We start from the raw sequence: 143540 nt of genomic DNA on the forward strand, positions 1-143540 counted from the left end.
GGGAGAATTTGTTATTACGCACCCAACCTTTCCATTCAACTCACACACACGAACATGCATATCTCTCGTGAACAAGAGTAATAATGTTGACACGAGATAAAAAAAAGTAAAATCATATGGTAAAGCTAAATTGTGGACCTCAAGACACTGATAAATGTTGAACTATTTATCAATTAAATTGCCTGAATCACTATAAATGTTTATATGTTGAGGTGTATTTGTTGGGAACTTTTGGTATATGGAAAGAATTCCCAAAACTGAGCAGATTTTAATAAACAAGAGAATGATTCTAACTAGAATAAAGATTGATCAACGAAATTGAGAAAAGAAGAATTCTTTCAATATCTTTCTCTTACTAACAGTTGAATGGGATAATAGGATTGAAAGAGAAGATACAAAAGGTTTATAATGAAGAAGACAACCTTGCGCTCAAGGGGCAACCCCAAGGGAGCACTCTCCCCTCACTAGAGCATTCTCTAGTTTAGAACTTTCATAAAATGAATTCCTAATCCTCCTAAAGGGAGGTTAGTCCTATTTACAGGCCATAGAATTAGCAGCAATTAAAACAGAAAGTTTAACAAACTTAACAACTAACTAACCCCTAATCAATCTCTTAACTTCAATCCTGACAAACTCCTTTATTCTAAGTCCTAACAGTTTCTGTGATGCACCTTGATGCCCAAGGAGTGCTTTCAATTCTACATTTGTTATTACCATGGTTTCTGCTAATAATATGTGCTCAATGTGGGTTTATGCATTCTAGAGACTTGTTTATGGTACATTGATTTGTTTTCACATTGCCCTTGTTATCAAATTTTAAATTGCTGCAGCATTGATTCTCAATATTGTGGAGAGTTGCAGTTAAAATGTGGCTGATGCAGTATTAATTGTTGTTGCGATGTAGTTTTTGAGACATCACAAACCTTGAAGTTATGTCCTGAATTGTGGATGCAGACCTTGTTTTGTAACCCACTTGTTATTTGAAATGCTGAACTCATGGCACCGATAAGTGTAGAACTGAAAGCACTCCTTGGAATGTTTATATGTTAAGGTATTTTTGTAACACAATTTGGCGTCCAAGGAGTGCTTTCAGTTCTACATTTTTTATAACTGTGGTTTCTGCTACTAGTACGTGCTTGGTGTTGGTTTATGTATTATAGAGACTTGCTTATTGTACATTAATTTGTTTTCATGATGTCTTGTTATCGAAGTTTTAAATTGTGGTCACATTGTGTATTTGATACTATGGAGAATTGTGGTCAAAATGTGGCTGATGCAACCTTAATCCTTGTCGTGGTGTGGTTATAGTGACGTCAAAAACCTGGATGTCCGCCCTGGATCGTGGTTGCAGACGTTGTTTTGTAGCCCTACTTATTATCCCAAATGATGACCTCAATGCACCGATAAATGTTGAACTATTTAGAAATGAATTGCTTGAATCACCTGAAATGTTTATATGTTGAGGAGTTATGTGATTGTTCCAGGGATGATATAGTTATATGGGCAAGAAAAAGGACTGGTATGCCTGTTATTCGGATAAGTACAGAGAAAGCAGCGGAGGAATTTCTGAAAAAGTATCACACTTTTCTCATTGGCCGCTTTGATAAATTTGAGGTAAGTAAAATCATCTCATAATGTATTCTAGAGGCACCAAGTTGACATGAGGTTCACGTGATTGGGAGTTGTGGTGTTGATCAATTAACAAAGTAGTTTGGCATATTTAGTGATGCTTTTGAATTATTATTCTGGATTTTGTACTGTGGTATTATTATAGCATGTTTGTATTAAAATATGCCAGGGCCCTGAATATGTAGAATTTGTGAATGCTGCAAAGTCAGATAATGAAACCCAAGTAATGAGGTCATACCAAGTTAATAGGCAAAACTTTATTGGCTATGCAGATGGAGCTTTCACGTTGGATAAAATAATGGAGTTTTTGAGCTACAACAAATTTCCATTAGTTACACAACTCACTTAAACGAATTCTGTCAGAGTCTACTCAAGCCCAGTCAAGCATCAGGTCACTATTATTTCCAAGTTTGATTTATAATTGGATATTCAATGGTGTACAGTTCTGTTCATATTCTGTGATTTGCCTGTTTTTGCCACATGTTGATTGCCCCTGGATGCTTTGCTGTTGATAACTTAAACTTATTTGATCATTTATATTTCTGTTCTAGCTTAACAATAACCAAAGTTAATTGTCATTCCCTAGGTTTTTATCTTTGCGAACATTGATGACTTCAAGAATCTTCTTGATCCACTTCAAGAAGTAGCAAGAACTTTCAAGTCGAAGGTAATTACTTTGATCTGTATTTGGGGTCTCGAAACCGTTAAACAATTTTCTGGTCTAAATTTTTCCTTCAAATGCAGATAATGTTTATATACGTGGATATTAACAACGAGAACCTTGCAAAGCCCTTCCTGACAATGTTTGGTCTTGAAGAATCAACAAATACTGTGGTTAGTTTTCAAGTTAATAACAATGACTTGTTTTGGATTGTTTATCAATCTAGATAATTGTGGAAACTTAAACAAATTATTTCTTGGTATGCCAAATAGGTAGTTGCATTTGATAATGGAATGAGCTCAAAATTTCTATTGGAGTCAAAACCAACACGAAGCAATATTGAAGTATTATCTTCTGTTCATATTTATTACTCTTTGAGTGTCACCTGCTGAAGGCAACTAATTAATGTTAACTTGGAATTCTGCAGGAGTTCTGCAGTAAACTTGTGCAAGGTTCTTTGTTGACTTACTTCAAGTCGCAGCCAATACCAGATAATGTGAGAACCATTTGACATTTTTCTGCATGATTTTCCTATGCATCCAAGGTGTCTGTCCTACTATAGTGTTTGATGATGGGATAAAACCGCAAGTGCACGGTCTTACCGAAGTAGTATGAAAAGAATATCGTTCCGACAGGGAGTAGTTTAATTCAATTAACCTTTGATGATGATTAGAGGAGAAACAAGTTGTAAGTGGAGGTTTTCAAACGGTTGAAAGATAATAATATAAAAGGAGCCTTGGGATCGTTGGTTCATCTAAATAACAAGTCCTTCACAAACCAAACTATAAGCTTATAATGTTATGTGACCTAATTTCTCAAGACAGTTTCTCTTTTGTTTCTTTAGCAACCAAGCCTATTTCGCTGACTTGATTACTATTAGATTTTGGTTCCTCTAACAACCAAACCTATTTCGCTGACTTGATCATTATTAGTTCCCTTGAAGATCGAAACTATGTCTCAATGATTGCAAAAACTATTTCGCTGCCTTTGCAATCCTTGTCTAAATTCACTTGTTCGAATATCAAAGCTCCACTTTCGTTTTATGAATTGATATTTGAGATGATGGATAAACAATTATCAAACCCTCTACTTTCGTTTCCACAGTTTGATAATGGTTTATTCATGTTAAAACGGTGAATTTAGATAAGAAATTAGGGTTACATAAGATTAAGGCTTAGAACTTGGTTTGATTAGGATTATGTCATTTAGGCTTATCCAACAATCCCAAGACAAGGAGAAGTTTACTCACTCATGTTCATCGTAGACATGGGGAAGAAGAGAGAAAGCATAAAAGTAAATGACAAGAAAATAAAGGAAAAGAAAAGAACTTTAATTAGAAAAGCAATTGTCACTTATTGAATTCCCAGAAAAGATGAATATTTGTGATGGATAGCTACTCTATTTATAGCATACATTCGACTTAAAATCTAAGCAATTACATTACTGGAATGTTCCACAAAAAACTGCGGGCTAAATTAGAGTAGCTTAAAATCTAAGCAAAAGCAGCAAAAATGACTCTGGAGGCTTAAAATCTAAGCCTTTCAATTTAAGTTAATAAATTGATTTATACGTAAAATGTGTCACATTTATTCTTTTATACATATAGTTAGTTAATTAGTTATCTATAAATAATATAACAGACCAATAAAAGTGATTTCGAAGTTATATATTTTGTTCTGAAACTTAATTCTCGTCTTCGATTAATGATAATGGCATTCCAACTTGCAGACTGAAGCTATTGTCCAAGTTGTTGTTGGGAAAACATTTGATGAAGAAATTTTGAACAGCAAGAAGGATGTGGTTTTAGAGGTTTGTGAAGTTTTATATGTTCTATATCTCTTGTATGTGTGTCATGTTCATACTTATTTAAAGAGGGAGGGGAAAAATGCCTTCATCATCGAAGAACTCATTGTTTTCTGATAGATGCCGCTTTGCACCAATTTTTTTATGGATAAAATGATTTCAGAGAATTCAATAAGAAGAGCTTTTACTATGCGATAGAAACCCAAGCAATGACACATGTGTCCAAATTCCGTCATGTATTAATTTGGAGATGTCACTATTTCAAAGAATTCAATAAGAGCATTTTACTATGTGGTAGAAACCCTGTCATATAGCTTTATTGTGTATGCCTTGGTTGATTTTAACTCGCGGCTCGTGAATCATTACTGTAAAACAGGTATTCACACCTTGGTGTTTCAACTGTGAGGACACAAGCAAGCAAGTAGAGAAGTTGGCAAAACACTACAAAAGTTCATGTAATTTAATATTTGCAAAGATAGATGCTTCAGCAAATGAACATCCAAAACTGCAAGTAAGTGTTATTACAAAGAAGTTGTCTCGCCTTTTTTTTATTTAATGGTAAACAAAACACTGAATAATATTGTTCACTAATATGATCAAAGTTTATGTTTACTGAAGGTTAATTTTACCTTTCCTAATATTTCAGGTGAATGATTTTCCCACACTTTTACTTTACAAAGCAAATGATAAGACAAATCCGGTAATTACTCAACGGCACCCTGATTTTGGTGATATAATTTTTCGTTTACAAAATTACCTCGCTTCTATAACGAAACGCTTGTTTAATGCAGATCAAGCTTTCTACGAAATCTAGTTTGAAAGAATTGGCTGCATCCATCAACAAACACGTTAAAGTCAAGGATCAAGTCGCCAAAGATGAGCTATAGAACAAATCAATGTTTTGGGAGAAAAGTAGTTGTTAACCTTCAGAAAGGAAACATTATGGAAAAATATATGTTAGGATGCCTTGCTTGAGCATTTTCAAACTTTCTTCAGCTTCCCCCTCTTTTTTGGGTGATCCAGATGTAATTTAGATTGTTATCAGAGTTAGCTCACTGCAAAATGGCAAAAAGCTTAAGCAGTGATAAACCGGCACTGGTTAATATTTTTCCATTCAAATCTCATAGAAAACCACTGTACTTGTATGTACTGATAATGATTTCTCTTGTCTCAACAGTCAACAACTAAATAAGCTGTTGCAATGTCATGCATATCGTTTTTTTAAGGCACGTAACCTTTTATAATGGATGGTTCCATTTTTAGGTATATTACATAATCTCAATTCCAAAAAGAGTCCTATTTTTTTATACCTATTTCTCTATCTCATTTTATCACATCTCTTTAACATGAGTTAGATCTGTTGTAAAGAATAATAGTCTTGTAAATGTGAAGCTCGATATTTTTTATTATACATGCAACTGCAAGTAGATACCAAACTCCATCAAATCAAAACAGGTGCAATAATTAATAAATACACGGGGTGCATGCTACACTGAAGCTCCAATTCACCAAAAAGTCAAAATATACGATTACCCAAAAATATCTTCTTTCTATTCATACGTTGTTTTTTTTTTTTTTTGCCAACAATTTTAACAAGATTAATTAAAATTTTATACAATGATAAAACTGTCAACAAATAAACATACTAGTACAATTTTAGTAAAAAATAAAACATACTAGTGCAATTTAAAGTAGTATACTTGTCCTAAAAAAATACATAAAGTAATATACTCAAACTTTTTAAGTAATATACTTGCCCTGAAAAAATAAAATATAAAGTAATATACTCAAACTTTTGGTTAAAAAAAGTAATACTTAATACATATATATGGGCAAATGCAAAAAACTTGAAATTCTCAGAATATATTTACTTATCAAAAATAAGGGGGTAACATTATGTAAACAAACAGGAGAACATCTAAGCAACTAAAGAGATACAAGGACAAGTTGTCCCAGGCTTTTCATTGCTGAAAATGCAGAATGTAGCCGCGATTTGAAGGATGCGGTATTTTGGCACCAATCTTGCATGTGAAGCTGACTATTCAAAGAACTCTTATCAACATTCACAGCCTGTTGACCTCTGTTGCCGTCCACCGCCACCGACGTCAATTGTTTCTGGCATGTATCTGTCATAATCAACAACCAGGATCAAACAAAATATCTACGGAAGTGTCCCAACCATCCTCCTCAAAGAGAATCACTTGAAACTAGCTAGCTAGTGCTCCAATTGAAATAGCAAGTTATACATTCATTCATAGTGGTGAAATGAACGAAAAACAAATCAAAGCTGTGAATCAAAGCCACTCGATCTTAAAATAAGATTGCATCTTTTTCCTTCTTCCCCCTACCATCTTTAATATTCTAAATCCTACTAACGAAACTTTTTTTTTGAAAGAGCAAAACTTCTTAAATGGTCCACAGTTAACAATGTGCATAAAGAACACTAAAATTTACGAAAACTCACAATTCTTCTTCAGGTTCATTCTCGAGAGCATTTTTGGTAATACACTCAAAAGCAGCCTCAACATTAAAACCCTCCTTTGCAGAGGTCTCAAAGTATGGTATATTCCCCTTGGAAGCACACCATGCCTTTGCTTTCTTCTCAGAAACCTGAAACAGAAGCAACAAATGCAGACATGAATTAACCCCGTGAACATATGGTAAATCAAACCCCTCTCAAGAGGAAGAAAATCTATCAACTATATATGATTGAATTCTGAAAAATAATCTGTGGTTGAATAAAACCATTTGTGGTTCTGTGGCCTTCAAAATGAGATCCCCAAATTTCTCAATTTTCAAACAAGCTTGGAAAGGAAGCTGAAGCTCACTTCCTTTGATAACAATATTGGGGAAATCCAGCAAGTGAACTTCCAATGGGTCCAACATTCCTTTACGAGTAACAATAATCTGCTTGGGCTGCTCTTCCACAGGCAAAGACCTTACTAGAGCTGCAACTTCTTCTGCTGTTTTCCACTTTGCCAGTTGGCCAAGACGCTTCTGACCAGCCCATACACTCGTACGAATAACCTGCAAGGTATAATGTAAGACATGAATACCTAGACAACTAACCTTAGAAACAGCTCAGTAAAAACGGGAACACTAAAACAAACCTTAAGAAACAACTGTCCAGTTCTTGGATTGAAAATAAAAATGGCACCATTGATGGGTTTTGTAGTAAAATTTCCTTCAAAAGTCTTGTGAACTGTAACCCGATACACATTAGTGTCATCAACAAACCATATGATTTGGTTGCTAAATATCTCTCCATAGTTTTGGGAAGACAGATATGGTTCAGTGGGTTCAGAAGAGTACAACTGCAAACCTTTTCTGATGTGTTCCTTCAAAACATACAATGCAGGATTTGACTGTAATACACAACATCAGTAAAAATCAATCAAGTATGAAAGATAGTAAAAATATTACATAGTACAGGCACAAGAGCTTATCAAAAAAAATATATGAAAGTTCACTCAAATGTAACTTCATGTGTAAAAAAATTATTTACCTTCATAATCTTATTCATGGCCTGCTGAAGTAATGGCTTTGATCCAGGGAACCAATTCCCAAATGCAGAATGCAAGTTATATGCCAAATCAAGGCCAATCATAACCCCTGCATGGAGGGGGGGAAAAAAATGATCAAGTAACACTAGATATAAAATCATATAAGAAATATAGCGAAATGACAGAGACAAACCAGTAGGAGATGGGTATAGACATGTTATCTGTTGTGTAATCCATAAATTTGGCCCGGGTATAACGCTCAATGTCGTGAGAATCATAATCACCCCATCTTAGCTGAACATCAATCCAGTACTTATTGCTTGCTTTCTGATCAAAAACATCCTTAGATTCAGCTACAAGACTAGGCCTTGACATTGGCCATCTGTGGGCAGCAAAGAGAAGGATGTCCGCACAAGAACTGTTCATTTTGTAACTCTTCCTAGGATGGATTGTTTCCTTCTGAACAGTCTCAATCTCCAAAGCGTCCAACTCTTGATCCAAAACCTGACAAAGATCCATGACAACACTCATGGATCTTCTGCCACAAGTGAGCTCTGAATATCTGGATCAGAGATATCTTCAAAGTTGGAATTTTCCCATGCATGAAAATACCAGTCAGATCTAGCTGCACTTGGAAACCAACATAAACATTGGCTCGGTTAATGGTTGGTGACCACCACAGTGTAAATCTACGGTTGGGTATCTGGTTGAGACCAGATCTCTGTGCATTGGTGAGCTTCTTATACTTCATAGATTCCTCGAAACCTGATGCCTTTTCCCAGAATAGACCTTCCCAAGTTGGAAAACTGTGAAAATTAAAAATAGGAGGAGGATTAATCTTCTTCCATAGTGGAGATAAATTAACAAGTTGGACATGCTGCAAGTAGATTTACAATTCCTAGACCTTCCACCAAATATGATGTCAGGGAAAAGTCTGGCCCGTGACGTAAGACAGACGGACCATTTTAGTGATGTGTTCTGTGTTTGAATTGTGTCCAACAAGACATGTCAACTAACATCCTTACATGATAAAAATATTGACTCCTACATGGCTACAAAATTAACACACAACATCGACTCATTGGGGAGCTAAATTAAGATTTGAAAGAGATAACAAGTCATAGCATGCTCTGTCTTCAAATTCTAACCAATTTTAATTCATTAAATATTAAGCCAAGTGTACATTTCCAAAAGCTTACATTTTAGTTGTTCACTATATATCAACCAGTAGTAAAAGTTGATATTGAACTTACGCATGGCAATTACTAATTATGAATTGGGAATCTTCATTCTTACATTTTAAATTCTGTAAGGCGTTACCATGCAAGTGACCTATATTTTTTAGAACTTGGTGTTGCTATCATCTTATGTTTATTTTGTGTCTCGTTTCTGTATCTGTCAGATTTACAAGATAAAATGCATACGGCTAAAAATAAGTGGTGTATAACAACTGGACGGACTCGTCAAGATTTATTTCGACTTCTGAAAATGGTTAAACATAGGGAAAATCACTACACTAACCCAAACAGAAAACTAATTCACTGGAAAAATATCACTTACTATGTTCCTTTGAATAATGTGTGTTCAAGAATTCCTTCAACTCCTCCAAGGGCTTGAATAACATCAGTTCGGTAATTATTCAAATTCCACAACTTCCCATCGTGCCTCTGGTGTGTCCCCCAGAAAGGATTGTTTTAGAACTTGATATTGCTTGAAATCTCTACGCACCCTCCATCCTTTATCATAAGCCAAAGCGTGTCTATCTTTCTGAAACAAAGTGTTAATACGTGGAATTCCTCTGTCCCATGAGTCCTGCCAAGACAATCAAAAGTAAGTAAATAAATAGATTCCCCATTATTGAAAAGACAGACTTATTGTAACTACACGTTCAAACACACCAAAACCCCAAAAATTTCAGAGCACTCACTTCCAAATCCTCAAGGGTCAAGCGTCTATTTTGTGCTTGTGCTTCCTGCCTTTTCAATGCATATTCAGCCCAGACACGCTGTGAATCAACAAACTCACTTTCCCAAGGCTGCATCATCCAAGAAAACATAAAAATATAAAAAAACTATATATAAATCTATCAAATGTAAGTACAAATACCAAGCTACGTAACAGAAAAAAATGGTTAACCTGTATATAGCGATAAAGATTGGGAATCAACTGGTCCTCCTCATGACTCATCCCACTTCTAAAGTGGGTTACAGCGACATCTGTCTGCTGACTATACCGTAGATCACTATGTGGAATCAAAATGTGACCCATAGACAACATTCCAAGTCCTCCAATTTCCTTTGGGGTGTAGAAAATGACAGGCGGAAACCTGGTAAAAGAGACAGAAACACAGATTTGATCAACGGGACTAAAAGTTCCAAATGAACTACTAAATAATTGTATGATTGTTACCTGCTAGGCATCTTTGAGCTGAGTCCAATCTTGATACGAGTCTGAATTTTATTTTCACATTTAACAAGCAAATCCAACAGCTCTTGAGTGTGTACAGTTGCCTCTCGGAAATAAGTCATGAGTCCTGAAAAGAACCAGAGTCAGGGGAAAAATTGACAAAAATCTCTGCAAAAAAAAATCCTAAAACTCAACTTCCATTACCTATTAAAGCTGTATTCCACTTATTGACAATTTTTGTGAATGTATTAGAACACGAAGACATAAGAATCTGTCTCACACGATTCTCAAACACCTTCATGTGTTCATCGTCAACTCTTAAGAAGGCAACAGCTGTTCTTTCTTTTGTCTGTTCATTCTGGAGATTCCAGACACCATCTCTTGTGTTACTAAATGCTTCTTGAGTCATTCTAATTTTAGGAAGTATCCTCACTTCAAATCCACACCTGTAGGATATTAAGAGGTGTTATCAAAGAGAGATCCATTCATTCATACACATAGGCTAAAGGATGAACCAAATCCCAAAAACAAAGGCCTGACAATCTGGAGTTTGTTAATGATGGTATCCCTTCTTAGACAACCTTGCTGATAAAGGAACATCATCATCATCATCATCTTCAGATTCATAGTCTTCACGAGAATCTGAATGCGATGTTTTTTTATCGAATGATGTGAGCCATTTAAAATTGAAGCGTCCTTCATCATCACCAACACATAAATTTGGGTTATTAGAAGCCTCGACAACATCCATGATTCAACTATAGAAAACTTTAAACTCTCAGCTATTACACAAACCCCTCAAAATCCTGGGAAGAAAAGATAAAAGCTTCAACCTTTAGCTTTGAAAAATTTCTAGGACATTATTCAAATAATACCCGTGAAAATATTCAAAATAGACATTTCAAGGTTTAATCATAAACAATGACCATGTAAAAAAATGTAAACTTTTAAAGTTTCAATATATAAATAAATAAAAACATACACATTCAGTAGCTCTGATCTAACATTGTATGATATTGATTTTTCTAGAAAAAAGACATGAAATGAAAGTATAAATAAACGTAGAAGAAAAGTATACTAATAGACATGAAAAATAGAGGGTAAATACCTTTTTTGTCCTTGTAATATTAGCGAATTCCGGTTTTAGTCCCTGTAAAAAAAGATATTTAGATTATGTATCTGTAATTTCAGATTCTTCCACTTTTGGTCACTCCTTTCATCAAGTCAGCAAAATCTGCATAAATTACGTCCCTGTAATTTCATATTCCTCCCACTTTTGGTCCCTCTAATTTCAGATTACTCCACTTTTGGTCCCTCATTTTACGTGTCATATATGCAGATTCTGCTGGCGTGGTGAAATGAGGGACCAAAAGTGAAAAAATCTGAAATTACAGGGACGAAAACTGGAATTCGCTAATATTACAGGACAAAAAGAGGTATTTACCCAAAAATAAAAGAGAATGACGAAAAAGAAGTGAAGGATTTTACCAATTAGTTGAATTTGTGAAGCTTCCAATGGCGAAAGATAGAGTAAACCCTAGAGGATGAGAAAAAAAAATGAAATTTGGAGAGTGAAATGAATGAGACAGACACAAAAGAAGATGAGAATCTTGTGTTGTTATTTTTGGTTGCCGATGAGCTTGGTTCGGTATGTTGAAGTGGGCCCCACAAAACAGACTTCTTAATGGCAAATAACTTGTTCATTAAGCTGTTGAGGGAATATTAGGAAGTACAGTTCAGCATACAAACAAATTTATGCACTGAAAAGTTGAATTTGAATCCATAATACTATCAAAAAAACTTTAGGAGATGAAAACTTGAATTGAATGTATATGTAAATTAAGGGTAATTTAATAAGAGAATTGCTGTATATGTATATGTAAATATCACAAGTGCATAACAGGTTTCAGGTTAGGGAACTTCTATGGTACATTCACAATTTTGAGTGTACCGGTACTTTTGTTGTACAAAATTTATAAATTAACGATCACTTTAATGAAATAAAAAGGTATTTGTCAATATTTATATTTTAGAAAACATCATTTCATAAGAAAAACCATCATTTCATTATTTATAAGGATTATATTAAAAAAATTACATTTTGTCATAAAAAATAATCAATATTCATTGTTATAAGTAATAAAAATTCTTAAAAATTAAATTTTATTTCGTCGAAACTTTTGGTAAATAAAATTTAATTATCTTAGTTGTCAATGATAGAAAATAATTATTTTTCTTTAAAAAAACAACTAATTTATTATTAATTTTATGACTTGGTGTACCGATACACCCAAATTCATTAGATGTACCATAGAATTTGCCTTCAGGTTATCATATAAATACCTGTAAATGCTTCTCATTCAATAAGATTTTGAACCATTTGTTCATTTCTCTTAATTATTTCATAAGAACGTATACATACGATTCATATATTTATTCTTAAATTCAAGTTCTACAATAATATATATGTATTCAATTCACATTATTTTATAAATGACACCCAAATATAATAATCCAAAAATAATTAAGGTTAAACACACAATTATTATCTTGTCAATTTTATGGACAAAATTGAATATGAGTCGTATCCAGGGTCTTCCCTTAAGGAGTGCAAACATCTTTACTAAGGTGCAAGGTCATTTCTATAAAATTGGAGACCCGACTTTCATAGTAAAGATAATCCCCTTATAAAATAAAACACATTTTTTTATATAAAAAAAAAAAGCAAAAAAAAAAAGTTTATAACTTTTGTTTTATTTTATTTTCGTAGAGAATAATTATAATGTTTGTTGTTAAAACATTGTTATTTTATACGACAAGTATGAGCCAAAAATTACAATTAGTGCTCTAAAAAATAGGAACAAAAACATATTTAACCCAAAATTAAAAATTACCTTATTAAACTTGATTTTTTTTTATAGAAAAATTGACTCATTTATTTGACATTTAATGTTATATTTGTATATTACATTTTGATTGATTGATATATCGAAAGGGTAAATACCCCTTAAATAAAAGAGGGTAATCTAGACCTCACCTTGGAGTTCCGATTAAATTATAAGTGTGTTTTTAATTGTGATTCATCTCATTTACATATGTGAGTTGATTGGATTTTTTTTAAGAGGATTGATCATGAAAGTGTTAATGGCCTATTTCCTATGTAATTTTCTACAAATTCTCTCTCTCTATATATATATATATATCTTGTCAAAAAATATATGTATATATATATACTGTATATAATATTATTAAAATTTAATTCCTAGGACTTTGGTATTCTCGTTTTTCTTCCATTCCTATTACTTTTAACTAATTAATTATATATGTACCTACGTTTCTCATAGCTTTTATTTTGTAGCTTTTTTTGGTCTAAGTGATAGTTTGAAGCTCTCCTTGGTATTGTATAACTTTCTAAGAACCGATTTTTAGGTTGAGTGGATTTAAAAAGTGACCGATGACGGTTAATTGTCGTTGGACAAGCGACAGTTGAAAAAAAGAGCAATTTTAAAGTGAAATTAGTAATTGTCATTTATTCAAGTCCAACTTTGTTTGGACATTTTAATATAATTTCAAATTATTGAAAAAATTAATAATTAAGAAAGTAGTTATGCAACTCAAATTATCAATAACATATATTTCCAAAATGAATATTACATGTAAGATCAAAATTAAATATATTATTTTCATAAGAAAACATTAATTCATGTCTCACATGTAAGATTTATGAGATAAATATATGTTTATTTTTGTTAAAACTTGCTTGTAACAGACAAAAACACCCTGCATGATTTAGAGATATTTTGAGATAAATTTAAAAAGTAGGACTAATGTTATTTTGTACTTACTGCAACATTAACACAATAAGAAAACAATTAAGAACATGGTCTACTTATTTTTATCATTTCTTCTTACAAAATGATATTTTATAAGGTTACCTCACTTTTCAAATAATTTTTCTAGACACAAAACATCCAATAAGAAGGAAAATGTTGCAATGGAGTAAAATTCATATAAAAGAAAGGCGTGAATTTTGGAATGGTAGAAGTTTTCAATCATAAGACTTTAATTTGTCTTTCCTTGATAGAAAGTTTGTCTCCAAAATAGCACAACACATGGTCAACAAGATCCCTAAATTTCTACATGTATGGCATATGTGTCTCCTCCAAACACAATCATCTCCCACTATCTTTTTTATTACAAATAGACTCTCTTTGTTCTTCCTTATGACTCAAGCAAGCTTCATATTGTAAGCAATACAAAAATAGTCAAAAATCATGGGAAAGAAAGCGCCTCTTTTGATCATGCTTCTTATTCTTTGTCATGGTGTGTCCATGACAATGGCAATGTGGGAGGCAGAAGATAGAGAAAATGGACCTTCAACGCCAGATAGAAAATTGTTCTTGTTGCAAAACTCCAAGCGTGTGGTGAAGACTGATGCAGGAGAGATGAGAATGTTAGAGAGTCGTGGTGGAAGAATATTGGAAAGACGCTTGCACGTTGGTTTTATTACTATGGAACCAAGCTCACTTTTTGTTCCTCAATATCTGGATTCCACTCTAATCATATTTGTCCTTACAGGTATCATATCAATAACTCATTTAGATTTTCAATGTAAATCATATGTGCTGAAAAATTGAAAGGATACGAACAAAGCTAATATGAGACAATGTATAATTGAATCCTATGTTACAAATGTAGAGTTGAAACTCTAGATAGTAGCTACTATATGGTAAACAAAATATCAGGGAATATCTTTTTTTATCAATTATGTTATTGGTGCGAAGTATTATCGTCGACTTTTGTCAATGACAAATATCTACTGAAGAAATTTAGTAGGTCACCTTTTTGAATCTCACCTCCTAACCATGCTTCTTCAATGGCAAAAGGTAATTAAGATCCATTTAAGTGGTTAACATTTATCAACAAATGTTTTTCATACACACCGACCAGGAATAGAACAATGAACCAAATGGTTTCAAGACCAGATAATTGTGGTCACTTTGCATGGTAGGAATAACAAAAACCATGTAAAACCTTGATAATAGTTTTGGTTGCTTGAACAAATAACTGCATTGTATGATCTGCATGACTAAAAATCTTAGGAGTAACATAGTTATATTTTTAAAATTTACAGTGAAGTAAAAATATAGGAACTTGAGATCACTTGTGAAACTCCAAGATGTAATTCCTAATTTTATAACTGTATGTTGGAAATTTTAGAATTTAGGAGTTAAGTTGAAAATGGATTTCAGGGGAAGCAAAGGTTGGAATCATGTATGAGGATGAATTGGAGGAGAGCGAATTGAAGAAGGGGGATGTATATCAAATTCCAGCTGGTTCTGCATTCTATTTGTCGAATATTGGTGAGGGTCAAAAACTTCACATTATTTGCAGCATTGACCCCTCAGAGAGTTTGAGAATTGGTATTTTCCAGGTATATACAAGCATTTGCATAACCAATACCTTTATATATAGTTTGATTAATCTTGCTAATCCATTAAATGATATGTTTGCTTTACATGTTTGTAGTCTTTCTATATTGGAGGAGGAGCTCCATTATCAGTACTTTCCGGATTCGAGCATCGAATCCTTGAATCGGCATTTAATGTAAGGAAACTAACAAACAATTAACTTCACTACGTGTCTGCGTTGTGTTCGATGTTTGTGTCTCTGTCAGTATTTCATAGATAGAAAACTGATCAATGTGTGTTTAATAATTTACTCATCATAGGTATCAGGATCAGAGTTGATGAAATTCTTCACAAGGAAAAATGAGGGTCCAATTGTACACGTGGGCCCTTCACATGCAAGTGCTTCAAGCATATGGACTAAATTCCTTCAACTGAAAGAGGATGAGAAATTGCATCATGTTATACCCTGTTTTTGGACCTAAAAATACTGGGCCCAATTTCATTTCAAACTTTGTCAATTATCAAATTTCAACTGCACAGTTCAAATTGTCTCTGCCTCGCAGTATTTTCAATCACAATTTTACCTATGTTTTTCTTGCATAAAACCTTTCAAAATGTCTTTACTTGTCTTGTAAGTCATGCAAAAGTGTCTCTGAATCATTACATTGCTTTTTCTACAGTTTATTTCAAAATTTGCAAAAAGTCATACAGAAGGGTATTTTGGTCATTTCCTGCAGTGGGACCCATTTTCATCCTTGTGACTGTCTCTGAGTCTTTTTCAGATTGTTTTTTAACATTTCATCAGTAAACCCTGTTTAAATCCATTTCAAACTTGCATCTGAGTCAGTGTCAGAGTCTGTTTGAGTCAGTTTAGGTCATTTTTAGCCCTAGGGGCATTTTGGTCATTTCACATAAAATTTTGGCATGGGGAGGTTACTTTGAAGTACCTCATTTAGGCCATTGGTTCGTTTTAGTCCGTTTTGTCAATTTTATTTTTTGTTTCGCTTTACGTTTTGTCAGGTTACCAATTTTATTCCAATTTTATTTTTTATTATTATTTTGTTTTTTGCATTTTGGTCCCCAGAGAAGTCCAAATTTGCTTTTTTATCCAGAACTTTTTTTATTTCGCATTTCAGTCCTTTTTGTCAATTGCAGTTTAGTCCCTTAATTTTTCAATTTTGCAGAAAAGTCCAGATTTCATGTTTTTGTCCAAGCCGTGCCATTTTCTTCTCCAAATCCAGGTGTCCTGTTTTCATTGGTTCAGATGTACACTTGTCAGCTATAAAAGCAACACAGTGGCATTTTTTTTAGACACGTTTTTCCATTCATCACGCGCCACCACCTAAAAACACCTGAGAATTCTCTCTCTTGACAGTTACAGATCAAAACAGAAAAATCACAAGAACAATCACAGAAACCCTAATTCTCCAGAATCACCAAATCAACACAAATTCAACAATTTTTCTGCGATTCTCAGAGATTCGTGGTGAATCTTCATCATTGAATCGGATTCCTTCGCAATTCAAAGCGCGAATTCGTCACTAGAAGTGACAAACTCCAGCACTGATCACGAAGGAACCAGTGAAGAGCAGAGGGAAAGAAGCGGATTCGGACCGGTAAGGAAGAAGAAGAGAAGAACCGATTTATTTTCGGATCCAAGCCAGAAAATCAAAACCGCACCAATATTCAAGTGTTTCCGAAGATCTTCGCTCAAAATCTCCCTTTGAAACCGTAGGTAAACACGTAAAACTCCACTTTCTTTCTCAAAAATATCAACAAACACGAATCAGTTATAGATCTGCAAAGTTCCAGAGATTTCATTCAACAAAACACTAAAAAGAATCAAGAAAAATCCTTTTCAAAACCGTGAACAAAAGTGTAGATCTACAACGATTCAAACCTTGCATGAAAAAACCAGTACCGGATTCGTGTTTAGAACGAAAAAGGATTTCTAAAAGTGTAAAAAATTTTGAAAACGGAGAAAATTGTTCAGCTTCCGGCGGCGGCGCCGCCACCCTTGGGGCGGCCGGCCACCACGCCGGAAGAACAAGTTTCACCGGAGAAGATGAAGTTCATCTTCGTTTTTCCAGTTTCCGGCGAGGTGTAGGAAGAGAGAAGTGAGAGCTTCTCTCACTAGAGTGAGAGAAGAGAAAGAAAGAAGGGGAAACAAAGTGAAAAAAACCGGTTCCATGCCTTTTATAAACAATCAAACCGGTCCGGTTTATTTCTGTTTTTTTTCCTTCATTCTAAGCCATTGGATCTAGGGTTTGGGATCTTGGATCAATCCAACGGTTCCTGTGCACCCAGATCCAATGGACGTTGGGCTTATGGTCTGGGCTTAGTTTCTTTTTCTTTCCCTCGTTTTTCCTGCTATCTGCACCATGCCTATTTGTTAATTGCACCATTGTTCGTCCAATTTTTGCCATAAAAATTCCAAAAAAATTGTTATATGTTTCTTAATACATTTTAACACTCTTGTGATATTTTTCAGTGATTTAAAAAATGATAAAAATGTGTGTGTTATTTTTCTTGATTAATTTGGTGTTTGATCTAAATTTGTGTATTTTGTGGTATATTGTCTCATAAAATGTTGGCATGTGATATGGATGATTGGTGTGTAATTACATGATGAATATGTTGCTGATCATATGTATATCTTGCTGATTGTGGATGTAGATTTTCATGTCTTTCTTGTTTTGCAAGCAATGTGTGTTTTTATCAAGAAATAAAGTGCAAAATATCTTTGAAAATGTGTTATGATTCTTGGCTTGAATATGTTCTATTTGTTCCCACATTATAGCTCAAAATCAAACCCCTTTAACATTGCTATAATGAGGGGATTATAGGTCATATGCATGTCTAAGTTTCATAGCCAATTTTGGGTATATTTTGCCACTTTATTTCATTTCATTACCTTCTTTCCTCTCTTGCTATTCTATTCAATTTTGTTTACTTTTCTACTATTTTTATGCTTTATGATACTAACCATTTCATCTCACATTTCATTCATCCCATAGCTTTGACATCATTTTTCTATTCATTTCTATATCAATTGGGTTTGTAATAAATTAGTTAGTTTAGTTTAGTTTACATTCTTGCAAGACCATAGCATGTATCTAGGACTCAATGTAAAGGACTATGGACACTATAAGTGATGTACACCGACACGAGCACCGACACATGCACACACCCCACATGGATGTTCTAGATGCATGATTAGGGAATGTATGTTTAGATGTATGCTTAGGCTTTACAACGCTTAGACCAAAAAACCTTTTTTTCCAAAAATGTGAACAACCTCACTTGAAAACTTTTTTCTAAAAAATAGGAGTCAAAACTCCTCATTTTCCTTTTGTTTTCTTAAAAAAAAAAAAAATCCCAATGAATTTTAATCATACTTAGACTTTATTTTGCAAAATAACTACTTCCACCTCACATTTTCCAAATCTCATGCCCTTGAGGCCTCTCATCTCCATTCTTCAAAATTCCTTTTTCAAACTTAAAATCAACCAACAAAAACAAAAACTATTTTTGAGCAAGAACTACGCCGGTTTTGATCCCGTAAAACGGTACGTAGGCAATGAGTCAAAACTCATCCAAGCCGAAATAAAATCAAGTCTTACAACTTCTCTCCCCCCATTCTTAACTAAATAAACCTCCCATTTTCAAAAGTAAGTAAAAATAAGCGTGAATATAGACTTAGGAAAACGGCTCCTATAGAGGACTATAGTTACTCCGGGTGCCTAACACCTTCCCGTAGTAAAACCGACCCCCGAACTTAGAATCTAAGGGTTTTTTCTCAATTTTTCCCTTCCCAAGAAAAAAGAGAGATATCAACGGTCGAAAGGTACAAGTCCAATTAATGGCTTGGCACCCAAAAACCATGATAACAGAAATGGCGACTTCACTGGGGACCTTTTTTTAGCGGGTCACGCCTAGTTTTCCTTAGTTTATATTTACGCTTTGTTTTATTGCTTACATATGTGAATACTTGTTTATTTTCATTTGACGTGTGGGGTGAGAATATCAAAAGTCCTATACCCGGGCTGAGTGAACTTATGTTTAGGTAGAGATATAATCGACAATTCGATCCGGGGGTTGCCTCGTGTATTGGATTATGCGATCAATCTCACATAGCTGAGGCATTTTGAAGGTGATATTGTCAGCGTGTGTTGTCATGCTTAGGCACTTCACTTTCAATTGTTCGACGAAGCTATGAACCGTAGTTACCAAACCCATCCTAGCCTTTTTAGGACGTAGTGCGGTGGCTAAATTGAGTGTTGTCTCAAACTTTAGTCGTCACGCGATACTACACTCAAACTAGACCTTCTCACAAATAATCATGGAACGGGTGTCGTCCTGTACTACCATGATATATGTGAGAGAGGTTGCAGTTTGGGAACTGTGTTAGAACCTTGGTTACTACTATCCAAAGCTTTAGTGCACCGGACGCCGTGTCCATCCGTGGCCCCGTTACTTTGAAACTCAACCCACTTTGTAACTAAACAACACAATCATGCATACATGCATTCATGCATAAACATTTTTTCATGCATTCATCGAAGGGTTTAAACAAATGGAAATTTTTGTAAATAATCACAGGTATGAAGAAGACTAAGTGCTACAAGTTCAAGGAAGTGGATTTGGTTAGTTTGAGAGAGTTGGCACTCAAGGTCAAGAGTCAAACAGGGTTCCGACTCCGATATGGGGGATTGCTTACTTTGCTCCGAACCGATGTGGAAGAGAAGCTAGTGCACACTCTAGTGCAGTTTTATGATCCGAGCTTCCGTTGCTTCACTTTTCCGGACTTCCAGTTGGTTCCTACTCTCGAGGCTTACTCCAATCTAGTGGGTTTACCTATAGCCGAGAAGACGCCTTTCACCGGTCCCGGGACTTCTCTTACTCCTCTGGTTATTGCTAAGGATCTCTACCTCAAGACTTCCGACGTCTCCAACCATCTTATCACCAAGTCTCACATTCGGGGGTTCACTTCGAAGTATCTTCTTGATCAGGCTAATCTCAGTACTACTTGTCAGGATACACTCGAGGCTATTCTTGCTTTGCTTATCTACGGGCTCATTCTCTTCCCGAACCTCGACGACTTCGTGGACATGAATGCTATCGAGGTCTTTCATTCCAAGAACCCGGTTCCTACTTTGCTAGCGGATACCTACCATGCCATTCATGACAGGACTCTCAAGGGCCGTGGGTATATTCTTTGCTGCACATCTCTCTTGTATAGGTGGTTTATTTCGCACCTTCCGAGTTCCTTCCATGACAACTCGGAGAACTGGTCCTACTCTCAGCGGATTATGGCCCTCACTCCTAATGAGGTCGTCTGGCTCACTCCGGCCGCTCAGGTGAAGGAAATTATCATGGGTTGTGGAGACTTTCTCAATGTACCTCTTCTTGGTACTCGTGGAGGAATCAACTACAATCCCGAGCTTGCTATGAGACAGTTTGGTTTTCCTATGAGGTCGAAGCCCATCAATCTTGCTACATCTCCAGAGTTCTTCTTTTACACGAATGCTCCTACCGGACAAAGGAAAGCTTTCATGGATGCTTGGTCCAAGGTTCGAAGGAAGAGTGTGAAGCATATAGGTGTGAGATCCGGTGTTGCTCATGAGGCCTATACTCAGTGGGTGATAGATCGAGCTGAGGAGATTGGTATGCCTTATCCAGCTATGAGATACGTATCTTCATCCACTCCATCTATGCCTCTACCTTTGCTCCCTGCGACTCAGGATATGTATCAGGAGCACCTAGCTATGGAGAGTCGTGAGAAGCAAGTGTGGAAAGCTCGGTACAATCAAGCCGAAAATCTAATCATGACTTTGGATGGTAGAGATGAGCAGAAGACTCATGAGAATCTAATGTTGAAGAAAGAGCTAGCTAAGGCCCGGAAAGAATTGGAAGAGAAAGATGAGCTGCTTATGAGGGATTCCAAGAGAGCTCGAGGACGACGAGATTTCTTTGCCAGATACTGTGATTCAGATTCCGAGTCCGATGATCCTCCGACTACTTCCTATGCTTGAGGGCTTCATGTGTTTATTTCAAAGTCTTTCTGTTGAGAACACTATGTAGTTTTGTTTATTTGCAAGATTTCTAATTTGTTTAAAAATCCTTCGATGAGAAAATAAGTCTTTTGCATTTGCATTTGCATATCATGCATCATATGCATCATGCATTGGTCACAAAGGCTTCCAAGTGCTCACTATCTCCTGGTTCCTCTGCCGCAGTGTGAAAAGTGGCTCGTGCTCAGAGGGTTTACGAACCTGATAGAACTGACCGAACCAGAGAATACAGAAGAAAGAAAAGGGCTATGGAGGAAGAGAACACACAGCTTCGTACTGAATTGGCATCTTTAAGGGAGGAATTGGCCAAAGCTCATGATGCTATGACTGCTCTGTTGGCTGCTCAGGAACAACCAGTTCCTGTGGTTTCTACAGCTGCAAATGTGACTCCTACCGTGACAACTGATCCCCGCTCTATCATGCCATCCGGGTATCCTTACGGGCTTCCGCTGTACTATACTGCTAACACAGGGGCAGGGACCTCTGGTACTACCAACAATGGCCCAATCCCAGGGGCAAACTTAACTCCTGTTAGTACCGCTTTGACTCAAGCTGCAACAACTGTTACCGAGCCCATTGTGAATGCGGTGCCTCTATTTGTCCATGCTAATGCGCACCACGGGAGTATTGCCACAGCCGGAACTATGGAAGAGAGAATGGAAGAACTTGCCAAAGAGCTCCGACGGGAAATTAAGGCCAACAGGGGAAACGGGGACTCCGTTAAAACCCAGGATCTCTGCTTGGTATCGAAGGTAGATGTTCCAAAAAAGTTCAAAGTCCCGGAGTTCGACAAATATAACGGGCTGACTTGTCCTCAAAATCATATTGTCAAATATGTCCGGAAGATGGGCAACTACAAGGATAATGATTCCCTTATGATCCATTACTTCCAAGACAGTCTGATGGAAGATGCTGCAGAGTGGTATACTAGTCTGAGCAAAGATGATGTCCATACTTTTGATGAGCTAGCCACCGCTTTCAGGAGCCACTACGGGTTTAACACTCGATTGAAGCCGAATAGGGAGTTCCTCAGGTCCCTATCTCAGAAAAAGGAGGAAAGTTTCCGTGAATATGCGCAAAGGTGGAGAGGGGCAGCTGCCCGTATTACTCCTGCTTTAGATGAAGAAGAAATGACCCAGACGTTCTTAAAGACCTTGAAGAAAGATTATGTTGAGAGGATGATCATCGCTGCCCCGAACAACTTTTCGGAGATGGTCACTATGGGAACCCGTCTTGAGGAAGCAGTCAGGGATGGGATCATTGTGTTTGAGAAAGCTGAATCTTCTACGAGTGCATCGAAGAGGTATGGTAATGGACACCACAAGAAGAAAGAAACGGAAGTGGGGATGGTGTCAGCTGGAGCCGGTCAATCCATGGCCACTGTTGCTCCTATCAATGCAGCTCAAATGCCTCCGTCATACCCATATATGCCGTATTCTCAGCATCCGTTCTTCCCACCGTTTTATCATCAGTACCCTTTGCCACAGGGCCAGCCTCAAGTGCCCGTCAATGCAATTGCCCAACAGATGAAACAACAGTTGCCGGTTCAACAACAACAACAACAACAGCAGCAGCAGCAATATGCTAGACCAACTTTTCCTCCTATACCAATGTTGTATGCAGAACTTCTTCCAACCTTACTCCAGAGAGGTCATTGTACAACTAGACAGGGCAAGCCACCACCTGATCCGTTGCCTCCAAGGTTCAGGGCTGATCTCAAATGTGACTTTCATCAAGGTGCCTTAGGTCATGATGTCGAGGGGTGTTATGCTCTGAAGTATATCGTGAAGAAACTCATTGATCAAGGGAAGCTGACTTTTGAGAATAATGTTCCACATGTCCTTGACAATCCTCTTCCAAATCATGCCGCTGTGAATATGATCGAAGTGTGTGAGGAAGCTCCTAGACTTGATGTCCGCAACGTCGCAACTCCTCTGGTGCCTCTGCACATCAAGCTGTGCAAAGCTTCTCTGTTCAGCCATGATCATGCCAAGTGTCTAGGATGCCTCCGTGATCCTTTGGGTTGCCATGTTGTTCAAGACGACATCCAAGGCTTGATGGATGATAATCTTCTGACTGTCAGTGATGTTTGCGTGGTCGTGCCAGTTTTTCACGATCCGCCTGTCAAGAGTGTACCTTTGAAGAAGAATGCTGAGCCTTTAGTGATAAGGTTGCCGGGACCAATTCCTTATGTTTCAGACAAGGCTGTCCCATACAAATACAATGCTACTATGATAGAAAATGGAGTAGAGGTGCCTCTAGCCTCCTTTGCCACAGTAAGCAATATTGCCGAAGGGACTTCTGCAGCGCTAAGAAGCGGGAAGGTCCGTCCGCCGTTATTTCAGAAGAAAGTAGCTACGCCGACCATTCCACCAGTTGAAGAAGCAACTCCAACCGTTGTTTCACCCATTGCTACAGATGTGAACCAGCCAGGCAAATCTATAGAGGATTCAAATTTAGATGAGATTCTGAGGATAATAAAGAGGAGCGACTACAAGATCGTTGATCAATTGCTGCAGACTCCTTCAAAGATATCCGTCTTGTCATTACTCTTGAGCTCTGAGGCTCACAAGAATACCTTGTTGAAAGTGCTGGAGCAGGCTTACGTTGACCATGAAGTTACGGTAGATCGTTTCAGTGGCATAGTGGGAAATATTACTGCTTGTAACAACCTCTGGTTTAGTGAAGAAGAGCTGCCGGAAGTAGGAAAGAGTCACAATCTGGCTTTGCACATCTCGGTGAACTGTAAATCAGACATGATATCAAATGTGTTGGTGGATACCGGTTCCTCTCTCAATGTAATGCCCAAGACAACTTTAGATCAGTTGAGCTACCATGGGACCCCTTTGAGAAGAAGTACTTTCTTGGTCAAAGCTTTTGATGGATCTCGAAAGAATGTGCTGGGAGAGATAGACTTGCCGATAACCATTGGCCCTGAGAATTTTTTGGTTACCTTCCAAGTGATGGACATTAATGCATCCTACAGTTGCCTGCTGGGAAGACCGTGGATACACGATGCAGGTGCAGTTACTTCCACTTTACATCAGAAGTTGAAATTTGTGAAGAATGGAAAACTCGTTACAATCCATGGTGAAGAAGCATACTTAGTCAGCCAGTTGTCTTCTTTTTCTTGTATTGAAGCAGGGTCTGCTGAAGGGACTGCTTTCCAAGGTTTGATCATTGAAAGTGCAGAGTCTAAGGAAGCTGGGGCTGCTATGGCTTCATTGAAGGATGCTCAGAGAGCCATCCAAGAAGGTCAGACTGCCGGCTGGGGCAAGATGATACAGCTCTGTGAGAACAAGCGTAAAGAAGGTCTCGGGTTCTCCCCGTCATCAAGGGTTTCCTCGGGAGTCTTCCACAGTGCAGGGTTTGTCAATGCTATCTCTGAAGAAGCCACTGGATCTGGTCTCAGGCCTGCATTTGTTACACCAGGAGGCATTGCGACAAATTGGGATGCCATTGACATTCCTTCAATCATGCATGTTTCTGAGTAATGTGTCTTGTTGCTTTAATGCTTTGTTTTCAAAATAACAATCCTCTCGCTCTGCCCAAAGCGAGAGTGATATTTTCTGTAAGGGCATGTTTGTTTCGGCATTGCCGTTGATTAATAAAATTTTGTCGTTTCTTCCACGACTACCTTTTTTAGTGCTTTTTCCCTTGGAAACAATGGTAATGCCAGAAAAAACCAAAACGTCTGTATTTTCTTATTAATTTCAAAAATCTGCATGAAAAAAAAAACTCTTTCTAAAATCATCCAATCATTATATGCAGGTTGAACCATAATAAACCCGTTGAACACAGTAATCATACGGTTCCTCCAAGTTTTGAATTCCCTGTGTATGAAGCCGAAGATGAGGAAGGTGATGACGTACCATATGAGATTACTCGGTTACTTGAGCAAGAAAAGAAAGCCATTCAGCCTCACCAAGAAGAGATTGAGCTTATCAACATAGGTACCGAGGAAAACAAGCGAGAAATCAAGATTGGTGCTACTCTAGAGGAGGGGGTTAAACAGAAGATCATCCAGCTCCTCCGGGAATATCCAGATATTTTTGCATGGTCCTATGAAGATATGCCAGGTCTAGACCCTATGATTGTGGAGCATCGGATCCCCACCAAGCCTGATTGTCCTCCCGTCAGGCAGAAATTGAGAAGGACTCATCCTGATATGGCTCTCAAGATCAAGAATGAAGTTCAAAAGCAGATTGATGCGGGTTTCCTCATGACAGTTGAGTATCCCGAATGGGTTGCCAATATTGTGCCCGTGCCAAAGAAGGATGGTAAAGTCCGGATGTGTGTTGACTTCAGAGACCTGAACAAGGCCAGTCCAAAAGACAACTTTCCATTACCTCATATCGATGTGCTTGTTGATAATACTGCTCAATCTAAGGTGTTCTCCTTCATGGACGGTTTTTCCGGTTATAATCAAATCAAGATGTCTCCTGAAGATAGAGAAAAGACATCTTTTATCACTCCATGGGGTACCTTCTGCTACAAAGTGATGCCGTTCGGCCTAATCAATGCTGGTGCTACCTACCAAAGGGGAATGACCACTCTGTTTCATGACATGATTCACAAAGAAGTTGAGGTATATGTGGATGACATGATTGTGAAGTCAGCAGATGAGGAGCAGCATGTTGAATATTTAACAAAGATGTTTGAAAGGTTGAGAAAATACAAGCTGCGATTGAATCCCAACAAATGTACATTCGGTGTCAGGTCCGGAAAGTTATTAGGCTTCATTGTCAGCCAAAAGGGCATTGAAGTCGATCCTGATAAAGTCCGGGCCATCCGAGAAATGCCAGCTCCACAGACAGAGAAGCAAGTCAGAGGTTTCCTCGGGCGTTTGAATTACATCTCCCGGTTCATATCTCACATGACCGCAACCTGTGGGCCGATCTTCAAGCTACTTAGAAAGAACCAGCCTGTTGTATGGAATGATGAATGCCAAGAAGCTTTTGATAGCATCAAGAATTACCTGCTGGAACCACCTATCCTTGTCCCACCCGTGGAAGGAAGGCCTTTGATTATGTATTTGGCAGTGTTTGATGAATCCATGGGATGTGTACTTGGTCAACAAGATGAAACTGGAAAGAAAGAGCATGCTATCTACTATCTAAGCAAGAAGTTCACCGATTGTGAAACTCGGTATACAATGCTTGAGAAGACTTGTTGTGCTCTAGCTTGGGCTGCCAAACGCCTGCGTCATTATTTGGTGAATCATACGACTTGGCTGATATCCAGAATGGACCCGATAAAGTATATCTTTGAGAAAGCGGCCGTTACTGGGAAGATCGCACGCTGGCAGATGCTTTTGTCTGAATATGATATTGTGTTCAAAACTCAAAAGGCCATCAAAGGTAGCATTCTTGCCGATCATCTTGCTTACCAACCTCTTGACGATTACCAACCAATTGAATTCGACTTCCCTGATGAAGAGATCATGTATTTGAAATCCAAAGACTGCGAAGAGCCGTTGATTAATGAAGGTCCAGATCCCAATAGCAAGTGGGGTTTAGTCTTTGATGGTGCTGTCAATGCTTATGGTAAAGGAATTGGGGCAGTCATTGTATCCCCGCAGGGGCATCACATTCCTTTTACCGCCAGAATTTTGTTCGAATGTACCAACAACATGGCTGAGTATGAAGCATGTATCTTCGGGATCGAGGAAGCAATTGACATGAGAATCAAACACCTCGACATCTATGGAGATTCTGCGCTCGTCATCAATCAGATAAAGGGTGAATGGGAGACCCACCATGCTAAGTTGATTCCTTATCGTGATTATGCGAGACGTCTTTTGACATATTTTACAAAGGTTGAGCTGCATCATATTCCTCGTGATGAGAATCAAATGGCTGATGCTCTTGCTACTCTATCTTCCATGTTTCGAGTAAACCATTGGAATGATGTGCCAATAATTAAAGTGCAACGCCTTGAAAGACCTTCACATGTGTTTGCTATTGGGGATGTGATCGATCAGGCTGGTGAAAATGTGGTTGACTATAGACCCTGGTACTATGACATCAAGTAGTTCTTGCTGAGCCGTGAATATCCGCCAGGTGCTTCCAAACAAGACAAGAAGACCTTGAGAAGATTGGCCAGTAGATTCCTGTTAGATGGAGATATTCTGTACAAGAGAAACTATGACATGGTATTATTAAGATGTGTTGATGAACATGAAGCAGAGCAGTTAATGCATGATGTACATGACGGTACCTTCGGGACCCATGCTACAGGGCATACTATGTCAAGGAAGTTGTTACGAGCAGGTTACTACTGGATGGCCATGGAGCATGATTGCTACCAGCACGCCAGAAAGTGCCACAAATGTCAAATCTATGCTGATAAGATTCACGTGCCTCCGCACGCTCTCAATGTTATTTCGTCCCCATGGCCGTTCTCAATGTGGGGCATTGACATGATTGGAAGAATTGAACCGAAGGCTTCAAATGGTCATCGTTTCATCTTAGTGGCAATTGACTACTTCACCAAGTGGGTTGAAGCAGCATCTTATACCAATGTGACCAAGCAAGTGGTAGCTAAGTTCATCAAGAACAACATCATCTGTCGATATGGTGTTCCCAGCAAGATTATTACCGACAATGGTACCAACCTGAACAACAATGTGGTGCAAGCTCTTTGTGAAGAATTCAAAATTGAGCATCATAACTCTTCTCCCTATAGACCTCAGATGAATGGTGCAGTTGAGGCCGCCAACAAGAATATCAAGAGAATTGTCCAGAAGATGGTAACTACTTACAAGGACTGGCATGAGATGTTACCCTATGCTCTGCATGGCTACCGTACCACTGTGCGCAGTTCGACCGGGGCAACCCCTTTCTCTCTTGTATATGGTATGGAAGCAGTTCTTCCTTCGGAAGTGGAGATCCCATCTCTCCGTGTGATCATGGAAGCAAAGTTATCTGAGGCTGAATGGTGCCAAAGCCGGTATGATCAGTTGAATTTGATTGAGGAAAAACGTATGGATGCCATGGCTCGTGGACAGTCATATCAAGCAAGAATGAAGACTGCTTTTGACAAGAAAGTCCATCCTCGAGAATTCAAGGTAGGGGAACTTGTATTGAAAAGGAGGATAAGCCAGCAACCCGACCCAAGGGGCAAGTGGACGCCTAACTATGAAGGTCCTTATGTTGTCAAGAAGGCCTTCTCCGGTGGTGCTTTAATCCTTACACACATGGATGGTGTAGAACTTCCAAATCCAGTGAATGCCGATATAGTCAAGAAATACTTTGCCTAGAAATATGAAAAGAACAGCGTGGTAGGTCGAAAACCCGAAAGGGCGGCCTAGGCAAAAATGCGCTTCCCGGTGGATCGAAAACCCGAAAGGGCGGTCCAGGCAAAAATAAGGGACAAAAAACAAATATGAAAAGCTCGCTGAGATTGTACGCAACTCAGGCAAGAATGAGCGTCTCGATGAGCCGAAAACCCGGAGGGGCGGTTCATGCAAAAATGAGATTGAAACAAGAGGCAAGTAACTATATCTGGCTAACCACCGTCCCCCTTGGGACATCTGCAGCTGTTAATGACCATCGTCATCTGAAGCTTCTGTACTTGAGAATTCAAAGTTTTTGGGGAAATGTAATGATTACTGTGTTCAATGTACCACCAACCAATAAAATTACCATTTTCCGAGCTTTGTGAATCCGTGGAGTCACGCCTCCGGCTGACCACCACTCTTATACATCAATTTGAGCTTGTGCTTTTGTTTGAAACTCTATTTTTCTTCTACTTTCAAAGCTATATACAAAACATTTTCTTTCTATTTTGATAATGACAATGCTTGAAACAAACATTTTGAAAATTGAAAACCTTTTGTCTATTTTGAAAAGCAAACCTGAGCAACAGGGTACATTCAAATGAAACATGCATGAGCGAGAGTATGTTGATGTCTATTTCAATATGTGTTACAAGCAGGTTCTCCTCCAGGATAGTCTGTGGTCAATGGCAAGAATGAAAAAACAGAATAAAAATGCATGAAAATGAATGAGCTCGCTAAGTTGAAAACCCGAAAGGGCGACTTAGGCAAAAATGAGCACCCCGCTGGATTGACAACCCGAAAGGGCAGTTCAGGCAAAAATGGGGCATTGAAAAGAATTTATTTCCCCGATGGATCGAAAACCCGAAAGGGCGATCCAGGCAAAAATGGGATGCAAAAAAATGGTGAATGAAAATTGAGAAAATAACATGCAAAAAGCATTGACCACAGATGCGATATCCACAACGTACCCAGCACTGAAATGCCCAGCACAACGGCGTTTTCCCCAGTAAAGTCTTCCAAGATTCTATCCCCAGCAAGTTGCATACCTACCTGCCCTCAGCCATGGTTCCGATACGTCTCCCAACGACGTCATCTCCAAAGAGGATTTCCAAGAATGTGTAATATAGCACGAGCCACTACGTGCCCAATATTCTGATGTCTTGTCTTCCCCGTGAAGTCGCGCCTACAAAATGCCAACAGTCATGCATTACGAGCATTCATACATGCATAATCATGCATATTACGTACCCATGCATTTAATGAAATTGTTATATCATCCATGCATATTGCATTTCCAATGTCAACATCAGTCTCAATTCAATACTCATGTCAGGTTCTCTGTCAAAACCTTGTGAGCCAATAATATCGGTCAATTTCTACCTTTCAATTCAAATCGACGTCAAGTCAATCTCAATCTATATTTTGTCAACAAACCAATCCCCTGTGAATATGTTTCTGTTCGGTCAAGTGGCTAGTTCAAGTCCAAGAACAGCTTGTACCTATCAATTTGCTTATGTTATCGGTCGAGTGCCCAGCTCAATCCAAGAGCAGCTTGTACCTGTCAATATGTTTCCGTTTGGTCAAGTGACTAGCTCAATCCAAGAGCAGCTTGTACCTGTCTATCTGTTTCTGTCCGGTGGAGTAACCAGTTCGCATCCAAGAACAAGCTCACACCTGTTTATTTGCCTTTGCTTTCGGTCGAGTGACCAGTTCGAATCCGAGAACAACTCGTACCTATCTACTTTTCCATGACCCCGGTCGAGTTACCAGTTCGAATCCAAGAACAGCTCGTACCTGTCTATGTGTCTATGATTTTGGGTCAAGTGGCTAGTTCAAGACCAAGAACAGCTTGTACCCGTCTATCTGTTTCTGTTCGCTCAAGTGGCTAGCTCGATCCAAGAGCAGCTTGCGCCTGTCTATTTTGTATTTGTCTCCGGTGGAGTAACCAGTTCGCATCCAAGAACAAGCTCGCACCTGTCTATTTGCCTTGCTTTCAGTCGAGTAACCAGTTCGAATCCTTAAGAACAACTCGTACCTGCCAATTTTACATGTTTTCAGTCGAGTCACCAGTTCGAATCCATAAGAACAACTCGTACTTGTCAATTTTCTCTTTTTCCAGTCGAGTCACCAGTTCGAATCCGTAAGAACAACTCGTACTTGCCAATTTTCTCTTTTTCCCAGTCGGGTCACCAGTTCGAATCCATAAGAACAACTCGCACTTTCCAATATCCCCAAGTGAGTTACTAGTTCGAATCCATAAGAACAACTCATGTTTGTCCAGTAACCTCTATCCCCTGTGAAGTGACCAGTTCGAATCCATAAGAACAACTCGCAGTTGTCTGTTTGTTTCATCCCCGGTCAAGTGGCTAGTTTTAATCCAAGAACAGCTTGTACCTGTCCAACTTGTTTCTAGTTTCCCGTTACTCTGCTATTCACTATCTTTGTCAATGTCTACCAATCCCGCAATGGATACGACATATTTTGTTAATTCCAATCCCCATGAGGTCTTGCATTCATAATCCAAATGATGCATGGCATGTATATTATTTGAAAATGGGTAGGCGTATTTTTACGTCCAAACACAGTGCGAATGCTAATATTTAAGTATCTTCGTCCTGTCAAGCCAAAGACTCCGTCTCTTGACTCTCCAGACAAAGAAACTTAAATAGGGGCAGCTGTTATACCCTGTTTTTGGACCTAAAAATACTGGGCCCAATTTCATTTCAAACTTTGTCAATTATCAAATTTCAACTGCACAGTTCAAATTGTCTCTGCCTCGCAGTATTTTCAATCACAATTTTACCTATGTTTTTCTTGCATAAAACCTTTCAAAATGTCTTTACTTGTCTTGTAAGTCATGCAAAAGTGTCTCTGAATCATTACATTGCTTTTTCTACAGTTTATTTCAAAATTTGCAAAAAGTCATACAGAAGGGTATTTTGGTCATTTCCTGCAGTGGGACCCATTTTCATCCTTGTGACTGTCTCTGAGTCTTTTTCAGATTGTTTTTTAACATTTCATCAGTAAACCCTGTTTAAATCCATTTCAAACTTGCATCTGAGTCAGTGTCAGAGTCTGTTTGAGTCAGTTTAGGTCATTTTTAGCCCTAGGGGCATTTTGGTCATTTCACATAAAATTTTGGCATGGGGAGGTTACTTTGAAGTACCTCATTTAGGCCATTGGTTCGTTTTAGTCCGTTTTGTCAATTTTATTTTTTGTTTCGCTTTACGTTTTGTCAGGTTACCAATTTTATTCCAATTTTATTTTTTATTATTATTTTGTTTTTTGCATTTTGGTCCCCAGAGAAGTCCAAATTTGCTTTTTTATCCAGAACTTTTTTTATTTCGCATTTCAGTCCTTTTTGTCAATTGCAGTTTAGTCCCTTAATTTTTCAATTTTGCAGAAAAGTCCAGATTTCATGTTTTTGTCCAAGCCGTGCCATTTTCTTCTCCAAATCCAGGTGTCCTGTTTTCATTGGTTCAGATGTACACTTGTCAGCTATAAAAGCAACACAGTGGCATTTTTTTTAGACACGTTTTTCCATTCATCACGCGCCACCACCTAAAAACACCTGAGAATTCTCTCTCTTGACAGTTACAGATCAAAACAGAAAAATCACAAGAACAATCACAGAAACCCTAATTCTCCAGAATCACCAAATCAACACAAATTCAACAATTTTTCTGCGATTCTCAGAGATTCGTGGTGAATCTTCATCATTGAATCGGATTCCTTCGCAATTCAAAGCGCGAATTCGTCACTAGAAGTGACAAACTCCAGCACTGATCACGAAGGAACCAGTGAAGAGCAGAGGGAAAGAAGCGGATTCGGACCGGTAAGGAAGAAGAAGAGAAGAACCGATTTATTTTCGGATCCAAGCCAGAAAATCAAAACCGCACCAATATTCAAGTGTTTCCGAAGATCTTCGCTCAAAATCTCCCTTTGAAACCGTAGGTAAACACGTAAAACTCCACTTTCTTTCTCAAAAATATCAACAAACACGAATCAGTTATAGATCTGCAAAGTTCCAGAGATTTCATTCAACAAAACACTAAAAAGAATCAAGAAAAATCCTTTTCAAAACCGTGAACAAAAGTGTAGATCTACAACGATTCAAACCTTGCATGAAAAAACCAGTACCGGATTCGTGTTTAGAACGAAAAAGGATTTCTAAAAGTGTAAAAAATTTTGAAAACGGAGAAAATTGTTCAGCTTCCGGCGGCGGCGCCGCCACCCTTGGGGCGGCCGGCCACCACGCCGGAAGAACAAGTTTCACCGGAGAAGATGAAGTTCATCTTCGTTTTTCCAGTTTCCGGCGAGGTGTAGGAAGAGAGAAGTGAGAGCTTCTCTCACTAGAGTGAGAGAAGAGAAAGAAAGAAGGGGAAACAAAGTGAAAAAAACCGGTTCCATGCCTTTTATAAACAATCAAACCGGTCCGGTTTATTTCTGTTTTTTTTCCTTCATTCTAAGCCATTGGATCTAGGGTTTGGGATCTTGGATCAATCCAACGGTTCCTGTGCACCCAGATCCAATGGACGTTGGGCTTATGGTCTGGGCTTAGTTTCTTTTTCTTTCCCTCGTTTTTCCTGCTATCTGCACCATGCCTATTTGTTAATTGCACCATTGTTCGTCCAATTTTTGCCATAAAAATTCCAAAAAAATTGTTATATGTTTCTTAATACATTTTAACACTCTTGTGATATTTTTCAGTGATTTAAAAAATGATAAAAATGTGTGTGTTATTTTTCTTGATTAATTTGGTGTTTGATCTAAATTTGTGTATTTTGTGGTATATTGTCTCATAAAATGTTGGCATGTGATATGGATGATTGGTGTGTAATTACATGATGAATATGTTGCTGATCATGTGTATATCTTGCTGATTGTGGATGTAGATTTTCATGTCTTTCTTGTTTTGCAAGCAATGTGTGTTTTTATCAAGAAATAAAGTGCAAAATATCTTTGAAAATGTGTTATGATTCTTGGCTTGAATATGTTCTATTTGTTCCCACATTATAGCTCAAAATCAAACCCCTTTAACATTGCTATAATGAGGGGATTATAGGTCATATGCATGTCTAAGTTTCATAGCCAATTTTGGGTATATTTTGCCACTTTATTTCATTTCATTACCTTCTTTCCTCTCTTGCTATTCTATTCAATTTTGTTTACTTTTCTACTATTTTTATGCTTTATGATACTAACCATTTCATCTCACATTTCATTCATCCCATAGCTTTGACATCATTTTTCTATTCATTTCTATATCAATTGGGTTTGTAATAAATTAGTTAGTTTAGTTTAGTTTACATTCTTGCAAGACCATAGCATGTATCTAGGACTCAATGTAAAGGACTATGGACACTATAAGTGATGTACACCGACACGAGCACCGACACATGCACACACCCCACATGGATGTTCTAGATGCATGATTAGGGAATGTATGTTTAGATGTATGCTTAGGCTTTACAACGCTTAGACCAAAAAACCTTTTTTTCCAAAAATGTGAACAACCTCACTTGAAAACTTTTTTCTAAAAAATAGGAGTCAAAACTCCTCATTTTCCTTTTGTTTTCTTAAAAAAAAAAAAAAATCCCAATGAATTTTAATCATACTTAGACTTTATTTTGCAAAATAACTACTTCCACCTCACATTTTCCAAATCTCATGCCCTTGAGGCCTCTCATCTCCATTCTTCAAAATTCCTTTTTCAAACTTAAAATCAACCAACAAAAACAAAAACTATTTTTGAGCAAGAACTACGCCGGTTTTGATCCCGTAAAACGGTACGTAGGCAATGAGTCAAAACTCATCCAAGCCGAAATAAAATCAAGTCTTACAACTTCTCTCCCCCCATTCTTAACTAAATAAACCTCCCATTTTCAAAAGTAAGTAAAAATAAGCGTGAATATAGACTTAGGAAAACGGCTCCTATAGAGGACTATAGTTACTCCGGGTGCCTAACACCTTCCCGTAGTAAAACCGACCCCCGAACTTAGAATCTAAGGGTTTTTTCTCAATTTTTCCCTTCCCAAGAAAAAAGAGAGATATCAACGGTCGAAAGGTACAAGTCCAATTAATGGCTTGGCACCCAAAAACCATGATAACACATCACATGAAGAAAATGATGCAAGATCAAGAAGAAGATGTTGAAGAAGAAGTAAAGCAAAAAACAAGTTGGTCTTGGAGGGAGCTTTTGGAATCAGTATTTGGAGATGAAATAAAAAATATGAAAAAGGACAAGGTTGCACATAAATCCCCTCGCTCTTGCAACCTCTATGACAGAAAACCAGATTTCAAGAACAGTTATGGTTGGAGTGTTTCTCTAGACGGTTCTGATTATTCACCACTTAAAAGTTCTGGCATTGGAATTTACCATGTCAATCTTAAACCGGTACGCTAGCCTATTATTGTTAAATGTTTATTTGCAATGATATAGGTTGTGAATTATAATTCCGTTACTGTAACCAGTCAGCCATACTTTAAACGTTTAATCAAGAACAGATGGTCAAATCACTTCCGGATGTGGCTGAGTTTAGTCGCATTGCACACAATTCTTTTAGATATATCTCGTTGACAACGAGTTGGATAGCAAAATAATTGTTTTTGATGTTGTCGTAACCACGACACAACCACAATGGAGGTTGCATCGACAACATTTCATTGTGATTCGTCACAATATAAGGGACCGTGATACAACTTTTATTGTCAACTATATTTATTTATTGCATAACACATATAATTAATTCTTTTGCATTCAATTTATATGGCAGGGATCCATGATGACACCCCATGTAAATCCAAGGGCAACAGAGTATGGCATAGTGATAAGAGGTTCTGGTAGAATTCAAATAGTGTTTCCAAATGGAACCAATGCAATGGACACACATATTAAACAAGGAGATGTTTTCTTTGTACCAAGATACTTCGCATTTTGCCAAATAGCATCAAGCAATGAACCACTTGATTTCTTTGGGTTCACAACTTCAGCTCAGAAGAATAAGCCACAGTTTTTGGTCGGTGCCACGTCACTTATGAAGAGCATGATGGGACCTGAACTTGCTGCTGCTTTTGGAGTGAGTGAGGATTCAATGCAAAACATCCTTAATGCACAACATGAGTCTGTTATAGTACCTGCATTACAAGCTGGACAATAAAATTCCTAATTTCTTTGAACCACAACGAAATCTTAATGAATAATGATTCATATGCTCGAGGGATGATGGGTGCTTGATGTGAAAACTAATAATTTTTCATTTCTTAAAAATGGAAAGTGTTAGAAAATAAACCAAATGAAATGTGAGTCTTATTTATTGGAATTTACAAATGAACTGTATGATAGATGCTTCAACTGTAAGAGTTGTTGAATCAAGAGGCTCACATTATGTGTTCATTTTGATTATGCAATGAATGAAATGAAACACGAGGCTCATTTTTACTAGTTACAGTGAGGAAGAAGTCCATGTTGTCTATTAGCAAGTAAATTAGCATATTGTTTATGATATTCTCCATCACAATAAAAAGCCATAAAATTAACCATCAATTGACATTAATTCTCATCTCAAAAATCAATATTATAACTCATACTATTTTGTTATTAATAACAAACAAAGTCGAAGGAGTAAGCATATTCTAACAAATTCAAAGAGAACAAAATTATCTTGATGTGGTTGTTTTTCCTACGCGATTTGGTGAGGACAAGGAAATGAGGCGCGATCGAGCTTTTGGTGAGGGATGAACAAGACGCGAAGCGGAGGTGAATGATTGTTGCATAATTCCTGTTTTTCAATCTCAGAAGCATGATAATTTCCATTGTTCCCTACACATTGGAATTTATGCATGAATTCTTGAGTTATAAACTATGTACAACATCCCAAATGCACTTCTCTAGCTTATATACTTGTCAAATTACCTGCTAGATTTTTTACAACATATGGTTCACCACTTCCAGCAGCCTTAAACTCATCCTATTCGCAACAGCTAAAACAACTCATGATTCTTTCCTAATAAAATTAACTCATGAGTTTGGGTCAGGTCATAGTGATACTAATGATAAGGGAAATACTTTATACTTTTTTTGATGTATAAATATAGGGAAATACTGTATAGTGCGGAACAAACCAACGAAATTTGACGAATAACACTAAAACCTACCCATGATTGCCACTACAAGTCAAAATTTACTATAATATTAAATAAAAAATCTGTAACAGCTTGTTTCTTCTTCCCGTCATTTTTCGTTGTTTTTAACCCGTACCAAATAGCAACGCTCTTAAATATAAATAAGGGTTTTCTATCATGTTAAGAAGTTTAAAGTAGTAAATTTAACTTGGAACTTATGTTTTTTATATTAAACATGTAGCTTTTAATCAATAATTGTTGATTTTCAATGAAAAGTTACTACTTTTAGTTACCTTAACATGTGCAATATTGCACATGTTAGACAAACCCATAAAATAATACGTTTATACCAACTTGATAGTAGGAAACAGGTTTTATGCGGACCAAATTATGTAGGTAATTACATAGATCATTCCCCAGGAAATCTGGGAATTTCTAGTAGTGATATAACGGTAATAGTAATAGTAATCAAGATGCAAATAAGTGAAATTGAAAGAGATAAGTATAAATTATTTTTTACGGCATAAAAGAGGAGAATAAACTGTTATATCTATGCCATAATACTGTGTTATTATTATTATTATTATTATATATTTAATAGCAAATTGACCATAAAAACCACAAAATTAATGTTATTAAGAGTCTGACGTCTGACTGAGGACATTTTAGGCGATTTGGTTGAGTTCAGTTTTATTAGATTATATATATATATAGGGATTCGCTAGAACACACCCACTAGTTTTTATGTGGGAGTGTTTAGCAAAGCTACACCTTAAGGTGTATTTAACCACTTTTTAATTATTCACTTGCTAAAATACTCATTCTAAAAAATAAGTGGGTGTATTCTAGCAAATGCCTATAGGATTTGCTAGAACACACCCACTTGCTTTTTCTAGAAGGTGTGTTATAGCAACATACATCTTAAAGTGTATTTATTAACTTTTTAGTTATAACTTGCTAAAACACTCTCACATAAAAACTAATGGGTGTGTTCTAGCAAACCCTATATATATATATATTATGGTAATTACTAATTAGTAAAGTAGTAATAGTATAGTAATTAGTAAGAGTAAAGTAATATATAACTTAACTATCGATAAAGGAAAAACATTGCCTTGGTGTGACCTATTTTCATTCCTATTTTATCCCTAATTAATTGTAAATATTCGGAAAAAAAAAATATAAACTGTTTGAAGTGAAGTTGGTTAGCAAAATTCAAAACAAAAATGTAACTTCTTCTTTATTTGATAAAAACAAACAAATGTAACTTCTTCTACTTTTTTCCTTTACAACCTTCGGTTACAATTTTACGTTCTACCATTTTTTCCATTACTACCATTGCTTTCCATTGATATTCTCAACATGAAATGAGGTAGGTCATATAAATTAATTCATTCCTTAATCCTTTCTTCTTATTGTATCCAAATATCTTGATTTTTTTTCCCCTTTCATTCTACGCTAAGAAACTCTAATGGAAAGAGATATAACCAAAAAAGCTAAAGGGAGAGGTTGAAAGGAAATGGTAAATTCTATAGCATGTTTAAAATCAAAGGTTGTGACTTGAAATCTAATTTCTTTCTATGATACCTCTTCTTTGTTTCTCCACATTGCAACTTAATTGTTTACTTCTTTCTTTCTGTTTTTATTCTTCACCAACAACAACGGTGAGTACCACAACTGAAAAGGGAAGAGGCCGTGTTTTGTCACTAGGACTTCATACCAGTTGCTAAAAAGATCCATAACCGGTAACAATTAAATATGGTGCATTTTTTTCTAATGTTTTCTTTTATTCATACTGCCTTTTTTTTCCTTCCTAATTTTTTGTTCACATTTTATTTCCTTATGTTTTTATCACAAAATCATTAATTTACTCTTTCAGTTGGTCATTTATAACTGGAGTGACCGTGACAGTTAAGGTGTCGCCGGCACAACATTACGAGCTTTTTCTTTTTGTTTCTTTAATTTTTTTCTAACTCATATTCTTTCTTTTTAATTACCACTTATTTCCTTATTCTTCTCACTCACATTTCTTCTATAGGGTTCTCAAAATTTGAGACTGCATCTGTAACTACTGACCCATGGATTGGAATGAATGAGTTTTTTGACTCAATATTTCTTCTATGGAGTGAAAAACTTAAGACATTCTTTGTTGGTTCCTTAATTTGTTGTCTTTGTTCATGTCTTTGATATTGTATTTACGGCTAAGTGGTTGCTCCATTTGTTCTCACGCGGGTAACACACTTTTGAGAATAGTGCGTTCTACTATATATATATATATATATATATATATATATATATATATATATATATATATATATATATATATATACGGGATTTGCTAGAACACACCCACTAATTTTTATGTGGGAGTGTTTTAACAAGTTATAACTAAAAAGTTAATAAATACACCTTAAGGTGTATGTTGCTATAACACACCTTCTAGAAAAAGCAAGTGGGTGTGTTCTAGCAAATCCTATAGGCATTTGCTAGAATACACCCACTTATTTTTTAGAAGGAGTATTTTAGCAAGTGAATAACTAAAAAGTGGTTAAATACACCTTAAGGTGTAGCTTTGCTAAAACACTCCCACATAAAAACTAGTGGGTGTGTTCTAGCAAACCTCTATATATATATATATATATATATATATTATGAATATTGGGTCTGCCATCTATGAATCATAATTGGTTGTTATGTTCATTTTTATATTTCCTTATCAAATTCACCATCGAGTTAGATGTTTATAATAAATTATTTTTAAGTTTTTTTGTACTAAGTTATTCTTTAGTCCATAAAATTTCTAACATTATCTTTGAGTAATGAAGTTCATAATAACAATGTCATTTTCATTTTTTTTTACACTTAGTTCTTAGATATTCTTTAAGAAGAGACATAAAAATAGTGGTTTCATGTCTGTAATGACAAGTTTTGCCTCTAATTCTAAGACCAACGTGGAAGGCATGGATTTTGTAAGCAATATTTTTATGATTGATGATTATATTTATCGTTTTGAACGATCTTCAACTCTTGGGGTCTCATTCACCATATAGGATAGACATTTTAGTTTTGCAGCAATCTTCAATACCATCAAGATTTTGTCAAGAGATGTTTAGTTTCCATCATTCTCGACGTCATATACCACACTATTTTTCTGATGTGTATTTTTTTGAACATAACATTTTTATGATATGTTAAACAACATATATGTCTTGCAAGAAAAAATATTTAACTGGCGAGTCATCAAAATTATACCACGTGTGAATAATTATCTTCTCAATAGGCAGAAATGGAAAAAATATCTTTCACCAAAACTTCAAACACCATATTTTCAAAAAAGTTCAATGGGATCTTGGGGGAACAAGAGATGGAGAGGTCTATCTTTCACTAAAGCTTCTTTGGTTATATTGCTTCAATGTATTAAACAATTTTAATTTTTGTATTAAGGAATTGTAGGTTTCTTCAACCAAAAGAGGAGAGTAATTAAGAGTATAACCAAGGTTGAGAAGGATGTACCGTATAGTTGAAATTGCTAAGAGAATGTGCAAAAAACATGAAAACAAAGCACATAGTGCGTGTGAAAATGCCAAGCAACAATGGGATGCATACATGTATATTAATTTATACAAGTCAAATATATTCATACGTTAGCGCAGTAGAAAAAACGGACAAACGGGAACGGGAGTGCACGTTTGGATGCTAGTAGTAATAATAATAAAAGTCTATAAGATAGTAATAGATTAATGTTTCAGACGGGCACAATGTGTGAGTCTGATCGCTTTTTTATTGCATTAATGAATATAAATTACAAACATTAGTTTTTATGAAATTTTGGTTTTGAAATTGATTAAAATTATAGGTATAGATATTTTGCATTTTCATATTGCAACAAATTATAAGCTTTTTTTTTCAATGACACCAACCATATAATATTGTGAGGGTTTGGAACGGCTGTTTCCCAACTCTAATGAACCCTTCTCTTTATTTAAATCCACCAGCAGAAAAGATTCAATTCTCCTCTTCACCCAAACCCTCTCTGTATCGTAACTGTTTCCATCATGCACAATGTCTCCGTCGCAAGTCACAACAATCCTCTAGCAACGCTGCAAGAATAGGCCGTGGAACATATACATCTCCTCCGTCAGCTGTGCCAGTTGTTCATCCATCTGTAGAAACCCCGGTTGCTGGCTCAGCTTTGATGGAAGCTCTGGTTATAAAAGTTGAACAGAAGCATACTCTAGGGTCAACTCCAGAGATGCTTCGTGAAGAGTAAGTTTGTTTTTTCACCTTTAATTTCTTCCAGCATATGTTGCTTCTCAGTATTAAATATTAACATTTTCATATAAGGTTACCTCACTTTTCAAATAATTTTTCTAAACTCAACATCCAATAATTATAATTATAATGATTAATAAGAAGCAAAATGTTGCAATGGAGTAAAAGTCAGAAAGAAAAAAAAAAAAAAAAAAAAAAAAGCCATGAATGTTGAATAGTAGAAGTTTTCAATCATAAGACTTTGTCTGTCCTTGATAGAATGTTTTGTCTCCAAAATAGCACAACACATGGTCAAAGAGATCCCTAAATTTCTACATGTATGACATGTCTCCTCCAAAAAAAATTACCTCCCACTATCTTTTTATTATAAATAGACTCTCTTTGTTCTTCCCTATCACTCAAGCAAGCTTCAAATTGTAAGCAATACAAAAATAGTAAAAAATCATGGGAAACAAAGCGCCTCTTTTGATCATGCTTCTTATTCTTTGTCATGGTGTGTCCATGACAATGGCAATGTGGGAGGCAGAAGACAAATCAAATGGACCTTCAACGAAAGACAAAAAATTGTTCTTGTTGCAAAACTCAAAGCGTGTGGTGAAGACTGATGCAGGAGAGATGAGAGTGTTAGAGAGTCGTGGTGGTAGAATATTGGAAAGACGCTTACACGTTGGTTTCATTACTATGGAACCAAGCTCACTTTTTGTTCCTCAATATCTTGATTCTACTCTCATCATATTTGTCCTTACAGGTATCATATCATTAATCCATTTGGATTTTAAATATTCATCATATGTGCTAAAAATAATAGATTGAAAAGATATGAAAAAACCTATTATAAGACAGAGTACAATTGAGTAATATGGTACAAATACATTTGTTTATAAGAAAGTTATGGAAAACAAACATATCCCGGAAGTTTTTTTAACTATGTTATTTGTGCGATTTACTATCATCGACTTTTGTAAATGACTAATATCTACTGAGGAATTCAGTTGGCCACCTCTTTCGTTCTCACCCCCCAACCACTTTTATTCGATGGCAGAAGGTAATTGAGTTCCATTTAGGGGGTTAACTTTAATCAACAAATGTTTTTATGCACATCGACCAGAAATTGAACCCTGAACCAAATGATTTAGAGACCATATAACTGTGATCACTTTTCATGGTAGAAATAACAAAAACCATATAAAACCTTGATAGTAGTTTTGGTATCTTGAACAAAAAAACTGCACCGTATGATCTGCATGACTAAAAATCATAGGAGTAACATAGTTAGATTTTTAAAATTTAAAGTGAAGTAAAAATATAGGAACTTGAGATCACTTGCGAAACTCCAAGATGTAATTCCTAATTATAACTGTATGTTGGAAATTTTAGAATTTAGGAGTTAAGTTGAAAATGGATTTCAGGGGAAGCAAAGGTTGGATTCATGTATGAGAATGAATTGGAGGAGAGTGAATTGAAGAAGGGGGATGTGTATCAAATTCCAGCTGGTTCTGCATTTTATTTGTCAAATATTGGGGAGGGTCAAAAACTTCACATTATTTGCAGCATTGACCCCTCAGAGAGTTTGGGAATTGGTATTTTCCAGGTATATACAAGCATTTGTATAATCAATACCTTTATATATAATTTGATTAATGTTGCTAATCCATTTAATGATATGGTTGGTTTACATGTTTGTAGTCATTCTATATTGGAGGAGGAGCTCCAGTGTCGGTATTTTCCGGATTCGAGCCTCAAATCCTTGAATCCGCATTTAATGTAAGGAAACTAACAAACAACTTCACTATGTGTCGGTGTTGAGTTTGATGTCTGTGCCTCTGTCAGTATTTCATAGATAGAAAACTGACTAATATGTTTAATAATTAACTCATCACAGGTATCAGGATCAGAGTTGAGTAAATTCTTCACAAGGAAACATGAGGGTCCAATTGTACACGTGGGCCATTCACATGCAAGTGCTTCAAGCATATGGACTAAATTCCTTCAACTAAAAGAGGATGAGAAATTGCATCACATGAAGAAAATGATTCAAGATCAAGAAGAAGATGACGTTGAAGAAGAAGTAAAGCAAAAGACAAGTTGGTCTTGGAGGAAGCTATTGGAATCTGTATTTGGAAATGAAATAGAAAATATTAAAAAGGACAAGGTTGCACATAAATCCCCTCGCTCTTGCAACCTCTATGACAGAAAACCAGATTTCAAGAACAGTTATGGTTGGAGTGTTGCTCTAGACGGTTCTGATTATTCACCACTTAAAAGTTCCGGTGTTGGAATTTATCACGTCAATCTCAAACCGGTACGCTAGCCTATTATATTTATATGTTTATTTGTTAGGATCTAGGTTGTGTGTAGTTATAATCCCGTTATTGTAACCGGTCAGCCAGATCTTAAACGTTCAATCAATATCAGACGGTCTAGATGTGGCAGACAGCTGGCTGTGTTAGTCACATTGCAGTCAATTCAAATCCAATTCACAATATTCTTTCAATAGATGTCCTTGACAACGAGTTGGATATCAACATAATTGTTTTTGATGTTGTCATAAAGAAATTGAGGTTGCATCGACAATACTTTATTGTGATTCTTCACAATATAAAGGACCACAATGCAGCTGTTACCATGACTAATATTTAAAACCTTGCTTCTCACAGTTAATCAATAAAATATACTTAACATAAAGTATGGAATATTTTTTTGAAGAAATAAACTATGGAATATGTCAACTATATTTATTTATTGCATAACAGATATAATTAATTCTTTTGCATTCAATTTATATGGCAGGGATCCATGATGACACCCCATGTAAATCCAAGGGCAACAGAGTATGGCATAGTGATAAGAGGTTCTGGTAGAATTCAAATAGTGTTTCCAAATGGAACCAATGCAATGGACACACATATTAAACAAGGAGATGTTTTCTTTGTACCAAGATACTTCGCATTTTTCCAAATAGCATCAAGCAATGAACCACTTGATTTCTTTGGGTTCACAACTTCAGCTCAGAAGAATAAGCCACAGTTTTTGGTCGGTGCCACGTCACTTATGAAGAGCATGATGGGACCTGAACTTGCTGCTGCTTTTGGAGTGAGTGAGGATTCAATGCAAAACATCCTTAATGCACAACAGGAGTCTGTTATAGTACCTACCCCATGGACTGCACCTGGATTATAAGCTGGACAATAAAATTCCTAATTTATTTTAGAATCTTAATGATTCATATGCACAATGGATGATGGGCGCATGATTTGAAAACTAATAATTTTTCATTTTTCAAAAATGAAAAGTGTTAGAAAATAAACCAAAGGAGCAAGAGAATAGAAATATAGAAGATGAGAGAGTATTTATATTATTCTCCTCTCATAAAATTTCTATTATAATGGGAGTCTTATTTATAGGAGAATACAAATGAAATGTATGATAGATGCTTCAACTGTAAGAGTTGTTGAATCTAGAGGCTATCATTATGTGTTGATTTTGATTATGCAATGAATGAAATGAAACACAATATTGCCATGATCATTAGCATATTGTTTATGATTATCCATCACAATAAAAATAATAGCATTTTCATGTATTTGTGATAATTTTTTTAACAATTATAAATAGAACGAAAATACTTTATACTTTTTTTTAGGACCGAATTACTTACACTTAACACTATAGAAAATCATGATCATAATCATCTAATAATACTTACTTTGGCCTTAATTCCTTTATAATATTCGGTCTACTTGACATTCGTCTCCAACATATACATATGATTCATATTTTTTCTTAAATTCAAGTTCTACAATAATATGCATTAAATTCACATTATTTTATAAATGACACCCAAATATAATAATCCAAAAAAAATTATGGACAATATTGAATACGAGTCGTACTTAGGGCCGTCTCTTAGGGGGTGCTAACAGCTCTACTGAGCTGCAGGGCCGTTCCTATAAAATTGGAGACCCGGCTTTCATAGTAAAGATAAGCCCCTTGTTAAAAAACATATATTTTTTTAAAAAGAAAAAAATTATAATTTTTTTGTTTTATTTTATTTTTGGAGAGAATTATTATAATTTTTTTTAGCAAATATTTGTTGTTAAAACGTTGCTATTTTATACGACAAGTATGAGCCAAAAATTACAATAGACCTCTAAAAAATAAGAAAAAAAAGTTATATTGTGTTTTTATTTGAAAATATATAGTCAAAAAGTTGAGGCGAGTTGGATCAAATTGAAGAGAGTATTACCTCAAATCCAAGATAATTAGGTCCAATTTGAGGTAAATTGGATTAATCCGTTTATTTCACTTAAATATATTGATGGGTCTGAATGAAATATAATTCTTTCTTTTGATTGAGTGAAAATGAACTTGATTTTCTCAAGTGACAATTGTTTGATGTATAAATATAAGAATAAATTGTATTTTTGGTCCCTTAACTATTTAGGTAGTATCGCTTTGGTCCCTTAATTAAAATTCAATTTATTTTGGTCCGTTAACTTTCTCTCTGTTACACATTTTGGTCTTTTACGTTAGTTTTAATTCAAAAATATTAGGGTTTTTTCATCTTCTTCTCCTCTTTTTCATCTTCATATCATCTCCATCAACAACAAAAATCCCAGAAAAATTCCAGAACAAAATGAAGAAATTAAACCCTAACGTTTTTGAATTAAAACTAACGGAAATGACCAAAAGGTGTAACAGAGAGAAAGTTAAGGGACCAAAATAAATCTAATTTTAATTAAGGGACCAAAGTGATACTACCTAAAATAGTTAAGGGACCAAAAATGCAATTTAGCCTAAATATAATAATACGTATATATCAACTTGATAGTTTCGTAAAAAAAAAAATTGATAATGTATTTTAGGATTCCCCATTCTCCATTTCTTTCTTTTAGGTTTGTTTCCGAGTTTGGAAGGGAATGGAGGAAAGTGGTTTAGAAGAAAAAAGAGAAGAAGAAAAAAAAGGAGCAAATGGAAGAAATAAATAATGGTGGGAGGGGAAGGTCGTTCTGGGGGTTCATTTTTCTTCCTGATATAAATATCTCCTCATTTGGGGAACTCAAAAATTATATTGGAGGAGGATTTTGGAGGGTTTACATGAATTTTTTAAATTTAATATGTATTTATAATATTCTCTTTTTTTAAGGATGTAGTTATAATATTCTTAAAATTAAAAATATATTAATCATAAACATTAATTTATCATTCCATAAAAAATTAGTCTTTAAAATAATTTGAAAGATTTTACCATTTTCCACTATATTTCCAACCCTCGAAAACCTTTTCTTCCCCTCCCCTCCAAACTCTCAAACAAAGCCTTAGGATCCATTCACCGTTTCATGATTCAAAGACACAAGCATTTAAATTGGTACCAATTTAGCTTGATAAATCTTTATTTCAATCACTATAAATTATAATCATTAGTTTTGTTTTGAAACAAATATTTGTTTTAATTGGCACTAGTTAAAGAAACAAATATATTAGCAGATAAATTTGAAGATAAATCAATTTTCTGTGGATTTTCTTGTGTTATTTACTGCGGAAGTATCTGCCGCAGAGAATCTGGTTACGGGCAAGAAAATTCCTTAAACACTGACCTTTTTTTTCATGAGGATCTTTTCACATTTGATGCGGATATACCTTTCATGCAAATCCTAAAATCCTTAGCAAATAATTACCAACAAAGGTATTAGTTGGGAACCTGCGAAATTTACACCAAAATCTGTAGGTAATTCTGCAGGAAATCAGAGAATTTTTTTTGGTACAAAAATCAGAGAATTTCTAGCAGTGATATAATAGTAATAGTAATCGAGATGCAAATAAGTGAAAGTAAGAGATTGAAAGAGATAAGTATAAATTAGTTTTCTATATTTATGGCATAAAAGAGGAGAATAAATTGTTTTTTTTTCTTATATCTATGCAATAATACGTTTTTTTTATTATTTAATAGCAAATTGAAAACCACTAAATTAATGTTATTAAGAGACTGACTAAGGACATTTTAGGAGATTTGGTGGAGTTCACTTTTATTAGATTATTATTATTAAATTATTGTTATTATAAGATTATTATTATTAGTAATGTAGTAAAAGGGCAACCCGATGCACTAAAGCTCCCGCATACGCAGGGTCAGGAAGGGGTCCCACCATTCGGTGTATTGTACACATCCTTACCCTGTTTTTTTACACAAGAGGTTGTTTCCAGTACTTGATCCCGTGACCTTCCAGTCACATGACAACAACTTTACCAGATGCGCCATGTAGTAATAGTAATAATAGTAATAGTAATAGTCTATTAGATAGTAATAGACTAATGTTCAGACGGGCACCATGTGTGAGTTTGTTCTTTTTTTTATTGTGTTAATGAATATAATATGAACATTATTTTTATAAAATTTTGGTTCTGATTAAAATTATTTTGAATTTGATATAAATTATAGGTATACATATTTTACATATTCATATTGCAACAAATTATACTTTTTTTCAATGACACCAACCATATAACATTGTGAGGGTATAATTGGAAGTTTTTTTTTTTTTAGTAAAGATAAATATAGTTTGTTACAAAACGATGGTTCCACTCCCGTTCCAAGGATGTTTCCCAACCCTAATGAGTTGTTGAACCCTTATCTTTATTTAAATCCACCCACACAAAAAATTCAATTCTCCTTTTCACCCAAACCCTCTCTCCATATCGTAACTGTTTCCATCAGGCACAATGTCTCCGTTGGAACAATCGTCTGGCATCGTTGCAGGAACAGGCCGTGGGAAACATACATCTCCTTCGTCATTTGTGCCAGTTGTTCATCCATCTGTAGTAGCCCTGGTTGCTGGCTCAGCTTTGCTGGAAGCTTTGATTATCAAAGTTGAACACACGCATACACAACTAGAAACTGTCGATTTTTGTACATAATTACCTGCGGATTTTGGGGATAATTCCGCAGAAAATTGGTTTCATGCGGATTTTGTCGAGGATTATGGTTCCCAGGTAATGCCTTCATGGGGAATCTATTCCTTAGGATTTTTGGATCCTCAGGAAAATTACATCCGTAGGAAGGGTGAAAAAGCTGTAGGAAACATACGGTCAGGTTTTGATGAGTTCTCCTGCTCGTAAGTGCGTCACAGCAAAAATTGCAGGAAACGAGAAATCCACTGGTATTTACGCAGGAAATTTTGGTTTATTTATTTAAAATAATGCATTTCAGAACAATAAAAACATGAATTATAGAAGAAAAAATCACCGAATATTCGATAATAAGCCACTCTTTCTTTTGCACCTAATTGATATGATGATATGGTCCGATAATATTACAAGCTTGATTGAAACAAGCTTTCCTATAATGACAGAAACCTAGTGTCAATAATGTGCCAAAGATGAGCTACTGGACTTCCCTTTTTGTAGCAATGCCATCATCAAACTTAGTGCTTTTTCTCAATGAAATAAACTTCTCACGTGCCTGCAACATGAATTTCAAAATCAATCAACGACAATCACGACTTTAAACTTGTGATTGCAACTTCAAGAGCATAAAACATTACTTGCTTCCTGTATAATGCTCCTTGCTTCTAGCTCAGGTTGACTCTAAGGAGCTTAAGAAGACACTGCTGCCCCATTCTGAGCATCTAGCAATTCTTCAAGGTTCAAACTAAAGGTTCAAATACTACTATGCTATAGCCTAAAAAAACTTCCAAATTAATTGAGACAACTTCATTACCTTAAATTGCATTCTTCATCGTTTTTAGTGCAACTCTTACACCAGCACCCGTGCTTTCAGTAGATTTCTTGTTGCAAGTCTTACATGCAGGATACTACATTTCCTGATCTAACCCTGTGAAATAGGCATAGCATATCATGACAACAACATATCACAGTGCACTTCTTCAAACAGGACCAAATTGACTGCATCTATCTGTAATCCAATACATTGTGAACACCATATATAGTTTCCAGTTTATTTAGGTTTACCTTAAGACATAAGTGATCGTTTAAGTGTTAAGGAGAGCTTATAACATGCCATGATGCCCATAAGCTATTTATAGCTTATTTCTACTAGCTTCCAATGACAGCTAATGAAAACAACTTAGTACTATATGATAATAAATTTAACTACATTCCCCAAAATAACTAGTTAGATAACAAGTTATTGTACCATCAAGATATCCTAATTCCTATCTACTTTGTTGGTTTCTTTATCCCTCCCCTGTTTATATGAATCCCTCCCCACCCCATTTAAAAGAAAGAAAAACATTTCATAGCACCAAAAGCTCCATTCTCTCTGCAATAATCACACTCATCCCTCATTTCCAGAGTTCACTAACACCAAAAGCTGAATTCCCTGTATATTCTTAGCTTCAAACACCCAAATCTTGAATCTTCCAGCTAATAAGAAAAATACAAACACACAAAAGTAAATAGCTAAAAAACCATCCATCTTTAAACGCCAAAAACAAAAACAGTACATACTTGTTGTCTTTATGCATTGACCCCACTCCAACCTGCTCAGTTGACAATACCATTGTAATACTAGCATACTTGGCAATATACCTCGAGATATTACATAGATAGAAATGCCAAACAGAAGCAGGTTCTACATATATCTTAATAACCACCAATTCACTAGCTTAAACATTTAGATTTAACTATGGACCATTCTCTGCAAAATAGTTAACAATATGCTTATAGAACTTACAAAACTCATAATGCTAGGAATACGCATGAAGTAGAAGTTAACATTATGGGCAAAAAAAAGAAAATGAAAAAATTGAGTTCAAAATTAGTGGTGACTTCTTCATAGTCACGAAGACAAGTAGAACAGTAGGAGAGATACTAGTTTACTGCGGATTTTCCTACGGTGATCTATCTGCAGGAAATTTCGTTCAAGCAAAGGAAATGACAGTAAAATCCTTAGGACTTCCTGCGGAAAATATTCCCCTGGAAAATCCGTAGGAAATACGTTAATTTCTAGTAGTGATACTCTACAGTCAACTCCAGAGATGCTTCGTGAGTAGTAAGTTTGTTTTTTCGCCTTTAATTTCTTTCTGCATATGTTGCTTCTCAGTATTAACGTTTTTTTTTATTTGATTTGCTTTATTCTATGGCTAATTATATCTCTTTCTTAGAGAGTTTGATGAAGATAGCCATCCTTTTGGGGACTGTGGCACCAATATCAGCTTTCCTATTCTACTCTTTCGTACATGTTTTCCCGTGGAAACTTGTGGTATTATCACTTTGTACCTTCAGTTGCTTTGGGACACGTTTCATCTTCTTCTTTAGCCATAAAAATTACGTCCGTTTCAAAAACTTCCAGACCAACAGTTGTAACTTCCGCTTCCAGCCGCTATTTGGGGGTCTTGCATTTCTCTGTGGCTATTGCATTTACGGCCTATTTTCTGTTTTGCGGTGTCGTCTTTGGCAATAAGATATTAGCGGCAGAAATAGCCTAATTTAGTTTGCTTGTTGCTTTAGGCTTTTTGTTTGTTAGAGCACTCAGTGAATGCATTCTAGTAGGTTTTTTGTTCCAATTGTTCAATCTCACATAGTTTTCTGTGGAATTGATCCCATTTGTTATAGCCATAGTTTATCTCATTATGCTTCTAAAAATTCAGAGAGAAAAAATGTGTTTTATTTCTAAAATATAATATTTTTCACAATTCATTCATGTGTTTGATTATTGTGTGAGTTGATTGGATTGTTTAGTTATAGATGGTTTACTTGGAGACCATCTAGAAGACCGGTCCAAGACCTTTCCCCTCATTTGTAGGATGACCTTTCTCCAAGACCGGTCATCCTACAAATGCCGCATTTTCTCCCCTCATTTTCCACAACGTCCATCTTGGTCCTAATGCAAGTAATTGCAAGATGACCTTTCTTTGCTCTACACATCGCTAAATCGGGAACCACCTTTGAGCCTACATAAGTTGGCGAATACTGTTGGTGGTGAACCATCTTACATGAACGGTTACATGCCAACCTATGCTTACAATGATCTAAACCAACCTGGAACATCCTACACAAATAACCCCCAAGCCAACAACCAATGTACAACAAACCACACTACAACAACCTACCAACACCAACTGACCTATAGCCCCAATTCACATCGGGTACCGAATATAATTTTTCAATTATTTCTCCTACAAATGACGTCGAGTTCGGTCAATCGTCATTGGGCCGTTTATCATTGAACTCCATTGAAGATAATCAATTTCTCAATGGCTTAATAGTAGTTTTAGCCCCCTAACTTTCTCAAAGTTGCGATTTTGGCCCCCTAAGAAAAAAAACTGCAAAATCGCCCGCTAAGTTTTGCATATGTGGCTGTTTTGGCCCCCAAGGCCAATTTTGACTCGGTCTTCGCTGACGTGGCACCCTAAGTGAGGTGCCACGTGTTATTTTTTATTTTTTTTTACCAAAAATTGGCCTTGGGGGGCCAAAATTGCTACAGTTGCAAAACTTAGGGGGCGGTTTTGTAGTTTTTTTTCTTAGGGGGAGAGAACTGCTATTAAGCCTTCCTCAATACGGCATGGCCTGCCATGGAAGACGATGTGTCGTTGACGCCTGGTCAAAGTATTCAAGTGCACAACGACGAAACTGACGGTCAACCAATTCATCGTCAAAGATCTCGACATCAAATTATTCCTCCCGCTCAAACGCGCTAAAATCCATCAAGAAATATTGGCGCACCATGGTGTGGAACAGGACCACATAATGCCCAAAGAAGAAATATTTAAATGTATTGTACCTTTAAATGTGTCATCTAAAATAATAAATATTTATTTCAACTATTTTTTTAAAATTTTAAAAACTAATTCTATTCTATTAAAATAATAAAACTAAAAACGAAAAAAAAAAAAAAAAAGAACATGTCACAAATGGGACTTGTGACATATAATAAAGACAAGATTTACAAATTTTGAGAATAGGGGGTATGTTGCAAGAGGGACTTGTGACATATCGGTGTGTCGCAAGTCAAAGTTGTGACATGGGGGTCAGCTGGTCAAAAATAGGGCAATTTTGAAATTTTTGTTTCAACTAGGGAAGATTTAGAATTTTGGTTTCATTTTAGGGCAGAAAAAATTCTGTATTTTGTGCCTTTCTTGGTCTAACCAATCGATTGAAGCTCTCCGTGGCATTGTATAACTTCTAAAAACCCATTTTCCTGTTGAGCCGGTTTAAAAAGTGACCAACTTTGTTTGGACATTTTAATGTAATTTCAAATTATCGGAAAAATTATTAATTAGGAAAGTAGTTTTGCAACTCAAATTATCAATAACATATATTTCCAAAATGAATATTGCATGTAAGATCAAAATTAAATAAATTATTTCATAAGAAAACATTAATTCATGCCTCACATAATTATGAGATAATTATGTTTATTTTTCTTAAAACCTGCTTCTAACAGACAAAAACACACTGCATGATTTAGAGATATTTTGACATAAAATTAACAAGTATGACTAATGTTTTGTTGTACTTACTACAACATTATCACAATAAGAAAAAAAATTAAGAACATTGGCTAATTCAAATAATTTTTCTAAACTCAAAACATTCAATAATTATAATTATAATTAATAAGAAGGAAAATGTTGCAATGGAGTAAAATTCATTAAAAAAAAAAAAAAAAAAAACCATGAATGTTGAAATATAAGAAGTTTTCAATCATAAGACTTTGTATGTCCTTGATAAAATGTTTGTCTCCAAAATAGCACAACAAATGGTCAACAAGATCCCTAAATTTCTACATGTATGACATGTGTCTCCTCCATAAAAAAAAAAAAAAAAAGAAAAATTACCTCCAACTATCTTTTTATTATAAATAGACTCTCTTTATTCTTCCTTATGACTCAAGCAAGCTTCAAATTGTAAGCAATACAAAAATAGTAAAAAATCATGGGAAAGAAAGCGCCTCTTTTGATCATGCTTCTTATTCTTTGTCATGGTGTGTCCATGACAATGGCAATGTGGGTGGAAGAAGAAGATAGATCAAATGGACCTTCAATGCAAGACAAAAAATTGTTCTTGTTGCAAAACTCAAAGCGTGTGGTGAAGACTGATGCAGGAGAGATGAGAGTGTTAGAGAGTCGTGGTGGTAGAATATTGGAAAGACGCTTACACGTTGGTTTCATTACTATGGAACCAAGCTCACTTTTTGTTCCTCAATATCTTGATTCTACTCTCATCATATTTGTCCTTACAGGTATCATATCATTGATCCATTTAGATTTTCAATATTAATCATGTGTGCTAAAAATAATAGATTGAAAAGATATGAAAAAAGCTATTATAAGACAGTGTACAATTGAATGATATGGTACAAATATAGTGTTGAAACTCTAGCAACTAACACATCATACTACCAAGTAAAACATTTGTTTATAAGAAAGTTATGGTAAACAAACAAAAAATTTAATGCATATCGACCAAAAATTAAACCCTGAACCAAATGATTTAAAGACCATATAACTGGTCACTTTGCATGGTAGAAATAACAAAAACCATATAAAACCTTGATAGTAGCTTTGGTTGCTTAACAAAAAAACTGCACTGTATGATCTGCATGACTACAAATTTTAGGAGTAACATAGTTAGATTTTTAAAATTTAAAGTGAAGAAAAAATATAGGAACTTGAGATCACTTGTAAAACTCCAAGATGTAATTCCTAATTGAAACTGTATGTTGGAAATTTTAGAATTTAGGAGTTAAGTTGAAAATGGATTTCAGGGGAAGCAAAGGTTGGATTCATGTATGAGAATGAATTGGAGGAGAGCGAATTGAAGAAGGGGGATGTATATCAAATTCCAGCTGGTTCTGCATTTTATTTGTCGAATATTGGGGAGGGTCAAAAACTTCACATTATTTGCAGCATTGACCCCTCAGAGAGTTTGGGAATTGGTATTTTCCAGGTATATACAAGCATTTGTATAAGCAATACCTTTATATATAATTTGATTAATCTTGCTAATCCATTTAATGATATGGTTTGTTTATATGTTTGTAGTCTTTCTATATTGGAGGAGGAGCTCCAGTGTCGGTATTTTCCGGATTCGAGCCTCGAATCCTTGAATCTGCATTTAATGTAAGGAAACAAACAAACAACTTCACTATGTGTCGGCGTCGTGTTCGATGTTTGTGCCTCTGTCAGTATTTCATAGATAGAAAACTGACTAATGTGTTTAATAATTAACTCATCCCAGGTATCAGGATCAGAGTTGAGTAAATTCTTCACAAGGAAACATGAGGGTCCAATTGTACATGTGGGCCGTTCACATGCAAGTGCTTCAAGCATATGGACTAAATTCCTTCAATTAAAAGAGGAAGAGAAACTACACCACATGAAGAAAATGATGCAAGATCAAGAAGAAGATGACGTTGAAGAAGAAGTAAAGCAAAAAACAAGTTGGTCTTGGAGGAAGCTATTGGAATCTGTATTTGGAGGTGAAATAGAAAATATGAAAAAGGACAAGGTTGCACATAAATCCCCTCGCTCTTGCAACCTCTATGACAGAAAACCAGATTTCAAGAACAGTTATGGTTGGAGTGTTGCTCTAGATGGTTCTGATTATTCACCACTTAAAAGTTCCGGCGTTGGAATTTATCACGTCAATCTCAAACCGGTACGCTGGCCTATTATTTAAAACCGTGATGCAACTTTTACTGTTACTAATATAAACAACCGTGATGCAACTTTTACTGTTACTAAAAAACCGTGATGCAACTTTTACTAATATGAATCGACAACATTTCTTCGTGATTCTTCACAATATAAAGGACCACGATGCAGCTGTTACTGTGACTAATATTTAAAACCTTGCTTCTCACAATTAATCAATAAAATATACTTAATATAAAGTATATAATTTGTCAACTACAGTTATTTATTGCATAACACATATAATTAATTCTTTTGCATTAAATCTATATGGCAGGGATCCATGATGACACCCCATGTAAATCCAAGGGCAACAGAGTATGGCATAGTGATAAGAGGTTCTGGTAGAATTCAAATAGTGTTTCCAAATGGAACCAATGCAATGGACACACATATTAAACAAGGAGATGTTTTCTTTGTACCAAGATACTTCGCATTTTGCCAAATAGCATCAAGCAATGAACCACTTGATTTCTTTGGGTTCACAACTTCAGCTCAGAAGAACAAGCCACAGTTTTTGGTCGGTGCCACGTCACTTATGAAGAGCATGATGGGACCTGAACTTGCTGCTGCTTTTGGAGTGAGTGTGGATGCAATGCAAAACATCCTTAATGCACAACATGAGGCTGTTATAGTACCTGCATTACAAGCTGGACAATAAAATTCTCGATTTCTTCGAACCAAAAAGAAATCTTAACGAATAATGATTCATATACACATGGGTTGATGGGTGCTTGATGTGAAAACCAATAATTTTGCATTTGCTAAGAGATAGAGAAGATGAGAGAGTATTTATAATATTCTCTTCTCATAGAATTTCTATTACAATGTGAGTCTTATTTATAGGAAAATACAAATGAAATGTATGATAGATCCTTCAACTTTAAGAGTTCTTGTATCTAGAGGCTCATATTATGAGTTCATTCTGATTATGTAATGAATATAATGAAACACGAGACTCACTTTTATCAGCTACAGTGAGGAAGAAGTCCATGTTGTCTATGGTTCATTAGCATGATCATTAGCATATTGTTTATGATTTTCCATCACAATGAAAAGCCATAAAATTAACCATCAATTGACATTCTCAGCTCAAAAATCAATATTACAACTCATACTATTATGTTATATAATATTTCAACCAACACACAATTGCATTATTGCAATCATTCATCAATAACATAAACAAAGTAGAGGGAGTAAGCATGTTCTTACAGTTTCAAAGAGAACAAAATGATATGGATGAGGTTTCTGTTTGTATGCAATTTGGTGAGGACAGTGAGATGAGATGCGATCGAGCTTCTAGCGAGGGCTGAACAAGACGTGAAGCGGAGGTGAATGATTGGCGCATAATTCCTGTTTTTCAATCTCAGAAGCATGATAATTTCCATTATTCCCTACACATTGGAATTCATACTTGAATTCTTGAGTTATAAACTATGTACAACATAATGCACTTCTCAAGCTTATATACTAGTCAAATTACCTGCTGGATTTTTTACAACATGTGGTTCACCACTTCCAGTAGCCTTAAACTTGTCCTATTCACAACATGAGTTATAAATTTATGTTTTTTTGTTGCTAATTTTTTAAAGGTGCGAGCTGCGGTGCAACATTGCTGCACTTTGTTTCTACGACCTTTACAGACGCGTTAGGGGAATATATATTATTTTTTAAAAACAGCATATATCATTAAAAGCCTGGCACAAGAAGTGGAAAAGGCAAGAAACTACAAACAAGATCCAAAACTGGCGCAAAACAAAAGCACAGGGATCCACTCCAAAACAGAAAAAATAAAACCTACAGCACTACAAGCCTATCAGTAAATAAAATAAATACCCAAATCCCAGCCAATTTCTTTGATCCGTTTTACATTCCTTGGTTTCTTCTTCCTCATTAAAGGTAGGTGGTGGTGACTCGGTGACTTATTTTGCGGAGAGGGAGAGAGACGAAGGAGTATGTATGGTGTGGGGTGTATTTGTGTATGTGAGAGAGAATGGTGTGGTGTACTGTGCATCTTTTGTAACTTGAAGATAATGTTGTGCAGCATGATTTTATTGTATATCTAGGTGAATGTTTCATGATTTTGAATTTGAAGTAGCTAGCATAATATAGGATATGTTCTGCTACTTTTCAAGCACCGGCAATGGCTTTGACATCAAGTGCTTGTGGTCAGGATACCAACATTAACCATTTCAAAAGTACAGGACGCATCTATTGTAAATGGACCAAACATGATGTGTTTTAACGGAGACAAACAGTGTAAAGTTAGAAGGGATGTGTTTGTCACATTGAAAATTAAGTAGGGGAGATTTGTGTATGATTGAAAAATAGAGGGGAGGTGAGTGTCATTTCAACATACCTCAAGGGAGGTAGTGTAATTTTCCCTAAAATTAATTCATAAGTTTGGGTCAGGTCATAGTGAAACTAATAATAGTTCACTTAAAAGTATAAATTTTTAATAATTCAAATAGAACGAAAATAATTTATACTTTTTTTTGAGAAGGGAAATACTTACACTTAATACTATAGAAAATCATAATCATATAATAATACCTACTTTGACGTTAGTTCCTTTATAATATTCGGTATACTGACATTCGTCTCCAACATATACATAGGATTCATGCTTATTCTTAAATTCAAGTTCTACAATAATATGTATTCAATTCACATTATTTTATAAATGACATCCAAAAATAATTAAGGCTAAACACGCAATTATTATCTTGTCAATTTTATGGACAATATTGAATATGAGTCGTACCCAAGGCCGTCTCTTAGGAGGTGCAAACAACTCTACTAAGCTGCAGGTCGTTCAATAGAATTGTAGTAAAGATAAACCCCTTATAAAAAAACACATTTTTATAAAATAAAATATAAAGCAAAAAAAAATAATAAATTTTGTTTTATTTTATTTTTGGAGAGAATAGTTATAATGTTTGTTAAAACATTGCTATTTTATACGACAAGTATGAGCCAAAAATTACACTAAGTGCTCTAAAAAAAATTAGAACAAAAAAAATATATTGTGTTTTTATTTGAAAATATATAGTCAAATAGTTGAGGAGAGTTGGATGTATTACCTCAAATTTAAGATAAATTAGGTCCAATTTGGGGTAAATTGAATTAATCCTAATTTACGGATTAATTCCGTTTAATCTTATATAACACAATATAATCCTCAAATCCGTTTTTCAAATTTAATCTATGTAGTTATAATATTCCTAAAATTAAAAATATTTTTCATAAACAAATTTATCATTCTATAAAAAAATTAGTCTCTCAAAAAATGTGAAAGATTTTACCATTACCCCCTATATTTCCAACCCTTCAAAGTTTTCCCTTCCCCTCTCCTCAAAACCCTCAAACAAAGCCTTAGGGTCCATTCTCTGTTTCATAATTCAGAGTCACAAGCATTTAAATTGGTACCAATTTAACTTGATATATCCTTTTTTCAATCACCAAATTTTAATTATTAGTTTTGTTTTTAAACAAATATTTGTTTTAATTGGCACTACTTAAAGAAAAAATTATATTAATAGATAATTCCGCAGATAAAGAAATTTCCTGCGTATTTATCTGTGGATTTTCTTATTTTGTTTACTGGGCAGGAAAATTCCTTAAACACCGACCTATAGGTTCACATTTTCTGCGGATATACCTTTCATACAGATCCAAAAATCCTCAGCAAATAATTTACCCACAAAGGTATTACCTAGTATTTGAACCTTTGGTTCAACCTTGAAGAATTACTAGATGCTCAGAATGGGGCAGAAGTGTCTTCTTAAGCTACTTAGAGGTATAACTTGAGCTTGAAGCAAGGAGCATAATACAGGAAGCATGTAATGTTTTATGCTCTTAAAATTGCAATCATAAGTTAGGTCCGAGGTATTTATATCCATGTTTTATGCTCATGAAATTGCAATCACAAGTTTGAAGTCATGATTGTTGTATTTGTTCGTTGATTGATTTTGAAATCCATGTTGCAGACACCTAAGAAGTTTATGTCATTGAGAAAAAACACCAAGTTTGATGATGCCACTTCCATAAAAGAGGGAAGTCTAGTAGCTCATCTTTGGCACAGTATTGACTCTAGGTTTCTGTCATTATAGGAAAGCTTGTTTCAATCGGATAATATTAGTGGACTATATCATCATATCAAATAGATGGAATGAATAAGTCTCGAATTTCTACGAATAAGAAAGAGGGACTTATTATTGAATATTCTGTGTTTTTCTTCTATAATTCATATTTTTATCGTTCTGAAATGCATTGAAGCGCATTAATTTTTTTTTATATAAATAAACCAATTTCCTGCAGAATTACCGGTGGATTGCTCGTTTCCTGCGGTTTTTGCTGCGACGCGCTTACGGGCAAGAAAATTCCTCAAAACCTGACTGAATGTTTCCTGAAAAAAATTTCACTCTTCCTGGAGATGTACTTTTCCTGCGGATCCTAAAATTCTAATGAAACGATTACCCACAAAGGTATTACCTGAGAACCAAAATCTTTGGCAAAATCCGTAGGAAAATTGACAGTTTCTGGTAGTGCCTACGGCCGTAAATTCCGTTTCCGGCAGCTATTTGGGCATCTTACATTTCTCTGTGGCTATTGCTTATTTACAGCCTATTTTCTGTTTTGTGTGGTGTCGTCTTTGGTAACAAAACACTACCAGCAGAACTAGCCTAGTTTAGTTTGTTTTAGGTTCTTTGTTTGTTAGAGCACTCAGTGCATGCATTCTAGTAGGTTTTGTTCCAATTGTTCAATCTATAGTTTTGTGTGGAATTGATCCCATTTGCTATAGCAGAAATTCATCTCATTATTCACAAGGTATCAGGATCAGAGTTGAAGAAATTATTCACAAGGAAACATGAGGGTCCAATTGTACACATGGGCCATTCACATGCAAGTGCTTCAAGCATATGGACTAAATTCCTTCAACTAAAAGAGGATGAGAAATTGCATCACATGAAGAAAATGATGCAAGATCAAGAAGAAGATGACGTTGAAGAAGAAGTAAAGCAAAAGACAAGTTGGTCTTGGAGGAAGCTATTGGAATCTGTATTTGGAGATGAAATAGAAAATATGAAAAAGGACAATGTTGCACATAAATCCCCTCGCTCTTGCAACCTCTATGACAGAAAACCAGATTTCAAAAACAGTTATGGTTGGAGTGTTGCTCTGGACGGTTCTGATTATTCACCACTTAAAAGTTCCGGCGTTGGAATTTATCACGTCAATCTCAAACCGGTACGCTAGCCTATTATATTTATGTTTATTTGTACGGATCTAGGTTGTGTGTAGTCATAATCCCGTTATTGTAACCGGTCTGCCAGATCTTAAACGTTCAATCAAGATCATGTGGCAGACAACTGGCTGCGTTAGTCACACACAATTCAAATCCAGTTCGCAATATTGTTTCAAATAGATGTCCTTGACAACCAGTTGGATAGAAACATAATTGTTTTTGATGTTGTCGTAAAGCAATTGAGGTTGCATCGACAACATTTTATTGTGATTCTTCACAAAGGACTGCGATGCAGCTGTTACCGTGACTAATATTTAAAACCTTGCTTCTCACAATTAATCAATAAAATTACTTAATGTAAACTACTCCCTCCGTCCCAAATTGTACGACGTTTTGGGCATTTCACACATATTAAGAAATGTAACTAATATTGTGTGGAAAAGAGATATTATGAGTTGTTTTACAAAATTGTCCTTAATAAATATTATGGGAAAGATAAATAAAAGACTTGAAAGAAGAGAGAGTAATAAATAGTTAAGGTTATAATAGGAAAAGTAACATTAATGTTTCATTGGTATTGTAAAGTGACATACAATTTGGGACAAATCTTTTTTCTAAAGTGACATACAATTTGGGACGGAGGGAGTATGTAATATGTCAACTATATTTATTTATTGCATAACAGATATAATTAATTCTTTTGCATTCAATTTATATGGCAGGGATCCATGATGACACCCCATGTAAATCCAAGGGCAACAGAGTATGGCATAGTGATAAGAGGTTCTGGTAGAATTCAAATAGTGTTTCCAAATGGAACCAATGCAATGGACACACATATTAAACAAGGAGATGTTTTCTTTGTACCAAGATACTTCGCATTTTGCCAAATAGCATCAAGCAATGAACCACTTGATTTCTTTGGGTTCACAACTTCAGCTCAGAAGAACAAGCCACAGTTTTTGATCGGTGCCACATCACTTATGAAGAGCATGATGGGACCTGAGCTTGCTGCTGCTTTTGGAGTGAGTGAGGATGCAATGCAAAACATCCTTAATGCGCAACATGAGTCTGTTATACTACCCGCAGAACAAAATAATGAAAAGAATTTAGAGCATTCCGAAATGATTCCAAAGATTGTCAAAATCATGACATGATGATTATGGAGATTGAATAAGATGGTGTTGAAGTTATAAGAGGGACTAGATTGTTGAACTAGAAGTCTATTAGGCTTTTTCTTTTTCTTTTTGTCATGTTCTTTTGTTGTTTGTTATTCTTGGTCATCATTATTATTGTTTTCTGTTAATGAGATCATTATCATATTATTTTGGGACTAATGAATAAGACAAAATTCTTCCACCACCACCACCTTCCTCCCCTTGTAGATCTCTACAAAAAAATTCTTGTGATAATGTGATGCCATGGTGTTAACTGTTACATGAAATTTGTTCTTATGCACGAGTAATTATTCAACAACTATATGATTGACACTAGTATAGATGCAATACATGTAATGGATAATATTTTTCATAGAATGTAGGAGAAAAGAACTTATTACCATTATTGCTTGTGATAACATTTATCATAACATCACATCCTCTTAAACATTTTCATACTTGTAAGGAGAAGAACAAAATAAGTAATACACAAAGTTTATACCCCCGAGTAGGACTAACATCCAGTACACATTGTCAATCTTCCCATGATTTATGTCATCAGGTAACCAATCAGTACTCCTACGAACTTGATCAATTAATGCATTGCTCATGTAAAAAGCAACCCCTATAAGCATTGAAACCGTTGCAGTTGATGTGCTCTTTAGCGATTGTGGAAATTGTTGATAATAGAATGTAACTTGTCCAGGAAAATGAAACGCTTCTCCGATACCAACCAACACTAATTGTGGAAACAACCATAATACAGACATTGAAACATGTTCATGCGCTAATTTGAGTCTCTTCGATTCAACAAGAGCAGAGACCACCATGCCAAGAACATTGAACACATGTCCTACTCCTATTTGATGGAGCAGCTTAGGAGATTTTCTGGTAACCTTATGCCAACTTGGCAATAGCACCCTGTCAAGAAAAGTGAGGAAAATGGGTGCTGATATTAAGACTATAACAGAAATAGAACCAGCTGGGATTTCAAAATGGTATCCTAAAGAACGATCCATGACTAAAGCTTGAAGTATAATGAAGTCCATTTGCATTACTATTGGAATTGATAGGAATAGACTTGAAGTCCATAATGGTAATATTCCAACTATTTTTTTGAAATCTTCCACTTGTTGAATTGTGCATAGTCTCCATGATGATTTCTTAATTGTGCCATTTGAGTGTAGGTCTGCATCAGTTATTAGAGCGGCACGGTTGAAAAACCTGCATTTGCATATCGATCAGCACATCATATATAGCAAAAATTTACAAGCATATTTTGAATTCAATGCTAAGTTTATGGAACTTCTAGTTTCTATTAACATAACAGAAAAATGAAACAAGCAAGTCATTAAAGACTGGTCTAGATGGTAAGATTTTAATTTGAAATTCTTTCGTTGATAGATTGTACGCAATGTAAAGACTTGTTGAAGTTTGTAGTTCTAGTTTTGAACCTCTCCTAATTTAAATTTGTTCATATAAAAAAATCAAAGTATTGTTTGGATAAATAGCTTAATGAGACGTTTATTTATAAGTTATTGTTATAACAAAAGATAAAATCAAATCAAATTGTTTTTATATAAGCTATAAGTTTCATTTTAAGCATAAACTAGAGTACAGAGGCAACACGTAACAGAAAAGACATCCTAACGATGATGGACCCCTAAACTGTCAGTTATCATTTGTGATATGTTATAAGTTGTTTTTATACGAGAATAAGATTATCTGAATTCAAGGTTACTGTGTTCCCCTACATTTGAACTATGAGAATAAGTGTGGTTAATACTTAGTACCTTAATCCTTTTCCCGGTATTGGCGGAGGCAGCACATGAACCAAAACATCATGACCGGAAGAACTACCATAGTAATCCTCAGCTCTGGATGAAAGCTTACACCTCCACTTACGAGCAGATGCAACAAAAACACGTCCCAAGTCCAAAATCGCACTTCCCTGTGGCTTTTCGGCCCGATAAAATCGATAACCTAACACAAAAACAACCACACCAACAAAAGCAGCCACAGCACAAATACCAAATCCTATAGCCCAACCCAAATTATCTTCAATGTAAATAATTCCAGTTAATGCAGCTCCTGAAGCAACATAGAAAGTGAAGAAGTACCAGTTGAAAAATGTTCCTTGATGTTCTGGTTTGTCAAATTGATTTGCACCTAATGATGCTGCTGTGAAACGCGAACCACCAAAACCAATTGATATTAATAATATGCTTATGTATAAAACTGTGTATTGGATTCCTGTTGGTGGTTTGCATGTAGTAGATGAATCTTTGCTGCATGGATGAGGCTTTAATGAATTGATTGTTTCTGTCAAAAATAATAGAATTGTGCCCTGCAAGTGCAAAGTTGAAAGTTTAAAAGAGATATTACCACAAATAAGTGTATGTTTGGTTATGAAAATGCAAATCATATGGTAAAATAGGACATTCGGTATGCTGGGACACAAATTCGAACATGCAATATCCAACTTGAAAAAAGTAAACAAACGTCCTAATGACTTACTCAAAAACCACTTCTAAAAAAAGAACTTAATAGCGGAAATATGTGATGACTGGTGATGAAATAGACTAACCATATTAGATGTAAATATGAGTCACACTGTTAGTCTATCATGACAAAACAAAATGCTAGCATATATGCAACATAATTTGGATCGAGTGTTAAACTTTACCAGCAATAAAATACAAGAAGAAGCAAAGGCAACATAGAAAGAACCAAAGAAAGAATCAGCAACGATTGCGGCCACTACTGGAAATATACTGGTGCTTCCAACGACAACATTTGAAATTTGAGTTGCAGTGATGCTCTTTATATTGAATTCTCTTGTAAGATATACAATCAAGTTTCCAACAATTCCGGTGCTTCCAAGTGACATCCCCGCTATCATACCTATAGTTTATTCAACAGTATAAAATTAAATATAAACATGCTTAATTTTTTGTGTAAATATAAAATGATCCATTTTTTTATAGTGAGAAAAACAGTGAAATTTACATACATTAAATGTTGAGAGGTGGAAAATTACAAGTTCCCACGCTTTAGTATATCAAATCTCCGTACAACTTTTTACCATCTGATTTATTCTTACTAGGACAATATAATCATGATTTTGACGCGTATATATATCAAATGATTCAACTCAAGTAAATGACAAATTGTTAAGGACAACTCATGTTAGAATCATTACTGAGATAATTACTGATCATACTTTACTTAACTTTCGGTTAAAATCATGAATATTACATGATTAAGACTCAAAACAAAATGATTTTGATATGTAAAAGTGAGTGAATTAATAATGTTTGATGAGTTAAAAGATGAAAGGAAAAAGAGAGACCAATGAAGAAAGGGGAACTTATCCAACCGCCACGCTTGCTCCCATTACTTAAGCTCTCATCTGCTTCTTTTGAGGATGCTTCTACCTTACCATCCATTGTTGCACTTCACCTTTTAATTTGCACTTTCTATTATTCTTCTAGTTAAGTATTATTTTTTTCCCTTAACATTAGCCTCTGTCAAAAACATGAATAAATAACTTTTTACAAAACAATAGTGAAAGTCAAATTATTTTTTTACAAAAGTGAACAAAGTGCTGTTGATTGTATGAAATAAGATTATTTGGGAACAATTGGTTTGGAAAGTTGGTGCAAGATCACCATCAATAATAAAGTTATCAGTTACATTTTAGTAAATGTGGGAAGATAGATAAATGTTGAGTAAATTAAAGTTTTTTTTTTTTGTTCCTTTTCTAATTTCTAGCTAGTATGCATTATATTATTGCTAAGATAAACATTGGTTAACCTCAGTTAAGATGTATGTTTGGTCCACACCATCCATGTTTTGCATAAGGTTAATGGCTATAGATATTAAGGCGTATACTATGGTTTTATATTAACCTAACCCTTGGGTTAAGGTGATACACTTTTAGAGTATATTTCTTTAGAGGTTGTAGCTTTTCTTTTTATGCTATCATCTCTATATCAAAATTAAAGGACATGCAAATTGTCCTGTAATTAGGAGTATAACTTCCCAACTTACCATGCTTAAGTTATTATTTCAATTAGTACTATTATTATCTTTGAAATAATAAAGTAGATATTGTGTTTAATGGAAATATATGTAAGAGTAAAAATTCAATTTGATCTCTTACAATTTTCTCATAGTCTTATTTATCCCATGGCAAAAAAAAAACTCTCAAATTAATTCCTGACATTTTTATAGATAGCATGATGACTAATTTACCCCCGATGTGAAAATGTTAGAGCCTAGTTTGATATTATTTTTTGTCAAATATTAAATTGGATTGTGAGAAAAATGTGAAGATTGAATGTTTAATCTATGTAATTATAGTCAATTGAGATTTAATTACTTTTTGCAATTAGGTATTCTTGTAGTTATTGGAAGAATAAAGATTTGAAGTAGTATTAGGAAATCCATTCCTAAAATAGCCCAAGGATGTAAACATGATATCTAAATGGATTTTCATTTACCACAATTAAGTGGGAACCATAGTACCAAAGATATATTCCTCCTTCCCTATTAAAAAAAGAAAATGACACCAACTTGTGCTACTAAATGTTATTTGTTTGTAGAAGATGAAATTTGTTTTTCTTGTACTCGAGCTACTAAATGAGATTTATTAAAATTAATATTATTAACCTATTTTGACCAAAATAAATATTATTAACTTATTATTAGCAGTTGAGGATATTCACAAACTGTTAATATGTGAAAGTATGAAGTTTACTGCAATAATCTTTTAATCAAACTTGTCAAGGGGGAGATGGTGATAATTGTATATATGTAGTTTTCTTGATAATGCAAAGATTGTTTGGACTTTTCTTGATATACTATGTTGTCTGTTAATGACATGGGACCACTAAATATGGTTAAATCTCTTACACTTTGATTTTCAATCTTATGTATTTTTGTCCAATTGGTCTTCTTTTTCAATGTCACTTATTTATGTGTATCCTATTAACTTTTCTATGTTTAACTCAAAAAGAATAATTTAAAAAAATAATCACAAGGAGAGGGCTATAAATTTATTTTCTTATTGTTGCATTTTACATTATTTGAGAACTTTTTTTCCATGGAGTTTAATTAATTCATAAGCTTATTCAGATGATTTATACGAAGGTGTTTCTAATTATTTATCAATCAATTTAGACCGAATTAAACATGATTTGATAGTCTAGTCCATGTACACATGTTTGATTTCTTGGTTATTTGAGAGCTAAGGCACATTCTTGAGTAAGTGTCTATATGGGAGTGGATTTTGGAAGGAAGGGTTTGAAGAACTAAGACCATTGGATTGGATTCGCTCCATAAACTTTCCTCTCAATTTTCTAGACATTTAAATCGCGACCGTTAAATTGATCTAATTGTCGAAAAATTTAGGGGGAAAAAATAGAGCATGTATGTGATTGATTTCCAATGATTTTTAATTGATCACGGTTTAGGAATAGCAAAAAAAATAGCCATAAACTGGTCGGGGACAATAGTGAATGTACATGTAAATCCGTTTAAACACATAAACCAGAACTCCATTGTAGATGCTTTTAGATGACAATAGCTCACATATGGATAACTGATCAATAGTTTTCAATTAAAATTAAAAAATTACTATAGTTGGATCCAAAAATTCAAACCGGTAGACCCAAACTCTCCACAAATATATGACTGATAGTAGCACAGATGCAATGTATGTCACAAATAATCTACATCCAGAAACTGAATTTAGGAACTAGATTGAGAGAAAGGTACTGAAGAAATTAATGACAATTTATGATTTCTCATCTAAGTGACAATGTGACATCATACATGTATTTATAGCTACATAGATGTGTAACAGTACTCTAACTAACTTTCTACATTGGTTTACTAACTGTAACTAATTACAACACGCTAACTAGCCTCATCAATGTTTGTTAGATCAGTAACTTGTTGTGCAAGTCACTAAGAATTGCTACATATCTTGACAGTCTTTTTCATAGAATGTAGGAGAGAAGAACGTATCATCATTATCACTTATTCCAACCATAACAATATCATTTATCATCATTTCAAATCTTCTTAAATATCTTCATATTTGTAAGAAATAGAGCACAGTAAATAATACACAAAGTTGATAGCTCCAAACACGACTAACATCCAATACACATTATCAACCTTGCCATGATTTATTTCATCAGGTAACCAATCAGTACTCCTACGAACTTGGTCAATTAAAGCAGTGCTCAAGTAAAAAGCAATTCCTATAAGCATTGAAATCATTGCAGTTGATGTGCTCTTAAGTGATTGTGGAAATTGTTGATAATAGAATGTAACTTGTCCAGGAAAATGAAAAGCTTCTCCAATACCAACCAACACTAATTGTGGAAAAAACCATAACACGGACATGGAAACATTATATGCACATGTGCTAATTTGAGTCTCTTTGATTCAACAAGAGCAGAGACAACCATGCCAAGAACAGTCAACACATGTCCTGCTCCTATTCGCTGGAGCGGCATAAGTGATTTGCCGGTAATCTTATGCCAACATGGCAAGAGCACCCTGTCAAGAAAAGTGAGAAAAATGGGTGCTGATATTAAGACAATAACAGAAACAAAACTAGCTGGGATTTTAAAATGGGGTCCTAAAGACCGATCCATGACTAAAGCTTGAAGTACAACCAAGCTACTTTGGATTGCTATTGGAGTTGATAGGAATATACTTGAAGACCAAAACCAATTGATATTAATAATATGCTTATGTATAAAACTGTGTATTGGATTCCTGTTGGTGGTTTGCATGTGATGGATGAATCATTGATACATGGATGAGGCTTTAAAGAATTGATTATTGCTGTCAAAAACAAAATAATTGTGCCCTGCATGTGCAAAGGTAAAAAATTAAAAGAGAATTGTTACTAGACGAATAAGTGTGTGTATAGTTCCACTTTTCGATGCGACAATTAACAGAGAAGGATCCAAAGAATGAATCAGCAACAATTGCGGCAATGAATAGAAATTTTGATGCTTCCGATAACAATGTTTACAATCTGAGCAGCAATGATGCTCTTTATATTGAATTCTTGTATAAGATATACAAACAATTCCACCACTTCCAAGTGACAACCCCGCTACCATACCAATCTAACCAACAATATAAAATAGGCTTTAATATGTGTTTCGTCCTGCAATTAGGTGTGGTTTAAAAATTGGTTCTTATAATCGTTAATCCTGACAAATTATCCTTGCAAAGTTTAATCATTTAAAATTTCATCTTTTGACCAATACAACATCATCAAATTAGCAAAATGACATGGAAAATAACAAAAATACCCCTGATATCATCTTCTCAAAACCTTCACTTCTCTGCATCACGACATCACCACCAAGCAACCAATGATTCTTCAATCTCAAACTCATTGAGTTTCTCTTCCCTCTTCCTCTTCAATTCAGCCTCGTAATTTCTCATCCTTTCATTCATTTTCTCATGCAATCAACAACATAAAACAAACCCACATTTCAAACATTAAAGATCTAACAAACGGATCAAGTGGTTCCAAATTTGAAACCAAACCCACTTCAAAAACACAAAATACTAGCACCTCATTTCTACAATATGCCATAAAGTTTGTTCTTTTGGTGAAAATCTACGATTACAGTGATCAAATTCACCCCAAAATTACATGGGTTATGTATTGTTTCCACATCTATTTTTTATTGGAAATAATCTTAGCAATTGTTGCAACACTAGCAAGAACAGTCTTTCCGTTCAAGCCCAGATTCATCATAATCATCTTCTTAACAAATTGACATTGCAAGGGGATCTTGTGGTTGTTATGCTATGATGGTTTGTAACAAATTCCGATATTTGGAATCTAAAGATGCTGTCGAACTTCCGCTGGTTATGGCATAAAATGTAGTAAAACGACACTGATTTAATCACCGGAGAAGGAATTTCGGTGAGCCTGATTTTCGCCGGCGATGGTGGTGGAGGAGTTGTTGTTCACGTGTTCTCTGTGGATGTTGATTGTCATGTTGGTTTTAATTTTCCTTCTTTCTTTGATTTTTCTGAGTTGAAAGTGAGAAGGTGATGAATAATCATGAGTAGTTGATGAAGGAGGAAGGAGGTTATGGAGAGGTTGGTGGTGGTGGCGTGATGCAGAGAAGAGAAGAGGAGTGAAGGTTTTGATAAGATGACATCAGGGGTATTTTTGTCCTTTTCCATGCCATTTTGCTAATTTGATGACGTGGCATTGATTAAATTGGTCAAAGGACGAAATTTTAAATGATTAAACTTTGCAAGGGTAATTTGCCAGGATTAACGATTACAAGGACCAATTTTAAACCACGCCTAATTGCAGGGACGAAACACATATTAAAGCCTATAAAATATGATCCTGCTTTCTTCTTCTGTTACAACGAGACTAGCAGCGAAATTTACACACTAAATGTTGAGGGGCGGGGAAGGTGGGGAAACTTGCAGATACGAACACACGCCCCAACATATCAAATTTATCTATGGTTTTTTACCATCTCATATGTACTTATGGGACTATATGTTATTGAGCTCAAGTAATTAATTTTTTTATAAGCTCAAATAAATGATAAATTGTTTGGGAAACCCCAAATTCAAATTACTATATATAGGAATAAAACCAAACAAAATGATTTTGATGGGTAAAAGTGAGTTGATGAGTTAAAAGATGAAAGTAAAAAGAGAGAAACCAATGAAGAAGGGGAAACTTATCCAACCGCCACGCTTGCTCTCATGTGCTTCTTTTGAGGATGCTGCTAGCTTACCATCCATTGTTGCACTTCACCTCTTGTGCAGTGTAGTGTTCTTTTTATATGAAATGTTGATTTATACTTTCTATTATTCTTCTAGACTTTTTCCCTTAACATTAGACTGCCGAAACCGTGGAGAATAAATTAATTTTGTTGGGAAAGATTATACTATAATGTCTTTACAGAATAACAAAAATGTTATTTTCTCCAATAAATTAACTTTTGTTTGGAAAGAATATGCTATAATGTCTTTCTGTGCTACTCTATGCATTGCCCTTTTGAATTATATTCTCCAATACCCAATGGGCAGACCAAGGTAAGACAATCACAAATTCACAATCATATAATCCACTTAGCTAAACAATTTTACTAATTAATGTCCATATTAAACACAAATTCACAACATTTTGTTTTTTCTCCAAATTTCTTAGGATTATGTTTTTTCTCCAAATTTCTTAGGATTATATCTTGGAGTTCTTGCTATTGCCCCTGCCACAAGTTACAATTCAGTTCACTTCATATTCTTCCACTTAACTAGTAATTCCATTTCACATACTTGAACCTTATATAATGTGAGTTATTGATTAAGTGTGATCGCATATGCAAAGGTTTAAGGTAAAGTCGAGGTAACACTCGTGTCACTACTTGATATTATGGAAAATCGTAGTCAAATATGATAGTGCAACGTCAATTGCAGTCACATTAACATCAAAAACCTTGGTATCGGGATCTAGATCACGATTGCGTACCTTTTTTATAAAACCTTGCACTTATTCATTTAAATTAAACTATATTGTAAAGTTTAATTTGATGCAATAAGCCTGTTCAAGGACACATATATCCCTTTGTTTATTATCTCAGTTGGACAGTACTTTTTCTATTTTCCCACAATTCCACTCACTTTCTTTTGTCTTCTTTTTGATAGTACAATAAATCTTATATATTTCCAATTCAATCATGGCAAAAGCAGGACTAGCTTATGTTTATTTCCTAATCATTTTAGTCCTTATTAAACTTTATAAATGATAATTAATAATTACTTCTATTTTATGGCAACAAAGTTGTGCACAACTCACTTATATTTTTAAGCAAGTACTCCCTCCGTTTCAAAATACATGACCATTTTGGAGAAATTGCACTAACCAAGAAACCAAATAAATTTTGTTATTTTTGATGAAAATATGTGTGTGTTTTCTATAATACCCTTAATCATTTATTATTTCATTTTATTTTTTTCTCTCTCTACAATAAATATGCAAGGGTATTATTGACAAGACAATAATTAATGTTGCATTAAAACTTAAAAGTGACAAGTATTGTGAAACAAAATTATTCTCTAAAATGGACAAGTATTATAAAACGGAGGGAGTATTAAAAAATAATGTGACCTTCAATACTGCCAATTATTTCAGACATAATGTGACCTTTATCATTGTCACTTACTGACTTACATTATTCAAAGCAGTTCAAACCAATTGTATATGTATCTTTCTTTTCGAACCAGTTGTATTTCCATTAGATTTTAGTTGTTGTGCCCGGTGCCACCAATTTTGAGACCAATTGATAAATACTGCTTATCACAAACAGAATTTTGAGAAAGAATATCCTTTTACCAAGCTGCATTTGTACGGGCTTAATTTTTTTTATTAACAGTTATGGAATTGGCTTCTAAATTAATAAGAGATTGCACTTGGTCTACATTCCTGCAAAGATACTACTAATATAGCTTCGTAGGAATATCGAAATATCGGACTTGGATCCTTTGCCGCTTACTCTCTTAAGAATGTAAAGAAGGAATGAAGAGGGGATTTACAATGAAAATGAAGAAGGAATGCAAGGATATTGACTATGTGTTTCTTTAATTTCAAGGATATTGACTATTTACAAAGAAAAACATATAATCTCTTTAACGAGTGTTATAGAGTCATTAGTTAACATTTCCCTAATTTATATTATGTCATTTAAATTGAATTTGATAAAAACTAATTAAACATGCCTGTTTTAATTATACTTTTCCTATGTAACCAATAAAAATATATTACTTTTCCATTGTAAAAAAAAAAAAAAATTAATATTTTTTCTAGTAAATGTCATCTTCTTTCCAACATAAGTATGTACACTCTCCAATCATTATTATAAGCAAAATTTAATATTTAAGGTTCATTTGATAAATGATGTATGTAGCATATATTAAAGATCGAGTAAATAGGCAATTACCCCCTGAAATTGTAAGTTTTGTCAATTATCCCCTGACATTAACAAAACTTCAATTACCCCTTGAAATTGCACAACGTTAATCAATTTACCCCCTCCGTCGAATATTTCTGTTAGTCAACATGAAGTTTTGCAAATATCCCCTGAAGTTTTGCATTTATGTGCAAAATGCCCCCTAAACTTAAAAATTTATATTTTTTTTCTTACCTTAAAAGTGACGGCATTATCACTGAATTGTGGAGTATTAGCCCCCTCTCCTCATATTCTTTTATTTCACCTTCATGTATAAACCATAGAATTCATATTACCATATTGTTTTTCCTTTGGTTATGAAAACTAAGAATCTGGTTATGAAAACTAAGAATCTTTGAACGTGACTTTATAAATATTGTACTAAAAATAAAAATACTGTACTTTGAATATTGTGTAATTTTATGGGGTAATTGAAATTTTGTTAATGTCAGGACGGTAATTGACGAAATCTATAAGGGTGGTAATTGACGAAACCTATAATTTCGAAGATAATTGTCTATTTATTCATTAAAGATCACGTACATCATTTATTAAATGAATTTAAAATATCAATTTTTGTTTATAATAATAATAATTAGAGAATATAAGTTTTTATGTTAACATATTCGTCTCTAGTTGGTGGTCTGTTAAAAAAAAAACTAAAATTTACCCTTAGTGGTGAAGCAAACGAGGCATAACAAGACGAAGAATATCGATCATCACACGCAAAGCACGTGAGTACAAGATCTAGAGCGTAAATTTTGCGGTGGCGCAGAAGAATCAGAGAAAGAATCAAATCATCGATAGATCATGAGAACTCACCGCACGCAAACTCACTCCGGCGAATATCGATCATCTTCATCTCTTCTTCTGATTCTAACAATAACATGTTTCCTTCTTCTCTCTTTCTCAATTCCCACCAATTCCGAAGTCATCACTTTAACTTCCGACACCTTCTCCGATAAGGTTTGTTATTTAGGGTTTATGTTTAAGGATAATTGTATTTACTTGTTTAATTCTTCTTAATTTCATTTCATTTGATTTGTAGATAAAGGAGAAAGATACTGCATGGTTTGTCAAATTCTGTGTTCCATGGTGCAAATATTGGTAATTCATTCTGTTACTTTGCTGCTCAACATTTTTTATTTTATTTTAGGGGGTTAATTGGGGCATTCATTCCATCATATAAGTGATTTTAGAAGTAAGTGGTAATAAGATTTTAACACTTCGACGAATATAATTGATTAGTATTGATTGAAAATGTGTATGGAAAAATCTCAATAATAGTAATAACTAATAATAATGATTGCTTGTTTGACAGCAAGAATTTGGGCTCATTGTGGGATGATGTGGGTAAGGCAATGGAAAATGAAAATGAAATAGAGATTGGAGAAGTTGATTGCGGCACGGATAAAGCTGTTTGTTCTAAAGTTGATATTCATTCATATCCTACCTTTAAGGTTTTCTATGATGGAGAAGAAGTTGCCAAATATCAAGGTAACCATCCTTCTACAAAATATATGGTTTCTATTGGATTCTGCTCAATTATCCTGTATTAATTTTACTTAATTCGCATGCTCAAGATTTATTTTTTTTTTCCTTTTTCGGAATATGTTAGTATCTATATCACATATGTTAGTGTTATGTTGTGGACTTGTGGGCTGGGGGATAGAACCCTGAATCTTTCAGGTTACTTTGAATGGCTATATAACCATTTATGACTTGTTGGACTAAATTTCCTAAGTACCTATATCCCACAAAATAGTTGTCTTTTATTTTAAAGTTCTCTTCAATTATATCTTTGAGAGAAAATAAAATAAAAACTAATTAAATTTAACAATGCATATCAAGTGTCATGGGTTTTCTAAGGGGAATATCCAAGAATTGGGTACTGAATTTTTTTTTCACTGGTTGATGTTTGCTTTATCCATGGGGTATAACCTATGAAGCACTGATACCAATACGGACACCAAACACGACACTAACACAAACACTAGTAATTTAAGAAAATGTAAGCGATTGAATGTAACCACATGTGTCACTGTCGGTCACTGAACAGTGAATACACCTTTAATAATATGATGTGTTGATGCTAAATAGATTATAACTTGCCTCACGTTAGGATAGAGAGCCTATTTGCTTACTGAAATACTGATTTTTAAACAGCTTTTTGTTTTCAATTCAAATACTACTCTTTGATAACAGAAAATTGAATGAACCGAACAGAATGAAAACAAGGTGGTATTGTCGAATATAAAGTGATAATAGGAAATTAAAATAGAAAATATTTTGACAAACCAAACAGACCCTTGCCCTCCTGAGTCCATTTCTGGAGTAGAAAATTGGGAACACTTTTTAGTATATGTTTAGTTCACTTGTTTTCATGGATTTTTTACATATCACTTCAAGCCACCACAACACTACAACTATCACCTCTACCACTGCCACTGTACCACTGCTGTTATCATTATTGTCACTGCCACTACTGCTGGAGTATCTTTAAACTTTCCAAACTTATTCTTTAAACAACTCATCAAATAAGTTTTTAATATTTTTCTTTTGTAAAATTAAATAATTCTAACCAAAAGGAAACAAGAATAGAATCAAGGATATGTCCTAGAACTTCTCTTATGATAGGTACCTCAAAATATCAAAGGTAAAAATAGGAAATCGACTGTATGTTGATGAATGTTCAGGTCTATTTATCGTGGATAGTAATTTGACTCTTGGAAAGCAGAAAAATGTGCAGAAAAAAGGAAAGGCCTACAGGCAAATTATGTTTCTTTCCAAAAAGAACCGCGATTAGAAAATTATATATATTCTTCTCATGTTTGAGTATATTCTCATATTTCTTTCCTAAAAGAAGCGCGATTAGCAAATTAGGCCTCATTTATGTTGTGAAAAATTTCTATTGTCATTACCTAAAATATGTGTTCATTTTAACTTTCTAATAAAATGCGAGACTCATGAAGTGAACCATTGTGATGGAAAGAATGTGAAATGCTAGCTAGGGATGATGCATTTCTGGAAATAATGAAAACAACTCTTGTGGCATTTTCATTGTTTCAGAAAAATGCGCATAATTGTTCACTTCAAGAGTCTATTATCTTTTTTGTTAGCAAGTAAATTAACACTTATTTAAAAAAAATGTTTTAAAGAAGTAAAAGGGACCTTATGTTTCTTTTTGGAGTTGATCTTGGTAGTTGGTACTACAGGGAGGTCAGAATGAATAATATCTACAACAAGGCAGGTTGTTTCATCATTGCTGCTAGATCTTAGACCTTCCATAACCACTAGCTTTGCAGCAAGCTTTGCATGTAGACCCCGACATGACAAGGCGTCCATATCATTGGATAAAGCATCCCAAATACAATCAAAGGCTATAATTAGCCTTACACCACCTCCAGCATTTGTAAGTTTCACTTGCTTAACATGTGGTATTGACACGATATATTCTCTCACATCTTTGTCTCTTATTGATCTAGATAACCCATCAGGCCAGTGGCAACGAAGCCCATATACATCGAGTCTTCCTACTTCACCACTAGCTGTAACACTCCCCCTCTCTTCTACATTATCTTCCAGTCTGTGATCAACTGTCGGTACAAAAACCACCCCTCCTTTAGTATCTAATGATATGCAACAGGAATCACTAATAGATGCAACAATGACAATCCGTCCATCAACCAAATCAAATCTAGCTGTTGTTCCTAAAGTTTCCCCCTTGTGCTGAAACTTCGTGCCAGTCTTCACAAAACCAACCACTAGAACGTGAGTAATGGGCGTGTAGCCATGCATCCCTGCTGGTGTGGATATCTTGCTGTATTGCAGTCAAAACATTATTTAGCAAGTTTTCCTTTGCATAAATAGAAGCTGATGTACTGTTATGCCCGACAAAAATTGCGAAGACAGTAAACGCAGTTGAAGGATCCCAGAGAACCCTGTGGCAATCTGTTTTGATCAGATAGTAATCTTCTTTCTCGGCCAAGTCAGCTTGTTCATACTTCACAAAAGGTTTTTGACTTTCTCATTTCGAAGCTTACGAGCAAATACTGAAAGTATGAACAATATGGCTTGACCAAGAAAGGAGAAGATTACTATTTAATCAAAACAGATTGCCTCAGGGTTCTCGGGGATCCATCAACTGCGGTTGCTGTCTTTGCGGTTTTTCATGGGCATAACAGTACATCAGCTGCTATTTATGCAAAGAAAAACTTGCAAAATTAAGTTGAGTGCAATACCGCAAGATATTAGCAGAGAGGGATGCATGGCTACATGACCTTACTTGCGCTCTAGTGTTTGGTTTTGTTAAGACTTGCACAAGTTTCAGCACAAAGAGGAAACTTCTGGAACAAGAGCTACATTTGTTCTGGTTCGACTGTCACTGCTGCACTGTTGGTGATTCTTGTTGCATATTATTAGATACTCAAGGAAGTTTATGTCCAAACAGTTGATCAAAAACTGGACGATAATAATGTAGAAGAGAGCAACATGTTACTGCTAGTGGTGGTGAAGTAGGAAGACTCGGTGCATTTGGGTTCCTGGCCTGGTCGGGTATGCCTATCTAGATCAATAGGAGGCACAATACCGCATGTTGAGCAAGTGAAACTTTCAAATGCTGGTTATAGCCTTTAATGATAATTGGGATGCTTTATTCAATGATATGGCCGCCATGTCATGTTGGAGTCTACCTGCAAAGCTAGTGGTTAATGAAGATCTATAGGCTCAAGGATGATACAACCTGCCTTGTTGTAGATATTATTCTTTCTGAGCTCTCTATATTACCACCACCAACTCCAAAAAAGAAACTTAATTTCTTAACCGTGTTTCTTTTTGGAAGAATATACTCAATTTCTCCCACGTCCTGACTGATTCTCACTCTGGAAATGCTTTCCACAACTCTCCCGTAAATCTGATCAGTTGCATCACATGCACCTGGTACAATGATAAGAGCTTAGTTATTATGGCCCTCGGCTTCACATTATATTATATCTAGTTTGGAAAACAAAAGTTGCTGTTGTCATTGCATCTACACAATTACGATCTTTCTAATGCGGAAATTTAGAACGGAACCCTTGTTCATGCTTTCTGCTAATGAATGAAGGTGCAAGATGGCACCTATCACTTGTGTTAAATAACAATAATGTACTTACCAGATCTTGTGGCCTTTGCAATTGTATGCCTGTGAGTTTATGGCAATACTAACATGTAGTATGCATCATCAAAACATGTGTCATCTACTAAGTTAACTGATGACAGGATTTTGTAGTAAAATCTTCCATGTGCATTCAAGAGGTAAACTACTATGAAATACCCAATAGCAAGATTTTTATGATTTATTTCTATGTAATTTATCAGCATTGTAGTAAGAAATATATTCCGTTAATTTTATAGAAAAATTCAATGGTCTTTTTATCATATTCAGACTATTCCATGACATATTTGTTGTTAATCCCCCTTTCCCCAACCTAAGCTAGGCACAAGTGATAGATAATTAACCAAATCTTATTTTTGTTTATGGTGAAATGATCAGGTAAAAGGGATATTGAATCATTGAAAGCTTTTGTTTTGGATGAAGCTGAAAAGGCAGCAGCAAACGCACAACTTGACAATGATAAAGAAATATAACGAGTTTTGAGGTATGCTACCAAGACTCCCACTAGCTTCAGGTTCATTCTTCTGTTTTCTCTATGGAATTTTTGCGATGGTAGTTCCCAAGGGAGGACTTAACATGTGAGTTGATGGTGCTAAATCAGTGTGTAGCAGCCATTTTCTTTTTGTTTTACTTTTGATATTTGTAATGGGAAAGTTACAAACTTGCAATTTAGAATATTTTAATTCTTGTGAACAAATTTTCAATATTTCAGAGTTACCTAAAAGAGTGGTTAATTCAGTCAAAATATTAACCACTTCACCATTTTGGTTAATCAACTCAATTCGAAATACTTACCACCATATTTGAAATTATGATTTTCCCTATAATTTGTCATCCAATAAATTACTGCAATCATTTGACTGATCATGTTACTCTCGTGCAGTCATTACCTAGACTACATTCAGCTCTTACGGCAGGCAGTGCACATGCCAAATTTGTAAAGATCTGTTCTGCTATGTTATGATTAATCAACATCTTTTTAGTTTATTTTGCACACGCCAAAATTTGTAGAACTAATTCTGCACACTACCATATTTTGTACAACTACATAAAATTTATGGCGTATTGTTCACATCGAGGTATTTAATTGTTTAGGAATCATGCTTGAGGATTTGTTATTTCAATCACTTGCTCAAGATGTTGTGTTTTGTCGGACCTACGTGTGTGTGAGATCATTTTATGCCATTAATCATTAAATAGATACTCATAAAGCTAGGTTAGCTGCGCAGTGCTTATATTCTTTCATTCCAACTCTTTATTGGTTTAAAATTGTTAGAATTTTTTTTGGTACAAAAAATTGTTAGAAATTATTAATTCATGTATATAGTTGTACCAAAATAACAATAATAATGTTCTTATTTTAATTATTGATTATTTTACAAAGGGTTAAATATGTTTTTGGTCCCAACATTTTGAGTGACTTTGAACAATAGTCCTTACATTTCAATAAATGTTTTTAAAATCCTTATATTTTTCCACCGTTAGCAAAATTGGTCCTTGCCGTCTATTTTTGCTAACAAGGCAAATAGAATGCTGATGTGGCATATTGTGGGGCCCATATTTTTTTGAGTGGCATCTTATGTGAACACATGTGTCAACACGTGGCATTTGGATAAATATTATTTGAATATTATAATTAACTTAATTAAAACTCAAATTATCATTAATAAAAAACCATTTTGTTAAAAAAAAACCTTTTTAACCTTATCAATTAATCTTCTATGAGGAAATAATTTTTCCATTAATCCAGTTGCAAGCCTAATTCCAAAAATTCTCTCAAACATACTTAGAATGAGGGTTGAAACAACTATTGGTTATTTTGGCTTTTTGATTTTTCAGTCTTTTCAAATCAAGCAGGTGTTGTAATCCTGTTATTATTTGCATCCCCAAAAATTGTTCAAGGAGACAGATATCTTTATGAATAACAAGATTAAGATTGTGAAATCCAGCAATAGAGTACCCTTCCAGATGAACTTGCAGCAACAACAGAACCTAGCAGCAACAATAACCTTAATGAACAACCAGAAACTGCAGTAAACAAAAACTCAAATCATGACAATCCAGATGCCAACAAAATCAGACAAATTTAGATCTGAAAAATCATCAACTTTGTTCCAATTTTTGCGATAGCTTTGGAATTTTCGGTTAAGATCTAACTTTGTTATTCTTTGGAATTTTCGATTATGAGATGCGGATAGTACCTCAAATTTGTGTAGTTTTTCACTAAGAACAACAGTTCTGATTTCAAGATTAAGGTGAAGATAGAAAAAGGTTGTGATTTAACAAAAGGGTTGGGTTGTGAAACTGAAGATGATAACTATCATGAAGTCAAACAATGGGAAGAGGGTGTTCCATGATAAAGAAGGAATTTCAAATCCCTAATTTATGAAAAATTGAAAAATGATGGAAGAAAGATGATGATGATGATGTTTGGTGGTGGTGTTGGTACAAAGAGGTCGTGGAAGAATAAGAGGGATTGTTTTACTTTTTTATTTAAATTAGGATTTTAACATGTGGCATAACATGTCATTAATGAGGCCATGTGGCTTCTTAGTGGTGTCTATGTGGCATGTTCTGTTTGTCCAATCAGCGAAAATAGACTGCAAAGATCAATTTTGTTAACGGTGGAAAAATGTACGGATTTTAAAAACATTTATTGAAATGTAAGGACTATTGTTCAAAGTCACTCAAAATGTAGGGACCAAAAACATATTTAACCCTTTTACAAATTCATGTTGTTTAATGCGAAGAATATAAATATTATCCAATCAATCAAATCACATTTTACTAAACTATCCATTCCTTTAAGTTGGTTTACACTAGTGGAGCAAACTCATATATATATATACCAGATAAAAAATATAAGTATACTTTAGATGTCTAAAATATCCGCACTATTTTTTTTTTTGAGGAAATGGTGTTAAAACTACCAAAGGTTTAAAAGGGAAAAAATCAAACACTAATTCAATTACATTATACTATGATAACATTTACATGCATTTTCTTATTGTTTTTCATGGTGTTCTTAACTACCCGTGATTCCTTTACATTCATATTTTTTTTCAAAGCTTTTTATGAGAATTGTTGTTCCCACATTTGGTTTTGCTGTGCCACACGAGTACTTTACGAAAATACCCTTCGGTAGTAAACTGTCGAAGTTTTAGTAAACCGGCGGCAGTTAACTGCCGAGGAAAACTTCGGTAGTTAACTGCAGAGGAAATCTGAACTAAACTAGAACGCAGAACCAGACTTTCCCATTTTCCAAAACTTCACAAAATTCATAAATTTTCTCCAATCTTCACCAAATCTTCTTTCACGAATTGCAAGCAAATCAACGGCACATTATCACAAGTAAGTTGTGTCAATCATTTTAATCATAATGTTAATATGTTTAGGTTGATTTTTTTTAAAAAAATTAGAGTAGTTTGTATGTGGTTAGGGTTGATTTTAAAATTGACAATTCGATGATTGCATGTGTAGTTTAGGAATTGATAAATGAATGTAGTTGTTGCCTATGTTGTTTAAATCATAATGTGGCTTTGAATGGTGGCAAAAGAACACAATTTGAATATGTTTTATACTTTGCACACAAAGTGTTTGATAAAATGCCTCAATGACAATTTTATTGATTATTTAGTTAGTTTAGGTTATGGAAATGATATAAATGATGTTAATTATAGTTTGGTTAAGTGTATATTGATTTTTTAGTTAGTTTAGGTTACGAGAATTATGATGGACACAAATGATTTAGTTGTATAGAAATGATTAAGTGTATGTTAATTATTGAATGATGTTTAGGTTATTATGGAAATGATGGATATAAATTTTATTGTAATGATGATTATATTGAATGATTTTAGGTTATGGAAATGATGGTCATTGTTGTACTTTTAATGAGTTTGATTATGTTTATGTTTAGTTTAGGTTTAATGTGTTTGATTAGGTTATGGAAATGATGTTAATTTTTTTATTTTTTGTGTAGATATGGCCGATCAGGATCCCATTGATCCATCTAAGATGATTGGTGGTAGGCGTGCGATGACTCAAAGCCACCGGAGGGAAAGGCAGAGCGGCCACATCCCAAAGAGGGGTAAAGGTCGGAGGGGAGATGGTTCAGGGAGTGAACAGGAGGCTTCTCAGGCTACACAGCCTAAAGAGTCGCAGGTGGTTGATCCGAGCCAGCAGGTGGAGTACCTGAATTATCAGGATCAGGTACACCACGATGTGACTGATGGTGGATATGACCATGATCATATACCACAGCAGCAGCATGTAGGAGACGATGATGACATTGCAGCAGCTGCTGCACCGGAGGTGTTACCTGTGGACCCTCTCTTTCCTGGTGGACCGGCAGACTTATCTTTACTCCACTCTTATGTCAGTCATGTGGCGTTGCCACTTTGGTATAATTCAGATAATGTAAGTGTAATTTTTTTAAATGTTTTTTCTTTATGTTTAATTATTTTCTTTAAATGTGTGTTTGTTTAATTATTATATCCACTTTTATATGTTTTTTTTTTAATTCTTTTTCTTTATGTTTAATTATTTTCTTTAAATGTGTGTTTGTTTAATTATTATATCCACTTTTATATGTGTTTTTTTTTAATTCTATTTTTTATGTTTAATTGTTTTCTTTATATGTGTGTTTGTTTAAACTATATTTATTTTTCTATTATTTCAGGTTCGTAAGCACCGTGTGGTTAAACCGATTAATCATGGGGCTAAGATCCTCACTCTCGAACGCCCAAATGGGAATGAGAATTGGTTTTTGGATCCGCTTAGGCAGAGCGGGTTACATGACTTGGTTTACTTGGGGTACTCCACCGTGCCTCATGCCCTGCTGATGACTTTATGCGAGAGGTGGCATCCTGAGACCAGCACCTTTCACATGCCCATGGAGGAGATGACTGTGACATTGGATGATGTCGCATGTCTCACGCATCTTTCGATTGAGGGGCGGATGTTGAGTCATGGGAAGAAGATGTCGAAACATGAGGGAGCGGAACTACTTATGAGGCATCTGGGTGTGTCGCAGCAGGAGGCGGAAAAGATTTGCGGGCAGGAGTACGGTGGGTACATTAGCTACCTGAGGTTGAGGGACTTTTATACCACGTACCTTGGTAGGGCCAACTTATTGGCTGGTACGGAGGATCCAGAGGAGCTTGAGGAGCTGGCGAGGGTTAGGACTTACTGCGTCCGGTGTTACCTTCTCTACTTGGTCGGATGCTTGTTGTTTGGCGATAGAAGCAACAAGCGCATCGAGTTGGTATATCTGACGACCATGGAGGACGGCTACGCAGGGATGCGTAATTATTCCTCGGGAGGGATGACACTCGCTTACCTATACGACGAGTTAGCTGATGCGTGTAGGCCTGGAGATAGAGCTCTTGGGGGGAGCGTGACACTGCTCACTGTAAGAAAACTTATATTTTATTTTTTTGTTAACTTTATTTCTTTGTTAACTTTTTTTTTTTTTTTTTGTTATATTTTCCGTGCGTAATAATTTATAAATGTTATTTGTTTGGTTTGTGCAGACATGGTTTTTGGCGCATTTTCCTGGTTTTACAGTGTTGATCCCAACACTGACTACATGGAAAACTATCCGGTTGCAGCGAGGTGGAAGCTCCAGAAGGGTCACGGGGAAGGGGTCACATATCGGTCACTGCTTGATCGTATACAATTTGATGACGTATGCTGGAGGCCTTACGAGGAGCACAGGGAGATCCAGGACTTTGAGGAGGTTTTCTGGTATTCTGGCTGGATTATGTGCGGTGTCTGTAGGGTGTACCGTCACTTGCCCGAGAGGGTTTTGAGGCAGTACGGATACGTCCAGACCATCCGCAGACATCCGACTGATGTTGCAGACCTCCCACCGCCTTACATTGTACAGGCGTTCGTCGACTTCCGCACTCACACGCTTAAGGCGGACGATTGGGGTGAGCAGGCAGGAGAGCAGACATGGCGGATGGCGGATGGCTATGTCCTATGGTACACTAGGGTGTCTCACCCTCAGATCTTGCCACCTCTTCCAGGAGATCTTCCGAGGCCTGCAAATGAAGAGCAGATCATTGCAGAGCAGTGGGATGAGGCGAGAAGCTCGTCTGACACCTATGACATGGTTAGTGGCGTTGTTGCCTACGCTGATGCGCAGTTAGGCTAGGAGGAGGTCATGAGCATGACCCCTCAGCAGTGATTTCAGGCCATGAGCCATATGAGGGAGCAGATCGCGCCGATTTTGACCAGGAGGCGAACCCAGAGGCCGAGGAGGAGGCACCAGCAGGATCAGGACCAGTAGTAGTATTTTCATTTTTAGGACTTGTTTTGTAGTTTTGGTATTTTGATGTTATTGATTTGTATATTTGTACTCCTGATGACATTATTTTTAATTTCATGGGATTTTTTTACTTTGTTTAATGTACAAAAATGTTTGTTTAATTAAGTTGTGCATTTGCGTCAATATTTTTTTGTTATTTGAACCGTTATGATGAATTTTAAACGTTTGTGTAATTTGAACCAAATGTCGGTTTGATTTAATTATGGACAATTGTAAAAGATATTGTATTTATCTTGTTTATGTCCGAGTTTCAATGTTGTATGAATTGTTTTGCCTTTCGAAATGCTCTGGTTTAATTACAGATAAAAACTGGTCGAAAAAAGGCTTGGAAATGTTTTAGAATGATGCAGAGCTCACTGCTTGCAATCAGATTTCCTCGACAATTAACTACCGAGGTTTTAATCGGCAGTTTTTCTTCTGCAGTTAACTGCCGAGGAGCATTTGAGTAATTTACTCGTGTGACACAGCCAAACCAAATGTGGGAACAGCAATTCTCACTTTTTATAACCACGAAAAATGTATTTTAGGTTAAGAGCCTTGAGAAAAAAACACTCAAGAAAGTAGGCACAAGTTTTTTTTTTTAAGGAAGTAGGCACAAGTTTTGTTCATTATATTATTAGGTGAAATTAATGTGAAATCTATTAAATCATGTAACTCTCATTTTCAAAGTAATAAAATCTACATGAATTTTATCTATATACTATACCGATAATCAAGGGGATCACAATTTTTTGTGGTCTATTTTCTCTAAGATAACTTTACTTTTAACTCATTATGTTGGTTTATTAAATTATGCCTTTGTTTATTGTCGGTTGTTAATCCTCAAAAATTAAATCCTACTATTCTTACTGTCATTTATTAAAAATATATCTTTGCTTCCGCTCTTAATTGAAGGGAACACAAACTTTTTTGACTTTTTCCTTTCAAAGTTTACCTTTGTATAAACGATTTTATTTTTATTTACTTAATTAAATAATCAATTTCTAAATAAATAAAAATATGTGTAACATTTTTCTTTCAATTTTACCCTAAGTTATTTTTCTAACCATTTTATCATTCTCTACCAATCAAATAATTTATTTTTTGTCTAAATAATTGGATGAAAATTTTGAACTTCTATTACTTTCGTCTTAAGAGTAAGAACGGATCCGACATGTTAATTTTTGTCTTGATGTTAATCTACTAATAAAGAAAGTGCTATAAGGCATGTGCTAAATAAATAGTTTGTAGCTCTTCTCGAAGTTGGTTTTGGCCCGTTTGTTGTAACTTTTTTTAAAATAGATTTTTATAGTGTAATATGTTTTTGTTATATTTTTTTAATGAAGAAATTTTTAAGGAAAGCTTCAAATAAAAAATTTATTTGAATAATTTATCTTAAAATGTCATTCTAAGTATTTCATCATTTTGTTATAATTTTTTTTATATTAAAATTTTGAAAAAAATCTCTAAAAAAAGCTATTTCAAATAGTTTTTCATAAAAATCATTTTTGAAAGATCTCATTTTGAAAAAATATATGATTTTTAATATGTAAAATCTCGAACAATGAATATTTAAGTTGGTGAATGTCAAAATCTCTTTTTTAACTTATACCAAATGAATTTGAAATAAGTTCTACTATTTTTGAGTAAATTTCCAAAAAAATCATTTTTAAAAATAGAAAGAAAAATCTATTTTTCTTAAATCTCAAATAAACAGGCTCATAATCATTATAACTTAGTGTCATCTGATTTGTCTCACCTCTAAATATGATAAAAGATGTCATTGAGTTTTTCCTGTGACAACACATATTTGAATTGGATTTGGACAAATTAATTATACATTGCTGACTAATTTGTTAGATATCATCCCTTAATGGAGAGGTATGGCAACAGGGCAATGACTAGTTCCCGAATCATTGTAAAAAGAAATAAAAATAAAAAATCCTCCTTCGTACTTGAACTTCATGGGTTGAATACTAGTTCTGGTTGCTGATATAATTCACGTTGTTATGACCTACATATATGAAAGTGGTTTCGTAGCATGTGCAAAAATATTTTTTTTTTTGAACAGGGTGCAAAAATATAATTATAAATTTGTGAATATCTAAGTTTAATAATTAGAAATCTCAATTTAGATACCCATTGCAAAAATCCATCAGAAGAAAATACCATCAATCATCCCATTTTGAAGTTTGAAACTCAAACAAGAAAAGAAAAGCTTTGATTTCCATCGTTTCGTAGAAGAATAAATAAAAGAAAGCTCTTGAATATTTTGTATTTATTTTGGGGTTTCGTAGAAGAATAAATAAAAGAAAGCTCTTGAATGTTTTGTATTTACTTTTGGGGTCCGGTTATTAAGTTCTAAATGTTTAATATAATATTTGTTTAACCTTTGTAATGTTTATTTATTCTTTATTTTTTTCTTTTAATTTTTTTTTTACCAAAATCTTTCCATCCCATGTTCATATTTTCACATCTAATTAACATATTTTTTATCAGCTTCGACTTGTTTCTTGTTGGTGATTATTTCTTGTTCACCGGTATCCATAAACCATTCATGACTTTACTTGGGTTTGATTCTTGAAGAATTGTCATATCCAACATTATCTTCAGCCAAGTAACTAGCATTCTGGGTATCCAACAACCTTTTTACTTCTTACACTAGCATCACCTGAATTTCTTGCAGCAACAAGCTATAACTGTTCAAGCAGATAACTTACAGCTTCCATTAATTGCTTAATTTCTTGTTCACTCAATCTAGTTCCTTGTTTTGCAAGCCCTTGCTTGAGCTCTTCAATTGTAATGGTTCCACTGTTGTCGGTGTCCATACCCTTAAGAAGAATTAGTTTGTAAACATAATAATTGAATTCAAGCAGTGCATATACTTACTCAGAACTTCATAATAATTGAATGAATTGAGTGACTCTATACTTTTCTTTTGTCAATTGTCATTAAATTAAAGAACTGAAAAGTGAAATAATACTCCATATTGCTAGATTGAAAGGGGTTGAATGAGTGTGTCAATGGATACAAACGACATGAGCAATAAGTCATTCATAATATAGGTTAATGATTGATTACAACCATATATTAGGTGTTTGGTTTGAAACAAAACAATGTCAACCATGTTAATGATTTTGATTACAGGTAGATCACCAAGTACAAAAAGGGTTAATGTTTGATGTATGCATATTCAAACATATGAACTTGTCCTATTAACTTTAACATTATACAAGAACACGGTTGTACAATTTTTTTAAGGGACATGATCGATTGAGCAACTTTTTTTACGAACAAATATTGAGCAACTAAACTTTTGATATTGCTAATTATTTATAAATAATAGACCAAACATCTTCAAAAACATTTTTAAATAGGAATATATTGGTAAACAATTTTGACTCTATACTCTCAATTATATTATAACTTCTATTGACTAATAACATAGGGATTCGAGTAACTTAGTAATTATTAACTTCAACTTTTAATTATTTGTTCCTTAAAAAAAAAACTTTTAATTATTTGAGCACAAATATCTGAAAAATTTGTCCTAAATTTTAATACTGCCAACGAATTGCACTTGCCCTCAAGTATACGCAAACATGGTGACACAGTGACTTTCCAACGCTAGTAAATCTTAATGGCACCCTCTAAATTCAAGTTATACAAAGGGAAAATCATAGGCTTCGTATAAGTTATATATACAATAATTGAATACGATAATTTTTTAAGTAGATTCAAAATATAACACATATGAAGCATATATAAGTTATAACAACTATTCAAGACCAAGTTGAATATGAAACAAGAGGACACTTACCTTCAGTGAATTTCCAAGATTTCGATATTGTCTTTGGTTTATATATTATGGAACTTACAAGATCTCGATAATTGCACGCAAAAAATGCACTAATTATCGAGAACAAAACCAGAAATGCGTTTAACTTAACATTTTCTCAAACTCATTACCAAAAAAAAAAAGATTCTCAAACCTATTTTTCACTTTTGTAGAACTTTGAGTTTCCCTCTTTCCTACTATTTCCAAACAAATTGGAGGATTAGTGATTGAGGATGCAAACTTACTGATTCACAAGCTATGAATCTTTGCAAAAAACCCTTGAACTTAAGAGAGTATCTTGTTTAGTATCAACCACCAAACAAACTGCAGAAATTTGTTATTAGCCTAATCATTCAAAATACAACCATGAAAAACTTAAATTACCATCATTCTAGAGCATTTACCTTAGTTTTTTGTTCATATTTCTTCTCAAAGCCATTTGAAGGAAAACAATATTAGTGTTTCATTTTGCATATGCAAGATTTGCTACGTAGAAGATACGATGCTCTCATACCTACTCCAAAGGATGCTGATCGACGGCATCATCTCTCCTGCGTAGCAAACCTTTTACACATGCTATTACTCTTTCGATATTCATTGCCACTATTTCTTGAATTGCAGACAAAGAGGCCAACCAATAATCTTGAATTGTTGACAAAGAGGCCAACCAATATATAGACCCACTAGTTTTGTAGATTTTTCATTTGTTTATATTGTCCATATTTGATGTGTACTACGATTCTCTTACTAAATGCTCTAACCACAAATGTGGATGGTGATGGAGCCTGTTTGTATAAATTTGGCAAGGAGCCAAGGAATAACAAGTGCTCCTAGGATTCAAAATAATTGATGAAATTTAGCTATAAATAGTTACTTTTTATTATTTTAATATGTTGAATGCACAATTTTAAAGATAAAGTTTTTATTTTAATTAAACTTCTTAATAAGTAAGTTTAAGAACACTTGTTAGCATTTCTTTAAAATAAAAAGTTCAGATAATTTTGCAAAAATTTATATATTTTAAATAGAGTTAAATATATTTTAAGTCTAAAAAAATTCTAAATTTTGTCTCGCACTATTCAAACTCTACAAAATTATATACTACAAACAATCTTAGGCTATGTCAAGTTCACATTTTGCGGTCATGATCCAAAGATATCGTATTTTTTTGAACAATCAAAGATATCATATTAAAGTTAAATTTTCATATTTCAATATAAATTGATAATATTAATATGCAAATGCATAAGTCATTCCTTTATTTAGACACCTTTAAGTGCTTTTTTTAGGAACCATATAGTGCTTGTATAGGTTTTGTCTAATGTACAAATAAAATGGTCTTTTCGTCGTATACAAGTGTTTTTTTTATCATTTGATCAATAAGTCATATTGTATATCTTTAATTTAATGGTGAGATTTAGTAATGCAGGACTTGTTTCACTTTTGAACCATAGAATTGACCACTTATATAATATAATCTCAATCAATTGTTATCTTTTTCTTTATGGACAGAAATTTAGACGAATTGAACTCTGAATAAACTTTAAATGCTCGTCAAAGTCACGGCACACCTCAAACATTATCAGAGATAACACATGATAAAAAAAAATAGACTTTGATGTTACATACATAAATTATCCAATTTTCATAATTTGTTTTTGGGAAATGTTAACGAGTGTCTCGGAGCACTCTTTAAGATCTTTAAAAGGTAACTTTTTTTTTGCAAATTTTTGTAATCAACGCATTGGAAATTGAAACGTTTAACTTTTTTGATGAAATGGTTTTTTTTTTTTTTTGAATGCTTAAAAGAGTGTTCCGAAGACAATCGTTAACAAGATAATTTATTTTTTTCCATAAAATCCAAATTTTATAAATATAAACCGATCTCTCTGTATTAGTAAGAGTATGAAAAAATACTATACATACAAACAAGTTTTCTAATTGGATTTTATAATTATAGATGGAGGAATTAATTGGTAGTACATAGTGACAATGGACGCATCATTATTATCTGCACGTTTCTTTTTCTTAAATATGTGGTCTGAATTCATTCCACTAATGTTAAAATATGCTTGTTGCTGCTGCTGCTGCTGCCTGCCCTGCATGTGGTGTGGATTAATTCCAGTTTCCAGTAGTACTTGAAAGTGTCAAATTTGATGAGGTCATATTTTAACGTCTTTTGCTGCTACATCAATGTCAACAAAAAGCTGCACCCTTCATGACATCTTGCATCTATATGATTCATTGTTCACTGAATTTCTCATTTTCACCATGCTGCTACTGCTAGGTTCATTCACGTCTTTTCCTTTATCACATCAAATTTGGTTTTCCTTTGTTTTTTAACCAAAACAATTGTAAAAATAAAATAAAATTGCTAACTTAAGCCACTTGTTAAAGGATTCAATTTATATAATTTACGTCTTAAAAATTGTGCATTTATCATTTTTAAAAAGCGTTACTTTTTAATATTGTAAATCACTACTACATTTAAGTGTCTTTAACCTAAGAAGCTTGACGTAATTTTTTGTTCGTGGTACTTAATTAGGGTATTTTTGTGAAATTCTTCCCCCATCCAAGCCTCGCACGTGCCCTATGTTTTTTCAATTTTATATTTATTCAAACTCTAGAATTTGTAGCGTGTTTTTGAGATTTTGAATTCTAGAATTCAAATGCATCATGCCTTTTGAACTCTTCCTCTGTTAATTCACCTCGTTTTTTAACAAAATTATCAAGTTCGAATTATAAAATCTAAATCCAACAAACACGCTATGGATTTTAGAATTTGAATCATGCCAATGTAGCAATTGTTTCATATTCTTCCTCATCACTTTTACATTTCCATTTTCAAACTAAAAAAATTCCCAAAACCCTCCAAAATCTAAAAGCCACAATATTGTCATTTTTCATCTACGATTGCTCGAATCCATTGCATTTTAAAGATTTCCAACTACTATGCAAGAGGTCGACACACATTTACTCAAATTCTTGACATTTGAATTACGTTTTTTTTCTCTTAAATTGGTATTGTTTAGATGTTAGAATCTTAAATGTGTTTAGAGATTCAAAATTGTTAATTTTGTCTGTGTTTCAAATATGTACAAACATGTCGATCACATTAGGGGTAACATCATGGCGATGACTGACTCTGCTAGGCATGAGCGCCAAATGAAATGCAGAGTTGGGAGAGAGAAACAAATCTGCTCACGTGGCACAACCAAATATGCATTTAAACCTTAAAAAAATTATACCATTGTTATTATTGTTAATAATATAAAAGCTACCGCAAGTGGGCGATGGGATTGGTTCCCTCGGATTAGTCGATTCTTGGATTGGATACCGAGTTTTCAAAAAAAATATATATATATATATATATATATAATAGCTACTTATTTTTTCTTTCTTTTTAACTAAATTAATAATCTTTCCTGATCTCTCTACAATATCAAATTCATTAATAAGTTCGCACAACGTGTGGCGTGGGTCTTAATCTAGCTGATAAGTAATAAATTACTATTGTCGTTATCGAGTTTAAGATCCCCCTTAATTATACTCCCTCTGTCCCAAATTATATGACGTTTTGGTCATTTCACACGTATTAAAAAATGTAATTAATATTGTGTGGGGAAGAGAAATTATAAGTTGTTTTACAAAATTATCCTTAATAAATGATATGGAAAAAATAAATGATATAATTGAAAGAAGATAAAGTAATTAATAGTTAAGGATATAATAGGAAAAGTAATATTAATATTTCATTGGTATTGTAAAGCGACATATAATTTGGAACAAATTTTTTTTCCAAAGCGACATATACAATTTAGTGTAACCAGAATTTTCACTCTTCTCAGGTCCTAGTAGCTTCCTCACATTAAAGCAAAAAAAAAAAAGGTTTGGAAATATGGATTGAAATTAATGATAAAAATGAAGCTATAAATGCCCATTAAACTTTTAATCTTAACAGGAGAGTTAAGAGAGAGGAAATGCGTGAGAGAGAGGTTAACCGCTCCATATTGAACCGTTGATCCGTCTTCCTTTTTAGACTTCATCTTCTTCTATGTTCTTTCTTCTTCTACGTGCGTGAGAGAGTAAAGAGAATGGTTGTTCGTCCCATCCCATATCGATAAAGATAACATAGAAATGAAGTTATTATATAATAAAACATTTATAACTAAAGTTTTGTTAATTTGTGCCCTAAGGACACGTACAAGATAAGAAACTAAATAAAAAAAAATTAACTTTAAAAATTGTGTATTCATGACCTTAAAAGCTTAAAAATATATCTTTTCAATACAATATTTAGTGTTTATTTCTATTTCCCTAAGGGTAGAAGTTAACATTTCCCATAACTAAATTATAGCTTGGTTAAAGCATGTTAATTGTTATCTTCATGTGATTTTTCCAAGCTTTTTTTTTTCGATTTTAAAAAAATAAACATTTTTAAACTTTAGAAGAATTGACTTTGTGATCATAGTTCAATTGATTAGGATTATATATGTTCTTTTGCGGTTTTTAATTTATTTTTTAAATTTTTTTGAAGAATTGTCTTCTTAATCATAGTTCAATTTGATAATGTTTTGTAATATGCAATGGTTGGTGTTCGAACTCTCAACACCCCACCCTCATATTTATTTTAAGAGGTGAATTTTAGTTACTAAATTATTATACTAAAGAAAACTTTTGAAAAATTAAAAAATTAAAATCATTATTTTTATTTTGACCATACTAAAATAATTGATTATTGACATAATCGTATTTGGTCGTTGTTACATAACTTATTATTGTTCATCCTTTTTCAACTACAATATGATAGAATAGAATATTTGTCATGACTAATTATAATGATTATTCTGTAATTATGATGTATCATAATTAGATAGTTGACATACATGTGTGTACTTTCTCCGGTCATATTTATAAGTAAAAAAACTACTTTTTAACTATATTGAATAATTTATGTATCCGAATACACGTTTTGGATCGTAATGAATTTCTTTGTTACGCGTGTGAAGCTTTCCAATAATGATTAAATTAATTATTAATTTATCATTTTCAAGTGATAAAAAATATATATCTTTTTGACTAAAGCCTGGCCAGCGTCGTTGCGCATGATATATATATATATATATATATATATATATATATATATATATATATATATATTTCTAAGCGTTCACCCGTTCGCAAAAGCGGGTACCCCAAGGACACACCCTTGGAGGTCACCCCACCCTTATATAAACATTTGTTAGTTGGTGTCTGTGGGACATTTTTTAAGTCACACACAATAGTTCTTATATTGTATTTTTCTATCCAACTTTTCACTAGATTTAACTACTGTTCCAACAGAAATCGTATTCAATTTAGAGGAACAATATGGTTCGGTTGGTGAGCTGAGAGACACCGAAGAAGTTTTAAGAATGACATCCAGAGTTCAAGCTTTGGAACACTAGACACTACCATAACTAATAACTTACTTGACTATCCAACAAACATGATGCAATAAGGCATTTGAATGAATAATGTATAAAGTTGTTAACTGCCAATGTTAAATAAAGTTAATCTTAAATGTAGTTTAGAAAGTAGATAACCATTAATGATCAAGAAATTAAAATTTTATACAGGCATAAGCACAGCAAATCATGGACCTGAGAAGTCATTATACTAGATTCCACCAACAATTAACAGGAAAAGTCAATCTAATTCTAATGCTTTTTGGTGCTTCGACTTGTCTTTTTGAACAGCCAATCTATTCACACTTTTGTTTTACCAATAATGGAGTGTTTCTTTGTCTAATCTAGCTTCCACAAAGCAACGTCTTTGTTTTCATAACAAAAAATTTAAATAAAAAATATTGTACAAGGGCTATATTTTGGATAGCTTCCTCATCAGATACTTGACTTCGACGTACAATCCCAACGATGCAGCGAGCCTTGTAGATAATTGATGTTTACACCGACAAACACGCACAAAATGCACATTGATTGTATACTTCAGCAATAGAATGATAAGAATATCTGAAGAAATAACAGGCAACAAGTAAGTGTATGGCCTTAGTTGTTCCCCTGTGTTTACAACATCATAGAAGAAAGAATAACAGGCACAAAAGTTTTCAGAAAAATAGATATACTGGTCTTTTTTTCTGGGATTCCCTAGTAACCTAAACAAATCAAGAATGTGCACATAATAATTTGAACGACAAAAAAACAAATTTTATAAACCAGTCACATGATAATATCTTGAAAGAGTGAAGAGAATCTGAGGGAGAGAGTGAAGAGAATGGTTGTCCCACATCGGTAAAATTAACTGAGAAATAAAGTTATATAATAAAACTTTTATAGCAAAACTAAAACGTGCCTTGTCTATTTAATTTTTTTTCTTTTAAAAATATTAATTGTCTCCGTGATAATAGTATCTATTTTTTATTTTTTTGGCTTTAAAAAATAATTTTTTTAAAACATTAGAAGAATTGACACTGTGATCATAGTTCAGTTGGTTGGAATAATAATGTATCGTGGTATGTAAGAATTGGTGTTCAAAGTTCAAACTATGAACACCCCATCCATATACTCATTTTTTTTTTTTGAACAAGATCCATCTACTCATTTTAAAAGGTGAATTTTAATCATTATGTTATTTAACCAAAGAAACTTTTGAAGAATTAAAAAATTAAAATCAATTTTTTTCTTTTAACTAGACTAAAATAAGTGCTCATTGACATAATCATATTTCGACATTGTTACATAACTTATTGTACGTATGTATGTGTGTGTGTGTGTATATATATATATATATATATATATATGAGCTGCTAATTTACACTCGCTTAAAAATATTAAGGTGTAAATAATTTTAACAAAAAAAATCTTACATATTTATGAATCAATGAATGTTTAAATAAGAGGTTTGCTAAAAGACATCCATGAAGGTGTCTTTTAGCAATCCACACCTCAAAGTATGATTATCAACTTTTTAGTTATAATTTGATAAAAGACACCTTCGTGAAAATTAGTTTGTATCTTTTAACAAATGTCTATGAGATAACTTGTTAAAAGACACCTTCATAAAATGTATCTTCTAGCAAAACTCTTTAACTAATATCCTTTACCCAACTTTTAGTTTAAGCATTTCAAAAAATGTGTGTATAAGTACAAATCATATACATGATCTTTAACCTAGTTTTAAACTATTCAATTGAAATAAATCCAAAATTTGTTGAATGAAGAAGACAATGAACTAAACAAACAAACAAACAAAAACAACAAAGGTAGATGCAAAGCAAGAGTGGTACAAAATTGAAACCTAAATGATAAATAAACCTTCCACTGGGGGTCACTAAATCCTCTTAACACCTCTTTGATCGACTATTCTAGTAGCTCCCTCACATCTCATTAAAGCAAAAAAAATAAAGTTTTTTGGATTGAAATGATAAAAATTATGAAGCTATAAACAGTAAATACCCATTAATCACATACTAGTTTGTGTAGATTCAATTTGCTTCCACACTCCATCTGTTGCCAAATTACTTGCACTCATGCTCACTTTGAAACTTGCTACCCTTCAACAAGAACTAATAATTACAACAAGATAAAAACAGTTCATTTTGTAGTATTTGTGACCTTACCTTACCTTACCTATCAACTACCGCATAAGCACCCATGAAACTGTTTGGGAGAGCTTATAGAAACAATTTATGACATGTCCATAAGCTTTTTATCCTAATAACATGGGCTCGTCATACCACAAGAAAAGTCCTCAAAGCATATTAATTATACTATTCCAAATTAACAACAAACAAATTAAATTACTCTTACATTAAATTTTGCAATATTGTGATGCAAATTATATAAATGTGTTATCCTAAGGTATAAGAATAAAAACCAAAAAAATAGATTAGACCTAGGTATATCTGCCGCAATAAATCCAAGCACGGCCATCTTTCCTCTTGAACAAAGGAGAAGTTTCCATGCAACACAACACATCTCCAAAATCAGCAGCATCAGCAATCTACCTACTTCCCCACTGACCAACCAACCAACCTAAAGTGAAGGTTGAGGGAAGAGATCATAGAGAGTAAGTGCGTAAAACTCGGCGTGAGAGAGAGATGTTGAATCGATGGAAGTTAACCGCTCCATCACTATTTTTGTTTGTTTGGCTAATGAAAGTTGACAAGTCCCACATCCATAAAAATATACATCAAAAGAATGTTTATATAACCATAAGTGTTGAGAGATGTGGTCTTTGGTAATTATAAAATATATATAAAAAAATTATAAATTATTATTTTACAAAGGGTTTGAAATTGTTTGATGCTTTCAATATAATTACTAATTTCTTTTTATGATTTTGTCTTCTAAATGCGAATTTTTTGTGAAAACCACTTATTCCTTTTTAGAAAAGGAAAAAAAGATGAAGAGGCACGATTTCGGTAAAAAAAAAAAATTAACCCAATTCACTCTCTTATCCAAGAATATGGAAGACATAATCTAGATAGAAGAAAACTTGGAACGGTTTGTTGAAGAAGGACAACCTATAAAGACATAATTGGCTAGAATTTTAACGATACTACTACAAGAGTAGTAATCACAACATCACATAATTTGACATTAAAAGAATGCAGACATTGTTGTAGCTAGAGGGGTCACATTCTTAACTAATTCCCACATTTCTATTAATGTAACAACATGTATTATTGAATTGATATGTGATGAAATGCTAGACTTTTTTCCTTTAAAGAAAAAAAGTTTTGCGATATGTTTGTCAGCTATATGCAACAATGTTTGCCTTTTTTTATCTTGTTAGATTGTTTGTTCAATTTAGATTATCAGACCAGTTTCGATTCAATGCATATCTAATTAATGACTTTGATGTCGTCAACGATATAAATCTGGTGGCATGAATTAATCATATTTCTAGTCTTATATGCTTTGTCGTTTTATGTTATTATTAACATGAATGTTGCGAGTTTGTTCGGATATTCATCCATTTTGTTTTTAGCAAATTTGTATTTTATCGATTTACTCTATCTATTTGAAGAAATGAATGAATATAATTTATTTTTAGTATAAATAAATAAATCAAAGCAACAATACTCAATTGAATTTTTTACAACTTAAAATGTGTCTTGATATTAAAAAATATATAAATTTTGAGAGATCACTTTGTGCAATAGATTTTGCAATTTTTTTTTAGTTAAAAGCGTTCGTTCGACAATAAAGAGGATTCAATGCATTAGTTATTGGATAAAGTTAAGTTTCTCTTCTATTGGAGGTTGAAGACAAACAACGTTAATTTTACACTCGGTTATCATAACTGATGGCTTAATCCTTTAACTTGTTTGAGAAAACCTTTTAGTTTTCATTCCATGTTCGTTTTGCTTTGTTTGTTTCATAGTTATATTTGACTGTTAGACTTTTCGTGTTCTACAACGGCACTTCTTATGCAAGATATAATGTTTCATTGTTTGTAATAATATATTTCATTTTGTTTTGATTCAATGATTTTCTATTTATATATATTATTAAGGTTTAATATATTTAAAGTCCTTAAAAAAGTTCATTGTTCATTTTTAAAAGCAGCAATATTATAGATTAAAAAAAGACAGTAAAAAGACAAACATCACATATTTACATTATTGAATGTATAATAAATGGCTCGTGGACAGAACAAGAGAGACGTCACCACCACAAAACAACAACAATAACAAAAGGAGTGTTGTCCTTTACAAAGTACTATTGTTGCAAAGAAAGAAATTAACCAAAAATAATGCAATCCATGTTAAACATTCGTCATGGTCTTCCTCTTTGTCTTTCAGGGATCATGCACCCTCTTCCTCTTTCTCATGAGTAACTATAACCTCTTATTTCACTATTTTGTTTTCACTTTCTTTCTTTAAAATATTATTATATAGTTGTGTTTTGTTGTTGTTGATGGGTGTAGGATGGTAGATCATGATCGTAGGAGAAAGAGCATGATGATGATGAGGAAGCAAAGATCAGTTGGAAGAGAATACTTTGATGGAGATCTGAATGATATCTTGTATGATCTCATTCTCTACCACACTTTAACAGCAAAAGCTGCTTAGCTAATTATATTACTTTATTTATTTCTTCATCAAAATTTCACTACTTTGTGTGTGTTTGTGGACTTGTTGTGATTGTATTTATTCACATTTCTAGTTGTATGAATTATGATCCTTTAAATTATTTATTTATTATTATTATTATCAATTTTATTTTTGTGAACTTGAAATCCAAATGTTATTCAAATTCTTTTTATTTTGAAATTCGATTTTTTTTTTGTTTCCCTATATTAGGGATAATAAGGTAGATTTAGATACTCACATGAGGATAATACACTGAAGAATGAATATGCGTTGGTCAAGGTTTTGTTTGGATCAATTAAATATGATGAAATAAATTTCGATTATATTGTTTGGATTTTTAAAAATGATGATGAGATCTATTTTATCCTGTGTCACTGTTTTCTCATACTTTTCTTTTTCCTAATTTGGCCGATACACAATAAAATGGAACCTCTTAATTAGTTTTTCTTGGTTATAGCCTCTTAATGGTTTTTTTTCTGGATTACCCTCTCTTATTTAGAGGGTATTTTATTCTCTCATGATATCAACCAATCAAAATGTAATATACATTGACAACATTAAATGTCATAAATGAGTCAATTTTTTTTCTAAAAAAAGAATCAATTATAATCATAAAATAACTTTTAATACTTTTAATTTTTATTTAATTATAGACATGATTACATTAGAGATCTTTTATCTTATTTATTTTTTTCCGCTTAGGTCTTTTATCTCTTATAAAAGCACATATACATCCCTTTTCTCATTTTTTTATTAAAAAAATACATAATTTAAAATATCTTTTTATTAAAAATAAAACAAATCCATAAATACGATGAAGATGTTCATCATCTTCATCTTCTTTCTTTGAATCTTCATCATCTTCATTGAATCAAAAAAATTTCTATACAAATATATCTCAAAATATCATGAATTAATGTTATATTCACCTCAAATCTTCTTTTAAACACAAAAATCAAACCCCTATAGAGAAAGAGATTTAGTTTCATCACAAAAAAAAAAAAAAAAATAGTTATATAAATTGTCACGCTGTATATTATTATTATTATTATTATTATTTTCTAACTCAATATTCAAGCCCGACATAAAAATAACCTCAAAATTGATAGCAGCTTTGAACATCAATTTTGTTGTTTCCAGAACAATCTTAACTTTCGTAAAGCTTAACCCTTCCGCAGTGACTAAGCCTCCACCATCCGCCTTGCAACATTTGTGAAATTAAGGTTTTGATTTTCGTGTTTAAAATAAGATTTGAGGTGAATATAACATTAGTTCACGATATTTGGAGATATATTTTAGTAGAATTTTTTTATTTTATTTAAAGAAGATGATGAAGATTCAAAGGAAGAAGATGATGAACATCTTCATCATATTTTTGGATTTTTTTTTTCAGTTTTAATAAAAGTATATTTTTAAAAATAAAATTATGTATTTTTTAATAAAAAAATGCGAAAAAAGATGTATATGTGCTTTTAAGAGAGATAAAGGACCTAAACGAGAAAAAATAAAGACAAAGGACCAAAGTGTTACAAATAAATAAGATAAAGGACCCATGATGTAATATTGCCTTAATTATATTTAGGTATTCAATCTTAATTAATTTACACTACAGGACTCGCTTAGAACAATTAAAATTACACATCAAATTTATTTCATCTGAATGTCCTTAAATTTATCAGTTATATTCATAAAATTTATTCCTCCCATTTTGATCGTTCAATTTTGTCGTTCCCAATTGCCGCATTTTTCAATTTTCGTGAGAATCGTCATGATTTCAAATATCGTGAGAATTGCCGTTATTTCCAGTACAATGTCAGATATGATGGCTTGATTTTTCTTTTTGATTTGATTTTTCTTGGTTGTGAGGTAGTTAATTATAACAATTGAGTAAATCATTCGTTGTACTTTGAGGGCTGCTAGCAGGTGTTGCCACTGTGATGTTGTGGGAGTTTGCCAGCATTTTTTTGGTTGCTGCTGAAATGGTTATGTGATGAGGCTTTTGTTCTTTTATTTGGACTTAAAGGCTTTTGCTGATAGTGAGACAGGTCTATGCTTGTTAACAAATTTTATTAGGTTGGCTGCTTAAATAAAAAAAATAAGTCACGATACCTGACGCGGTTCTAGAAACAACGACAATTCTCACGATAATTGGAAATTGCGGCAATTTGGAACGACAAAATTGAACAATCAAAATGGGAAGAATAATGAAAAAGAAACAAAAATTGATCAATATGGAAGAATAAAGAAGAAGAAATTTGAAAGAAGAAGATGTTTTTGTTCTCAAGTTCGGGGTTCTGGAATTGAAGAAATTTTATGAATGTAAATGATGAATTTAAGGACATTCAGATGAAATAAATTTGATGTAAAATAGATACGAATGATAACCATTTAGAGCCCGTTTAATTGTGATTTTTTTTACCCTCCATTTTTTTTTTCTAACTTTGAATATAAGATTTGTAAATTGTAGTTTTAAAACTTACATGTTAATTTGGAATAATTTTTTTTAAGTGTTTCACAAGATCTATATATATATCATATTGTGACATTCAAATTGTGTTCTAAAAATATGATATGAAAAAATAATGTTATCTTTTTTGTTGCCATGTGTGCATCAAAGACACGATTGGATAAATGGATATCATGTGTATATTATATTTTATTATTATCTACATCTAAATCATATCAGTCTTAACCATATCTATTAAATATTCGTTAAACTTCTTTGGTTGTCTACTGTCCTTATCAATAAATGTAAAATTGAAGCTCAATAATTATGTCTTGCATTCTAACCGAATACGGCGAAATAGTGACATGTTATTCATTTGTGGATATTTTGAGATCCATTTCGAGCCATTCGTCACTGCTGGATATTTTTTTAGGTGCACTTTGAAAAATCTATGTAAGTTCTCAATCAATAACCAAACTTGAGCCCATGCTTATAATCCTTTATGAACTCGCGACTAGAAGAACACATAATTGCTTCTGCAGCACACCAAAACCATCATGTCACGAAAGCCTGATTTTGGAGCTTCGATGAAATTCTGATGAAAGCATTAAACGACACAGTTGAAAACTCAAACAGAAAACAAAACATGCTAAGTTTAAGTCACATCATCAAAACCTAAGATTGTTTCATACAATCAACTGTAAATTAATCTCATAAACTATGAAAGATTCATTACAGTCCAAATTACTAAACGCTTATATGGGTGAGCAGTGGGACGCAACCACCGTACATTCAATTGTCATTTCACACTGAAAGATTCAATATGGTCCAACTTACTAAACACACTTATCTGGACGGACAATGTACCGCGCCACCGTACATTCAATCGTCATTTCATCGTTAAAACTAAAAATCTACGAAATGTAGCTTCGTTCTCAACACACCATCACCATAAATTTTTGACCCACAAAACAAAGGTGTCTCTAACTAAGGTCAAAAACCCTAATTAAAGTGAATCAAAATCCTAAACAAAGAGAAAAAACCTAAAAAGCAAAAGAAAAAGGAAAAACTATTCATGTGTTGCATTGGCATGAATGTACCTGAAAATAACCCGGACATGTTACCGTTAATAAACTAGATTGAATAAAACATCGACAAATCCGAAGATTGAAATGGAGGTTTGGTTTTTGGGTCAATAAGAAACGCATAACATCATCGTTCTAACATTAACAGCGCCCACTGACGACTCATCTTACGTAAGCTCCCATCCCATCCCAAACCAAAACCCTAATTTCACTTTTCTTCATTTGTGTTTCGATTTCGATTTTTTTCCATGATTCATAATTTGTGCTTAATTTCATCTACCTTAATCCTTGGTTGAATCTATTGTAGTTAAGAATTGAAATTCATTTTATTTTTTTTAATTTTGAAGTATTTTTTTGTTAATTTTATTGATTGGTTATGATTTTGATTTGATTGGATCAGTTATTTGTTGTGGCAGCATGCTTATTGGTGTTTGTTATTACTGAAGATTCTGTGCAAAATGGATGATTTGGTTTCAAGTTGTAAGGTATGATTTTTTTTTTTTCCTTCAGTTTTTGTTTAATTGGAATTTTAATTTATGATCAACATTATTTTTTGTGATTACAATTTTTTATGTAACTGAAGTGTTGATCAATCTAAAATTTGTGTTAAAGTAGATTTTTTTATGGCATTGTGCAATCACCACTCAACAAATGTTTGTATGAGGGGTGAGTTTGACAAAATCACGGTGGCACTGTGATTTTTTTGAAGTTTTGAAGTGAAGCTTTTGCGAAAATCACGGTGATTTGTCGCATGATTATGCCAATCTGAGAGTGAATCCAGACATGCATTTTGTGCAGTTTACCTTTGTTAACTGCTATGGGGGAATCAAAGTTTTTTTTTTTTTTTTTTTTTTGTTATTCGTTTGAGTGGTGTTGGATGGGTTTCTTATAGTTAAAATGCTAAAGCAATAATGCATAATGCGTTTTTTTAGCGGTAAATGGCAATATATGGTTTAGAGGCAAGTTAATGTCTAGTTCATTGGATGGTCTTTCGGTTTTTTTGTTTGGTTTATTTATTGTGAAACTTTGTTAACCAGGTATCTAGTGCGGGTTTTACGTTATCTTTTGTTTTTTTGGGGTTTAATGCTTTCCCACTATACTGACTATTGACTTTTCATGTAGGAAAAATTGCAATATTTTCGTGTAAAGGATCTCAAAGATGTGCTTACTCAGATAGGAATTTCGAAGCAGGGAAAGAAGCAGGTGAGATAATCAATATTACTGATCATACATCTTCAAGTTAAGATATTATCTTTGAAACTTAAGGGGTGTTTTTGAAATTTAAGTGTGATTCAATGGTGTTTATTCAATGGTGAAATTTAAGTGTGATTCAATGGTGTTTATTATATTTTCGTGTTTCCCACTTGATTACATGCAATCAAGAATACAAGTTTATAGATCAAACTCTGGAGAGTATTGATATTGTCAATCTGATGAATGGACTTTCATACCTCTTGAAATTCTGGAGTTTACCCATATATTATTATTTTTAATTGCTTAACTGCACAGCATGATATCTATTCTCTGGAGTTTTAGGACGATGTATTAATTTCAATACTCTATTTTCTGTAGGATCTTATCGATAGGATATTATCTATCATCTCAGATGAACAAGGTATGATTATTCTATCCTATCACAGACACACACATGACTCAAACATTAGCACTCACTTCATTATATCTTGTATTTTGTCTATTTTATTAGTGTGAAAAACTCATTATATTTGCGTAGCACAGTTATTATTTAAACTCATAACACTTATTTTGCAGATGTTTTTTTTTTTTTTTTTTTTTTTTTTTTTGTCCTTGAATATCTCATTGGATGTTGTAAATTGTGGTATGTGCATCAATTTTCTTTAGTTCAAGTTAGATGGAAATTCTAGAGAATGCAGTGAGTTCTTTGTTATGCCCACACTAAATGATAAAATCTTCCTTGTTAAAATAAGAAACACCATAAACCCTAAATGAAAAAGTATTGATACACTATATTAAGGTTTTTCTTTTGCATATGGGTTAAAGCATCTCTTGTACTTTTCAGAATGCAGTGAGTTCTTTCATCTGCACACACTAATATGTGAAGTCGTGTTTCTTATATTCCTCCCTTTCTCCTGTAAACTAATCAACTTGTTATTTTTTCCCCAGTTGCTAAAGTACGGGCTAAGAAGAATGCTGTTGAAAAAGAACAAGTGGTAAAATTAGTGGAGGACACATATAGGTGAGTGTCAGCGACAACACTATTGAAGACATTTTCTTCATTTAGTTTTGTTATGCTTCAGATTAATGTAATGGCTGAAGTTTTATAGATAAGTTCATAGTTAACACATGATTTGGTTATCTGTTTATAGGTTTCCTTTAAGTTTACTATACTGGTGTATATATGCCATAATGTCCTCATTTTTTATAATTTTTCTTTCATGATGTTGTGTTTTTTTCCCCAGAAAACTGCAGGTATCTGGAGCCACTGATATAGCATCAAAGGGGCAGGTTGCTTCAGACAGCAGTAATGTGAAAATTAAAGGTGAAGTTGAGGATTCCGTTCAATCAGCTACAAAGGTTCGATGTCTCTGTGGAAGTTCATTGGAAACAGATCTATTGATCAAGGTATAATATTCACTATATTTCTTCTATCCTCACGATTCATAAAATTATATGCTTCTTTACATTCTCGTAGGATTTCATTGATCATTTCCATTATTTTCCTTGATGTCATGCGAATTTAATTAAAAACTTTCCTGACAGCTTATATTTGATTATTTTGGCCTTGTTTACAGTGTGAAGATAGAAAATGCCCTGTGTCGCAACATCTCAACTGCGTTATTATTCCGGATACACCCACTGAAGGACTCCCGCCAATCCCAGATACATTTTATTGTGAAATATGTCGTCTCAGTCGTGCAGACCCGTATGTCATGTTCCCTTTTTATTTCAGCTTATATGGGGTGTGAATACACTGTTTGAAAGTTTTTTCTCCATAGAACTGTGTTGAATTTTGTTTATGTTCACTGTCAGATTCATCTGTGCTTTTATCTTGTCAAGGGTTTGTGTTGGTTGTGTTTTCTATTACTGAGCTATTATATCCGTTATTGGTCCATTGAACTGAGTTTAGGAGACATCTAGTGGTTTTAGGAACCAATTGTTTAAAGTTTAAAAAGAATTGATTCCTTCTTGCAGCTTTTTTAGATGCTACTATTTTCAGCTTACAAGGAAAGTCAGCTTTTGTTTACTGTCTTTTCATTTTCAATAAAACATTAATTTTTATTTTCAATCATTTTTAATCCAAAAGTGTTTTTTCAGAAAAGAAAAACACACAATCAAATGTACCTGTACTTTTATTACACCAATTCTTTTAAATAGCGTAGTAATGATATTGATAGTTGTAAAGATGGTAATTTTATGCGCATTTATTCATATATGATAGCATTGTTATATCCTAGCATGTGTTTGGTTTTATGAATGAAGATTATAAGAAATGATTATGCCTATTATCAAATTTAGTTTTAGAAAAAAATACAAATGCTTGCGTATTGTTAGATAAAATTGATTTTGCCTCCAAATCTTGGTTTCACTAGAAGTATTGAAAAGTATCTTTTGTGTTAGGTTAAAACCTTCATATCAAGTTTTACATCAAAGTTGCTTTTAGTGTAAAAACATCAAAATCTAGATCACTTCACTTCAAACCTAAGTTTACATTCAAAATCACATTTAACAAAGGCTCACCCAAACACACTTAGTCTGAGTTTTGATTAGAGATTCAAATTAGTACATATGGTTCTGTTTGAGGATTTGCCTCTTTTTATTAATTTTTCTTTTCATGCATGTGATTATGATTTTCTGAGTATGCTAACTAAGTTGTGTTGCATTAGATGGCTTTTTAGTCTTCTTATATTTTTGTATTCCCTAGCAACTGGAAGAAGTTACCTATCCTTTTATTTATTCCACATGCTCTTCTCTATATCACAGGTTCTCGGTTTCAATGATGCACCCTTTACATCCGGTGAAGTTGTCTACAACCCTTGTCCCAACTGAAGGGTGAGTACCTTATGTTGATTTTGTTGAATCTAGACATAGTCGTGTAATCGTGTTCATTTGGCTTCTTATATCCATTAGAAGATATTTTGTTGCCTAGGCTTGAACTTAGTCAGTAGAGACTAACACATTCTTCATATCTTATATGCTACTAGGAGATATTTTGTTGCCTAAATTGGTAGAGATTTTCATTTAGGGCGGTGAGGGAGGGGTGTCCAATTCCAATAGTGAATGCAAATGCACATGCTTTAACTGATGTGTATATGTTTTGGTTACGTTCTATATACAGTTTTCATTTAGGTTTTTTGTGCCATTTAAAGGGATGGTAATGTGTGTTATTTTATATTGTGGTGAAAATACTCTCAAGTCTGATCACAATTATCCCCTCAAAAATAAACATTTTTCCATCCTCTTTCTGAGTTTTCATTTTTTGTCTGAAGGTTTTCTTAAATATTTTTGTATTCGACACAAACATGTACCCCCTCCGTCCCATTACAATTGTCGTGTTTGGAATAATTGTTTGTCTTAAATTATTTGTCACTTTAAAATACCAAGACAACATTTATTAACTTTTTTATTTTTTGTAAAAAAAAATTAACTTTTCCTAATAATACCTCCATTTAATTAAATAATATGTCTAACTATTCCTCTATTACTACTTTCAATTACTTAAGTAATATGGGTATTTTAATCTTCATACATCATTTTACTACATAAATCAACGTAATCAATCATTTTCTAAAGAAATTTACATGACCTAGTGACACTTATAACGAGACAGTATTATTTACTGAGGTTAAAACTTATTTTTTGTAGTGCTTTTCTTCTTGCAAGACTTGACCGTGTTTCTGTTTGAATGATTCAGATCCAACCCCATGCAGAGTGTTGAGAAAACATTTCAACTTGCAAGAGCACACAAGGACATAGTATTAAAATCAGAATTTGATATTCAGGTTGGTTTGGTTTCTCATTGTAAGTATTAACACGTAACCTTCTACTAATCTACTTGAGCGGTTTGTGATGTTTGCCAAATGACATCATATGTAGGCTTGGTGCATGCTTCTGAACGACAAAGTTCCATTCAGGATGCAATGGCCACAATATGCAGACCTAGTTGTAAATGGTATGCTATTGTTATGTGTAATCTAATCCTGGGGTGTTATTTTAGTTTTCATTAATCTATTTTGTTTCCAGTTGTAGATTTTGTTTGTTTGTATATTATATTTATTATCTAATTAAAAGCTCATAATTTTATTGTAAAATGTCAATGATTTTTTTGAAATTCATGAGCTTTGTGGTTTTGAATTTTTGTTCTATTTGATTATGATCATATAGGCTATTCTGTTCGTGCAATTAATAGACCCGGTTCACAATTGCTTGGGGCTAATGGTCGCGATGATGGCCCAATTGTGAGTTTATTGTCATTAATTATTATAACTGTTCCGAATTTTCCGCAGTTGTCTTATTTACCCAGCACTTTAAATGTAGATATTTATGTCGGGGAGCTATTTTTAGTCTAAATATTTAGCTGTGTTATGCTAAGTTTTGTCTGTATTGGTTTTTTTCAATTTCTTATTATATATATTTTTTTTTGTTAGATCACACCATATATAAAAGAAGGAGTTAACAAGATTTCTTTGACGGGGTGTGACACTCGCATTTTCTGTTTGGGGGTCCGCATTGTTAGAAGGCGCACTTTGCAACAGGTAGATTGAAGTCTTCCTTAACTTTTAACTATAATAAGTTGAATGTCTGTTGGTTTCTTTAATCCAGGCATATCAGAATAGTCAAGTTTGTTGTTGACAATCTGTGTTTTATGGTAACAGTCCAAAGTTTCTGCTGCTGATTCCTGAGAAATTCGATAAAATTTGGAATGCCTGTGTGGTTCTTTTTCCATAATCTGAAGAACACAAGTTTTAACCATGGTCTCAACCCCATAGCTTCTAACATAAAAGAAACCGCTAACGGAAAATCCGAACAACCCCATTTTTCTAAATTTACAATGATACTGTACACTATTATTATTATTATTGTTGTTGTTGATCTAAATTATTTTTGTCTCTAGTTGCTTTTGCAAAATGCACCAACTTGCTTAACCATTTGACTTAGGAGAGGTGTGTGTGCATGGATCCTAAAAAAACAATGGGGGTTGAGGATAAGGTGTCCTCTTAAACGGGTAGAAACACAAAGGAGAAAACAGAAATAATGAGGGAAAACTAAGAATGCCGAACACCTAAGGCACACGTAATCCTTGAGTACGATAAAAATACAATTCAACAAGTATGTTTTCTTTTTTGGTTTATACTGTTGAAATGTGTTTTGTTGGTATGGTTGGATAAAAATACAATTCAACAAGGATGTTTTCTTTTGGTTTATACTGCTGAAATATGTTTTGCCGGTATGGTTAGATTTTAAGAGTATATGTTTTGATTGAACTTACAATTTCTTCCATCTGTGCCATAAAATTAATAATTTAGTTTCTGGTATCTAGATCTTGAACATGATTCCAAAGGAGTCTGATGGTGAGCGTTTTGAAGTTGCTCTTGCTCGTGTCTGTTGTCGTGTTGGCGGTGGAAATTCAGCTGATGATGCTGGTAGTGACAGTGATCTGGAAGTAGTTTCAGATACTTTTAGCATCAGCCTTCGTTGTCCAGTAAGGCTTTGATGTATTGGATTCTTTTAGTAACTCAAGAAGTTTTACAAACCAGTCCTCAAGTTTTATAAATTTTATGTACTCGTGAAATTTGTAGATGAGTGGTTCAAGAATGAAGATTGCAGGAAGATTCAAACCTTGTGTTCACATGGGTTGTTTTGATCTTGAAGTTTTTGTGGAAATGAATCAACGCTCAAGAAAGGTAAAATCCTCAGAAACTGTGCATGGTTTGTCTTATTTCTTTCTTTGTTTTAAAGTGTTAAATGAAGCATTAATTGTTTCTGCAGTGGCAATGCCCCATATGTCTCAAAAACTATGCACTGGAGAATATCATTATTGATCCTTATTTCAATCGCATCACTTCTATGGTAGTGTCTTCCTCTTTGACCTTCATTTCTCTTCCCTGTATGTATTTGAGTCTTATGAACCGATACTCATTATTGAAATTGGTTTTCTCGCACAGATGAAAAACTGTGGGGAGGAGTTTACAGATGTGGAGGTGAAGCCTGATGGTTATTGGCGTGTCAAGGCTAAGAGTGAAAGTGAATGCCGTGAGTTGGGGAATCTTGCTAAATGGCACTGTCCTGACGGATCGCTCCCTGTTTCTACCAGTGGAGAAGACAAGAGAGTGGAAACTTTGAATGTCAAACAGGAAGGTGTTTCAGACAGTCCTAATGGCTTAAGACTTGGCATTAGGAAAAACTGTAATGGAGATTGGGAAGTCAGCAAACCCAAGGACACAAACATCTCTTCTGATAATAGGTTGAATGCTGATTTAGGAAATCATGAAGTTGTAGTTATTCAAATGAGCAGCAGTGGCTCTGAAAGTAGATTGGATGGTGATGATCCAAGCGTAAATCAGAGTGGTGGTGGGCATACAGATTATTCTCCTACTAATGGGATTGAGACGAATTCTGTGTGTCACACTAATGTTGATTCAACTTATGGATATACCATTCCTAACACTTCTGCTCCGATGGCTAATGCAGAAGTTATTGTTCTTAGCGATTCTGAAGATGATGAAATATTAATATCTCCTACAGTTGGTTACGGAAATAATCAAACTGGTGATGCAGTTGATGCTTACTCAGTGCCTCCGCCTGGAATTATGGATCCATATGCTGGAGATCACAGTATTGGTGGAAATCCATGCTTGGGAGTTTTTGATAATCCCAATGAAAGCATTTTTGGGATTCCCTCAGTCTGGCCACTGCATTCTGGAACTCAGGCAAGCTCGGGATTCCAACTATTCAGTTCTGATGTGGATGTGTCTGATGCATTGGCCCATGGTGATATTAATTGCTCCTCTTCACTGAATAGTTATACGTTGGCTCCTGACACTGCTCTGGGATCTAGTGCTCTAATACCAAATTCATCCACTGATCGGTCCGACACTGATTTAAATGGTGGTTTGGTTGACAATCCATTGGCATTTGGTGGACAGGATCCCTCACTTCAGATTTTTCTCCCTACAAGACCAGCAGAATCATCTGTGCAGCATGAATTAAGAAATCACACAGATGTGTCGAATGGTGTCTGCACAGAGGATTGGATCTCTCTTAGCCTTGGGGGTGGGGCTGGTGGCAGTATTGGTGATGCTTCAACAACAAATGGTTTGAACTCCAGACCGCAAATTCAATCCAGAGAAGATGCGCCAGATTCTTTAACAGATTCTTTAAATGAGGCTGATTTGTTACTTGCTGAGACTGGTTAGTATCTTTTACATTTTATACTGCAGAAACAACCAATTACTTATTATAAGAAAGTAAATATATTAGATCATTGTAGAATTCTTAAAATAAAAAATATTTTCCATTTCCAACGTTACTCTTTGCTTTGTCCCTGTTTCTCTGCCTTTCACTATTTCTTAAATGAACATGTTATTAGGCTTTTTGCATGGGTGATCACCAAGATTTATCTAAGTTCCATATCAAGTTTGTTTATGCTTCCTATAAAAGAGGATTGGGAACTCGCTATTTCATTTTCTTCATGTAGATGATATTGTGTTGGATACTGTGGGACAGTGATTCATTGTACACTATAGGAAGAATGGTCTGCATAATTATGCTAGTTTTCTGCACCGTGTCGTTGTCTAATTTCATTGAATAGTTGAAAACACTTGCATAAAAGAAAATAGTGCTTTACTAAACTACAGATATACTTCATGATGATGATCGAAGATATCCCATTAACTTATTAGTTGGATTTTTTTTCTCTTTCCGGATCAATATAATCAATACCAAATTTGTTACAATGCCTTTTGATGCAAATTGCATTTGTATCTTTGTAAGTTTTACTATTGGCTAGTCTCTTTTAGTAAAAGCATGCTGTTTATTGCTTGCTAGGATTAAGCATTTTAATTATTTACATGATCAAATATTTAACCATAGGGAGAGGAGGGACAAGGAAGGATGGCCTGATGAAATATTGTAGTGATCTTTGTCGTAAAATGTCTAATTGGCTATCATTTATTTGCATCCGTAGAAAGTTATGGTTATTTTGTGCAGCTTGAAAACTTGTGGAGCCTAATCTCTAGCCCAAACGTTAGTTGTATTTGATTGTGCTCTTTTCCTGGTCCATCTCCTTCCTCGCGTTTTGTTCTTATATTTCGCTCCTAATTACAGACAAATATGCGCGCAACTTTTATACAATGTGTATTCTGATTTCTGACTATATTCGTGTTCTAATTTAGACTCTAAATGTCACTTTTTTCCTTCTCGAACTTGACTTGTTTTTCCTCATGCAGCTTCTTTGCTTCGTAGTGTGGATGATGCTGAATCTGACAAAGCAAGTAGGAAAAGATCAGACGGCCCTTTCTCATTTCCCCGCCAAAAACGTTCAGTAAGGCCCCGCTTGAATCTTTCTATTGGTTCAGATTCAGAGTAGAGGGTATTACACCTCTATTAGCTTTAGACGCCCTTACCGCTACATTTGTACCTAGAAACTGAAGAAAGTTAGAGCAGCATTTTTAGTCCTCAGGAAGTGAAAACTGTTGTCTTCTGAAACATCTATGGTGTAGCCGCGCTACAAAATTTTCGCCGCAAAATCCTGTTCCTGTAGGGTGTCATTACCCTACAGGAACAGAAAGATGTTGGCTGCAATTGTCCTCAGTTATTTATGCAGATATAATCAGAGTTGTCCTAATGACACATGATAGTGCTGCTTTTGTGTAGATGGGCATTCAGATTTGATAGTTCAAATTATTATATCTGCAATTTTGTCTCTGCTGCTGATAGCAATTAACCAAGTTTCAGCTAAACAAATTGAATAGGAGAATGAAAAATAGTTTTATTATTTACAACCAGGCAGATGCTGCTTTTCGCTTTTGTAATATATATGGTTGCTAATATTTTGTAATATATTTAGGCACTAGATAGAGTGGTCTCCTGGATTAGCAAATTTTCATGAGGATCAAATCAACATTTCCTCCTTGTATTCAGTTTTAGCTCAACTGTGTTCTTATTCTTTGGAACACAGGTTGAACGAGTTGAATTGTTGTAAAATATAGAAGCTTAAATGCGGTCCAAGTGTTGAGCCTTTGCGCTGATATGTTTAAACCAAATTGCAATATCTCTTTTTTTTTTTTTACGGTGAACAATCTTCATTCATAATCCACGATAAGATTGATACAATCAATTGACCAAACTTGTGTTAAGGCATTTTCCATACACATCAGCAAAATGCATTTCAAACACTAGTTTTTTTTTTTTTTTTTCCTCCTGCGTCGATTTCGAAACAGAGGCACTGAGAAAATATCAAAACATTTTATTCGGCTCATTATGCATGGTAGTTTCCCGACCAATGCTTTCAAGTTCAGCCATCATGTCTCCTTTGATACTAGCTGTAAGGGTTGTCGTGCTACTCAAGATTGCCCGTAAGTCATAAACATGTGTAGATCTTTTCAGTTTACTTCTAACAATATTTCTTTTCAGTTTTGTTTCTTGGATTCTAGCTCAATCCAAAGAGAGGTATAGCTCCCTTCGATTAGCTGCTTCAGGCTATTGGTCGTGGTTTGGCTTTTACTTGTGAATCTCATTCTCAGTCTGCCTTACCTTGCAACATAGTCATCCTTATGCTCCTATTATTCCCTATATTTGTTTCTTCATGAATTACTCTTCGCCCTTGACCTTTGATCACTCTCTACGGTGAGAAAGAAATCAATGTGCAGATTGGTTGGCTAAGTTCGGCAACAACATGGATCCTAACAAGGTTGTTTTGAATCTTTGTGCCTTAGCGCTCTCTAGGTTAATCCTTGCGAAAGTCATGGCAATCCAAAGTGTTTGGGGTGTAGTTTTTCCTTTTTTGATGCCTTTTCTTTTTGCCATAGATCAAAAGAAGACCATAATTTTTTTTTTTGTTACACCAGAGAAAGATGATACCAAATTGATTTGTGGATTTTTTTTTGTTACTAAAGAGAAAGATGATACTAGATCGATTTGTGCAATGAATTGCATATTTATTGATTTGTTTATTTTTCCATATTCCATAATAGACTTCTCAATGTACTTCAGTAACATATATCTACCAATTCAATACACTCTAATATACTCTTCCATGACGTTTACCCAAACTTTTCCAAATTCCACATAACTATTCAAATTAATATATATAATACTATAGTTTTTGTTCAATCAAATACTTGTATCATACGTTACAATATACTTCATATTCCAACAAATTTTTGTAGTGTTATTCTTTCAAAAATATTTTATGGCAATTCCATTGTAAGTCTCCCAAAATAAAATGAGATTTCAAAGCTTCTAAAAAAGTTACTGACACATTCACTCATTTGGGTTCAAACCTGATACCTCACAATTGTGTATGAGTTTCAGTGCTGAATGCCACTTTGTCTATAGACCAAATAAAAAAATATTGACAGGAACATATTTATTTAAGAGTGAGTCATTGTTTTTCTGTAACAATCAAACAATTCAGTCCTTCGAAATTTACATAATCACAAATTAATTTATGAATCTGAAGATCATTAATCAGTCTAGTTTCATAAAATTATTTTATTTTTCTATGATGGAGAGATTAATTGATTGATAATACTCAATTTCAAAGCCTTATTTCCCTTGTTGGGCTCATAACTAGCATAAAAATAGTAAACATTTTTTTGACACAGCTCAAATATAGTAATCAATCACAATAAACATGCAAATAATATTGATTATATTGCATAGAGACAATGCCAACATATGCAACTAGATTCTAACTACTGTTGTAGAAGAATCCGGCTGTCCCACCGAGGAAGATTTTGAAGCCTCCATAATCAATGGTGTCTGTTCCAAACAGCTCTGGTTATCATCATTCATCATCCCAATTGTCATCTTCTCCACTTCTTCTTGTGTATATATATGGATTTTTGATACCATATCACAGAACTCACTGCAGCCAAAAGGGTGAGTGTATTTTTTCATTATGTATTTGATTGAACAAATACACAAGGTTTAGATCACAAGGCACAGTCAGTCAAAAAAACCATTGAATGATGACCCGACGACTCACTCCGAATGAAACATATGATATTTATTCAATGGTTTTCTAACTTACACTGGTGACTGTGTGTGATATTGTCACAGCAGACAATCGAAGTCAAGGTGCATCCGTTTTTAATTGGTGTACCGGTACAACATAAGTCATAGCCATTAGATCGATATTTTGAAATATTTATACTGATTTAATGGCTGAAACAGATGGTGTGTATACCATTTACAAATAGACAAAAGAAGCATTCTTAGTAAAACAAATGAGTATAGGAAGATGAGTAATACTTACTGCCATGGATCATCCCCAACAACCATAATGTCATTTTCACTGTCAGTGTAGAGGATTCTCCATCCTTTGTCAGGATCTCTTAGAAGACCTTCCATGCCAAATAGTCTCTCTAGTTCACTCACCAGATCATTGTAGCTGCTCAATCTTGACAGATCAATGGCTCTTCCAACTAAGCTACCTTGCTTGTGAACCTTCATTCATTGTATATTACATATGCGTCGGCAAATTGTCAAAGGAAGAGACAAAAATTCATATCACAATATAACTCGGTTGCTATCGTCGCTCACCTTTGTGCAACTTCTTTTAGCAGAGTTTTGTAGATTTTGTGAGGTGGTTTCCGCTGCTGCCGATAAGGAAAATCCAAACAGTTTACAAGGATTTACCATCTCCTTGAAATTTTCGTCATTTGAAATCCTGATGTTTGCATCTAGAGAAGTAGCAGCCGAAATATCGTTCTGCAGCTTCTGTTCATTTCGGATTTTGAAACTAGACAGTCCAACTTCATTTCTCAATGCACCTATCTGAGATGAAGGAGTATTAAATGAAACATTCCCTAGTTGGAAATTGGTTGGTTTGGAGCACAGCATGCTGCTACCTTGACCAACTTTGTGTATATCACCATATGGAAAAGAGGAATTTTGAAGAACTTCTGATCCTAATGAGTGAAAGTTAAGTTTGGTTGCATTATGCAGGTTATATTTTGTGTAACTAACATTGGTTTTACCCCAAGAGTTAAGGTTTAGATCAACCTTTCCTGTCAGGGATCTCAATGGATATATTTCTTGAGCTTGCAAGACCCTAGGAAACCGGTTCATTTCCGTGAAGTCTGCATAACTAGAAGGTTGAATCCTCGTAAACTCAGAAGAAGTAATTTTTCTTGCTCCATTTGATGCAAGATTAGTATGTCTTAGAGAATTGATATCAAATTCTTTCTGCTTAGTTACTGTGTCACATCCATAATATAGTGACATAAAACTTGTTTTTTCTTGACCTTGCAAGACCTTGGATGATCTTATAGACTCATCAAAGTCCATAAACCCACTGTCTCCAGCTGCGATGACGATGGGGTGATTAGGACACAATATGTTTAGTGATTAATGCTATTTAGCTATCTCAGCATTTGGATTCATACCAGTGATAAAGTGACTCGGTGATTCAACATGCAGACCCGTCCGCAGTTTCTTCAGCCTTCGAGAAGATTGAATGTTCAAGGGAGGGAGAGAAGTAGACGGATCAATCTCCCAAGGAGAGACTCTATCTTGATGATTAGCCCCAATATCCTCATCCCATCTGACCTGTGTAATATCACAGATAGCTTTTATTGATCAAGCTATCATCATTTGGTTATTAATTAATTAATGTTTAGAAAAGTATACGCTTCAATGGAAAAGTTGGTGATTGTAAATATCTATATCAAATGCTAAATGTATATTATGTTGGTAACAAACTGCATAGTATTAGTGTATAAAGAAATGTAGAAAATGTACCATCAAGCATCTCCATTTTGACTTGGGCCATTTATACGGATCCAAATCACTCATTCCAGTCACGATACCGCTACTACACCTGCAAGACATGAAAATGATATCATGTTGTAGATAGAATACAGACAATGGCTAAAGATTTATAACTAATGCTATAGCTGACCTTCTTTCTGGAGATTCATCCATTTCAAATTTCATTTTGAATCTTGTCCCTATGGTCACTGGGTTCCTGATGCTTTTAGCATACTTTTGGTAAGGCACAACGAAATCGGCATGACTTGCTCTGTATTACAACAAATTCAAACACATTAAATATACAACATGAGGGATAAAATAACCCTTTATCCAACATTTTGCAAAACAAGGAAACTGTATCCATTAATCAAGTACCTTGGACTGTAGAAAACATGAAACATGCTTTTTGCGGAGATAGCATTAGCCACAGAAGAAAGGAAACTAGGAGAACAACTCTGGTTACCAATAATTGATTCAGGAAGACCGTTTCTCGGTCGAGCAGCTCTTCTGATTCCCAATCTTAACTCTCCGTTTTCACCCCTACGTAGAGATTCATGAGCGGTAAGGGTCATGCAAATATTTTTATTAGGAAGTTTCTCATTACTTTCTCATTAAAGCATGACAATGATTACAGGAACAACATATGAAAAATCTATCATATACAGATTAGTCTCAATTCAATAAGTCTCAGTTCAACATAAACACACACACCTTAGAAAGAGAACTGCATCCCCAGAAACAAGATTCTTTTGGCTAACAAAAATACTCCAGCCAGTAGTGAGCAGATGCCTCCTTGGCTGACCTGACAAAGAATATAACATGGACTTTCTGTTTCATTCATAGTCAATATGCAATCCAACCAACACAGCAATTCGGTTTCATCTCTACCTCGGTAAATATGGCGAAATTTCCACCCCACACCATGCAGGTCTTTTGCAACAAGCTCTTGAGAGGGCCTCTGCTGCTTATAATCCTGAAGAAGTGAAAGTAAACATAATTAATCGCCACTTTAAAACACTTTCCAACAAATTTAGCGCAGAAAAATAAATAAATCAGCTTAATTAAGCTCTCTTAAAGCATAAACACTTATATATAAGCTATTTTTGTAACAAAGGTAAAATAAAATAAAATAATTTTCATATAAGCTATAAGTTGTTTTCATAAGCTATCCTGGAGAGCTAATGAAAATAAACTGAAAATAGCTTATAGACATGTCATTATAAGATATTTTTATAAGTTCTCTCAATCAGTCTCACAAGGATTTATGCCGGTAGATAACCTCAAATAAGCAAATCCAAACAGGCTCATAGTGTTGTACCAAAGGAGGAAAACAATCTTCAGCAGCTCTACGTGGAACCGAAAACCCTCCATGAGTGCTGGTATCAGAGGCAGTGAGTGTTTTGCAAAACATGTGAGAAGCTAACTTTGTAGGGGATCTTCCATTTCCCTCATCATCTGCTTCCAAACCTTCAGGCTCTTTGTCATCCAAACACATCCCTGCTAACTGAATGCAACACATGATTTATAGTTACCTTATGAGGTAGGAGCAAAGAAGCAATTGCTGCATCATTAGTATAACACTAGTATTTGGATCCCGAGGAGAAATTCAACAAAAGAATCTATAAAGTTATGATTTATAATTTGTCACTCACATTAGCCATTCATCAATGATTTATAAATCTATGACTTGCAAAAAAACAATAAGATTCCAAAATTTGCCAATATTTAAGAAGAAAACCAAACCAAAATGCATAAAAAAAAAAAAAAATAACAAGACCAAATATGTTAAACCATAAAACCTACCTCTGCCTGTGGAAGCAAAGCAACCTGTGTGTAAACCTCATCATTCTCCTTATTGGCCTGTTAATGGAAAAAATATACAGAAAACATTAAACAAAACCAAATGAAAAAAGTCTGTGTGAATTAAACATATGCAATTCAATGGAAGAGTAAAGTAATTCAGTTTAAGTGCTTACAAGTAATTGAACATTGACAACCCTACAAAGTATTTGTGGTTGAAGACCATATGTTGGAATTTCCAATGAAGAAAAGAGAGACAAAGATGCAACTTGTTCCAAATGACCTTGTGGAAAATAAACTACAACATTCCCTTTCTTTGGAAGTGATGTTAAAGGTCCAGCACAAGCATGCCATAGTTCAAGATAAGATGAAGACACAATAGCTGAAGTGGAACTAGAAGATGAACATGTTGGTGATGAAGAAGAAGATAAAGTGCAAACACAACAAACACTTTTCTCACATTTACCATTGCTACACACATTCTTCTTAACTTCAGTTATGGAATCATTCAGATCAATTTCCATGAACACCTACAATGTTTTGTGGTTGGTTCTTCTCTTAGGACTCAAATGAAAATCTATGAGAATATAAAAAGACTAATGAATCAATGATCCCTCACAATTTTCTCGCGGTTTAGTCTATGATATTTTTACACTGAGGATAAATTAGTCTAGTTGTTATGACGAGTCTCAGACTAATTTATCCTTGATATAAGAGTGTCAGAGATTAATTTAGATATTATTTTTTGTCGGGTCGGATAAATTTGTAGTGAGTCTTTGAAAAAAAGATAAAGGTGAAGGAGAGTGTAATGAAGTGGATTTAAGAAAGAAAGAAAAAGGAAGGAAAGAAAGATGAGGTGGAAATGAATGAGGTCAAATCATATATTAAATAATGAAAAAAGGAATTCATGTTTGGAGGGACACCACAAAAAAAGTGAAAACAAAGAGTGTCAAATAATAACAAGAAATTCAAAGTGGTATGATTCTTGTTCTACCATATTTGAAGGTAGCGAGAAGAGGGAACAGGAAAAGGAATAGACAATTGAATCAAAAGTTAATTTTGTGAGTGGCTTTTGTACTTGTTGTGTGTGTGTGAGTGTGTGTTGGGTGGGGGGACAAGGTAGGATAGTAACAGAACACACACTTGTTATTTGCTTTGTCCTTAGCTTTATCTTTTCTCTTTTTTCATAATTTCTTCACTTGTTGGTGAGACCCTCTGGCTCCACCAACACAAACCAAAAATTGATGCTTCATTCATTTGATAAAATCAAAATTTAACACATTTTTTTTTTGTTACCTTTTAAGTTTGTTGTAAAATATCATGTATATTGCGCTCCTAAGTTTGTTATGAATATCATGTATTTGAAATTCAAGTCTCCATTGTTGAGTCTTATATCAGTTGAAAATTGAAGGAAATATTCGATAAGAAAAGTGACTCATATTCTTAATATATTAATGTTTTTGGATAAAGACGTTGTCTCAAAGTCTCTTAATGGTTCTGAACTTCAACACTGTTGAGTTTTAAGTGGGAGTGGTTAATCTAATATTAATTAGGAACAAAAAATTATTTTAACATATGATCGTAGATATGATATCAAAGTCTTTTAGGGGCCTTAGACGATTAAACCCGGTCTCCCCAACATCATGTTTATTGTTCTTTGTTAGAATTTGAATGTTCATGCTAGAATTAGTTGGTGTTGGTTATAAATAGTTATAAGTTGGTTATTATTAATTGCAAATTTGTTAGTTTGCTTATGATTATTATATATAGAGCATCTTATATTAACGTAATCAACCTTTCTTATTGTATTATTATTTATCTCATTTTGATCTGTTTGTATATTGCTTTTCAAGTTTCAAATCTAAAATTCATACGTAAATATATGATCATAAATTTAAAGTTTAAAAATTCATATGTAAATCGAACAAAAATATCAGACTAAGGTAAAAAAATATAAATGATCAAATTATTATTTAAAATTAAGTTAAGAGATTATAAAGTATTTTTTTCATATTTATTTGATTGTTTGATCAAAATATATTGAGAGGGCAGACAAAGTGTCTAGTGTATTTGTTGGTATAGTATTTGGCAGCAAGTATGGTGGGGGTGTTGTTTGTTGTTAGGACTCATAATCAGCTGCTCAGAATTCAGAGAGGAGCCCTATTCTCTGTCGGCATCACTACTCACTCCATTTCTTCACATTTTCCTTTTCCTTTTTATTTACGGTCACTTTCCAAAATATATATAGACCACTCATCCTAATCACTTTGTGGAGAATACCCTATTCTTTTATATAGGTTTCTAAAAGTATTTTGGTACGTGGACTAGGGTTGAGGGTCCCAATTTTTCGGTCCAACCTATATCTTCTTTTCTCTTTTGTCAAGTAGTTTAATGATTTGAGAAATTGTGTTTGAGGTTCGTACTCGACTTTTGCATATTTTATGTATTATTTATATTAAGTGAGCTAAGCTCACAGGGACGATCTATATCCATTTCTATCAGCTTGGTAGAATGAATGGTTCCTTAACAAGTGTCAAATAATGATTAAAAAGGTTTGAGTAATCTGCAGGTTTTGTAAAATTCACTAGTAGTAATTATCAAAAGTTAAATAAATTAAAATTGGGCCCCTTAAGTAGAAGAAGAAGAAGGAGGATGATCTCTACATATCTCCTAGCTTCCCCATCACATAGATTATTGTTTGGATAAAGATAAACTAAGAAATCACTTTTCATTGGCTTTTAGAGAAGTATAACAATTTTTTCCCTTTCAATTTCATCACTTATCTCTTGAATTGAAATGCACGCGTGCATACATAATGTCATAATCAAAACACCTACTGTAATAATTAATTTATCTTTCTCTTCACAAAAAATAAAATTCTCTTTCTATAAAGTAATAGTATATTAAAATAATATCTTGCACGGGTTATACTATGCAACTTAATCATAGCTGATACGCATAAGAAAGAATATACTGAATGAGCAAGGAAAGTTGGTAGTGTCAAGCAATTGAATATTGAGTCTTCAAAATATTTTTCTCTTCTTACTGAAAAAATTAAAACAAAGAAACAAAATTAAAATTTTTGTTTTACCTTATATGGAAACAATACAATACATTACTAGCTAAAAGCCACGAGTCTCCACTAAATGATGTTGTTGAAGCTTCTTGGTTTGTTGTTTCCCAATAATTAAGGTGAGTATGAAAAAGATTGATTTTCTCATTTCATAATATAAATATTATTTTTGTGTTAACCCTCCGATTTATATGGGAATTAAGTTTTGGTAATCTGTAGTTCAGTCGTGAAGTAAGTAGTCTGAATTGTTTCATCCAGTAATCGAAATCGAGTTTTTTCAAACATTTGTTATTTTAATGGAACTTATCAACCACTTGAACCTAATTGATTGGTTATAATATTAATATTTTTATTAATTAAAAAGTTAGGTAAATTCTCTTGTTTTTCCCCTCATGCCTCATCCCATTTGGTTTTCTAGTTTTTTTCTGGGTGGAAAGCTAGGTAACATTGACATGTATATATAGTAACTTTATTAAAGCCACATTATAAGCTTCTATCTATCAATTGCAGTGCTCAACAGTGAGGAAGGGATGCAGAGAAAGCTAAAGAGAAAAAGTGTGTTTGATGGTGATCAGGCTTTTTCTTATGGTGGTGTTTAAGGTGCAAAAGTGAATCATTTTATGTATGGTGCATAAAAAAAATTATGCATGTCATCTAGCTAAAAAATTACTACTTTTAATATGTGATTACTAATTTATTTGGATATCATATGTTTTTTAGGATACTGGATATCATATTCATATTAACTAAAAAAAGCATATATATCCCATATAAATATATATTAAAGAACTTAGTATTTATTGTAAGAAAAAGAATATAACTATATTATTTTTTTGGCGTTAACCCTCCGATTCCCAAAGAAAAGGAACTCTAATAATTTGAAGTTTGGTTGTGAGATAAGGATAATCTGATCAAGAATTATTCCCCTCAATAATTAGTGTTATATTTTAAATAAATGTTCAAAACTATAACATTAAATGAATCATGCTTTGCTAATCCTCTTTCTATATATGGGACAAGAGGAAATATGTTTTATTAATGTTGGATATTGCATAAGCAAATACACACACTTTCACGAGACAGTGAACCGAGATTCAAATTCTAACGGAAAGAGGTATTCATATTTTGTGTTGATAGTAACTCGAATATGATTACTTCTAACGAATGAAACTTACGAAAAACCAAAAATTAACAATGAACTTTATTATAGAGGGATTGAGCGGTTCAACTGATTTACACTAAGAGTTAAACGAGTTTGAGGTCCTAGATTTAACTCCAGATGAATAAAAAAATATTAATTTAATAACTAATTATTAACTTTGACGGTTCCAAAAATACATTTTTTTTTTTGACAAAAACAATACATTTAATGGACATCTTTAATAAAATGATATGATTGGGTGGCTAATCAATCTTAAATATGAGGGAAAAAAATAAGTTTTGTTTGAACCTTACTCTAAATAGTCAATCAAGGTGCGACAAAGTTTGATAAATTAAGGTATCATCTGTATCCATAAAAAATTAATTATTTAAAATAATTAAGATCTATTTACGAGATTGATATTACCTAACAAATATTTTTATATATGTATATTGGTCAATAATGAAACTATAAATCAAATACTTAAACAACCTAAATATCCACTACTTATGTTACATCGATGAGTTTGTTAGTGCCTAATGTGTAGAGGTGTTTAAATCCAAACCGATCTAAAATAAAATATAAACCAATAAGAAAAAAAATGAAAAACCGCAAAAAACCGAATATTTTTTGATGCATTTAGATGTTGTTTTGTAAAAATCGCTAGGATAAGATCAAATTTCGAATCACTTTCTCAAAATAAACCAAACTGAATCGATCCGCAGTAAATATTATTAGTGTGTGTCTATATATATTACATCATTATGTTGCTGCTGGTTTTTAATCTTTTCACTAGTTTATTCTATATTATTACTATTATTATTCATATGCTTAAAATATGCATACTGCAATTTTATATTTTTTTAATTATATTTTGCATCAAACATATTAATTTACCGTGTTTGTGTAATATTAAGATTAATAAAAAATTATATTCGTAAAAAAATAGTAAATAAAAAAAATTTACATTTTGGATATATAAAAACCGGTCCAAATTAAACCACATATATTTGGATCGGATCGGTTCGAATTTTTTTAGTATAGTTATTCAAACCAAACCGAACTGTATGTAATTTTTATTTTAAATTGAATGACATTTTATTTTAAAACTGATCTAAACCGCAGCGCGAACACCCCTAGTAATAGGTAATGCTCGGTTTTGAAAGTGTCCATGCTTTTCTTAGTTCTAAAAAAACAAAGAGCTAATGGGTCCATCATAGCAAGCAGAGGGTATCCCATGATTACTGACTTGTAATTGGGGTATCAAAACCATAAACAGGTGCTTCTTATCAAAGACGAAACATCAAAGAAAGAATTAGAAAGAAAGTGCCTAGCAATCATGTCTCTTTTGGATATTATTATGCTAATTTTTCCACAAGCATAATTATATATTAAAGATTTAATTAGATTAGGGGTGTTAGATATGTTTCAACAGCTTTCACTACCACTAAATCGTGATAAGGTTTTCATAATAAAAACCGGACCTACTCCATGATTCTTTTCTAATTTGAAGTGTTAAAAGATTCCTAAATCTTTCTCTTATGGGTTGAGTTAATTGGTAGGAATCCAAATCACTAATCAATAGTCATAGTCATGTACTTTCCTCTTCTATATTAATGGATATTGTTTACCAAGCACAAATTTTAATTTTCAACATATTAAGTTATTTACTAACATCCTTCAAAACAAGTTATTTATTAAAAAAAATTATATTTTAAAAATATTTATCAAGACAAATCCAACATCTTATATCTTATTATTTATCTTTATATACAGGACAAACATAGTATTAATATAAGAGAACGTTATTTTCTCGTGAAACTCTGGTAATCAAGATCAACTTTCACACAGAAGATGTTCGAAAGTTGAGTGAGTGAGCAGGTAATTCAATGGTTTTGTGGGAGGAATTTATCTTTGATAGTACGTGAATGGCGAGAGATGGTGAGAGCTTTAAATTCCTATTTTGTATTTTAACGAAAATATAACACTGTTAGATGAGAAGGGAGGTGCTTATCTATTTAACGAGAACTTAAGAGAGGGTAATATTTATTTTAAAATTAAAGGGAGTGTTTGTGACATTTAATGAAAACTTAGGAGAGGTGAGTGTAATTTTTCCTATATTTTGTTGCAACAAAAAATTATTTACAAAATTTGTTAATCTCTCCACACAACAATGTGTCTCAAGAAGCTTCCTGCTTAAAATAGTTTTTGTGCAATCTCTCCACATAACAATGTATTTTAATATAGCCTTCCTAATTTATAGTAATAGTAGAAATGATAAGCTAGGACCTTTTCATCAAATGACAATCTTGTCCATACTTAAAATTCTTATAATAAATACCGAATAAATCAAAAAGTAACAACAACTTGGGCATTTGGTCTAGTGGTATGATTCTCGCTTAGGGTGCGAGAGGTCCCGAGTTCAATTCTCGGAATGCCCCTTTTGTTTTTTTGTTCTTTTTTTTTTTTTTTTTTAAGCTATAAAACAGTCTGTCTCTTGGGCTAGCAATAATCTATAATAAGCTGAATGGGTTTAAGGATTTCTTCTTTTGTTTGGATTAGTGAAGATAATAATTGAGTTGAATGTCCTGTCCAGCGTTAAAAGATTGTCGTGCATTCTCCTGGTAAATATGGAGGGATTATATCATCATTTTCATAACAGAACAAAACCCATAAAATATCAAAAGGAAAAGACAAATTACAGCACCAAATTAAGACAGATAAATTAAATTAACCAAGAAGACAAAAATTCAGACATATGTGAACGAGAATATCATTGATTTTTGACATTAAAAAAAACTAATGAAATCCCCTATTTTGTCCTAATATCAACTTCACATCCACTATTATATTAATTAGAAACACAGATTCCTCTACTCATCATTAATAACTTCACATCTATGCCTAAAAATAAGTATATATATGCAATCTGTTAATGTTTCTTGCAAATTAATTAACTAAGAAGCAATTTACAATGGCAGGAGGAAGCGTTGGAAGAAGCTTAACTGAAACACCTACTTGGGCCGTTGCAGTTGTTTGCTTTGTTATACTTTCTATTTCTATCTTCATTGAACACATTTTCCACATCATAGAAAAGGTTTGCGCACATATATTTTACACATATTTAAACATAAATGTACGTTTAAATGATTTAATTCATATACATTATCAGTGTAACAAAGTTTAACTTTACTTGCACCATTTATTAAAATTGTGCATGTGAGCAGTGGTTGAAGAAGAAGCATAAAAGTGCCTTGTATGAGTCACTTGAAAAGATCAAATCAGGTATAAATTTGAATCATCTATTAATATCTCTAATTATAAAGTTATTAAGAAATTGAATTTGTCTTGGTATTATTGAACATTTTTTGTGTGTGAATTGCAGAGCTAATGTTACTAGGGTTCATATCATTGCTCCTAACAGTAGGAGAAGGTTTAATATCAAGAATATGTATATCAGAAAAAGTTGCAGCCACATGGCATCCATGTAGCAACAATGCAAATATTGAATCAGATGATGAAGAGTTAATAGACCATGAAACCGGTGGCAGCCGGAGATTACTAGCCGCGTTGCTTGCTTCTCAAGGCGACAATCACCACCGTATTTTGGCTGGTGGAGGAGGTGACAAATGTGCAGAAGAGGGAAAAGTAGCATTTGTATCAGCAGGGGCCATTCATCAACTCCATATATTTATATTTGTGCTTGCTGTTTTTCATATCCTCTACTGCATACTTACTCTGGCTCTAGGTAGAGCAAAGGTAGAAACACAATATTCTAATAGTATATACTTTACTACTTTTACTTAATTATTATTTTACTATAAGATAAACTTCTTTACCTCTTTGGATACATAAAATTTATCAATTTCTACTCAATAGATGAGAAGGTGGAAAAGATGGGAAGAGGCAACCAAGACACCTGAGTACCAATTTTCACACGGTTAGTCAGTTATAAACTCGCGCCTCAACATATCAAATTTCTCTGCAATTCTTTATCATTTGAGTTTTACTTACACGATGTCCATACATAGTTTTATAAACTATGTTAGAGGAACATACATTTATTGGTGCATTGTGTTGTGTATAACAGATCCTGAAAGATTCAGATTCGCTAACGAGACTTCGTTTGGAAGAAGACACTTAAGTTTCTGGACCAAAAATCCTGTCCTCATTTGGATTGTGAGTAAAAATCATACCTATTTTTGAGCTCTTTTATTATTTACCTAGCTTCTCTCTAATTACATTTACTGAGTTATATTCTTTGCTTTACCTAATTGCAATTTGCAGGTATGTTTTTTTAGGCAATTTGTAAGGTCAGTTCCTGAAGTGGATTACTTGACCTTAAGGCATGGATTTATGATGGTAATATTCATTAATATATACTTGTTTGTTATGAAATAATAACTTAAATGAAATTCACCATTAGTATTATCTGATAATAATTTAGGCACATTTGGCTCCTCAAAGTCACCTGAAGTTTGACTTTAGACAATACATCAAAAGATGTTTGGAAGAAGACTTCAAAGTTGTTGTTGGAATCAGGTTAATTTTCTGATTTATATATACCCTGATGTGATACATTATTATATGATGAAGTATCATTAATTACTGCTATGTTTCTTGTTTTTTTAGTCCTCCAATTTGGTTCATCACAGTGTTCTTCCTCCTGTTCCATACTCATGGTAAGCAAGTAGTACATCTTATAATTAAGGTCAAATCATATATTACTTACTATTATATGTGTGTGTATACTTACAATTTCATATTTTCATGCACCATTATGTATGGACAGGGTGGCACTCTTATCTATGGCTACCATTTCTTCCTTTGATTGTAAGTACATGCAATGCCATGGTTTAAATTAATTGATTATCAAATTATACAGGGATCGATATTTTTGTGTAAATAAATTAACTAATGTCCCAAATTAAATGCAGATTGTCCTATTAGTTGGAACAAAGCTGCAAGTGATCATAACTCAAATGGGTCTTAGAATTCAAAAACAAGGAATGGTGGTAAAGGGTGAGCCAGTGGTGCAACCTAGGGATGACCTCTTTTGGTTTAACAAACCTAGACTTATTCTCTTCCTTATTAATTTTGTACTCTTTCAGGTATAAATACTACTAATCTGTGTAATAATTTTCAAAAGCACTAACATCAATATGCATCTCTTATGTGTATTTTTTGTTGCATATATTTATTGAAACAGAATGCCTTCCAGCTTGCTTTCTTTTCATGGACTGCTGTAAGTCCTCCATAAAAATTCATACAATATAGTATTTGGTTATAGCAATGAGGAAATTCATATTTTGAATTGTTTGGTTTTGTTTCCAGCTTCAATTTGGGGTGACATCCTGTTACAATTCACGTAAAGATGGTGTTGTCATTAGAATTTGCATGGGGTTAGTCTCATATACATATACATACTCTCATTCCACTCACAATAAAAATATGTATGCTAGTATCAAGTTTATTGTATGCAATTAACATCGATGATTTGGCAGAGTCTTCGTTCAAATCCTTTGCAGCTACGTCACTCTCCCTCTCTATGCTCTCGTGACGCAGGTAATTTGATGAGTTAAGTTTCATTTTTTTTTTTTCATTGATCACAATCATCAAGCATGTACTATATTGTTGGTCGATCATAACCTTCGTATCAAGAACATTGACTTTTTTGACAGGAGAAAAAATGTTTTAACTTACTAAACTTTTTCAATTTTTTTGTTTAAATCAGATGGGTTCGACCATGAAACCAACCATATTCAACGAAAGAGTAGCTACAGCTCTACGGAATTGGCACCACACCGCAAGGAAGAACATAAAGCACAACCGTGGATCGGGCTCTCAAACCCCATTTTCAAGTCGGTCCATAACTCCGGCACGTTCAATGTCTCCGGCCCAAATCCTTCGTCATTACCGCAACCAAATGGACACTCCAACAAGACTCAATTTTGAGACCAGTCACCACTATGAATCTTATTCACCCTCACCTTCCAACTCACACCACCACAAGGTTGAGATCAATGTTGCTTCTTCCAGCTCAACTCATCTTCATGAAATGGAAATGGGTCACCTAGCCCATGTTGAACAACAAGAAGTCATTAAGCCCAATAGTATTTCTGTGGGCTCAGGCCGGCCTCAATTTGAAATTGATATCCAACAGAGTGATGAACTCTCATTTTCAACAATGCCCACAAATCAATTAGAATGACTATGGTCGGTTGATATTCTCACAACAATCGTTTCCTAGAAACACATAAAAATGATCAAAAAAACGTAGCGGTAGTTAACTACCGTTGAGTTTCTGTTTATAAGTCAACGGTAGTTAACTGTTGTTGGAATTTTTTTGGGTCATTTCCATGTGTTTCTAGAAAACAATGGGTGTGATTTAAGTGTTTTGGACCTTTTTGTTTAGGTGGTGACATCTTTTTTTAGGTGCTTTGATGTTGTAACAGATATTAGAGGATTCATCATTTTAGCACACCTTGTACGGGGTGAATCACTATATTTTTGAGTAATATATTCCATTTTGATTTGTTCAAAAAAAACAATTTTCTATGCATTGTGTCGTGCAATTATTTTGTTCAAGGAGAGCAACATTTTGCTTAGCTAGGGGCTCATATGGTTCAGTTCAGTAGGGTGTTTTACTAATTATTTTGATGGGCCAAAATAACTAATTGATTTAATAGTATGTATGTATGTATAATTTTTTATCATGATAAATAAAACATTTTTTATTTTACCTTTTTAAATATGTCTTGTTCCAAATTAAAAATGCATATACTATTGAAGTATGAATATGCAATGTCAGTGATAGGTCTCATAAAAAATATAACTTTATTAACGGTGAAACTAGATTTGAATCTCGTAAAAAAAGTTTCACGTGTAAATTTTTTAGATGATAAAAATATGGTCAATAAGGGTGTGTTTGTTTCAAGTTATAATTGTTGATTCCCGGGAATAAAATGATAGGAATGTATATGCCTATGTTTGTTACAAGTTTACTAAATTTTATTCCTGGATATAAAATGATAAAATGTTCCTGGGAATAGAAAAAATTTCCCAAGGAAAATGGTGGGAATAAAGTTCCCATGGAGATGAGAATAAATTCATAAATAGTTTACCTATTATAATCCCTATTTTTATGGTTCCTAGGAATATTATAAAGTTAACCAAACATATTTTTCATAAATTCCTTGGAATAAAATTTCCATCTTTATATTCCCATCTTTTTTTTATAAGAGATAAATTTTATTTAAAAAAAAAAAACATTTTAAAATATATACTAATCCGGAATAATAATAAATTTTGTCACAACTGATAATTAAACTTGGAATCTCTACTTTACTTTGAAGTTTACATTATAAAAATTGACTGAAGTTTTACAAGTATGTAAAAAATATGTATTTTTTTTTTACTTTAATTCAATATTTTATTAAGTCATAATTGATGATAAAAACATTAAAAAACAAGAAGTGTTCACAATCCAGGGACAACCCATGTCACAATCCAAAGGGCGCCCACTTTTTCCATTTGATCATTATCTTATCCAATGCTACTCTCTTTAAAGATCATTATTTATTTGGCACTTGCTCATTTTCAAACACACATAGAGAATAGAGAGAGATGGTAATGTTGCAGGAATTCCTTAGAAGATTAAGTCACCATTGGTATGCCATGGTTATGTGCTTGGTATTGGTTATGGTGTTAGTTGCAATATCTCATCGTCTAGGGCTTGAAGATATTCAGAAATCAAACAGCAACTGTCATGACCGTACAATTCGTCGTCTTCGTGTTTTTCATGGTCCACCTCTTCATCTTCGTATTAGTACCACTTCTAGTACTACTAGTTAATTTCAATTTCAACAACTACTAGTGTTGTTTTAGATATTTATACTATATACTATTTAAACCTTTGTAAGTTTGTAGAGTTTAATTTCTTTTTCTTCACCAGTTCATGTATTCGAGACTAGCCATGTACAAATTTTATGTTTAATTTATGTCATCGTTGTTTTGTTGTCAACTTTATATTTTTCTTCCTTGCCTACCATAGCTTCTTCTTCTTCTTCTTTCATAATCCATTCCTATGAAGAAAAAAAAATGTCGTCTGATCCAGATTTTGCTACCCGTGACGTGAACAAATGTGTTTTATCAGCATCGAAACTTCCAGGTGTAATCGATATCAGTGTACGTGGCAAAGTTGACAAAAATAAATTATACGTGCCCCAATGTGTTTTTATAATAATAATTGTGTCGAAGATTTAAATATAATTTATTTATCGTTTAATGAGAAATAAACAGAAAAATATATAAAGATTTTTTTTTAAGGGAATATATAAAGATTTTTGTTTTACTAAAGTTTTTTTTCTTCTGAAAGGGGTACTATTTAAAGAAGTTGATATTGTAAGTTTATATCTTATACATACTAGTATAACAAATAAAAAAAATCTGATAAACCTACACCATCTTATCATCATTACAAATAAAAACTTGTTCTCATGAACTTATCTCAATTGGTATGCACAAAAATAAAAATTTATATTTTAGATTTATTTAATGGAAAATGTTAACCAGTGCTTCCGAAATACTAGTTAAAGAAACAATTATAGAAATTTTACATTGGAAAATGATGAAAAGTGAATTGTTTCATTTTATTTAGTCAAAAAGTTGTTGCTCTTAATGAATTTTTTTATAATTTTAACTTTCTTAACTAGCGCTTCGGGACACTAATTAACATGACTTTTATTTAATAAATAATATTGTACTCACTCCGTCCTACAATAGATGACTTATTTGAAAATATGCATTATTGGTCTAACTGTATTTTTCTACTAATATTCAACAATAAATAATATCATTTAAGATGTTGGATTCGTCTTGATGAATATTTTCAAAATATTAAATTTTTATAATTTTTTCTAAGAGATTAGTAAAGTTAATTGTGCAATGATATCTGTGACAAACTCAATTGTGTCACTTAATATCGTATTGAGGGAGTAATTTTTAATGTAGACCACACACATTATGTATTGAATAAATCTAAAATGTTAAGTTTTATTTATAATAACTACCAAAAAGACAGACACTCACGTGCCCATCTTTCTACTCTTTTTATTGCGCTAATGTTTGAAAATTATTAACGATGTTTTTTTTTATGAAATTTTGATTTTGATTAAAACTAAAAATAATATATATATATATATATATATATATATATATATTGTGTTTGTTACATTCTTTAATATTTAAATTTATTATTATATATTTATTACATGTGTTATTTGTATTGAAAATTTAGGACATTTTTGAAAAGATAAAAAACCAGCTGAAAAAAGCTGAAAAGATAGTTTTTTTTTTTGTCTAATAGCCTAGGTTATAACTCACACAATTAAATGCGAAGAAATGGGGTGTCCGATGTTCGAATCATAACCACTACAAAAATTATGTAATGTTCTTACCAGCTGAGTTAAGCTCTCATGACAATTTTCTTTTTATATATAGTATATATAGATAACTGAAAAGTATATTTGATATTTTGCATGGCCCGTATGAAAAAAATAAGTTAATTTCTAACCAACTCAGATCACACATTAATTAATATTCAACCACTATTTCACTACCAAAAAAATATATTCAACCATTATTGAGTGGGGTAATAATAGTGGGTAAAGAATCCAAAATTACTTAAAGACAATTCAGATATTTGAAAAGATATTATAAATTGAAATGGTAAATAATCTTTTTTAAGCTAATCAAAAGTTATTGAATTAAGTTTGAAGATCTTGACATAAATAATTGAAAAATATTGCAATGTATTATCTCTATAAATTGAAATGGTAAATAATTAATTTCTACATTTGTACGTTCAAATGATGCTCGATCTACTTCAAACAAACAATCTAGATCTAAAACTAAAAGAATAATCCAACTAACAATAATTTTGACTAAACCATGCCAATTCTAATTTGTTTTGTAGTCGCAACCCTTATTGCGATCCTATACTAACTACTAAAGTCTTTATTTTCACCCACTTTCACTTTCCCCTTCTATTTCCTCTAAACACCTTCTCCCACTCCTCCATCATCCTCATCATGGCTAAAGGCGCATCTCAATCTCAATCATCAACCTCCACATCCTCCCGTCCAGGAGGAGGCGGACTCGCCGCTCCACGCGGCTCCGCTGCCGCCACTGCCGGCATGCGTCGTCGCCGTCTCACCTCCGGAAACAGCACCGCCAGCGTCGGAGGTGGATCTAGCGGAGGAAGCAACATGCTGAGATTCTACACTGATGATGCACCTGGTTTGAAGATTTCTCCTACGGTTGTTTTGGTTATGAGTCTCTGCTTCATTGGTTTCGTCACCGCACTTCATGTGTTCGGGAAGCTTTATCGTTACAAAGCTGGTGCTGGTGTATAATTCAAGGATCCGAATCCGATTCTGGATCTGAGAGTTTGTTTACTTTTCGGATCTTGATCGATCCATTTCAGAAGTGCTTTGTTTTCGTTTCGTTGTTCTTTAATTAGAAACTGTTTAATTTTACTGTTTTTTTCTTACTAAGTTCTATTGAAGTTGCTTGGTTAGTTTTTTTTTTTTTTTTTGAGGGAAGTTGCTTGGTTAGTTTTGTTTCTTCATTTTCTGATTATGCGTTGTTGAATGATTTATGTGAATTAATTTACTTTAGCAGCTTAGATCGTATAAAAACGGACGTTGCAAAGATGCATGAGGATCTGGGTTTTCAATAACATCTATGAATTAGATAAAGAGCAACTAGTCAGTAGTCACTTTAGTTTCGCAGTCATAACTCATCCAAATAAGTCCTTGATTTTGCACTCGGTTATCACTTTAATCTCTGACGTTAAAAAAATATGTTAAGTGATGATGTGACACATGAGGTATCATAGGGATCAGAGTGAAAGTAGAAAATTGTCACTTTGATCCCTGAACAAAAAATCAATATCCAATTGAATATCAAATCCCTAAATCTTAAATCCTTAAATGTTATCTAATTTTTTTTTTGTTCAAAATAAATCTCCTATTAAACACAAACCTGACTGTTGAAGAAAAATCCCACACTTACTATCAGTTAGATCCCTGATAGCAAACACGAAATTTCACCAAAGTCCCTGGCTATTAGGGACCTTTTTGCCTTGAAAGCTGATCTTGAGCAATGATATGTTGGGCTAAGGTTTGGAGTTGTATGGTAGTGTCATAGTGTTGTGGTTCTGTTACCACTTTCTCCCTTTAGTATATAATGACATCAGGATTACATATATAGAGAAATGAATTATGAACAGTGTATTTAATTAAAATCCCTGTAACTATTTTAAAGTCATAGCTTGATTTTTGACGTGTCTTTCAACAACAATCCGATTTTTGATGGAGAGATTTGAATAACTAATGCATAAATTCACTTACTAAATACACATGCTTGAAGTTGCCTGTTGTGATTATTATTACCATAGTTTAAGACATTGTGCATAGACAATGACATTCAGATTAGTATAAGAAATGTGATTTGTACAAGAAGGTGTTGATTCAATAGTATCAAATATCATATTCATGCTATAAGTTACATGAAAGAACTTATGCTTTAGCTTTTCATGAAAGAAAAAAATTAAAGTGAGAAATTTGATAATAAACTTGGAAACATAACAAACTTATGTTAGATGTAGCAGTAGTACCTACTAAGTAGAACAAATTTTGATTAGAAATTATGTTAAAAGAAATTCAACAGAAATGAATTATCATTTGAAATATATCTTGAACACTTGATTATAGTATGCTCAGATCTACGGGGTAGATATATGAATTATCATGTGAATATAACAATAATCAAGAGTAATAGATACTAATGGATTTTTTAATTCATTGTCAGGGACCTAACTCATAGTAAGTATACATAGTCAGGGACCGATCAGTAAGTTGTGTTTAATGAAAGATTAATTTTGAACAAAAGAGAGAATTAGATGACACTTATGGATTTGAGATTTAAGGATTTAGAAATTTGATATTCAATTTGGGAATATTGATTTTTGGTTCAAGGACCAAAGTGATCATTTTCTACTTTCACTTTGGTCCCTCTGACACCTCATATGCACCAATCATCACTTAACAGATTTTCTTAACGTCAGGGAATAAAGTGATAACGGAAGTGCAGGGTTAGAGACTTATTTGTATTTAATCCTCAATCAGGGATCTATGTAACAGCGAGGTGCAGAGTCAGGGACCAAAGTGACAATTTGTTCATTAGATAAAATTAGAGCTGTCAAAACGGGCGGCCCGGCCGAGCCAAGGGCTTTTAAGGGCCGGGCTAAAAAGCCCGGTTTGAATATGGGCTGCAAAAAATGAGCCCGAGCCCGGCCCTATACGGGCTCCCGGGCTAACGGGCCGGTCCTGGCCCGTATTTTTTTCTTCCCTTTTCCATTCTTTTAAGTACGGAACATACATAAATATGCTGGGCTAACGGGCCAGCCCGGGCCCGTATCAGTCTCTCACACACACAGACCACAAAAAAAAAAAAAACAGTTGTATTTTTTGCGGGCTTCCGGGCAGCCCGGAGCCCGGACGGGCTAGCCCTAACGGGCCAAGGGCTTTTACGGGCCGGGCTAAAAAGCCCTCTTCAATTTCGGGCCCAATTATTCGGCCCAAGCCCTACATTTTATTCGGGCTTTCGGGCCGGCCCTTACGGCCCGGCCCATTTTGACAGCTCTAGATAAAATTAATGAAAAATTTGTTGGTAATAACTAATAATTGCACTTATTAATTGATAGACTTGAGCCATTTTAGGTAGAAAATTATGTACACTAATTAATTTGGCGGTGCTGCGATCAACTAGTGTCTAGAAATTATTAAACTTTTTTTTTTTTTTTTTGGTTTTTGGGCGTGTAAAGATAAATTATTACACTTTTTATTTACTTCAAATAGTTTTTTGCTAACATTTCTTAATCTATATTGTATTGACCCAAATATTTTTACTAACATTTCTTAATCTGTACAAAATGAAAGTATTCAAATGGAAAATGCAAGTGCCTTAAAATATTTTTTTACTAACATTTCTTAATCCATTTTAATACCTTCTTTTTGTATTTTATTGATCAAAGGACAAGTGCCTTACACACTTGAAGGGGGTGAAACGTGGGATCAGCCCACACACCCACGTAAAATGTTCGACAACACAGCTTATGTGCTGGAACACTAGAGACATCTTTTTGTTGCAAAACAATGAGTTTTAAAAACTCATCGTATAATTGACATTTTTTTGTATTTCTTTTCTTTTAAAAATTTCTTTTATTCGGATTATATAATTGACATCTGTTTTGGATCATATATAATCTAAAGCATCCTAAAATTGAAGCCAATAATAGAACTTTGCTCGAATTTGTTCAAAATTTGTAAATACACACTATTCGAAAAATACAATTTGAACACTTTTGTAATATTTTGAAAAATATACTCCGAAATGTGTCAATGCTCTCATTTGCAGGGTATATACACATTTCTGCTTATAAACAAAATCAGTGTTGTTAAAATGAATACCTTTTTTTTTTTGGTAAATTAAAGCGTTGAGATTGATTTAAACAAACATCAAAATAAATCATATAAAAAAAATGGAAACATATGAAACAAAACAAATTAAAACATTGATTCAAAATAGAAATTATCCAAATATTACATCAACAAATTCAAACATAAAGTTAAAACTTAAATTATCCAAATGTCACATTAACATTAGAAAATCAAAAAAAGTCACCCTTAACACACATACGGCGATATAGATCTCTCTCCATGAACTCTTTCAATATTGCATCCAAACTCTGTTAAGCCGGACTTCCCTACACTACCACACCACTGCCTATGATGCTTAAGACATGGTTTTTGATGCGTCCAAACCGCATGTTCATGTTTAGCCACCGATAATCTCCTTGCTCCTCAACAACAACCTCATCAAGGGCCTCCAATTGAGATAAGATATATGTATGTGAAATGGTCAAATAACATCACATGTATCCAACTTCCGTCTCTATACGATTCACAACATGGAGGCCTAAATCTTGCAGTCTCAGCATATGATTAAGATATTGTACATATTGATGACTCACTTGTGACTGAGTCGTCGTGGAAGAAGCAAAGTCATGTGGATGGCTTGGAATTTTCTGCAAATATCCAAATTGACATAGCATGCACTTCAGAAGATATCAGACCATGCGAGGTCCATAGTTTAGCCATCCAAAGTAAAGACTGATTCGCTCAAACGAACTTGTGTTGCGGTGCTGCTTATACAGCTCCATGACAATAGATCTGTGACAACCTGGCCCTTCAAGAAAATAAACATCATGGCATGTGGGTCACGATCCTCTATGTCTCCACCCTAGAAGTTAGAGTCACGATCCTCTATGTCTCCACCCTAGAAATCCCTAACATTAATGACAGCCTTAAAGTGCAGAAATATCCAAGCCTGCAACAATATCAACATATAGTTACCAGTAGAAAACACATGAACAGAAAAACATTTTTAGCAATTAACTAAGTATGAATTTCATTATTATACCTAAAACAGGCGATCGGATTAAATAATCCGAGGACAAGGTATTTTTAGAAGAAAAAAAGTAGGACTTTTTAGCAATTATGTTATTACTCTATGTTTGTCCCAAATTCTTTTATTTATCTTTCACTTTTATTTATAATGATATAAATCCTTCATTAGTTTGATCTTTTATTTAAAAATTGTATCAAAGATCAAACTGGTTACATCACCGAGTCATGATTAAAATGGTTTGCTTGTAGTTGAATCAAATGGCAAATAAATAAATAGAAAAAATGAAATGATTAAATCAATCACAATTACACTTTTTTTTTTTTTTAAATAAGATATCCTCCGAGCGCATGCAAAGACTAATCTCTCGAGCTTTATGAGATTCAAATGAGCGATAAACTCTCCTAAGAGTTTTAACATTGTACCCGAGGCTGAATTGGAACCCAAATTAAAACCTTAGTTAAGTTAGAATAGACTCATGTCATCTCATCTAAGCGCTTTTGATACCATAATTAAACCTTAGTTGAACATGTTTAATCTGATTCAATCCGACTGCAATGTAATTGAAATCAAACCAATTGAAGAATCAGAAATTTTTTGGTGCAATCACTTGAATAGTTTAGTTGCGTTTGTTTTTTAAAATATTATTTGAACTATATAAGTTTTTGTCCATTATATTTTCTGAAATATGTTTTTTATTGTCTTACCTTGATGTTTTTCATTCCCTTGTTAATTGCTATAGTATCTATCGTCTACCTTTCAATTTTCCACATGTATGTATATTCTTTGAACATTCTCATGGCGTGCCTAATAGAGTGGTAATTGCAGGAAGTTGCTTGAATGTGGCAATCTTTGATGTGTAATTTTAGTGCTTTTCTTAAAGATAAGAGCAAAATCAAGTTTCAGGACATAACTTGCAAAAAAGATAAGAGGGACATAATTTTTTTGGTAAAGTAACTTGCATACCCTATAACCAATGGTTGAACATAACTGCAGGATACTTTTTTTTTTTTTTTTTTTTAAAAAACTGCAGGTTAGTACTTGTTACTCAACAACAAAAATACTAAAATCCTTGTTACTCACCCATAGTATTAGTTAGATACAAAACAAGTGTATACTTGGACCAAATTTTTTGTATTTTCTCTTGTACAATTTTATATATATAGCATTATGTTTTTTTTATTACATAAAGTTGATGACATATTCAAAGAAAAAGTTATATTTAACCCACATTGGTTAAGTTTGAGATAAACATTAAAACAACTTAGACCACTACAATTTAAATAGATCCATAAAATATTGGTCTACCTTCAATATGAAAAAAAAAAGTATGAAAAAAAGCAATACTAATTTAGGAGCAAGATCCAAAGACTACTCAGAAAAATATAAGATTAAGCAAAGAATATACAGAATTGAGCTGCTAGGTGCCAATCTTGAAAAGCAAGTCAGAAAAACAGTTCATCCAACATCTCCTCTAGGTCCAAGAACTTTAACAGAAAAAAAGAAGTTCATCAAACTTTTAGTGGCACCCTACAAAATATCAACAAGGTTGAAGAAAGATTTGCTACAGTTAGAATGATTCCTTTCCTTTTCTTTACCATTTGCAGATGAGCAAAGGAATAATAAAACTTAGACTTCTAACCACAATTTCACAATCTACAGATTTTTATTTGAGCTTCTCCTTTCTGCCTCTTTTTCAGCAACCAGAACACAGAACTCGGAACCAAGCATGTCGTGTATATCAAGATTCGTAGAGAGGCTTAGATCAATAACTCCCTTGATGATTTCCAATGTTAAAATGAATCCTAAAGTGGACAATGCTCTAACAGCATCAGCAGCCCTGCATATGTATTCACTTGTCTCCAGTCCAGTATAGTTTTCTCTTGTTCTTCAAGACTGACATAATTTTTATTGGGAATTAAAACTTGTGGATCAGATTGGTTTATTTGATCTTCTATCATGTCATCTCTGGCTTCAACATGTTCTCCGACCCATATGAATCCATTACAGCCAAGTATTAAATCAATACCATAGTGCTCCAGATGATGGAAATGTTGGTTCTGTCTCTTCACTAAATACGGTGCGACTGTAAGCAGTTGACCGGAACTAAGCTGCAATACAACTGAAAGCCATTAGTAACAGTAGTAAAATAATGAAGAATATAATTGAAACAAATTTTAAGAACCCAAAATGTAGTACAAAGTTACAACTACAAGCCATACATAGAGTTACTATCAGAACCATAGCTATCAAAATTTGTATGCTTGAATCACAGACACAGACATGAAGTTGTTCCATTTGTATTGTCTCATACTGGCTACTGTGTATAACCGAGTACCATTTTTGGGGGGAAAATAAGAAGCAAGTCAATAAAAGAACTATGTTTCACAGAGTTTTCAAGACTGCAAACCTTTCCATATTTTTGACTTCTTGCTTGAAGGTATAAGCCATCATGCTGAAAATCTCGAACAACTTCGGCCTGTGGACATGTACATAATTTAGGATACTAGTCGACCGTTATTTCCTTGATAAAAGCAAGTAAATTTTAATAAACATGATTTCACTAACACAAATGACATCTTCCTCCTCAAAAATACAGCGCATATTTAGCTCATCTAAAGCTGTCCTTCGCCTCTAGCAATGGAAAGAACAATTTCAAGATATTAGAATTTGGGGTTGGGACTAACTCAACCTTACAAAGCCGGCTTTTAAGGTGAGGAATGCCCCCTTTTTACAACACATTGTCAGGCCATATCTTATCCAATGTGGGACTCTTCAACACATGCATGACTGGGATATCTGGAGCATGACCTAAAAGCAGGTGGTCCAATATATCTTGGATAGGCTTTGATGCCAAGCTTGCAGATAACAAGACCGCCACAGTCATTGTACACATAGTTGTTGGAATCTCACTCTTGTTTGAGCTGCTGTTGTTCTTCTTCTTCCTCTTGCTGTTGAAGAAAAGTTTTAAAGTAAACCTTGAATTTTGTTGCCTCGTCCATATTTGATTCTTATAGGATCTTCAGAACAGTTTCTTCAATTTTTCCCTGTTTGCTTCACCAAGGCTTTGAAGTGAGGCTGAGGGCCGAGTTCGTTGTAAGGCTACTTTCGAACCTTGGATTCTGTAGCCTCGTGCATATTTGATTCTTCTAAGATCTTCAGAACAGTTTTTTCGATTCTTCCCTTCGTTTCAGCATCTTCCGTATTTGTTTCAACAACAAAATACGGACAAGGCTAGAAAATCTAAGGTTCGAAAGTAGAACGAACTCGGCCTCAACCTATCTCAACTTCACTTCAAAGCCTTGGTGAATCAAATCATCAAACAAGGAGGAATCGAGGAAACTGTTCTGAAGATCTCACTAGAATCAAATATGGATGAGGCTACATAATCCAAGGTTCGAAAGTAGGCTTCCAACGAACCCGACCTCAACCTATCTCAGCCTCACTTCAAAGCCTTGGTGAAGCAAATCATCGAAGATTTTCTTCAACAGAAGCAGCAACAAAAACAGCAAGAGGGAGTTTCCCACAACAACTATGCCTATGATGATTGTGGGGGGTCTTGTCATCTGCGAGCTTAGCTATTTATTCTAAATTATTAAGATTAATTGGAAAGAAATCAAATGTATGATATGGTATATATGAAAAAAAAAATTCAAGAAAACCAATCGAGTACTTTCAAAACTCAAGACGGTTGTGCACCATACCTATTTATGTGCTTATCAAAATTTCAAAGGACTTAACTGCTTGAAAAATGATGACCATAATTGTTTTTCAATCGGCATTTGTACCCCTCATCTTTATCTATTACATTCTTTGAAGTTTAAAGTACAATTATTATTTCTTCCAGAATTACGGCTTCTTTTATGCTAACATAAAAAGTTATACCTAAATAAGTTTACCTACTTCATGAAAACATACATTGATGACCATCAAATCAAAAGTTGACACAAGTTGTGACCCCTAGCCTCCGTAAGATATGACACTATTGACACATGTTTTCTCCCCCAAAAACCCACTTTGGTCCATGTGCAGATTATATAACGAAAAAACAAGATATCCCATAAAGGGAGTTGCAAAATACCTGTAGACCATCGGGCATATTCATAGCAGAAAGCATCATATAAGCGTTTTGACCGCAATTAATATCCAATCTCCAACGATTCTGACCAACCTACACAATACAACAAACATAAGATTACTAAAATGAACCAATTTCAAATCACTGTTGAAACTATAAAACTTTACCTCAATGACACGCCCTATAACAATGTCACCAGCCTTGGGTTTGTACCTTGAGAGCAAAGAACGCACAAAAACGTACGTACTTGTCAACACACTCCACAACACCGAGGAATCGGAAGATAGAGATTCCAGCTTGTCTAGAGCCTTCTGTAGACGGAGCTTCTGAAATTGACTGAATTGCAACTGATTCCCTCTCATCTCTATTACACTCTCCCGACAAATAGTGAGAGATGGAATCGACGCAAAACCTTGGAGATGGAATCTTAGGGTTTGAAGTTCGGTAAGCGAGAGAGAGAGAGAGAGAGCGGAGCAATGCGTTGTGAGGAGTGAAAGAAGAAACGAAGGACTGATGAATAAGACTACTTGTCCTTTATACCAGTAAATGCCATGCACGCACGTCACGTGAGCCAAACAAATTTCATTATTTTTTCTTTTTATAATTTTCTAAATATTTTTTCAAATGTTTTTTATTTATTTTATCATCATTTAGTTTAATTATTGTGTAAAATGATTTTACATTGTTATTGTTATCCAATGATAAGTTGTCGTATCAATTAATAAATATGTGTTTCATATTCATTCTTTATCGTAATAACACCTCGTTAATTTATGTCAAATCAATGTACATTGTATATACTAAATATCACAACTCATGTTTTTTTTAGGATGATTATTATGTTTTTAATTTTTGAGTATTATAACATGCGAAACATTTGATGAATTTATCTATAGAGAGAGCAATCACTATGAGGATAAACGTAGTGATCGTGCTTTTAACTTACATAGATTTTTTTAGGTGAAAATAACTTACACAATTTTACTTATAGAATAATTTTCTCTTTTTATTAAAGAGGACTTCTTTCGTAATAGAAGTGATATCTCGTGTCCTGTGAATTTTGCTTACGGAGTAAGAAATAATGCATAATATATACAGAGGCATTTTAGGAGCGCTCTTCACTCTTTTAAATGATATTTCCTTTTATGGTTTTAAATACTTGCATTTTAGAAACTCTTCACTCTTTTTTACCTTCTCCCTGTTTTATCCCATAGGATTTTTAACGAGAAAAAAGTAGTTATTTCTCTTAACTATGTACTTTAGATTTTGCTATAGTCTCCCAGATCACTTTCCTATTTTCTCTCCTTTTATTTTAATAAATTAATCGGGGTGTTGCAAATGATATGCAATACTTTTTGGATGTCAATATAGTTAAAATGTATTTTATGCCATGTGATGCTTTGGTGCTTAACAAAATTAAATTGGAGAAACCTGACAAAAAAAAATAAAAATAAATTGGAGAATGAGTGATGTTTTTTTTACAGTAAATGTTAGTAATAATTTAAACACTAAAAAAATGAAGGAAAAAGAAACATACTTGAATCAAGGGGATGAAAGCGAAGACAAATATACGGAAGACTAGGGGAATGAATTAGTCTATTGAAATCTTCACCATCCATTAAAAATGTGAGAAATTTTTTTAGCAAAAAAATAATTTTAATGATTGAGATTAAAAAACATGATGGAAAGAAAATAAATGGTGAGCATCTTATAATTTTTAGTTGTCAATGTTAGTTATAAAGTCAAGGAGAAACGTATAAATAGAAATATGAACATGCTATTCATTGTGTCCGCAAAACACTCTAAACAACCAAAAACAAAAACAAACAGCAACCTTAACCTTCCCCTTGTTTTTCTCAAGACAAGAAAAAACCAAAACAACAATGTCTGTCATCGACATTCTCTTCCGTGTCGACGACATATGCAAAAAATATGACAAATACGACATTGATAAACAACGTGAACTCAACGCCTATGGTGATGATGGATTCGCTCGTCTCTACGCAGCCGTTGATTCCACTATTCAACAAGCTCTCAATGTTCCATTCTACTCCCTCTTTATTTTTCTTCATGTCTTTATTTTCTTATAGCCAAGTTGTTTAATGATGCAAAATTTTAAATCTTTTGGCTTGAAAAAATGTTAACTAATGAAGATAATGATAACCCTTTTGATATTACGAGATAAATTCTCTTCCGGGTGTGTAGGATTCAAAAATGGAAATGTTAGGCCTCGTTTAATTTATGAACACGTTTTTTATTTTCATTTTCTAAAATATGTGTTGATTTTAACTGTTAATAAGAAGATATACAACTTTTTGTCAAAAAAAGAAGAAGATATACAACTTTAAAGTGAAAAATTGTGATGGAAAAGAAGATTAAATGCAAGCTAGAGATGATGTGTTTATAGAAATAATGAAAACAAATTTTTGACATTTTCATTGTTTCCGAAAGATGCACACAATTGTTCACATATAAGTGTCTATTATCTTTCTATTGGCAAATAAAATTAACACAAATTTTATTGAAATTTAATTGAAATTTAATTGAAATTGTTTCAATGTAGAAATCTGAGGCTGCTTCCAAGGAGACCAACAGGGCAGTTGCTGCGGCTTGGAATGCCGAGGTTCGTAGAGCCAAGGGGAGATTGATGGACGAAGTTCCCAAGCTTACGAAGCTGGTTAATAAGAAGGTATGCATTGTTTTAGGGCTATTATAAGGCCGGTTTTGTAAGAATGAGTTAGACATGATATAAAACCGTGATATTCTATACTATTGCGTTTGAGGGGTGTATTATAATTTCTTGTTAATTTTTGCGCATTAAGTACCAGCCTTCCTTATTACAGAATATTATTGTAAAATACTGTTGATACGACATTAATTACGGTTGCAATGTAGTTGCAAACTAGCCGTTGCAGATACGTCAAACGCCATAATTTCATAAGGACCATTTTTCAATCCATTATTTGAACAATGTTGAGCTTTTTATGTTTGACATAAGAAGGAATGACAGGTTACTCAAGTTTTAATCTTTTGAAGGAGATGAATATGTTGAAACATGGTATCAGAGTTTGTCGAATTCAAGGGCCGCCTAAACCTATTCACGCACCAAGCCCAAAGAGTGCTGGGCGTGAGGGGGGTGTATTGGGAAAAACCCAAGTCCCACATCGGATAGATAAAACTCTTGAGAAGAGCATAGAAAGAGGAGGCAATCCTCACCTTACAAGCCGGTTTTGTAAGGATGTGTTAGGCCCCAAATTTCAACAAAAGTCAGATTAACTTGTGTATGATCATAAGCATCAACGATTTATTTTCAAGTTCAAGTTCTTAACCTGCTATGAAAAACAAGTTGCAATCTTTCGATCGTTTGCTCTCACTGTGATTTGGTTGGCTTGTTTTTTGGGAATTAGTTCACAACTGACAATAACAAAAGAAAGGATATAATTGCATTTACAATTCTAATCCTATCAGTAACAGGTTAAAGGCCTGTCAAGTGAAGACATAGCCATTCGAAACGATCTTGTTCTTGCATTGCCAGAGAGAATCCTATCAATACCAGATGGTATTACTTCTGCTGCTAGTCATACTGGAGGAACCTCATCTCATCCGCATATCAAGTTCGATTCACCAGGTGATCACTGTTTGCAGACGCCAAACACATTTTAGAGACATTTGAATTATTAAATAACGGTGCTCTCTTCTTAAATTTCAACCTCAGAGGGACCTCTTGACAGTGACTATTTCAATCAAAGTGAAGAATCCAATCAGTTTCGAAATG

At 33.8% G+C, this 143540-nt stretch overlaps 13 protein-coding genes, 1 long non-coding RNA gene, 1 other non-coding gene and 4 pseudogenes across 20 annotated transcripts in view; 13 read left to right on the forward strand and 6 right to left on the reverse strand.

Moving 5' to 3' along the window:
* The first annotated feature begins 1410 nt into the window (after nucleotides 1-1410).
* On the forward strand, nucleotides 1411-5235 carry LOC11418052 (protein disulfide isomerase-like 1-6; annotated as a pseudogene).
* A 687-nt stretch (nucleotides 5236-5922) lies between these two features.
* LOC11417363 (pre-mRNA-processing-splicing factor 8A-like) lies at nucleotides 5923-10899 on the reverse strand (annotated as a pseudogene).
* Nucleotides 10900-14256: 3357 nt separating this feature from the next.
* On the forward strand, nucleotides 14257-35948 carry LOC11417564 (vicilin-like seed storage protein At2g28490). Its single transcript, XM_003597126.3, has 6 exons — nucleotides 14257-14580; nucleotides 15255-15436; nucleotides 15532-15609; nucleotides 15734-15866; nucleotides 34883-35166; nucleotides 35546-35948. Exons 1-6 carry the CDS (start codon nucleotides 14277-14279, stop codon nucleotides 35927-35929), a joined length of 1365 nt encoding a protein of 454 aa, XP_003597174.3. The 5' UTR covers nucleotides 14257-14276; the 3' UTR covers nucleotides 35930-35948.
* A 5724-nt stretch (nucleotides 35949-41672) lies between these two features.
* Nucleotides 41673-44408, forward strand: LOC11422144 (vicilin-like seed storage protein At2g28490). The gene is made up of 5 exons (XM_003597130.2): nucleotides 41673-41913; nucleotides 42575-42756; nucleotides 42852-42929; nucleotides 43048-43467; nucleotides 43956-44408. The coding sequence occupies exons 1-5, from the start codon at nucleotides 41673-41675 to the stop codon at nucleotides 44343-44345; spliced, it is 1311 nt and encodes a 436-aa protein (XP_003597178.2). The 3' UTR covers nucleotides 44346-44408.
* An 8715-nt stretch (nucleotides 44409-53123) lies between these two features.
* On the forward strand, nucleotides 53124-55585 carry LOC11408895 (vicilin-like seed storage protein At2g28490). Its single transcript, XM_003597133.2, has 5 exons — nucleotides 53124-53367; nucleotides 53893-54074; nucleotides 54170-54247; nucleotides 54366-54785; nucleotides 55098-55585. The coding sequence occupies exons 1-5, from the start codon at nucleotides 53124-53126 to the stop codon at nucleotides 55479-55481; spliced, it is 1308 nt and encodes a 435-aa protein (XP_003597181.2). The 3' UTR covers nucleotides 55482-55585.
* A 3704-nt stretch (nucleotides 55586-59289) lies between these two features.
* LOC11411451 (vicilin-like seed storage protein At2g28490) lies at nucleotides 59290-61278 on the forward strand. The gene is made up of 3 exons (XM_003597134.4): nucleotides 59290-59310; nucleotides 59597-60073; nucleotides 60794-61278. Exons 1-3 carry the CDS (start codon nucleotides 59290-59292, stop codon nucleotides 61226-61228), a joined length of 933 nt encoding a protein of 310 aa, XP_003597182.3. The 3' UTR covers nucleotides 61229-61278.
* A 304-nt stretch (nucleotides 61279-61582) lies between these two features.
* Nucleotides 61583-64741, reverse strand: LOC11412794 (protein NRT1/ PTR FAMILY 2.6). Of its 2 annotated transcripts, none has more exons than XM_039830821.1 (4): nucleotides 64581-64741; nucleotides 63915-64132; nucleotides 63022-63575; nucleotides 61583-62452 (listed from the first exon to the last, which is right to left on the reverse strand). In XM_039830821.1, exons 1-4 carry the CDS (start codon nucleotides 64675-64677, stop codon nucleotides 61672-61674), a joined length of 1650 nt encoding a protein of 549 aa, XP_039686755.1. In that variant the 5' UTR covers nucleotides 64678-64741; the 3' UTR covers nucleotides 61583-61671. The 2 variants fall into 2 exon arrangements, with proteins under 2 accessions (XP_039686755.1, XP_039686756.1); XM_039830822.1 differs by lacking the exon at nucleotides 64581-64741 and adding an exon at nucleotides 64242-64559.
* A 2296-nt stretch (nucleotides 64742-67037) lies between these two features.
* On the reverse strand, nucleotides 67038-67899 carry LOC11413251 (protein NRT1/ PTR FAMILY 2.6-like). Its single transcript, XM_039831123.1, is given in 2 exon segments — nucleotides 67038-67654; nucleotides 67657-67899. Coding segments are annotated over 2 exon segments (579 nt in total). The 3' UTR covers nucleotides 67038-67318.
* A 5030-nt stretch (nucleotides 67900-72929) lies between these two features.
* On the forward strand, nucleotides 72930-78619 carry LOC11418061 (protein disulfide-isomerase 5-1). Of its 2 annotated transcripts, none has more exons than XM_039830823.1 (5): nucleotides 72930-73215; nucleotides 73298-73356; nucleotides 73571-73746; nucleotides 77783-77888; nucleotides 78500-78619. In XM_039830823.1, the coding sequence occupies exons 1-4, from the start codon at nucleotides 73060-73062 to the stop codon at nucleotides 77875-77877; spliced, it is 486 nt and encodes a 161-aa protein (XP_039686757.1). In that variant the 5' UTR covers nucleotides 72930-73059; the 3' UTR covers nucleotides 77878-77888; nucleotides 78500-78619. The 2 variants fall into 2 exon arrangements, with proteins under 2 accessions (XP_039686757.1, XP_003597187.1); XM_003597139.4 differs by having other exon boundaries at nucleotides 72932-73215; nucleotides 78288-78619.
* Nucleotides 75388-76518, reverse strand: LOC112419213 (probable protein phosphatase 2C 5; annotated as a pseudogene).
* A 2769-nt stretch (nucleotides 78620-81388) lies between the features above and the next one.
* Nucleotides 81389-86457, forward strand: LOC112418996 (protein MAIN-LIKE 1-like). Its single transcript, XM_039831124.1, has 3 exons — nucleotides 81389-81823; nucleotides 82086-82817; nucleotides 86404-86457. The coding sequence occupies exons 1-3, from the start codon at nucleotides 81389-81391 to the stop codon at nucleotides 86455-86457; spliced, it is 1221 nt and encodes a 406-aa protein (XP_039687058.1).
* Nucleotides 86458-97198: 10741 nt separating this feature from the next.
* On the forward strand, nucleotides 97199-97771 carry LOC11418062 (uncharacterized). Its single transcript, XR_003009611.2, has 2 exons — nucleotides 97199-97394; nucleotides 97489-97771. It is a non-coding gene; the product is annotated as an uncharacterized lncRNA (long non-coding RNA).
* A 3390-nt stretch (nucleotides 97772-101161) lies between these two features.
* LOC11417575 (E3 SUMO-protein ligase SIZ1) lies at nucleotides 101162-111426 on the forward strand. Of its 2 annotated transcripts, none has more exons than XM_003597142.4 (17): nucleotides 101162-101356; nucleotides 101586-101670; nucleotides 102308-102388; nucleotides 102758-102800; nucleotides 103328-103400; nucleotides 103624-103786; nucleotides 103957-104087; nucleotides 105146-105214; nucleotides 106077-106164; nucleotides 106259-106334; nucleotides 106547-106620; nucleotides 106810-106917; nucleotides 107703-107864; nucleotides 107962-108066; nucleotides 108152-108232; nucleotides 108328-109573; nucleotides 110611-111426. In XM_003597142.4, exons 2-17 carry the CDS (start codon nucleotides 101644-101646, stop codon nucleotides 110748-110750), a joined length of 2667 nt encoding a protein of 888 aa, XP_003597190.2. In that variant the 5' UTR covers nucleotides 101162-101356; nucleotides 101586-101643; the 3' UTR covers nucleotides 110751-111426. The 2 variants fall into 2 exon arrangements, with proteins under 2 accessions (XP_003597190.2, XP_024632493.1); XM_024776725.2 differs by having other exon boundaries at nucleotides 101163-101356; nucleotides 101602-101670.
* A 1476-nt stretch (nucleotides 111427-112902) lies between these two features.
* LOC11416074 (auxin response factor 4) lies at nucleotides 112903-117878 on the reverse strand. 2 transcript variants are annotated; one of them, XM_039830824.1, is made up of 12 exons: nucleotides 117118-117878; nucleotides 116945-117001; nucleotides 116398-116645; nucleotides 116030-116114; nucleotides 115853-115938; nucleotides 115517-115681; nucleotides 115290-115409; nucleotides 115130-115208; nucleotides 114775-114937; nucleotides 113930-114693; nucleotides 113643-113833; nucleotides 112903-113252 (listed from the first exon to the last, which is right to left on the reverse strand). In XM_039830824.1, the coding sequence occupies exons 1-12, from the start codon at nucleotides 117463-117465 to the stop codon at nucleotides 113069-113071; spliced, it is 2490 nt and encodes an 829-aa protein (XP_039686758.1). In that variant the 5' UTR covers nucleotides 117466-117878; the 3' UTR covers nucleotides 112903-113068. The 2 variants fall into 2 exon arrangements, with proteins under 2 accessions (XP_039686758.1, XP_003597191.2); XM_003597143.4 differs by having other exon boundaries at nucleotides 113069-113252; nucleotides 115853-115943; nucleotides 116460-116645; nucleotides 117118-117869.
* A 5646-nt stretch (nucleotides 117879-123524) lies between these two features.
* On the forward strand, nucleotides 123525-123596 carry TRNAP-AGG (transfer RNA proline (anticodon AGG)). The gene has a single exon. It is a non-coding gene; the product is annotated as a tRNA-Pro (tRNA).
* Nucleotides 123597-124113: 517 nt separating this feature from the next.
* LOC11436848 (MLO-like protein 6) lies at nucleotides 124114-127716 on the forward strand. Of its 2 annotated transcripts, XM_003597144.3 has the most exons (14): nucleotides 124114-124252; nucleotides 124383-124440; nucleotides 124541-124914; nucleotides 125035-125095; nucleotides 125246-125334; nucleotides 125443-125517; nucleotides 125603-125697; nucleotides 125788-125837; nucleotides 125948-125988; nucleotides 126093-126266; nucleotides 126365-126400; nucleotides 126490-126557; nucleotides 126660-126720; nucleotides 126890-127716. In XM_003597144.3, the coding sequence occupies exons 1-14, from the start codon at nucleotides 124130-124132 to the stop codon at nucleotides 127364-127366; spliced, it is 1782 nt and encodes a 593-aa protein (XP_003597192.1). In that variant the 5' UTR covers nucleotides 124114-124129; the 3' UTR covers nucleotides 127367-127716. The 2 variants fall into 2 exon arrangements, with proteins under 2 accessions (XP_003597192.1, XP_039686105.1); XM_039830171.1 differs by lacking the exons at nucleotides 126490-126557; nucleotides 126660-126720.
* Nucleotides 127717-131116: 3400 nt separating this feature from the next.
* On the forward strand, nucleotides 131117-131837 carry LOC11422146 (protein transport protein Sec61 subunit beta). The gene has a single exon (XM_003597146.4). The coding sequence runs from the start codon at nucleotides 131247-131249 to the stop codon at nucleotides 131568-131570; it is 324 nt and encodes a 107-aa protein (XP_003597194.1). The 5' UTR covers nucleotides 131117-131246; the 3' UTR covers nucleotides 131571-131837.
* A 5222-nt stretch (nucleotides 131838-137059) lies between these two features.
* On the reverse strand, nucleotides 137060-140253 carry LOC11411452 (exosome complex component RRP4 homolog; annotated as a pseudogene).
* Nucleotides 140254-141610: 1357 nt separating this feature from the next.
* The window catches only part of LOC11408896 (syntaxin-71), a 2645-nt gene continuing 715 nt past the window's right edge, over nucleotides 141611-143540 (forward strand). The window contains exons 1-4 of the mRNA XM_024775941.2: nucleotides 141611-141804; nucleotides 142329-142454; nucleotides 143240-143393; nucleotides 143481-143540. The exon at nucleotides 143481-143540 is cut by the window's right edge and continues 26 nt beyond it. Of these exons, the coding sequence (XP_024631709.1) occupies nucleotides 141649-141804; nucleotides 142329-142454; nucleotides 143240-143393; nucleotides 143481-143540 (496 nt within the window). The 5' untranslated portion in view covers nucleotides 141611-141648. The remainder of the gene's footprint in view (nucleotides 141805-142328; nucleotides 142455-143239; nucleotides 143394-143480) is intronic.

The sequence above is a fragment of the Medicago truncatula genome, chromosome 2, assembly GCF_003473485.1.
Source record: "Medicago truncatula cultivar Jemalong A17 chromosome 2, MtrunA17r5.0-ANR, whole genome shotgun sequence".
Taxonomy (NCBI): domain Eukaryota; kingdom Viridiplantae; phylum Streptophyta; class Magnoliopsida; order Fabales; family Fabaceae; genus Medicago; species Medicago truncatula.

Bases quoted from the DNA above. Each gene is read 5' to 3' on its own strand.
- LOC11436848 (XM_003597144.3), top strand. From the start codon at position 124,130: ATGGCAGGAGGAAGCGTTGGAAGAAGCTTAACTGAAACACCTACTTGG. The intron at 124,253-124,382 runs GTTTGCGCACAT...GCATGTGAGCAG, and splicing joins TTTTCCACATCATAGAAAAG to TGGTTGAAGAAGAAGCATAA. The intron at 125,096-125,245 runs GTTAGTCAGTTA...TGTGTATAACAG, and splicing joins TGAGTACCAATTTTCACACG to ATCCTGAAAGATTCAGATTC.
- LOC11422146 (XM_003597146.4), top strand. From the start codon at position 131,247: ATGGCTAAAGGCGCATCTCAATCTCAATCATCAACCTCCACATCCTCC.
- LOC112418996 (XM_039831124.1), top strand. From the start codon at position 81,389: ATGGCCGATCAGGATCCCATTGATCCATCTAAGATGATTGGTGGTAGG. The intron at 81,824-82,085 runs GTAAGTGTAATT...CTATTATTTCAG, and splicing joins TTTGGTATAATTCAGATAAT to GTTCGTAAGCACCGTGTGGT. The intron at 82,818-86,403 runs GTAAGAAAACTT...AATTTCTTGCAG, and splicing joins GGAGCGTGACACTGCTCACT to CAACAAGCTATAACTGTTCA.
- LOC11411451 (XM_003597134.4), top strand. From the start codon at position 59,290: ATGAAACGATTACCCACAAAG. The intron at 59,311-59,596 runs GTATTACCTGAG...TTCAATCTATAG, and splicing joins TGAAACGATTACCCACAAAG to TTTTGTGTGGAATTGATCCC. The intron at 60,074-60,793 runs GTACGCTAGCCT...TTTATATGGCAG, and splicing joins ATCACGTCAATCTCAAACCG to GGATCCATGATGACACCCCA.
- LOC11422144 (XM_003597130.2), top strand. From the start codon at position 41,673: ATGGCAATGTGGGAGGCAGAAGACAAATCAAATGGACCTTCAACGAAA. The intron at 41,914-42,574 runs GTATCATATCAT...AATGGATTTCAG, and splicing joins CATCATATTTGTCCTTACAG to GGGAAGCAAAGGTTGGATTC. The intron at 43,468-43,955 runs GTACGCTAGCCT...TTTATATGGCAG, and splicing joins ATCACGTCAATCTCAAACCG to GGATCCATGATGACACCCCA.
- LOC11416074 (XM_039830824.1), bottom strand. From the start codon at position 117,465: ATGGAAATTGATCTGAATGATTCCATAACTGAAGTTAAGAAGAATGTG. The intron at 117,002-117,117 runs GTAAGCACTTAA...TTCCATTAACAG, and splicing joins TTGTCAATGTTCAATTACTT to GCCAATAAGGAGAATGATGA. The intron at 115,682-115,852 runs GTGTGTGTGTTT...ATCTCTACGTAG, and splicing joins GATGCAGTTCTCTTTCTAAG to GGGTGAAAACGGAGAGTTAA.
- LOC11412794 (XM_039830821.1), bottom strand. From the start codon at position 64,677: ATGGATGGTAAGGTAGAAGCATCCTCAAAAGAAGCAGATGAGAGCTTA. The intron at 63,576-63,914 runs GTAAAGTTTAAC...TTGCACTTGCAG, and splicing joins CTTCTTGTATTTTATTGCTG to GGCACAATTCTATTATTTTT. The intron at 62,453-63,021 runs GTACTAAGTATT...ATGCAAATGCAG, and splicing joins ATACCGGGAAAAGGATTAAG to GTTTTTCAACCGTGCCGCTC.
- LOC11417575 (XM_003597142.4), top strand. From the start codon at position 101,644: ATGGATGATTTGGTTTCAAGTTGTAAG. The intron at 106,335-106,546 runs GTATGCTATTGT...ATGATCATATAG, and splicing joins TGCAGACCTAGTTGTAAATG to GCTATTCTGTTCGTGCAATT. The intron at 109,574-110,610 runs GTTAGTATCTTT...TTCCTCATGCAG, and splicing joins TTTGTTACTTGCTGAGACTG to CTTCTTTGCTTCGTAGTGTG.
- LOC11408895 (XM_003597133.2), top strand. From the start codon at position 53,124: ATGGCAATGTGGGTGGAAGAAGAAGATAGATCAAATGGACCTTCAATG. The intron at 54,075-54,169 runs GTATATACAAGC...ATATGTTTGTAG, and splicing joins TGGGAATTGGTATTTTCCAG to TCTTTCTATATTGGAGGAGG. The intron at 54,248-54,365 runs GTAAGGAAACAA...AACTCATCCCAG, and splicing joins TCCTTGAATCTGCATTTAAT to GTATCAGGATCAGAGTTGAG.
- LOC11418061 (XM_039830823.1), top strand. From the start codon at position 73,060: ATGAGAACTCACCGCACGCAAACTCACTCCGGCGAATATCGATCATCT. The intron at 73,357-73,570 runs GTAATTCATTCT...CTTGTTTGACAG, and splicing joins GTTCCATGGTGCAAATATTG to CAAGAATTTGGGCTCATTGT. The intron at 73,747-77,782 runs GTAACCATCCTT...TGAAATGATCAG, and splicing joins AGAAGTTGCCAAATATCAAG to GTAAAAGGGATATTGAATCA.
- LOC11417564 (XM_003597126.3), top strand. From the start codon at position 14,277: ATGGGAAAGAAAGCGCCTCTTTTGATCATGCTTCTTATTCTTTGTCAT. The intron at 15,610-15,733 runs GTAAGGAAACTA...TACTCATCATAG, and splicing joins TCCTTGAATCGGCATTTAAT to GTATCAGGATCAGAGTTGAT. The intron at 15,867-34,882 runs ATCATGTTATAC...CCATGATAACAC, and splicing joins GAAAGAGGATGAGAAATTGC to ATCACATGAAGAAAATGATG.